A 144179-nucleotide genomic window follows, 5' to 3' on the forward strand; every position below is an offset into this window, starting at 1 on the left:
TGTTTGCTTAGCAAAGTTGTGTCTGCCCTGCAATGTGGGACCCCAGGAAAAAATCTGCACAGTCTCCCAGGAACTAAAAGAAAAAAAGTGGCCCTTCAGCACTAGCTGCTCTTTGTTTATTACTATGTGGGGCTGGACTAGGCTTTATTTGCCAGACACATCTGCCTGCCCGTGGTTTGGGAAAGGGTACTGAGATACTGCAGTACGGAGATGATGCCGGATCAGCGTGGAGTCTGATAACAGTGACTTCAAAACCAGATACTCCTGGTTGTGAAAAGCTCTCTGAGAAGACTATAGGCAAGACTCCTTGGTCTGCCAGATTGCTGGATGGGACTCCTTTTTGGGATGGGAATCTAGTCAGATTTGGTTTTTTGTTATAAATATTTTGTTTAACTTTCTATGATAGACATTGAGTCTTTTTTACTCATAACTAGAATAACGCTTATGTCAGGGAGGGATCATTCTTGCCTCTGCATTTAAAGATTTTCTGTACCTAACCGGGTCACCAGACAGAAGCCATTTCTTTCTTGTTCTACGGTTATTCTTGCTTATGGGGAAGTGGATGTACGGTTGTTCTGTACTCACAACAATTACCTCTTCTTCCTGCCTGCCCCATGTACAGTGCAGACGTTGAATAATGATAATTATTGTATTTATCTCCAAACTTGGTCAATGCTCTTAAGACTGCATAGGAAGTTGCAGAGTACATTGTAAAGCTCTGTGGAATAGTATGGTGAGAGGCCTTTCAGGTTTTGTAGCACAAAAGCATAGCGTTTCAGCAGGACAACTGGATGGCTTTGTGTGGGGGGGACGGACAGTGGTGTCTCATACAAAACTTGGGAATTCTGGTGTTCTGCTTATTGAATACCTAAGTGTACACAAGTAATAAGGCACTAGTAAGGTCACAGGCTTAGGTCACCGCACCTTCTAAGAATTTCAAAAGTTGTGGTAACCCCATTTGTGTTACTGCAAACTTTGTGCATGTCTGCAAGGGGTACAAAATGCAACTTTTGTGCATAGAAGTACTCTGTTGTAGCTCCAGCATCAGGAGGAGAGTTGTGATGTTTTTCATTTCAGAACAGGTAGCTCTGGCCTTTCAAACCTGAAGGATGTCAGGTGGGACCATGCTGGTGAATGATGTCAGTGTGTATCTCGCTGTGCTCCCTTTAGGCCTTTTGAAATAGGCATTTGTTCTGACTCTTCGTCAGTGACACCTCTCTGACATAAGGACTGCCTGCAGAGGGATAAAAATGTAGCTGCTAAATGCTTCTCCCTCCACCTCACTGCCCATCCCTTGTGATGGTAACATGACCCTTATCAGGCATCCAGCATCTGACAAATGATAGGAGCAGCGTGTAAAAAGAGGAACATCTAGTGAGCTACTAAAAGATGGGACAGCACCAAAGGGACTGAGGATTCTTGAGGCTGAGGAGGAGAAGAGCAGAGAGGCACCATGACCGTGGTGCTGGCAGCGTGCAATGTCCAAGGAGACTGGACAGAAAGGCTCACAGTTAGGGAATGAAGAAATGTGATTTGTGGAAAGTGTGAATAGTCTGAGAACCTTCTGGAAAACATGTAATGCTCCCCCATCTTTTCCGCTGAAACCACTTCCCTGCCTTATGTGGCTCCATCTGATCTGGCACTGAACACCTCTTACTCATGTACATTTTGCCAATCACAGATCCTCCTACCCAGAAATTTCACTTAGATAATGCCACATCTGAGCTGCTATACCAATGCTGATTTCTGCCATGTCTTTCCATCTCTCGAGTGTAATGAGGAGAAAACTTGCAATGATATCTCCCTGAGCTGTATGGCCCAAAGACTGTGTCCCTCTTCTTCTCTCAGAATAACAGCATTGGACCTACATTACCAGGCACCCAAGGCAAACATTGCTTTTAGGGACCCTGGCAGGACTATTTAGAAATAGTAATATGGCTTGGATTCAGATGACATGCTTTCACCAGAGAAGGAGTAGTCTTCTTTCTGCCTCAGTTTACCTGCCCTTCAGCCTCCTCTGTGCATTTTCAGTGTAAAAAAGAATTTTGTGAGGTCTGACTGACTCTGTGATCTCACATGGTTGACCGTTCTTCCTTTTCGTTCCTTTAGAGGAACCTGCAGAAATATCACCTAAATTACATCATTAGATAATTATATGACTGGCACTTTCAGGGTGACAAGCATATCACTGTGCTGTACCAGAATCTCCATCCAGTCCTCACTGAACTTCACCACCACCAGTCCAAACATCTCACCCAGACAAGACTCATCTTCCTCCAGGACTTTATACTTGCAGAACCTCCAGCAGTCACCTGCTCCTGCTCTTGGGCTGCCAAGTGTTGCCCAAATGTTGTTGACTCTGGAGGCCCTCTTATTTTTAAGATACAATTTGACCATATTTTTTGAAGCTTAAAAAAGACATCAGCTCTATGCAGCAATGTGGCTTGATACTGTTAGAGAAAGATCATTTTATATATCACTATATATGTATTTCAAGGAAACAGCGACAGTGTGGCAAGCGTGCACTATCCTTAGTTGTGTACCTGCAGAACTGCATCTTGGGGAAAATATCTGTGTAAGACATTACTGTCAATAAAATAACATTACTGTGGATGCATTCTGAAGTAACCCATAGTCAATTGAGATATCAGTGAATGTGGCACAGCTTAAGCTTTCTGCTTCGCTATTGCTGCTAATTAATAGCTTTTTGAAGTACCAAAGTAGTTCTGAAGTCTCTCTAAAGTGGGAAATGAATGTCATACTGTATGGGATTATTATAAACCATGTCTTTGGTTCACAGGATGTCATATAATCCTGCATTTAGGATTACATCCTGCATTCTGCTGCTGATTTACCAGAAATAAAAGCAGATAATTGCCTATTGGAAAGTGGCAGGTCTAGAAGAGCTTACATTATGTACTGAAGATTCCCAAATGTTTGACAAACTAGATAAGAACTGCTCATTCTCCTATTCCTGTTTTTAGCTACCTTGAATAGAAAAGAGCAGTCTTTGTTCGCAAGAGCCTTTTTCTTCAATATTTCTTAATACCACAGATACTTTTTAACAGAGATAAGATGAAAAATAACTCTACCAGTTGATACCTCTGTTAGGATAAATTCTAGGATATAATGATTAGTAGCAACTCTTACAAAAAATGAACTACAAAGTACTTTAAAGACTACAAGTGCTCAAGATCTCCATTTTACATCTGATCCGGAAAATCACACGCTCTTTGGGCTTAGCGAGATAGAGGTGCATTGTCTGGCCATGCCCTATGCCTCATCAGCACAACCCAAACCGGCTTCTCATTCAGAGCCATTTCTAATTATTTCCCTCTGCACGTGTGTGCGTGTGAGTGTCTAAGTGCCCCATAGCAGCTGGAGCGGGCCTGTGGGTCCCAGCGCCGCGTGTCTGGGTGCCAGCAGGGAGGTGTGGGTGTCTGTGCCTGTGTGTGTGACACAAACAGGGAGGGCAAGGATACAGGTGCATGGCTGGGTGCATGATTCACCAGCTGAGCTCAGTTATCGGAGGCACCCACCACGTGCGTGTGTGCTGGTGTGTGTGTGTGTGCGCGCGCACTGGTGTGTGTAAGGGGGTCCCATGCACAGGTGCCAGCAGCTGGGGAGATGGAGGATCCAAGACCCGGCGACCAGATGGATCCCCACTGCATCTATACGTATCTATTTCCCACTAGCAGACCAACATCTGGATCAGCCAGAGAGGGGAACAGGATGAGGCCATTGGTGCTGGTGTGAGTGCTGTGGTTTCTGTGTTGATCCGTGTGGCTGGCAGTGTATTTATGTATATACATGTTGTATATGTGTGTGTGTGTGTGCACCTACTGGGGGCACGTATATGCCTGTGCCTTGGGGGCACGGACCTGCGGCAGCCTCGCTGCCGTTGGGCTGCTGGATTTGGCAACGCTGAACGTGTGCTTTTGCAGCTTTGCAGCTGATGACACGACTGCTATGATCAATCCAAAGCAAGGCTGACCATTTAGCCTAACTCCTGCTATCACTGCTGCTAGCCAAATATTCCAGAAACTTCAGCACGCAAAATAGTCTGCTTCCCTAAAAATCTGGCCCTAATGGAAAGTTTTAAGCACTCAGAGTTGAGTCCAGTAGGGCTGCCCTAAGGCCAAACATCTCCAGTTATACAGAAGCACTTAGATCAGTATGGTAGTAATTTATTTAGGAAATAAACCACAGAGGTTGAAAAGTATTGGATCAGCTTCTCTCAATCTAAATTTAATATAAACTCCAATCTTAGGCAGGCTTCAGATTGTTGAATCTCAGGCTGGTTTACACTCCCCTGTTCCAGAGTGCTGACTGACTGTAGACATAATTAAAATCAGTCTTACAATACTTATAGATTATATATGGATCTCCAATATGAAATGCTTTTATTGTGAACCACAAATGTGGCTATGGTGATGTATGCTTTGATGACACTTGGTCTGGGGAGCTATACACCTGAACTCTACTAGGATTATGAGATGGTTCGATGACATCTAAAGTTGGATTAACCTCCCAGGATTTTAGACCTGCTCAGCCTATTCCTTGTTCATTCTCATTGTCCTTTATTAAATGAAAACCACAGATTGACAGTGTGCATTGACTCATCTAGGAAATAGATGACCTGGATTTTGACCATGTTCAATGTGAGGGTGATGGGACTACCAGACTGCGGAACAGCCTCGTGTGAAACTCTTCTGGGACACATCAGCTCCAGCTTCAGCGGTGAGAGCAGCCTCCCCTTTGTAGAAGTGGAACACAGTTTTATACAGACAAAAAGCAAACAACGGGCAACCCTAACTGGAGGCTCAAAACAAGGAAATTGGCCTTGAAACAAATGTATATTATACAGTCCTAGGATCAACCAACCGATTGTCTTTATTTTTTTAGACTTATTTTGATATGGTATAGGAACAATAAGTGTATAGGATGAGGAGTTCCAGGATATATTTCTAGGATTTGACTAGGGCATTAATATTGCCCAGGGGCTACGTAATTATTCACTTATCGGGGAAAGACACTAAATGTTAGATGACAAGGGGTTATGCTGTGGATTTCCTTATGGAATGCTAATTACTGTTAGCAAGAATTGATTTCACTGTGGATCAGCTGCTGTTGTTTCCCGGTAATAATTATTTTACTCAGCATTTTCCTGCACTAAGATGCACAGCAGACAAAAAAAAAATAATTAAAGCCTGCTGAATGTGTGATTTTCTTACATGAAATCCAAGCAGTCTTTCTTCCTTAAAAAAGTGTTTGCAAACAGGGGCTGATATGCTTGTCGGGCAGACGATTTCTATTAAAAACAGTTTGGCAAACATATGGATTAAGTCTTGCAGCTACAGAAGAACCCAGTTCAATTAAAGTAAATGGCAGGCTCATTGATTTTCGTTGTGTTGGGACAAACCCAGGGTGGTTGGTAAAACGGTAACATTTTAACCATTAGATTGAAACCAGATGCTTACACGTACCATGGTCTTAGACTTTAAGATTATAATTTTTTGGAATCCTGTAGGATGATCCTTCAAGAAAAGGGTATTTAATGATTAACACCACCAGTGCCCGAGCTCAAAGCACTAGCATTTTACAACATTTGTATCTGGCTATTTTAAACCAAATTGTAAAGAAAATTGTAATGTATTTTATCCATTTCTAGCCTCTTAGTTTATTGAAACAGTTCTTAAAGCTTTTTCTGCCCTCAAAAAAGGAGGTAAATCTCTTTATGAACAAAAGTATTATCAGAAATGGTACAGATTCACTAGGTGGCAGCATAGTTACTAAATTTCTGAAAAATCTACCTCGTATTCCATGGATGTTTTAGGCACTTTTTGGCCAAGCTGGATATGAAAACAGATAGAAAAATAGCCTCTTAGAAACCTAATATTAATAAAATAAAATAATTGTAATATGACATTTTTTGAGAACATGTATTAATATAAAGCTATGTTCTGTATCTGAGATAAACAACATACATGTATTATGGTGTGATAAAGATCCAGAACAGAACACAAAAAATGAAATTCCTAAAAAGGGGTTCCATCATAGCTTTTAATCAAGTCTATAGCAGATGAGTAGATGAAATCTGAACTGCAGCTTCAGAATGGTTAAAAAAAAAAAAATTCAGCTGTTAAAAAGTATTATAAGTTATCTGAGTTGGCCCTAACCAAGGCAGAAATTCAGTCAAAATTGCACCTCAGGAGATACAATCTGTGCTCTACAGAACCAGGTATAGGGCAAAGAGCATGGTGCCAAACGGGAGAACAAAGTGAGCAGAGAAGGGAGCTTACCTCTGTGCCTGACCATTTTCCAAGTTACGCTGATGCTGCAAACTTGTAGCTGAAGTCGCCTGGTTGGGTATGAGGCTGAAAATGGATCTCATCTGGTTGCGAGATCCTCTCTGATTTCATGGCTTTACTGTAAATGACAGCTTTTTTTACTTCTCTTTAGAGGAAAATCTAGGTTAAAACCTTCTCAGCAAGGAAAACGGATATGAAAATACATTGGTAAATAGACTGAAATAATTCAGTCCTCTCAGCTTCGAAGATTCAAATGAACTGATGATTGGCCCTTCTCACCTCCATACACACCTTACAGCGACAAACATAAATTCAGAATGGATAACAGTGATTTACTAAAATGTCCTGTAAGCAAGCTCTTTCCTGGTACAAATCAACGTAATTATCCAATAATCTATGTTTTGCAATGCTGCTCTCAGCCAGTTCCGCTTAATGCGTGTTTGCAACGCCGGTGCTGCTAACTCATGGGGAATCCAGCCGTGCAGTACTTAGTCAGGCAACCTTTTCTTTGTCGGTCTAATTTCCCCTCATTAATGACTGCGAGATAGGTTACTTTATATTCCAAACTTTAGGACTAATCCCTGCCCTGCTAAGTCGAGCATATTTTTCTTCCTGATTTTTCTGAGGTAAATTTGCAGTCTAGTTCAGGGTTGTTTCTTGTGCCTTTGGCAACTTTCTTTCCCCTAGGAAAGGAACAAGCTTGGTGGATGACAGACAGTGACGCAGTCCTGAGCTAAATTCCAGTCCTGGTATTTAATCACAGGGACTGGCGACCATTCACAAACCGCTCAAGCTGTGCACTTGCTGTTGAGGATCTCAGCGTCATCCCCTGATGATGTTACAGTTGTGTTCAATCAGGATTGATGCATGCATTTAGACTTTTGGCAAGCAGAAAATCTATGGCTCAGAAATTATGTGTAATATGTTGTAGATGTTGCTGTTTATAATGAAATGGAACACATTTTGTATTTTTGTAGTGCTTGTATATATTTCAGGGGATAGGACTAACAGAAAATACCATATTCAGAGAAACTCTAGCAACTTTAATTCAAATTAAGCATAACACAACCTAGTAACTAGAATTATAAATTCAGAAGTCCATAGAACAAAGATAAAATATAACACCTAAATATGTGTATTTATTTTTGGAACTGTACTTGTTTGTGTATGATATATAAACATCTCTTCATTTGTTCAAATCCATTTTCTTGAGGAAAATTGATACTATCTTCAACCTTTTTTCCTGAGCATGGACTAGAGGATCAGCTGTCGAAATTTCAAGCCTTGACGATACTCTCATTGAAGTGCATGAAAGTTTCTCTGGCTTCTTTGAGTCTCCCCTCAGTCATCAGGACTTAGACACCACCTTGCTTTCTGCACCTCACAAGCTGATATTCTGAGATGTCAGTATTTTAGCCATGGAACCGATGTTTCCTTTCCAGCAAGGGTAATAGGGATCAGGACAGGCCTAGCGGTGCCTTCACCCACTCTCTATCATGCCAGGCATTGAACCTAAGCGTGCATCAAGGCAGCAGAAGCAAGCGTGAGCTGAAAAGTAGACAGGAACTCTACTGAGGTCTTTTGCCATGGAGAAAGGAGAAGCAAGGAAACATTACTCCTCTATCAGCTGTTGTGAAAGCAGCATAACTGCACGCCATCCGCCTTGCAAAAGGCTTGCCAAAAGGTACAGCTCTAAAACCGTATAAACAATTTGGATTAAGAAACATTAAACACATTCACACCTGCTTTCAAGCTCTGAATCTGCAGCTCTGCAAAATGTCATCTATTGGAAGAAAAGCAGACATTTTTTCTTTCAGTAAACATCTGTTTGGAAACAATAAACTTTTTTTTTTTCTGCTATTAACTTTCCTCTCTCTTTTACCCATTTATCTTCCTATTAGTTGAAATATACATAATTGATTACCACTGCACAATAGCCATATATAATGATATTGAGTTATTCCCTTCTTTGCCTTTTTTCCTTGGCTATAAGCTGAAGGTTTTTCAAATAATTCTACATGCAATTGCTGAACTTTAAAATACAAACTGAAACCCAACAACAATCTGCTATTAAGTATTGATAGCTGGAAAATGTATTATTCTGCTTTACTGTTCAATACAAGAGACTTTCAGTTTCATTAGAAAGCAGTTAAACTCAAAAAGTGAATGAAAGACAAATCCCTGTTTAAATTACTTACATGATTTTGAGACCAATGAAAAACAACCCACTGGACAAGACTATTTGAAGTGACATTTGATTTTATGACATATTCAGTTATAGATAAAGTCTTACAGGCTTGATTTGAATCAATCTGTAATTTAGAAATCCCAAAGATTAGGAAAAAACAGAGTAATTCATTCAAACATTCACATGAGGAAACTACCAGATGTTTCTTTAGAAAAGAGTGGACAGGATAGGAAATCAATGAGGCATTTAACAGTATAAACACATGTTAATATTTGATGTGTACTTCAAATGTAAGGTTGTGATCCTGGCAACGTGTCCCAATTCAAGTAATATTTCTGAAATCAAAGGAGTTGTTTGTATAAATAAAGGTACTTGATCACGTGTTAGGTTCTGTATTGTTATATGCAAAACCATTGGGATTGGAAGCTGTACTTAAACCTTTGTAAGGTATATTTAATGGAATGTAGAATTTTCCTGTTAAAGTTCCTGCAAAATCATCAGTGGTGTGGAAAGTGCCGGACAGTATTTCATAACTGTTCTTACATACACACATCTGCAATAAGCCCAGCTACGGCCCAGTGAAAGTGGTGTACAGGTTTTGAAGGAGCTTGAGAAAACAGTAAGGGCAGAGCTAACAGAAGATATGAGGAATATGATATTTAAGTTTAGAAATGAATGGAAAGACAAATGGGTGTATCAGTAAGGTGGCTGCAGTTGCATTGTTATAAATTGATATATATAATATACCACAATATAATAATTAGCAACATTAATATTAATACTAATATTTATGAGTAGAATTTTTATAATATAATGTTTATAATATAATATTTATATATAAATATATATTGATAAAGTTCACTTAGGGAACTTGTTGCATCCATTTTGCGTACTTGCAATTAACTTCAACTGGTAGAAGAAAGTGTGTAGGCCAGCCTGTTGGAAAAGAGATCAAGATTAAGTTCAATTTACCTTCGATGTTTTTCCCTAGCTTTTGCAAAGGATAAACTCTGGCCTGCTAACTTGAGATGAAAGGTGTTAGCTAATATCTAAGTTAAGAAAAGCATCATTATTTTGTAATGTGGAGAAAATTTAGTTCTACACTCTCCCTGTCTGAGAAATCCTCCTGCAGTGAGTAAACCAAAATTTATTAAAAGTCAGAACCGTAAAATCAGATTATGGTTGAGGTTGGAAGGGACTTCTGGAGGTCACGTTGTCCAAGCCCTACTCAAGTAAGGCCATCTATACAGCTATTTGTCCAAGACGATGGATTTTGAGTATCTCCAAGGATGGAAACTCCACAAGCTCCCCAGGTAACCTATGGCAGTGGTCAGTCATCTTCACAGCAAAAATGTGTTTCCTGATGTTGAGGGATGCTCCTGTGTTTCAGTCTGTGCCCATTGCCTCTGGTCTTGTCACTGGGCACCACTGAAAAGAGACACTGCACTGAGCACATGTTTTGCAGTAGCTCTCCATGTTGACATACCTCAGTGAAGTCAGAATACCCTTCCTTTGGAAGAGGATTAAGCTGAATGATATAGAGGTCCTAAATCCAAACAAATTTATAGAATCATAGAATCGAAGAATGGCTTGGGTGGGAAGGAACTTCAAAGATCATCTAGTTCCAACCCCCCTGCCATGGGCAGGGACACCCTCCACTAGACCACATTGCCCAAAGCCCCATCCAACCTGGCCTTGAACACTTCCAGGGAGGGGGCAGCCACAGCTTCTCTGGGCAACCTGTTCCAGTGCCTCACCACCCTCACAGTAAAGAATTTCTTCCTAGTATCTAACCTAAATCTACCCTCTTTTAGCTTGAACCCATTACCCTTTGTCCTGTCACTCCATGCCCTTGTAAACAGTCCCTCACCATCTTTCCTGTAGGCCCCTTCAGGTACTGGAAGGCTACTGTAAGGTCTCCCTGGAGCCTTCTCTTCTCCAGGCTGAACAACCCCAAGTCTCTTAGCCTGTCTTTATAGGAGAGGTGCTCCAGCCCTCTGATCATCTTCGTGGCCCTTCTCTGGACTCGCTCCAACAGCTCCATGTCCTTCTTATGTTGGGGCCCCCAGAGCTGGACGCAGTACTCCAGGTGGGGTCTCACAAGAGCAGAGTAGAGGGGCAGAATCACCACTCTCCACCTTCTTTTGATGCAGCCCAGGAGACAGGCTGCAAGCACACATTGCCAGGCCATGTTGAGCTTCTCATCCACCAACACCTCCAAGTCCTTCTCCTCAGGGCTGCTCTCAATCCATTCACTGCCCAGCCTGTAGTTGTGCTTGGGATTGCCCCAACCCATGTGCAGGACCCTGCACTTGGCCTTGTTGAACTTCATGAGATTTGCATGGGCCCACTTCTCCAGCGTGTCAAGGTCCCTCTGGATGACATCCCTTCCCTCCAGCATGTCAACCTCAACACACAGCTTGGTGTCACCAGCAAACTTGCTGAGGGTGCACTTGATCCCACTGTCCATGTTGTCAACAAAGTTGTTAAAGTTGCCGGTCCCAATACCTACCCCTTAGGAACGCCACTTGTCACTGGTCTCCACTTGGACATTGAGCTGTTGACTGCAATTTTTTGAATGCGACCATCCAGCCAATTCCTTATCCACCGAGTGGTCCATCCATCAAATGCATGCCTCTCCAAGGATGTCCTGCAGGACAGTGTCAAATGCCTTGCATGAGTCCAGGTAGATGATGTCAGTTGCTCTTCCCTTATCCACTAATGCTGTAACTCTGTTGTAGAAGGCTATCAAATTTATCAGGCACGATTTGCCCTTAGTGAAGCCATGCTGGCTGTCACCAATCACCTCCTTATTTACCATGTGCCTGAGCATAGTTTCCAGGAGGATCTGCTCCATGATCTTGCCAGGCACAGAGGTGAGGCTGACCAGCTTGTAGTTCCCCAGGTCTTCCTTTCTTTGCCTTTTTAAAAATGGGGGTTATGTTTCCCCTTTTCCAGTCAGTGGGAACTTCACTGAACTGCCACGACTTCTCAGATATAATGGAAAGTGGCTTAGCAACTTCATCCACCAGTTCCCTCAGGACCCATGGATGCATCTCATCAGGTCCCATGGATTTGTGCATCTTCAGGTTCTTTAGATGGTCTCAAACCTGATCTTCTCCTACAGTGGGCAGTTCTTCATTCTTCTAGCCTCTGGTTTTACTTTCTCTATCTATGTAGAGAGTGTCTGTAAAACAGGAAATGAAGTTAAAATTCATGACCTAACTTGTTTCACAACAGCTTTTGTATGCACATGTGCCCTGAAACCAGATTCTGGACAACGTATTTTGTTATGGAGATAAGATTTCAGATTTCTCCACAGGTCAACCAACCAGAGGTGTGTAAAGAAGTCCAGTGTTTTAAAGGTCTTCCAGAATGTCTTTCACCAAAAAGCTTTCTTAGTTCCAGAATTCACACACCTGTAGAGTTCATATGCATCATTACAGGACTAAAGGTAGGTATTTTTGCCAGTATTTCTAACATCTCCTTTCAACACATCATGGGCCTGAAAAACACATCTCTAAAGAATATCTTTGTTATTTTTTTTCCTCAGAATTCTTATCAGATACAGTGGTTGTAATAACAGGTTCAAATAGGACCTGCAATATTTCGCACAAGTGCTGGCAACTCAATAAGGCTGAGGGTTGTGGCACATCAAGTGTCTGTTGTCTGTGGCGTTATGCTGTACAGACTGATGAGCAACTCTTCTGTGGAGCTTGTGCTCCCATAAATCCCTTTTCTGCACTGCACAGCCATTTCTTATCTAAAACTTGCACTGAGAATGTCATGGGAGGCTCATTGCCCTTAAATAAATGTGTTCCTATATTTACACAGTAATTTTTACTCTGATGCACTTTCAAAGCGCTTCATAAAATTGGGATATTTCCTATACCAGCAAACTTCTGACAACCCTTGTTGTTTTCTATTGTGCGACAAATGGCTACTCTGCACAACTGAGGACAAACAGCATTCTGCTGCACCTGATGCCATTGCTATTATAATAGTTTTATGTTTTTAAGCATTGTTTTTTCATTGTCTTTTATGCCAGAATACTAATTTTCTATCCAAACCCCTCTAATTAATAGTACGTGTGAAGAACTTGCACTTGCACTAACAAACTCCTACATTTTGATAATGAAAATTCATTACTCGACATGGTCCCGAGCCAGCATGCTTGAACCCTTCCTCTGTCATGAGACTGCATATCCTAAGGTAGAGAGACCGAGGCCCCGGCAATGAACATGAAAGCACACTCATGGAATCATACTCTACCATGTTCTTCCATCCATGGCAGTCCACCGCTCCAGAGGATCACAGTCTAACCTTACAGGGAAAGACACCGAATTAGGAAACAAACAGCTGTGCTATTTAACAGCTTTTGGTGAGCAGTGCTGTGACAACTGGGAACTGTAGAGGGAATTTAAAAAAATAAATAAGGTAAATATTCATGCTGGAATGTAACTGGGAGACCAAGGTTAACATCAGTAGTTTTCTTGGGATGGAGAAAATACCAGAAAGAGAATGTCAATATATGATGGCTTTCATTGACAGATAAAATGAAAGTAAGTACTAGGCAGTACCTCCCTCTGCCATCCAGTGCACTAAATTCACACTAAAGTCAATGAGAATTTGAGTGCAGATGGGTACATAATAAACTGTCTGGTTATGTCTAAATAACTGTAACAGAACTGCTTTCCTGAGGAAGATGTTATCCAGCTTTGGTCAAGCTGTGAAGAAAAAAGATATTTTCAGAAGAGACAGTAAAATAAACAAACAGATACTGACAAAGCTCCTTGTGTTTCATTTCAACACAAAGAATGAATTGATATTTTGGCAAACTTCATCAACGGAGGCTCCAGCCAGCCTGCTGTGTGCTCGTCAGCAGATGTGCTGAAGCAATTAGCAATATGCTAAGGTAGTCAAGCTCATTCTGAAGAGCATTTTGTTCCAGAGAATCTCCTTTAACTTAAATACCTTTGGAAAATTGCTTAAAAATATCTTTAAAAATAACAGTTCTTCTGAAGCATTATTCTCCTGGCATAAGGTTAGTATGTTTTGACATGATTCCTTTCTATCTTTACTTCAATAGTATCAATACTTCTCTGAAAATAATTCCCTCCTACTTAGGATTTTGATATAATGAATCCTGGGAGACATATGGAAATAAGGAATAACAGACTCTCCTTTATCAAGCTTCTATGTTAATTACCATTTAAGCAAATCTAATATTCATAAATAACTATTCAGTTATAACCCATTCATAAAGGAGATTTGAGACAATACTGTGATAAAATACACTGAATGGTAGTTTGATATGATTGTTATATAATTATTAATAATGGAAAATTTAAACATTAATGAATGGTTCCACTGTTATTTTTCTGCATTGCCCTCTTAGGCATCTTATGTCAACAGTTTACTGGAAATAGATAACAGATTACATGTTCGTATCTAAATCATCCCTAACAGGCATTTAGAATTCTTTAAGCAGAACAGACACCTTTAAAAACATAAATAAAATCCTTCAATGGTATCTTTGTACAGAGGTTTGCCCCATTCTTCAATTTTTCCTTTTACATTTTAGCATAGTAGCTACCTCCACGATCCCTTCTGAGACAATTTCCTGATATAAACTATGCTGAGAATCTGCTGTTTTCTGGATTACTGGTTCAGAAATGAAAGTGCTGTTTACGGGCTTCTCACTCATGACTACAAAAATGATAGGAAGTAGAATGCACTTTTAAAAGGGGCTAAAAATGTCAAGAGTTTCTTTCTGTTTATTTTTTTTTAAGCTAGGACATACCTTTCAGTTTGATTTGCTTTAGTATACAATCCTCTAAAAATAACGTATCTCCCAGTATGTCTTGCTTGGTTCTTGTGGGAAAACTTAAATCCTTAAGCATTGCAAAATATCAGTGGAAGGAGGGAAACTTGAATGTAATGCATTTTTTCCAAGCAGTAATGATTTTTTTTTTTTAAAGTATGTATGTACATATGAAAAATCCACTATCTATAAGTACAAGATCCCTATCAGAAAAAAACAACAAAACATTTTCTAAGAAGCTGGGAAAAAAAGATAAGTTACTGCAACATATTACCATGCGTGTATTGATAGGGCATGCGAGTACAGAATTCTCTCTCATGCACATCCAAATGCAAAAGGCATGAAGTCACTCTGTCTTCTTTCCTTCGGGGCTTGGAATATTTTGCACCTCTTGAAGACAGGCAGAATACCTGAAGACCTCACTGCTGAGCTAAACTGAACTCTGAAAATTACAAACCAGTAATTTTTATCTAATGCTCCTATTTTAGTAAAACTCTAATATGAATTAAGACTCCAATCTTATTTTTATAGCATGAAGACCCCATAATCATTACTGAGTCAGTTTAGCAGGACACTGAGAACACTGTCCAACAGCAATATATGGGATTTTCAGTTGCATTATTCATGTTCACAGTTAAATACGTCTTGAAATGTTTTTTACTTCCTAGTGGCAGAATACTCTGCATCTTGAGAAGGCTCAAGCCACACTTCAGTAAGACAAATACTTGGGATACTGAATTTAAAGTATGTTAAAGCTGTTCATTTCAGCAGAAAAGGGATCATTCCTTTAATTCTACTGTATTTACTCATAATTTTACCCTATTCTCTCAGTTTTAATCAAAGAACATTGCTCTCTGACTCCATACTCCAGCTTCTAACACCACTGAAATGTAAAAACCAAAACCAGAGCAATCCCTCTTCTCCAAAATATCTACCTCAGGATTTAAGCAGTAAACTGTCAGTACCTTCTTAAATCTTCACTGGCATTAAAAAACAAAGAGAGAGTGGTGGCTAAAACTGGATGGCGAGAGGACTGCTGAGAAAATCTACAGGGACTAATCTTCTATATAGGCTTAAAAGTCCTTGAAATACCAGATAATATAGACTACAGATTTGTGTTGTATTGGAACCAAAATTTTGGATTACTTATAAATACCATTTTCATAATTATTCTCATAGTAAATGTTAATTTCCTGATGTCATCAATTAGTCCGCTTTAATTGCCACATTTGGTAGTCTTTGTTACAGAATTATTCAGCATTTACCTTTCAGAAACAGGCATAAAACTAACAGAACAACAAATCTGTTCTTCATAAAGCTCAGAAATGATGACTGACATTTTACAGTACATTTGCATGAAGACCTGATGCTTAAGATTTTGTGCACCTTCTTAAACTATTTGAATAAAAGTTAACTTCTGTGTAGACTCTCAGTGGGACTCGGTTATTCAGGGCACTTGCATAATCAAGGCACACAGGAAGACCCTCATGACGACAAACTGGACTTAATGCAAACACATTTTTTTCCCCTCTAGAATATGTTCCAGTGCTCCACTATTACATGGCATCCTAAAAACCCATCCTGACATTCTTTAAGCATAATGGGAATCTATAAAGATGATTTTGTGCCAGTTTTCTATGCTTAAGATATTTTAGCAAATTTTCCTGGAACATCAATATTTTTCTAAAGTATTTCCTGTAATTCAAGCATTAAGATCTAGCTCTTTCATCAAGGATCGGCAGTAATGGCACATGATTACGGTGGAAAAAATGCTAATGACTACGGGAGAGGTGCACTTTCTTTGAGGCACCTGTCACTTTGTAAAATTCATGCTTTAGCAAAATATGCATATCTGGTCACGTCACAGGAGGCTTTTAACACCCTCATGCTTTCTTAATGAAGCAAGCTATTGTTCAGGTCTAGGTTTTTTTTTTTTTCTAGAAACAATAATATTTAGGAAACTTATTGGTAGCACTTGTAGGTAATTAATTACATGTTCGACATAATAAGATTGAATTTATTACATAGGCACAGGTTTTTTTCCGACATAAGTAAGCAACAGAAGGAATAATTGATACTTCTCTTCATGATGCATTTTGATAGGGATATAAGTATTCAAATGAGAGTCATCTATTCACTTTTCCTAGTGCTTCATAGTTTTTTCTCACCATGACAGTGAGAAGAATTTCAGATGGCATGAAATGGCATGAAGTCTGAACTCACCATCACCACAACTAACCTGATGACAGATAGTCTGTCACATATAAAATACTTCAGTGACACCATTCAAAATTGTGAAATTATATTTTCTCCATTATTTAGATTTTAATTCAGAAGACCAACAATTTCTCAAAGATAGTTCTGCTTCACTAGCTCCTAATTTCCTACAAGTCCCCAGTGGAATTTTATACGGAGATAGTATGACTACTGCTCACAATAGCACTTGCATGGGAAGCTTGTTACGAAACTGGCACGTTAAATCACACAGTATGTTGCTTTTTGTTATCTTCCTGGAAATATATGATGAAAAGATGGTGGTTCTGTAAGCCATTTTCTCTTTTGCTGGCACTACCGCCGGCATTTAAAATGCAGAGACAAGTCCATATGCAAACAAAGAAATATCATAGAATCATAGAATCATAGGATGCTTTGGGTTGGAAGGGACCTCAAAGATCATCTAGTTCCAACCCCCCTGCCACGGGCAGGGACACCCTCCACTAGACCACGTTGCCCAAAGCCCCATCCAACCTGGTCTTAAACACTTCCAGGGATGGGGCATTCACAGCTTCTCTGGGCAACCTATTCCAGTGCCTCACCACCCTCATCCTAAAGAATTTCTTCCTAACATCTAATCTAAATCTACCCTCCTTCAGCTTAAGGCCATTACCCCTCGTCCCATCACTCCATGCCCTTGTAAACAGTCCCTCTCCATCTTTCCTGTAGGCCCCCTTGAGGTACTGGAAGGCTGCTATAAGGTCTCTCCAGAGCTTATCTTCTCCAGGCTGAACAACCCCAACTCTCTCAGCCTGTCTTCATAGCAGAGGACCTACCTGTGGTCCCAACATCCTGCCCACCTGTCTTGAAACAGACCAAACAGAAGAGCCGTGGGGTTTGATTCATGATGAAGTGTCAGGAATCCTTACATGCAAAGAAGAAAAAGTGTTGGCTGCAAACAATTCCATAATCTGGGAAAAGATCACACTTTCTATATATGTGTTAATTTAAAAACATGATTCCACTAGTACTTTATTTATTGATGGCTTCTACTATAATGGACATAAAAGCTACACATTACTCTCCATCTTCCTTTCAAGACAGTGCTGCTATTTAAAGATGCCAACTCCAGAAAGTCTCCCAGACATAGGCCAAAGCTCTTAAATGGCACTGACTTACCTAATAAACTAAAAATTAAAATGCACACCTTTCTGGAAGATTTTTTTCTTCACTATTCTATGCATTAAACAAGAGTTCCAGTTCACATGTATTCAACTTTCTTTACATTATTCAGTGTAATGCTCAGAGTCGCTTCACATGCACGTGCATAATAAATAGTGGTTCTATTTCTAGTTGAGGATTTCTGTGTTTTTTATTAGTTACCAACATTATACATTCCAACATATCCAGGTATTCATAATATATAATAACACTTTGTTCAGACGAATATTTTAAATAAAGGCATACCAAAATTTATTACACCAGTGTAACATGTTTAAGAAAGCCTGACTTCTTAAACCACTTCAAGACAGATTAAAACCTACTAAACCCAAACACTTGTTTCATATTTCAGTTGTTAACAAGGGAATAGATATTCTTTATATACAAAAAGCCATATAAACTCTCAGTGCTGAACAGAGAAAAAAAGTTGACTTTCTATTTACAGAAACTACTAACACATGGTTTGCAAAGGTATATTTTTTATATCATACTTGGAGATCTGAGTGTTAAATGTTGTCTATTCTTTTTAAAAAAAGTTAGACTGTAGGAACATATGAAAGGATTAAGATAAACCAGCATTTTAAGCATTGTTGACAGCTCGCAAATCATTTGGAAGCAGACAGTTCGGTCTGCATTCTCACTAGCTTCAGAAACTGTTCAAGGTAAAGCTCAAGCCAGTAAATTTAAGTTACTTAGCACTTTGTGCCATTTAACTATTGTTAACGTAAATAGTGACACATGCCAGGATCCTTCTATATGGTTCTGACATTTTCTTGGCCCTGTGTTTCTTGCACTACCTTGCTATTACCAAATATTTGTACCATAATGCTGCTGAACAGGATCTCACCGATTTCTCTCCGTGGTGTACAGGTGCAAACCAAAAAGAGGCTATCTGCCATGAAAATGGCCCGGAATTTGGACTGGTCAGCCTGAGAGTTGGTGGTTTTGGCATTGCAGCAGCCTAGCTGCTTTCAAGATTTTTCTAAGCAATGAGACCACTGAAGTAGCTCTACTGGTACTTATAATGAGCTGCTAGTAGGACTAGTGTGTAAAGCATCATAGAGAAATGAATTGATTGCTTATTAAACAATTAAATATCTTGGCAGTTGGCAGTTGGCTAGGAGCTGACCTATCAGTATAGCATGGGATAAGAAAAGGAGGTCAAATACTTCTAGACCTCTGATGGTGACGAAAGGTGGCTTTTGTTTGAAGAGACAGACAGTGGGATGCAGTGATGGAGTCATAAGTTAAAACAACAGCCTTTGTGGCATCATTTCTCTCTAATACTAATTTTGCTCTCAGTTCAAGGGAAAATACCATAAAGGCCATTTTGTGTGCTCTAGCACTATATTAGAAGTATCTACACTGTTAACTCCATTTCCTGCTGGAAAACATTAGGATGATTCAGATCTTTTATGACTGAATTTTGGTTACTAGCTTGTACCTCCTGATTACATGTAACAGGCTTGTGATTTAATATTTAGGCACTATTTAGGTCTTTGATTGCTTAAGCACTTTCCCATGTACAGATTAAAGATCTTAGATTTTGTACTTTTAGGGGCAGAAACCAGCCATTAAGCTAGAGATCTAACCATATTTTGCAGTTACATGTTCATTATTTATTGACTAACACATTGCTTATTATCACCAAGGAACTCCTGATACCTTTATTCTCCCTTATGGAGACCAAATTTTCACTGATTACACTGTAAAAAAATTGAGTATGAATAAATCAGTACCAAAAAATGACAGATTGAAGATTTATTTTATGTCTTATCAGAATTAAAGGGATAACAGCTTTAGACTAATTTTTTTAGTTTAATACAATGTGGAAAGTAAGCTATGTAAGATAACTGATTCACAGTACTATTCACATTAGGACTTAACAAAAATAAAAACTTAATAGTGTGGTTATTCTCACTGTAATGGTTCACATTTGTCTACAGCTCTTCACCTCTAGCAGGGATTCCTTCAACCTTCAATTTCTTTCATGTTCCAAATTCAGGGTATCTTATCTCACTATTGCACAGAATAGTTAAGTGTCACAAATTCTAGCCAAATTCTAGCCAAAGTAGAAATTAGTCTGGAACTTAGAAAAAGTTCCTGTCCAAAGGTAAGAACTAAAAAAATGCCAGCCTTCTCTTTAATTGCATTAAATTTACAGAAAATATGCTTACAGTTTAATCCACCCACTGCCTTGCTTATTACAGCAAATGAATGACTTTTCATACTATGAACTAAAAGGTGTAGGTTGGAAGGAAAACTAGTATAATACTGCTAACATCCCAACTTTCAAATAAAAGTATTCCACTCCTTTAAATAAATTAAAAGGGAGGATGTCACTCATGAGGCTACTTACGGATTCTTGCTATAAACTCAGAAGCAACCAACCTCGTAATTAATGCATTAAAATGTTTGTTTTACTGGGCATTTGCAGTATTAGTGTTGACTTTTAAAGCCTGGAATATTGGTCTTGACATTGGCTGACTCTCCAAAGATGTGCAGATGACTGAGATTTGAAAATCCTCAGGGCTTTATTATCTTCTTTCTTTTCTACTGCAGATCAGGACTAAATTCCTTACATCACTGGTCTTACAGTCAGTATAAAACTGTTGTAAGTAGTGAAAGAAGCAGGCACTACCCCTCTTTAAAAAATTTTAGAAGAATCCACTCAACGAAGGTAAGAAGCAAAGCCAAATGTCATCGGCTTGCAAGAGACGTCTCCCAGACGTCTGTCACTAGGATGGGCAGCTCTTGTTGTACTATAATCCGCAGCAATCTCCCACAAAATATGTTGCCCATGATCATTTAAATTGATTGTCACATTTTCCTACTGTGTTGGGTTTGCGTGGCAGGGTTTTGGTGGCGGGGGGGCTACAGGGGTGGCTTCTGTGAGAAGCTGCTAGAAGCTCCCCCTGTGTCTGACAGAGCCAATGCCAGCCAGCTCTAAGACGGGCCCGCCGCTGGCCAAGGCCAAGCCAATCAGCGCCTCTGTGATAACATATTTAAGAAGAAGAAAAACAGTTAGAGGGAGAGAGCTTTTGGAGCCGGAGAGAGGAGTGAGAAGATGTAAGAAACTCTGCAGACACCAAGGTCAGTGCAGAAGGAAGGGGAGGAGGTGCTCCAGGTGCCGGAGCAGGGATCCCCCTGCAGCCTGTGGTGAAGACCATGGTGAAGCAGGCTGTCCCCCTGCAGCCCATGGAGGAAGGATGAGGGGGTGTAGCGATTCCACCTGCAGCCCGTGGAGGACCCCACGCCGGAGCAGGTGGAGGCACCTGAAGGAGGCTGTGGCCCGTGGGAAGCCCACGCTGGAGCAAGTTCCAGGCCGGACCGGTGGACCCGTGCAGAGGGGAGCCCACGCCAGGGCAGGTTTGCTGGCAGGACTTGTGACCCCGTGGGGGACCCCACGCTGGAGCAGTTTGCTCCTGAAGGTCTGCACCCCGTGAGAGGGACTCCATGCTGGAGCAGGGGAACGATGAGAGGAGTCCTCCCCCTGAGGATGAAGAAGCGGCAGAAACACCGTGAGATGAACTGACCGTAACCCCCATTCCCCGTCCCCCTGTGCCGCTAAGGGGGGGGAAGGTTGAAGCCAGGAGTGAAGTTGAGCCCGGGAAGATGGGAGGGGTGGGGGGAGGTGTTTTAAGAGTTGATTTTATTTTCTCATTCCTCTACTCTGTTTTGCCTAGTAATAAATTAGATGAATTCCCTCTCTAAGTTCGGTCTGTTTTGCTCATGACAACAATTAGCGAGTGATCTCTCCCTGTCCTTATCTCGACCTACAAGCATTTCGTTATGCCTTTTCTCCCCTGTTTAGTGAATGAGGGGAGTGAGAGAGCGGCTCTGGTGGGCACCTGGCCCCCAGCCAGGCTCAACCCACCACACCTACATATAACTTATGGGCCATGTGTAAAAATAACAATCCTGCAGTTCAGTGGCAGTGTGGATTTTGCACATACCGCAAATGCAAAGGGAAGTCTATCCCAGAGATGCTTCTCACCTGGTAGCACTACTGAAATTTGTCTTCCAACCTACTCACTCTGTCCTCAAAACCACACTGGCTCTGTCACCTGCCTAGGATCTGTTTGGAGGGGGCATGGCTGTTTGAGAGCATAAATCATTTGAGGATTTATTTTAAATCCCAGCACTTCCAAAAGGACAAAATGTATCTGAGAAGCATCTTATGGCATGAAAATATCAATAGAGAAAAAAGATACGGTGATACTGTACCTGGTCCAGTGTTGGAGGGCAAACAGAGGTCACCAGCAAGGTCACTAGCAAGAACTGAATGGATTGTTCTCCTCGTACATTTACAAGCCCCAGCCTTTCCAGAGAGAGTACAAGAACGGCGCTGGTTCACATCATGCCCTTGGTCCACATTCAGTCATCTGCTGACCAACACAGGAGGGTGAAGTTTCCGTATCTCTTCCACAGTGATATTTTCCATAAATTCTAGACAAAATTTCTGAATTTTTACTTGTAGAGACATTGCACCTAAAAGGGATTTGGTGGACATAGATAATCCTTTAATTCATTCCCTCTGTGGTGCACAGCTGGTTTACAGAAATTGACACACCTGCCGGCAGACCTGTCCTCTCACTAGCTGACATCAAATACATGTTATGTCACGCACAAACCAAATTACAGATCTAGTAATATCTGAATGGACAGAAACCTGACACTTGAAAGCGATCCTTCACTCCTTGAACCAAAACATGCCGAACAGCTGGAAATGCAATGTTTCAAACTTCTGAGGAATGTTACTCTCTCCTTTGCTAGTCCAGAGTTGCTGGCATGTATGTCTCCTTGCTAAAGGAAGGTGATAACGGAGGATATAGTTAATGTGGAAGCCACTGCAGCCATCAGGCAGGAGTATAATGATTATAAAGTGTACACTGAGAACTGACGACACACTGTACAACCACAAAGAATGAACCTGTATGCATTTAGGATTTGAAGTCCTATTGCAAGGTGGACAGAAACTCCTCAGTTACCACCTGTCTTGAGAAAAGCAATACCTGAGATAAATTTAGATATGACTATGCCAAGTTCAGCTTTTTTCTCTGGTTTTGGGAGATGCATTAGGTAGAATTATGGTAAGTCACATAAAAGGCAACGTTCAGGTATAATCAGTTTTTGAAAATGAAATAAAACCAACTACCAACTCAAAACAAGTGCAGAGTTTTGCTTCCCCCCCCCCCCCAAAGATATGTTTGACTTATAAATGTGGAGAGTTACCATGCAGGCTGGAGTCTCCCCCTCTCCCAAGCCCATCTGCTGGATTACTTTGCCTGACTGGAAGGTGCCGAGCAGCAGGTAGCTCAACTCTGCCGTCCCTGGCTGGACACGAGGCGTGAGCGGGTGACCACAAAAAAAAACCCCAAAAATAAGCGGGGGGGGGGGGAAGAGCTGAATCATAAAAGTGTAATTGACTCTGAGGTAAAAAACCCCACATTTCGGTGAATCACTCCTCGCTCCCACGGTTGCCGCCCGGCTCTCGCACGGGGGAAGGGAGGGCGGGCACCCGGCCCCGCATCCCGGAGCTCGGCGCCCCCTGCCCCGCGGGGAAAGGCCGCCCCCGCCGCGCCACCGCCACCGCCACCGTCACCGTCACGCTCGCGCTCCCCTCCCTCGCCGACTCCCCCCGGCCGCCCCCGCCGGTGACTCCTCCCTCGTGGCCGCGGCCCCTCATCCCGCCGGGGCGTAACCGGGCGCCCTACAAATTCGCCGCTCCGGCGGGAGCGGAGGCAGAGCGGCGCGGGGGGGCTCCGCAAAGGAGGCGCCCCGGCCGGCTCTGGCGGGGGGAAGGCGCTCCCGGCGGCTCGCCGCGCTCTCCCCTGGGGAGAGGGGAAACTTCCCCGGCAGGCGGGAGGTAGGGAAGGAGCCGCGTCCCCGTCCCGCGGCTCCGCCTGCTCCTTCCCCCGGCCGCTGTCCCGCCGCGGGGCTCCCCGTCCTGGCCGCCGCCTGTGGCTAAAACTGCCTAGAGCCCGCCTGACCTTGCCAGGCTGGTCCCGACCGCGCCTCAGGGCTCCGGCTGCCGTCTCCGCAGGCGAGGGGGCCGCCCCAGCTCCCCCCCGCCGCCCTCCTCCGCTCGCTCTCGGCCGCGTCCCGTGGGGAGCGGCGGGAAATGAGGGGGTCGTTTCCATGGAGACGGGGCCGCAGACGGGAGGTTTCTGAGTGAAACTTTGCCGCGGGCGGGCGGTGGGGTCCACGCGCGAGGCTGCCGAGCCTCGGCGGCGCTGAGGGGAGCGGGCGGGCCGGTGGGGCGGCCGTGAGGGCGGGGGTCTCGCCGGGGGCGAGCGGCGCCCGGGCACCTCGCTGAGGAGCCGGGAAAGTTTTGCGCCGCGGAGCTGCCGCCCGCCCACTACCCCCTCGGCGGCTGCCTGCCGGCCGTTCCCCCTCCGCAGCTCCCGGCGGCCCGCGGAGCCCGCTGCTATGGCACCCGCCCGTCGCCGCGGGGCGAGCAGGGGCAGGCCGCCTCCGGCTGGCCGTGTGGCCGCGGCGGGGGGGCGCGCAGCCCTCGGTCGGCGGGCGTCCTCCTCCGGCCGGCAGTGACCGCCCCGACCCCGCTCCCTGCTTGCTCGCCATGCCTCCTCCCGCCCGCGGCTCGTCGAGGACGGTGCCGGGGAAGGGCGAGGGGAGCCGCCGCCCTGTCACTCCCTGAGCCAGCCGCCGCCTCACCGGAGAAGCCCCATGTCCTCCGGGCTCCGCGCAACCCCGCAGCTCGCTGCGCCGTGAGGGCGGCGGACACCTCGCACCTCCCCACAGGTAAGCGGCGGGGCAGGGGGGGAATGCGTGTGGCGGGGGTCTCCCCTTCGCCCCCAAACTTCAACCCGCCTGCAGCAGTCACCCCTCCCGGGGAGTGGCGGGGTCGGGCCGCGGCCGTTCCTGCCGGCGGCGGGGGGGGGAACCGGGAGACGCACCCTTGCCCTCGGGGGCGAGGGGCAGGGTGGGAGCGGGGACGGGTAGGTGGGTTTTTCCCAGCCAGAAATGGACTTTCCGCCTCCCGAGCGGAGCGGGCTGGCGTGCCGGCGGCTGCCGCGTTCCGTGCAGCTGCTACACCCTCTTTTGTCTGCTCTCGGGTCCGAAATACTTTACGTGCTGCCATCGCCTGCCCCGCCGGTCGGTAGCCCTGCCCTGCTCTGCCGAGCGGCTGCTCTCCCGGTTCACCCCCCCTCGCCGCCTCCGCCCCCGGCAAGTTTCCCCTTTGCCTTTATTCTCACAGAAGTTGGATTTTCCTTAACCTTTGTTTGAGGGGAAAAATGGTGGTGTGCTGGTTATCTGGAAGGATGAGAGGCAGATGGGGACGGCAGGGGGGTTGCCCTATTCCCTTGCGTGCAAACATAACTCACTGCTAAATCCCTCATGGAGTAGACATAAGCTTACTAGTGAGGTAGACTTTGAAACAAAAGTACTGCAAACAGCTTGGGTGCATGGTAGATACTCCTCATATCTTATTAACATAACCATTGTTAGTACTTGAGCTTGAATTCAATACGCGTGCAGCTGTACTGCAGATCTGGAATTGCAATAGCTGTATCTACTTGACACTTAAGACTAATTGTCATTAACCACTGCTAGTCTATTTTGTGCAGTGGTTATGAAAAATAAAACGGGTTTTACTGTTTAAAGGCAAAAGTATTCCTTTAGTGTAGCATTCTGTGTAACATGAACTACAACATAACCTGTAGCAATGTAGTGGACTCGCACTTCATCATACTTTTAGGATATGAGAACTATATTGTTCAATAAAATTTTGTCAGCAAAGGTTTTGTCTTTGGCTTACCTTGGTTCTAGAGCAATACACTAGCAAGTGTTCTGTTATTTTTCTGTAAGTAGATGGTGCTTCTAGTCTATGCGATGGAAACCAAGTAAGTGTCCAGATAGAAACAGTCCTTTTTCTCCTTTAGTTGTTTCTGTGCTGCTTGGTAGAAAGCGGGGGAAAAAACAAAGCCCATTTAAAACACAAAATTGTATTTCCATTGAATTTAACTTAAATTACTTGATAATGAAGCCAAGGGGTCTCTCAAGCTTGGAACATTTTAATGTACTTCTCATGTTGCCAGTAAATGTACTTCTAGCAAAATACTTGTTAGAAGATAATTATAAGACAATTTTAGTAATTTGAAACATGAGTTACAATTAGATTTTTTTGTCCTGAGCACAGAAAAACATCTTAATAGAAAAAGATATGCGGTAGTTAAATAGTAATATGGAAAATAAAATTGTATATAATATGTATTTTATTGGCATAGAAAGATATTTTATTTGTTGCTTCTTTGTTGGATTGCAGCAGTGATCCAAATGAAAGTTGGAAAAGGAATGCTGGTGCAAGAGTTCAGCATACTAGAATTATTTTATCCCATGTATATAAATGGTTTTTCCCAATACAACCTCGCTGGAATTTGAACAGAGCTTCCTTTTTATGGAAGCCCTGTAATCAGATTATAAAAGGTGGGCTTTCTGAATTTAATCCTGTGAAGTATGAACAGAGCAAGCCCTCCTCTGAGAAAGCACTGAAATGTATGCTGACCCTCAGGCAGGTAAGTAGTTCCAACCTCCATCCCTAATGATCACCTATGGTGTGAGTTCATTGCATGTACCGGTAGGTCCAGTAACTTCAGTGAAACTGTTCACTGGCTTAACTGCATTGCTGGACCTTTCCTGGACCAAGCTCTTTTTCAATGTGTTCTGCTTCTATTTCCTTGATTTCTGGGCATATGACACAAAATACCTGTGCCATACGCAGGTGCTCACATCAGCCACATCTCATGGATTGTATATTCTTGATTGACTCACACCTCTCTGGGGGCAAAAGGGGGAAATGAAAAGTGAAAATTGGTTAAGGAGTAAAGTACACGTATGGAACAGCAGGAGGAGACTGCTACTTCTTGTGCCTTGTTCAGTATATTGTAGGAGCCAAAAATCTGAAATGCCAAAAATCAGTGAAAACTCCCACTAAAATTACTGAAACCAGACAAAGTTATGATATAAAAAATATGAAACCTAAAGGTTGCTGTCATGAATAGTTTCCTATTTTTTTTTTTTTTAACAGAAGAATGCTGTCAGTCTTGTCTACGATAGTGGTAGAGAATGTAGTGGAAATACAAGGAACTTGATATCCTAGCTAGTGATGATGCCTGCATTTGATTTAATGTCATTATGCTTTATAAACAGGTCGATTACTTTTAGTCTGCATGTGTTTGATCTCATGATGCTGGAACAAAGGGGAAATTGCAAATATTTTTTTAGTGTGCAAGACTAGAGACTAAAAGTAGGATTAATTTGTGAAAATGTAGGCATCTTGTGCCAGTTCAGACAACCTAAGGTGTTTCAGACCTCTGTATGAGGCTGGCAGACAGTGTCTAAGGAGAAGCCGAACTTCTAGAAAGGCAGCTGCAGACCAGGTAGAATATCCTATTGGATAATGTTTGTACTGCAGTTCTACAGAAAAGCCTTGAAGAGGACTTGAATCTATTGTCTGAAAACCTTGTTGTTAAGATTTCTGATGCCGCAGTATGATGGATGTGGGAAGACATCCCAAATATGACATTACTGTCAGGATCTAGGGAGGTCCATTCTTGATGACCGTTTACCAGCAGAATCTTTGTATTACTTACTGTGCCACTAACTGGTGACTTCCTTTGAGTTACTCAATGATACTTATCAATAGTTTTAGATTTAGAAATCTTCTTAGAGAAGTTTGATACGTATTTTAAAACATAGAGCTCTCCAAGCCCACTAGAAATAAAACAAAATTGCAGACAGTGCTTGAGTTAGTGCTTTAGTCTTAGTTAGTACTTCGGTTTTAACATAAAAATACTGTAACAAAAAGTTTCTGATTTTCTTCTCTACTGGGTAACATATCACCCACACAATCTCTGGGTAATTAGCTTCTTAATAAGCGGACTGTCGATTGCTTGGAAAGGTGAAATGCTGACAACATCAGTGAATTAAGCTACAGAACAGATGTTTTGCACAGCTGTTATCCTACCCACTAGTTTCACACACTGCTGGGTGTCCACCTTTTGTGGAATTTGTGAGAATAAGCACTGTTCTAAACTTCCATATTGGGACTTCAGTCTAACTGTACAGCAAGGAGTTGTTACTTTATTCCACCATTAACCATTTCCACATAACACAATTCAGTACTGGGCGTACACATGTAACTGCTTTTCATATAGGTGAATCTTGCCAGGAGCAGCTCAAATGGACCTGAAGACTGAACTTAGTACTGAAATATTCAGATTATACTGGTCTCTTGGTATAAATGAAATTACATTCTCCTTCCAGAGAATGGAAGAATGGAAGTTAAACACTTCTTACAGCATCAGTGATTTTAAACTTTGTGATTTTTGCCTGGGTGCCTTAAAAAATAAAGTTTTTCTTTTTTGCACAACAAATGAGATGGATACCCTGTAGTATAGAGCTACTTGAAACCTTTTATCTGCAGCCGTAGCAGAGCATGTTTGTATCACTCAGTATTCTTATTTTGGTCTTCTGGTGACAGAAATATTACAAAGAGCACTTGGTGGTTTTTTGAAAATGATTCAATGGCCAGAAGACCTGAGAAAGAAGGATGCTTTTCCTCAGTTGTCTCCTCTGTTCTTCTGTTTCATGTTGGGGAAGCTTATTGTTCTTTTTTTCTCCATGTTTCAGTACCTAAAAAAAGAGGGACAGGGAGGTGCAGTGTCACCTAACCAAAACTGAACATCTGAGGAACATTGTCAATGAGATGTAATGATGTAGCAGAGATTTCAAGAAAGGCAGTACCAAACCAGACATTTTGAAAATGAAGCAATGAAGTACTTTCATGTGTATAAAGTCTCTGAAAAGTCTTATGAGGACTGTAAGACAATTGTCACTTCACTCTCTTGTGTCCATTTATATCAACTTCTTGTTATTGTTTATCTCCCCCTGGAATTTTAGTCAACTGTTCCTTTTGTTGGAAGTGTGACCGTTTTCCTCTAATTAAAATAAGTAAAAACAAAGGACATATTTGTCTACATTGTTTTTTAATTCTACCCCACTGAGCTAAATGATGAAACTGTTACTGAATCAGAGAGACTAGGATTTTGTTGCTTCAATGAAATACACTTCAGATACATACACTAACGAAACAGATGTTAAAAATCACAAGAGATGTAAAATATAGTGTAGGTTGCTTTTCATAGCAACTAGTTTAAAGACAAAGAACTGGAGAGGAAGAGAAAAATATCTTTTTATACAAATTTTCGTATAGATATGACCTTTTCAACAAAGCATTGGGTGCTAATAGCTTATGAGTCTTGGCAATTGGTTAGTGGCACTTAATTCTTTGACTCAAAGTAGTAGAGGTTTGTTCTTTGATGCTTGACCTATACTGGGAACTGTAGTATTAGCTCAGAGAGTGGGTATGAAATCAAAGGAAGCTTTTTAGAGCTTTCCAATGATAGTCACACTACTTTCTTCCAATAAAGGGTGGAATTCCAAAAGTAATTTTAACTTTTGTCAATTTAAACCACCATCAAAACAGATTAATTAGGAGGCAGTTAAAGAACTTCACATACTCTGTTGAATTTGGTGTGATAGTGGAAACAGTAATAGAATTTGATTTTTTTTTTTTCACATTCTCCGTCTGAATGTGTCTGAATAAATGGCTCTGCTTATCTGTAATCAGATGCCTATTGTTGAAGAACAAGTTTGTATCTAATTTAATCACATTTTGCTATGTATTAAATAAAAAAAAAAAGTGCTACTACTTGTACCACAATTTGTCCATCCACCTAGTTGCATGTGTAAAACTGCAGCTGAAAGACTGGGGTTTTCTCTCTCCTTTGTGTAATTCAAAGTAACAAAGGCATGTCACGTATTACAATACAGAGGAAATATACAAAAAGGTATGTTGTAATTAAAAACAGTTCCAGTTACTCAATTTTTGTTTGCCATTACTGAAAAGCTTCTGCTTATGATTTGTTAGCATGCAGTGTGTGAGAAACTACAGATAAATGAATAGTGCTCAGAGTTGTTAGGATGTAAAGCCATTTTCCTGTGTACTGAAAAACTCATAATCAAGAATGACGTTGTATTGGTAGGGCTTGCCCTTCTTCAAACAAGTTGGCAGGATTGTCAAGGAAGCATGTTCTAGCCTAGCAATTGACTTGTCCCATTACCTAGATTTTTAGATATGTTCCCCTCTCTTCACTTGAAACAAACATGTACAGACACTATTTCTCTTGCTCAAATACAAAATTTGGCATGTATTAACATTGTAATGAGATATACATTTAATGCATTCCTTCATAAAGAGGAATGAGACCAGCATTGTGTCTTGGGGCAGCATTTTGCTGCTGCAGCAAACCAGCTTTCCTAAGGAAGTGTTCCTTGGAGCATGCAAGATGTACACAACTTAGCCGCTATAGTTTCTCTCTTTTGCATGATCTTGTGCTAGGCACACTTGACGTAATGAGGCAGCCTGCTGGACCCGGAAAAATAGATGCACCATGAAACTATGCTGTTCTGGAAATGTGGATGTCATGGTAGGGTTGTTGAAGGTCAACTGGAATAAACCCGATACAGTGTCTGAGACTTGGCAGGTGTGTACTTCTTGGTATAAATTACTGTGTATTTAACAGTTGGCTTGTTTCACCTGAGGTATGACTATATTTCTGTAGGAAGGAGAAGTTAAATGACAGATAACAGACAAAAAGGAGCAAGGAGGAAAGCAGGGGAGAGGGGAAAGTGGAAAAAAGAGCAAATGACAAAAGAGAAATATTGAAGGCAATGAATGAAGGCAGAAAAAGGATGAGATACAGTAAGTTGCATTTTTAAAGATGAATGGTGCTACATTCAGTGTTATAAATGAAAATAAATTCAAATAATGAATAGAATAGTAAGACTAAAAGATACAGTGGTGTTTCTGTTTTGAAGCTTTCCTGTCTTTTGACTCTGGAAAATGAAGAGATTAATTCTTGTCTCCTTAAGATGCATTTTAAATTATTTATCTTTGATATGTATCAAAGTATGATGCTCTGCAAAAAATGATGTTAAACACTTCTTACAGAATATATACTGTAAGCAAATCAGTTCAGACAGACATATGAAAGGGAGCTATGGAATATAGTTTGCTTATGAGGATAGAAACTGCATTTTGAAGTGTCTGCAAGTTAGGTGAACTGTTGTTTCCGTTTGCAAACAGATTAATACTCTGAACTCAAAAGTTACTGCCATGCAGATCTATGTAATCTGTCATTGTCTCACAGAAAACTAGTGAGCACAATAAGCACAATGGGGACTCGCTTCAAAATGGTGGATAATTAAAAAGTGTTTATCAAGTGAATACTTAGCCACCATACTAGCACAGAGTTTTCTTTCTGATCTGTTTTTGCTTTGTCTGTGTTAGGAACCTAATGAGGCAAAGGCCTGTTCTCTGGCCATGAGGCTAGCCGGAGCGGTCTGGCTATGTGCAGGTGTTAAACTGTCTTTGAGAGGGTCACATCCAAACTGCCCGGTTGGAAGGAGCTTCTCGACTGAACCAGCTAAATGCCTGAGAGGGTACTAAGTGACCTCTGCCACAAATACCCCTGGTATCCTTCTGGTAGCGTGAAAGAGATGTGGTGGAGTCCCACTGCCTGGGCCTGTGCCTGGGCACAGCAGCCGGTACTGGGCACTAGATCCATGACTTGTTAAAATCTTTTTCCATCTCAGCCCAAGCAGTTTTATTACAATGATCCTAATATACATGGATTTGAAATAGAAGTATGATATTAAAAGTCATCTTTAGAGACCATTGTCTGCTCTAATTACATTAAAAGAAATCTGATGTCAGTTTGCTATCACAATAGTAACTTTGGTGTTATGGAAACTTGAATTTGGAACATTATGTTTAGATAAACAAAATGTGTGGAACTGGTGGAACATACTGGGACACCGTACTCCCAAATGGATTACAAGAGATTTACCAAACAAGCCCAAACTTGCACAGAAATAAATCTTTAGCTGACAGTTCCTTAATGTCACAATTATTGGCCTGGTAATAATAGTCTGGTACAAAAATGGCTAGCAAATATTAATAATAAACATCCAGAGGCCTAACAGACTGTTCTTGGGAAGTAATGGCTTGGCTATTAATACTGTTTATAGACTTTAGAGCAGTAGAATCACTTTGCATTAATTCAGTGCCAAAGTGCTTTCCCCAAACCCTTCTTATGACCCCTACAAAGTATTTGCTTCGCTCTTTGCCAGGAAGAAATTTCTTTTCAAATTACTTTGCAGACGCCTATTCTGAATTTATTGCTATTCTTTTTCTAATTCAATTTTATTCTCCTAGGACATGGCCTCATTAAGTAGTGCCTGTGGTGGAATATCTGTAAGATCCTACATACGTTGCTGGAACATAGTTCAATAGTCTATATTATATTAGAAAGACACAAGTCACTGTTTTCCAATCCAAGCTCGCAAATGATATGCATACCTATGAAATTACACACAGAGGCATTTACTGGTTAAGGACAAGCAATGTCATGTTTTGCAGAACTTTGTAATTTTTCATTGTCCTATTGCCTGTAGAGTTGAAACAGCAATGGAAAATAGGTTATAGCTGAGACTGTGGTTCCTTTGTATTTTAGTTCTTCATGTTACGAATTTTTTCATTCAGTTAGATTTTTTTTTTTCCTTTGGAGATTATGACTAGGTGGCATTATATACATCATCTAATTCCTGTAAAAGAGGTAAGATTATCACAGAGTCAGAATTAGACTATGAGAAGCTGGGCCCAGATGAAGTAGTATAGCTTTCTGTTAACATTTTCTAGATAATTTTACAAATGTATTCTTGTGCTGCCTTCATAACATACAAATGCGTTATTATTGTGCTTTGTGACATGACTTCATCACATGTGAAGTTCATTGTTTTTCCTACTTTCTCCAAAGAATTTTGAGAATACTTAATCTTTGCTTTTAGAACCACTTTGTCAGTGTGCATGTGACTAGGTATTTACCCTGTGTTAGGGAAGGCAAAGTCCAAAGGGAGAACCTGGAGCAGAAAATGGTTTGTGTGATCCTTAGTTCCTGCAGTCCTTCCTTCCAGAGTTTAGAGCTAGTCTCAGGGAAAACTATTTCTTGTACAGAATATTTTAATTGTTACTAGACTCAGTTTCATTTTGAATAAAGCTTGTCATCCATGGTTTTCAGGTTTGACCTTAGGAGGTAATTTTCAGCCCAGAATATTGAGCGCTTTGGAAATAGGCCTAACACATTGCTTAATACTCCTTGAGAAGCCAGTATCGGCATCACCCTCAGGTTAAATATGCTTTTGTTAAACCCTGTGGCCGAAGAGATGGACTTCGGGATTCAGTTCCAAGCTTTCTTTCCTAATCTAGCTATTCTCACTTCACAGGTGAAGAAGCATCTACTGGGGAAACTGGGGAGGAGAAAGGAAAAAGAAAAGAAGGACGATCCAGTACAGCAAGCTATGAAGTCAGATGGGGCGAGAGAGAGAGGCTGGTTAAACCAGCGTGGAACAGAGATAGCCCTTGGAGAGGGTGTTGATGTTACAGAAATTTGGATTGGAAAATTTTTCTGATGAGTCATTTGCTCTGGAATTAGTTGAGGATGTCGCCCTTCAACAGTGAGACTGTGTTTGGGAATACCCATATTCCCAAGAGCATGTGCCTAAAACTCTTCTAGTACTTAGGAGCCTAGGGCTTCTTAGGTTATACCTGGTGCTTGGAGGCCTGGCTAATGCTTATTGTGTGGATTCTTCTATTGCTTTACATTAATAATCTTATCATTGTGTTGCACCTAACTGCCTTCATTTGATTCAGTTGCACACATTCAGTAGCTCTGTGTTGTACAGAAAACTCACAGAAACTCTGACACAGTTTATTACACTTTCTTAAAAAATTGTAGACAAACACAGTTTACTCCTTGACAACTGCAGGACCATGAATATAATGATATTAGGGAGGCAGAATGTAGGTAGAGAGGAAGATAGGTCAGTAGTATAGCAGCAACCATAGACATTGATTATTCTATAGGGGCAAGGCTATATTTTTGCAAATAATGTCTTAGACAAGTAGTAGGGAGATTCTTATTTGAGTAACTGGAAGTACAAGGAGTGGATCTTATCATGTAGTGTGAGTAGAAGTATGTGTGACATTAATATCATAACACTGCTTTCTTTCTTGTCTTTCAGTAAATCCACAAGGAATGATGAGGCCAGGTGTTGGCATTTGCCATGGTTAGCAATTTAGCAAAGAGATGGTAGGGGTGACACTCAGGTCTTCAGCAGTGACAGCAGAGACTTTGACATACAGCAGTAAAAGGGCCCTAGAAAAGGGGTCTGACCTGCTTTTGTGCCTACTGCTCTCCAGAAGTTTGTGGCTTTTGAACTCTTTGCAAACACTTAAAAACGTCTCTAGGAACAACACCCATTGCACTGAAGGATTGCCCTCAGCATGGTCATATGCATGTTTGTACTGCTTCTTGTCTGCCTTTTGACCATACTTCTGCCTTTTAGACTGCGACATACTCGGTGATGTGGTAAGGATAGCATGTCCTTGGGGGTATGGTCCAACCAAGCTCTAGCCCACATATTTCGCAATATGAAAGGTAGACAGAGGAGAAAGGAGTATTTGCAGAGGTTGTTGAGATGAGCACTAAGCTCAGGTTTTCAAGATTTTTCTTCAAGATCTTGAGACAGTTTGTTTTCAAAAGCTGAGATTTTGAGCATGTAATCACGTGGACCTTGGAGTTAAGGTGCTGGGCAGGTTTCTACAATTCCTGTGCCTAAAATCCCATCTTGATACAAAATTATCTTCTCAGACAGAAACATCAATGAGATGAATGAGACAGAAAATGTCTACAGATCTTACCTTATGCATTTCTTACTGTTTTAGATGCAATGAGGTTTTCCTGAAAAAAAACACCCAACAACAGAATTTGAGAATTGGTCAAAACAACAGAAATGGTTTAAAAAGCATTTAAAATCACTTTCACATACATCATGTGTAAAACCATGTGGCTGTGATTAAACAAGCTCATTGTGTGCGCAAAAGCTAGAGGATGACTGTTGTTGACTATAATTTACTTTGCACAGATTTTTCAGGAGAACTACCAGTCATAATGATCAAACTGTAAAAACAGAAAATATGAGCCACAGCAGAGATCTGAAAAACAGCCAGAGAAACCATTCTGGATTTCATCAAAACCCCAAAGATTATACGACTTCATGTCATGGCTTTGGGAGAATGATAAAATTGAAGCTGATGAATGGCTTGTGTTAATAATTTTATATTTGGCTTGTGTTTTAGTTTTCAGGATGCTTTATTGTCAAACTTTTTTATTGCTCATTCTTAGTATGGGTTTTGTTTGTTTTTACTGAGACAGACTCTGCGTATTTATAGTGTAGCAACTCTTTCCATTCTTTCTGGATAGTTCATGAAGAGGGAGCATGAAAAAAGCATGGCTATGCAGCCAAGCTAATATTGCATTATTTGGATGTTTGTCTGAATCTACTATAGTTCTTCTGGCTGATCTGACAGTAATTTCTGTTTTTTCTCCAGCAAACCTGTCTTTTCCATATATATCTCTGTGTGTGTGTGTGTATATATATATATAAAAAATCTTGTGAGGAAAGTGGGGAGTTTATGGAACTATTTCCCCTCTTTTTGTAAAAAAAATAAATAAATCAGAGGATTTGCCTCATATGGAGGCCCTAGTTTTGTTGTGTGTTTCACAGAATAGCAGTAGAAGCACCTTAATGCTGTAGCCCTACTCTATGATGTGAACCCAAGCCACCCCTGTATTGTATAGATATAGATGAGATACCAGGGTGCATTACAGCATGTAAGAATCTCGTGGACATGATGTTATGCAAAAGGTTTGATAACAGCTGACTTACTCTGTTCCTCTCTGAAATAGTCCTTTAAATCCTTCGAGTTTTTTGTGTCCCTGCAATGCTCTCTCCTCTCCTTATTTATACTGTAGGAGATCCATCCTCTCCTCCTTTGCTTCACATCTCCCTTTTTGCTTTCTTTTCCTACATCAGAGCAGCAAAGGCTTTGGCAAGCAAATGGTATTTAGATTTGCTTATATCTAGGGTGCACACAGCCAGGAACTGCATGCTGGACCACTGAATGACTCCTGCAAAGTTAATTTCTAGAGTTGTATAAATTACATAGGTCAACAAAGACATAAGAATTTGGATTCTCTGCTATTGTTATTCACATTCTACATCAATATAAATCCTTAATTTTAATGGAAGTTTTAATATATATCACAAAACTGGTGGAGGTTTAGATATTACAGACTGAGAACTGGATGATGCAAGTCAAAAATGGTCTTTTCCTGCTGTGATCTCAAGAACACTGTACAAAGATTAATTATTCTTTTTTGCTTACTGTTGCTCTGGTAGTGTGGTGAGATCCTGACCATGCGAAATCAAAGGCAGAATTCCTAGGTATTTCAACAAGGTTAGGATTTTATTCAGTATGCTAGCTAGTCATGGACCTAGTGCTGGTTCTTACATGGCCCAAAAACATCTAAGATGTTTTCTGTGAATCGTGCCTTTATTACACAAGCAAGCCAAAACAGCCCTTAGGAGCTAGGAGGGTTTTAGTTCAAAGCCATGACAATAAGTTTCAGCTAATAAGCTGCCATCCCGGAAACCCCCAAAGCCTTCCAGAACGTGCTTTCTGGAAAGAAGACTTTCTAGTTTATCTAAGCCATGTTAAGGTGGTATTTTTGTTGTTGTTTTAACGTCCCTAAACATATGCTTTTATTGGCTGGATTTTAAGATGTCTGTCTTCTATATTTCTAAATGATATACGTAGCATGCCTGAGTAGAATGAACTTTGGAAGTAGGAGATATTTTTTTTCATCTAATTTCTTTGATTATAATAGAATATTATGAAAGCATGTGGTAGGTTAAGTTAATCAAGATATGGAGTAGATGTTCAGTTTTCTTATTAGTGAAGTTCAAACTCTTAATGGGAAACATAATGGGGAAGATGTCTCTTCCAGTCCAGGAGAAACACTTTTTAGACAACTTTTAGACATGCCTTAATGCAGATCCAAAAGACTTTCTGAGGCCAGTAAATCTCAGGAGGTCAGATGTTCATTCTGCAAAAAGCTGGCCATTCATGAAAGCCCATATCCCTCACCTCAAAAATAGTAGCAAAATCTCAGTAACCTTTACATCCCAGTGTGCTTGAGCAATAAGATTGGAGTTGTAGGAAAGGTTATTTACATGTGCTGAGAATTTACTTACTTTCTTCTGATTCTACAATCCCATCTGCTGGGATGGGAAACACTGCAATTTTCTGCCCCTTACTATGATCTGACCTTCTTCTTTGTATGACATAAGGCTGTGAGAGTAAGATGTCTGTACCTAATAAGGCTCCTCTCAGAATACACTCTGATAGCTATTAGCTGCACTTTGGAGAAAACCTATTAAGTTCTTTCATCTACTCAGTAGTGTACACTGATCCAGAAAAAAACCTTCCTCCCAGGCTCAGATGTGAAAAGAAGTGACTGAGTGTGCACGTTTCCGTTGACACAGTGTCACTGGGGACTGAACTGCTGGGCTGAGGTCTTCATTGTCTCTGCCATAGGTCAGAGTTTTAGCAGCTGCCAAGGCGAATTTGGGCTTGCTGTGAATACTGGTGTTTGTGATTCATTAGGCTTAAAACATCTTGTTGTATGAAATGGGGTAAGAGCAGCCAGTTGCTTAAGCAGTGTAAAAACTATTGCATTCCTGTGCTGGACAGTTTGTACCATTAATGTAATTGAAACATCAGTATTACATTTGTAGTACATTTCTGAGCTGTTTTAAATGTAGAGTTGTACACATAAACCTTATACAACAGTATCTAGAAATAATGTATTCAAATTGTAATGGTCATATTCTAAAAGCACAGGCATAAGAATCTGATGATGAAGGTTTTGTTCTTGGCTTTGCCAGAGGTAGTCTGTGACTTTGGAGAGCTTGTCTGATGCCACCTTTCCAGAAATGCATAGGCATATTATTCCTGTGTTATTTTCATCCCTTTGGAGAATATAATTTTCAGTGTTTTTTCCTTCAGTTTACCTGTCTGCAAAATGGGGATATTTCTGTAGGAGGCTTAACATTCATAAATACTCATGAGGGGTTTTTGAGATATTTCAATGAAAGGTGCTATGCAAAATCAAATCAGTATTATATACCCTGAGTGAAAAGAGCTCTGTGAATGTTGGTGCCAGAGCAGAATCATTAATGGTAGAAGGCATCTTAATGCACCGAAATGTATTGGAAATTAAGATATTGAAACTGAAAATAAAATAACAATTGAAATTGGAAGCATTTATAACGGTGAGAAGAATTAATTCTTAAAGTACCTTCTAAGAGCTGAGTTGTCACTCTTAAAATCAAGACTATCTTTCTGAAATAACTAACGCAAAGAGAAGTCATAGGCTTCATACAGAAATCAGAGGTGAATTTCCTTGGTTATGTATGCATCATGCAGACAACAACAATCTTTTCTGGCCTAAAATATCCATGAATATATATATTTTTTGGTAGAACAGTCATATGTTTGTGGCTAAATAGTGCTTTTCTCTTGAGGGATTTAAATTCCATCAAAGCTATTAGTTTGAAATGTATAATGTAAGCTCGTTATTTAGACAAACATAATGGCCTAGATGTTTATTTTAGGCAACTCTCTCCAGCTGTATGGATAAATAGATGTTGGAGAGATTGGATGTGGTTCTCCAGCACGCAGCTCCTTGATAAAGTTTAGATTGCACATGCTCAGTGTAGTGAATGGAACAAATGTGTCTAAGTAGGAGTAAAATTCTGCAGACACACTGTGCCTTTAATGCATTATTTGTGTGTGGTGAAAGTAGGGTTGATACTGGTAAGCCTGCCAAACAAAATTCAGTACCGTGGTGATGCCTGAGCTAATATGGGCACCAGACGTGGGATAGCTATTACATGTGTGCTCCAGATGTCTCCATGTAGGAATGGATAATTTACACAAACCGTATGAGTTCAGGAGCAGTTGTCACGCTAAGGGTTGTATGGAGCAAGGTTTAATATACAATACTGCATACAAGCAATTTGGTAATATTCTTCATGGCTTGAACAAAAACTTGAATCATGTGTGTTATAAGGCACACAACTAGATCATTTCAGCACTTTCTGAACTGTTTCTAAGTTGAAATAATAGTAGTCTTTTGTCTTCCTTTGCAGTTTATAGGAAAATAAATGTGAGTTACATACCTGATCTAACCTTGGAGTTAGTGGTGAGGGTCTCTTCTAGCTGAAATTATTCTATAGTTCCGTGATTTAAGAATGTGTTGGGATTGCGTGGCAAGGTTTTGGTAGCGGGGGGTGGGGGGGCTACAGGGGTGGCTTCTGTGAGAAGCTGCTAGAAGCTCCCCTGTGTCTGACAGAGCCAATGCCAGCCGGCTCTAAGACGGGCCCGCCGCTGGCCAAGGCCAAGCCAATCAGCGTCTCTGTGATAACATATTTAAGAAGGGAAAAAACAAGTTAGAGGGAGCTTTTGGAGCCGGAGAGAGGAGTGAGAAGATGTAAGAAACTCTGCAGACACCAAGGTCAGTGCAGAAGGAGGGGGAGGAGGTGCTCCAGGCGCCGGAGCAGAGATCCCCCTGCAGCCCATGGTGAAGGCCATGGTGAAGCACGCTGTCCCCCTGCAGCCCATGGAGGAAGGATGAGGGGGTGTAGAGATTCCACCTGCAGCCCGTGGAGGACCCCACACCGGAGCAGGTGGAGGCACCTGAAGGAGGCTGTGACCCCATGGGAAGCCCACGCTGGAGCAAGCTCCTGGCCGGACCGGTGGACCCGTGAAGAGAGGAGCCCACGCCAGGGCAGGTTTGCTGGCAGGACTTGTGACCTCGTGGGGGACCCACGCTGGAGCAGTCTGCTCCTGAAGGTCTGCACCCTGTGGGAGAGACCACGCTGGAGCAGTTCGTGAAGGACTGTAGCCCGTGGGAGAGGCTCCATGTTGGAGCAGGGGAAGGATGAGAGGAGTCCTTCCCCTGAGGACAAAGAAGTGGCAGAGACAATGTGTGCTGAACTGACCGCAACCCCCATTCCCTGCCCCCCTGTGCCACTGAGGGGGGAGGAGGTTGAAGATGGGAGGGGTGGGGGGAGGTGTTTTAAGACTTGATTTTATTTCTCATTCCTCTACTCTGTTTTGCTTAGTAATAAATTAGATGAATCTCCTCTCTAAGTTCAGTCTGTTTTGCTCGTGATGATAATTAGTGAGTGATCTCTCCCTGTCCTTATCTCGACCCAAGCCTTTTGTTATACTTCTCCTCCCCATCCCGCTGGGGGAGGGGTGAGTGAATGGCCGCATGGCGCTCAGCTGCCGGCTGGGCCTAAACCACGACAAAGAATAAGTGGTTTTGCTTTGTACGCATGTAAGAATGAGTCTGCACACTTCAGGGCCATGTAGTTGGACAGATACAGATAGTTGGAGCCATTCCAGATGTGGAGGAGTCTGTAAGACACCTTTACTGCCTTGTGGAGGTGAGGTCTACTAGCTATAGGGCTGGATGGGAAGATTGCCCTGGAGGAGAGGATGGCACATGCAGGCCAGTCAGCAAGGAGGCTCTTTCCTTCCCTGGCAAAATTGCCCCCCGAGCTGGCTAGCATCTGTGATAGCTCTCTGCCTGGAAGGGCACCCAAAAGGAAGAAATGTCACCGTAAGAGACTGCCTTTCCTTCTGCCTCTGCTTCTTAGAGGCAGCTTCTGTTGGCTGAGTCGCAGTTAGCTTTGTCTCCTGGTAAGCCTCAGGTGTGGGATTTGGAGATTCTGTCCAAGGCACCGAGGAGGATGGATCATATGTATGGAAGAAGGACATTATGACATATATTTGTGTTTTGTTCTTGGTGAGGTATTGGACAGTTCCCATTGGTAGACTTGGGAGAAGGAAGGTTAGACATACCATTTTTCCCAAACAGAAACAAATTAGATGACAATGTGGTCTGGGAAACTATGAATGAAGTATTATTTTTAAACATACTTAATCCTTCTAGTATCTTATGCAAATACTATCTCAAATAAATACTTATTTTAAGGAGAAATACATACTTTCATAAGCAAAATAGTGCTTTGGCTATTTTAACAAAGAACATAAAAAGTACAAGCCACAGTGTTTGCGAAGAAGTTGGTTTGGCAGGTTTATCAGTTAATTAACTAGTTGAACAAGTTTGCAGCTAATACATGCTGATAGTACTGAGAGGAATTGCTGTGTTGCTTGTATGTTTGCAAGGTTAGACCAAAGTCTGGGTAGTATCTCTCACTTCATGTTCATTCATGTCAGAAAGCAACACATGGTGTGGTGGTCTCAAAGAATCATTGAGAGTTTGCCTGTTAATTTCTGTGGGAACATATGCATAATTAAATAGCGTAAATGATTTGTTCATTCTAAAATTCCCTTTGCTAACCAAAACTCCCACGGACTTCACCGAAGACTTTATATTTCCAAAGAGCCACCAGCCAGGCTTGAAGTCTGATTTTTCTCAATTTAACGTGAACAAACTTTGTTATTGTTCAGATTCATAATTCATTTGATTGTACAGTTCTTTTTTCTTCTTTGTTTTAGAAGAAAAATCATTTATGTGAGAAAGGTTGACAGAATATTATGTGAAACATTCAAAATTATCCCCATTCTTATTTAGATGGGCTGGTTAATAATGGAGAACTTATGTATTTGTCTGCAAAATCTGTATTTTATAAAGAAAGGTTTAGTCATCTATTTTTTTCTTTAAATGGTATTTTACAATTTTGGGCAGAGCAGATGTTTATTCTTTTTTTGTGTGTGTATCCTGTTCTTTCATGTTACTGCAGAGTCTGAACAAAAAATGTCATCACAGAACTGGTGTCCCAGTTGTATTATACCAAGAGTTTGCATAGAATTTATATGCATATAAGAAGGTGCAGATTTTCAAATAAGCAGTTAAAAATACTGATATCACCATTGCTGTATATTTCTCCCCAATCTCATTTAGAAGTCAAGCAGCCAGGTTTTGGTGAAATTTTCATAAAAAACCATCAGATGCAGGACTGCCCTGTTCCATAAAAGCCCTAAAGTATTAAATTCTGGAAAAATTACAAACAAGAATTTACAAAGAAAATAACCAGGCAGCTGGTTAACCTGGCAGCATTTTAAATGGACTTTGGAAAAGGAAACCCTTTCCTTTGCAATGATATAAAATAACATCATGAATCACAGAAAATCAAACAGGAAGGGCCATTGAGAATGGTCATTTAATAATTTCTGCTGGTCCTTAGCAGATTCAGCTGGAACTGCTGGACCAGATACTGTCATGTTTCATTCTCATACCCTGCACACAGTTAAAAGACTGGTGCAGTTTTAAGCTTATAAATTGCAGGCTCAGATTATCTTTTAAAGCAAAATACTTGAAAATAATTTAGATCTACAGCTACTCAGTTAGTTGTAAATTTCATCTTTCCTGTGAACCGAAGGTGTCAGTGCAGGGTGAGGTACAAGAAAAATACGGAGGAAGCACAGTATGTTTGGTGGATAATCTTGAAAAATATCAGGAGGAGGAAGACAAGAATTGCCAAAGAATGACAGATTTTCATAACCATTTCTTCATTATAATGTTCAGGGAAAGAAAGGCAAGTCATACCCTGTATGCATTTTTTTCAGTGAACTATCAGAGATTTCATTATGCTCAGTTTGACTTTAAATGCAAAAGCTGTTTATCAAGAATATATCTAATCACAGTGATTTTTAACAATAGCTACATTTTAAATTGAGATGCTCATAGTAGAGAAAGTAGGAGGTTTTACAGAGAGGACATCAAATAGCCTTAATATAGAGACTTTCAAATTTTTTGTAATAATTAAAAAATATAAATTCAAGGTCTACTTTTATGCAGTCTTCCTGAAAATCTCAGAATTTGTTTAATGCACACAGTTGAAATATTCATTTATCTGTTAGTGAATTATTAGGCTTTGCAGTCAGAGATACTTTGGACTTAATACACTTGCCCAAAATCTAAGTTAATGTCAAATCATTACAAACTAGTAAGTGACCTGCAGAGGACCTTGCATAAAGATTTTCCCCTAAACCTGTTCATTTCATATTCAATTTGATTGTATGTGTTTATAAGGAATTAGCCTCTGTCAATCACACAGAGCCATGCTAAAAGAGAACTCCCTTTGGATGAAGGTGGAACAGGAGAAGCACTGGCTCTCAGAGTGTGAGGACAGACATAAGGACTAATTTTCTTTTGCACTTTCTTTAGGATGCAGCTTCCTCAGCCAAATGGCAAACCTTGATACCAGTGCATGAAGGGCAGTTTTCATGAGAGCCCTTCAGCAAATAGCTAGCTGTTCAAAACATCATTGGTTGTGTCTACACATTGCAATGTCAGAAATTTTGTTACCTGCTTAACCAGCACCATGCCATCTGGAGAGAGTAGCACCTCTGCAAAAAGAAATACAAAAGTGATACTGCATCCAAGGCAGTAAGATCCCCTTCTCTTCTTTCAAGGCCCAAGCTAGCACTAGCATGGTACTTTGTTTGGGATTTTGTTAGCTGTAGCTCACAGAGTTCAGTTTACTGCACTTCATTGCATGGTGTAGATATGCCCAGAGGCTGCAATTCTGGCTGATAAGGAAAGTGGAAAAGATTCTTTATGGTCTGCACAAAAGATCCTGGATCTTTATTCAAAGGCCAGACAACAAAGAGTATCCGATGATCGTTGTAAAAATGCTATTTATGTTGTAAAACCAAATATTTTGTAATATGTTAGCTTTATCTGTAAAGCTTGTGGTTTTATCTGAAAGTACTAATTTAGTCACTATTTCTTATTTATTGAGATCTTCACATTCACTGAATATTAGTACATTTGTAATAATGTACATGTAAATGGTGTACGTTAGTATATATACACCAAACAAAGTACATTTTATTTATTTCCACTTCTGTAAAATCTATACCACTGTGCACTTATAGCATACATTAATTCAGTCTAGCTTCTTTATGATTTAAAGGTACTAATGATTATGATTTATCTTTACCAACCAATCTGTCCAGTGCTGTGCTAGCTGAAACTCTTAAGGTCTTGGGGCAAATGAGTGTCATGAAATAAAAGATGAAGAGAAGCAGGGAGAGCTAAGGACAACCATGAGAATCCAAAATGAGATAGTATTTTCATTAAGTCCTTGTTCTCCCTGTAATGTAAATTCCTTTTACTCGGTCACATTTTTTTTCATGTGGTCTACCTTACACTGCACACACATAGTGGACTTCAGTGGTTGCTTTGGATGAGGCCTTTATTTTCACTCTGAAACAGTGTTTCTGAAGGAAGATGAGGCAGTGGGAGGTGTTCGCTAGAAACATCAGAATGTCATTCTAATAGTCAGCATTTTAGAGTGACTTTGATAAAAACTTGCACCTGAATTTTCCTGGTTCCTCTATAGAAGTGAGGAACTAACCAGCCCTGTTATCAGGATCTGAACATGTATGCATGCTAACATACTGACAAATAATCTACCAAAGAGAGACCAGGCTTTGTTTCAAGAGAAGGCTGGGAGCAAGCCAAAATAAGGCTTCTAGGGTACAGAAGCATATGACAAGCCTAGATTAAAAAGATACTCAGAGAAAATATTTTTCTTTGTGGTCATACCATACTTAACTGCAGTCAGCTTGCTGAGCATGAAAATATACTGCTGAATGCACTTTTTAACTAATTTTAATATGAGGAAGAATTTCTCAGGATAATTGATGTGCTGTAGTAGAAGGTGAAACTCTAGGGGGAGTTCAGCGGAGCTACAGTGATGTTACATTTGGTGGAGTCACGTACACAGATGCGCCTTGAGGAGGGAATGGGCTTGTTCTCTACAGTCACCATGGTTAGGTGAGGTAAAGGCAATGGGGAGGTCTTTTTTTTTTTAATTGGTCTTATTAGGAAAACAAAGAGGAAAATTACTGCATTTAAGGTGCAAGAAACAAATACTTAACCTTCGAGACATGGACCACTGTGTTTTATTTTTATAGCGTGTCCTGAGAGGTGTCCTGGTTGGTGAAGGAGCTTGTAGGTGCTGCTCTTGCTGTGTGTGACCTGCTGCTAATAACTTAAGAGCTGAAATATTTTCATAATTTAAAAATAGTTTTGGAAGACTTACAGTAGGACTACTTTTAAAAATAGTTTTTCAACTTCTTGACCATGTGTGTCCTATTGATTCATTCTGACTGGTCAAAGTGTCAATCCTGCAAATAAACTAAAATACAGACTTAGAGAAACCATACAGCTCATTTGTTTTGTTGATAAGTGTGGTGGATTGACCCTGTCTGGAGGCCAGGTGCCCACCAGAGCTGCTCTCTCACTCCCCCTCCTTAACTAGACAGGGGAGAAAAGGTATAAGGAAACACTTGTGGGTCGAGATAAGAACAGGGAGAGATCACTCACTAATTATCATCATGAGCAAAACAGACTGAACTTAGAAAATTCATCTAATTTGTTACCAAGCGAAACAGAGTAGAAGAATGATAAATAAAATGAAATCTCAAAACACCTCCCCCCACCCCTCCCATCTTCCCAGGCTCAACTTCACTCCTGGTTTCAACCTCCTCCCCCCCCCCTCAGCAGCACAGGGGGATGGGGATTGGGGGTTACGGTCAGTTGATCACATGTTGTTTCTGCTCCTCCTTCATCCTCAGGGGGAGGACTCCTCTCATCGTTCCCCTACTCCAGCATGGAGTCCCTCCCATGGGAGACAGTCCTTCATAAACTTCTCCAACGTGAGTCCTTCCCACAGGCTACAGTCCTTCACAAACTGCTCCAGCATGGGTCTCTCCCACGGGGTGCAGACCTTCAGGAGCAGACCACTCCAGCGTGGGTCCCCCTCTCTCCAAGGGGCCACAGGTCCTGCCAGGAGCTTGCTCCAGCGTGGGCTTCCCATGGGGTCACAGCCTCCTTCAGGTGCCTCCACCTGCTCCAGCGTGGGGTCCTCCACGGGCTGCAGGTGGAATCTCTACACCCCCTCATCCTTCCTCCATGGGCTGCAGGGGGACAGCCTGCTTCACCATGGGCTGCAGGGGGATCTCTGCTCCGGCGCCTGGAGCACCTCCTCCCCCTCCTTCTGCACTGACCTTGGTGTCTGCAGAGTTTCTTACATCTTCTCACTCCTCTCTCCGGCTCCAAAAGCTCTCTCTAACTTGTTTTTTCCCTTCTTAAATATGTTATCACAGAGGCGCTGATTGGCTTGGCCTTGGCCAGCGGCGGGTCCGTCTTGGAGCCGGGTGGCATTGGCTCTGTCAGACACAGGGGGAGCTTCTAGCAGCTTCTCGCAGAAGCCACCCCTGTTGCCACACAAACCCAATACAATAAGCAAAACCATATGAAATTACACATATAATTAGATCTGCCAGTTTCTGTGGCATGACAGAATTTTTCCCCACCTACCAAACAGCAAAATGAAAAACTGTAGTACTCTGGCCTCAGCTCTACAAATTCTTGCCAGTTCTAGCAGCCATTAGTCACACGAAAAATCACACTTATTTTAACAGAGGGAATTCCAGGATTTAGGTGCACTAAAGGCATTTTCTTTCTGAACAAATTCCATGTCCAACTTCTAAGATTATAATGTTATTTTCCATACAAGGTGCAATAACTCTGAAGAATTTACTGTAATAGTTTTCTGACCTTAAAATGAAGAAGAAAGTGCAAGTAAGCAGATGTTTACAGATCAGACTCTCTGTAGAAGCTTATGCTAAATTTGTAAAAATAAAGCATACTTTGTCACTATAGAAATAATAATTTAAGTTTCCATAATACCTGTGTGTACATTAAAATGAGTCTTTTAATTTTTAGGGTTATGAAAAGATCGGCATTTTTAAGTTCCACATTAATTATCATCATATTGTTTAATAAGCTAATTTAATGCTGAAGCATGAATATTTAAGAATGAATAACAATATCAGATCTCTTAAGATTTGAGATGGACAGCTTCCAAAGACTCCTAAGCGTATAAATAATAAAGCATATAAATAATAAACCATGGCAGCAATTATTTTGAAAAGGCAGCAAGGTGCACATCAAGAATTACTGAGGAGAAGGAAAAAAAAATAATTCTGAATCACATCTAACATTCTGCTCCCATTTGAACTGATGGCAACCTCCTGTTGCTTGAACTTAAGATTTAACCTTTTGTCTTGTTATGTGCTTTCAAAGCACATATGTGAGCATTCGGATATGTAATTGATAAGACAAATAACTTGAAAATTATGCAGAGCATGGGGAAATATAGATGAAGGTTTGACAAAAAATCCAGAGAAGAAAGTTAACCCTAGAATTTGCTGGTTTCCATACTTCTTCCTCACTGAACTGTTTTCTCAACTAAAGATTAATGCATATAACAGTACTATAACTAGATGGCTAAACAAAATATGGGCTTATCTTCATCTTTATGGCATACCTTTACTTACCCTTGTCTTTCTGCTGGGATGGATAAGATGGATTGCTTTTGTGTTCTGTTCCAAAATCCTTGGCAGTCTTCCAGGGGCAGTGAGCTAAGATTTACGGATTTTTTAAATTTTTTTTTTTAATGGGAGGTTGTAGTATAGCGCATGTAAAGAAGACCTTGCTGTTACTTAAGAAATGTTGATATGACTGTAGGATTGAAGGCATCTACACATCAGCTTTAAGCAAATAGTTAAGGGATCTTATAAGCAGCTGCTGCCTCCAGCAGCTCCAGAGCCTGCTGATTCCTCCTATGCAGCTACTGGAGCCCAGCCCAGGATGCCCTGAACCCTAGAGGTCTCCATCCCAGACTGATGGACATGGCTGCTGCTTTCCCATTTACAGGTTTAACCAGTAGCAAGGCTAAGTGTGCACACCAGAGACACATACGCACACAGAGCGCGTGCACAGCTGGCTGTGTAGACTGCCATAGGTAAGATGCTTCCTTCAACAGTACCCGCATGTAACGCTTCCAGGAGTGATGTAACAGCCAAGTCCCCTTCCTCCTCTTTGGCTGGTAAGGATTGACATTCACTAGTGAAAGCACATGTATAGTCGTGGATCCCCCAAGCACCGGCGTGGCCCCTCTGTCTGCCCAGCGCCCCTGCCCGGATCCTGGGCCCCCTTACCCACCCCATGAGTCCCCCCACTTGCCAGCTGGTTCAGCTTGGTGCCTACTGCAAACAGGCACACACAATCACACACTTGTCTCACTGGCACCCCACGCTTGTGGGTCCCCCCCAAATACTAGCATGAACCCTCTGCCCGCCTGATACCTCTGCCAGGTCCCAGAGCCTGCTACTCACTGGCTAGTTCAACTTGACAATTGTGAGTGAACACCCCCCCCCCCCCACCCCCCCCCCCCCCCCCCCCGTTCACATGACCCATTAGTAACTGGAGGTCTTTGGCATTGTCTCTCTTTATCCCCTGTCTATCAGTTTGTGGTGCTTTTGTTTATTGCTTCCCTCTTTGCTTATTATCCGCTTTTGTACTGAAAAGGTCCTTGACTACATGAAGTTAAGATACTCTCACCTTCCACATGCCCTCACATAAACAGGCTTTGGTATTGGTAGGGGTGACAACTTGAGCTCAGTAACCTGTACTCAACCTACCCAAAGGCTGTGCAGGCATCTGGCCAGTTAGACAATGCTCTGGCCTCTGACCCCCGTTCAGTGGCAGGGTTAGTTGTGGTGGTTTAAGATGTTACTCGTACAACTGTCCATCCCTGTGCTTATCAAAGGCTTCCTCCATTGCCAAGCAGCAGGAGTGAACACATGACAACTCCTCAGTTGCTACAGTTCATATTTTAGCATATTAATATGAATCATTAATGAAGATTAACAAAGTGTTTATATATTCCATTGCAATTTGCAGTAACTTTGGCCCTAGCACATCTGATTCTGCTGTTCTGCAAGGGTACTGCAACACTGAACTGAGAAGTTCTGGGGTTGGATGCAGCAGGGCAAAGTGGTTAATCCACTGGACTTCATGCCGCCCGGCACTTCACCTGGTAGCAACACCCAACCCCACTGAGCTGAAGCTGGCCCATCTAAATTGATAAGATCTCCAGTCACTGTTTTAGTAGCCTTGTGAACATACCCTATCTGTTTGTTTCTTAATCTTCATTAGAGTTTTATCTTGTAAAATTTGGGGGTTTTTTAGTGTTTTTGTTCTGTTTCCTGGATCTCCACTTGCTCATTGTGCACAGACCAGAGTGTGGGAAACATTACAGTAGGTCAAAGAGCTGGTTGGTGCCAGCTCCTAGCATTTTTGACATAACAGACCTGTATCTCAGATCTTACAATCCATCCAGTACAATTAACGTCCTGAATGGTTCATCTCCTAAATCAGAAAAAAAAATGAGGAAGGTTGAATAAAGTGAATGAAGAAAGCATGTAGTGCAGATAGGATGGAGAAGAGCTGGAGCCACGCAGACCCAAGTACAGAGTTGTGGGGAAAGGGGAGATGTGTAGAGCCCTGACTCTCCTGCAAGGGAAGAGCAAGGAAGCCTGGCAATGATTTGAGGGATCCTTGCTGACCAAACGAGAGACAATCAGATCCTGCCTGAGGAAGGAGGGGGAGGTTGGCAGGTCCTAATGAGAAAGGGGCACATAGGAAGGTTTAGGACTGGGAGTGGAGTAAGGAGACACGTTCTTCTACAGAAGCACCAAAAGGCATTCAAAGGAAACATTGGAAGTGTACTAGTTGTATGACCTGTTCTTAAGCCTTCTCAAGGATTGTATAATCTGCAAGTATAATCTACATTATACTATACATTAGAAAATACATTTTCATTAATGTAAAGGCCCAGTTCTTGCATCTGTACCAACAGTAAATAGAATCTTGGACAAATGAGTAGCCCCAATCAGTTCCACTTGAACTGTTTGTAATAGAAGAAGTAAGGTATCACTTGGCAACTCTAGGGGCCCCAGAACGATTTTCTGTGAGCTACTGTAATACTCCTACATTGAACAGACTGTAGATCACAACAGGATTTCTCCTGCAGCATGGTGATATCCCGGATGAGTCACAGCAACAGCATCCAGCCCCAGCCAGTGAAGTACTGTGTGTGCCAAGAATGGCTGCAACCGTCAGCAGCAAATCTCTATCCTGTGTTCAAGAATATGGCCAAATTTCAGCTCTATGTTGATGCCATGTCTGCATTAATATCTTTATCATAGGGGAGAGTTTTTTTAGCCCCTCTTCCTTTGTTGAGTTACAGTTCTTTTCCCCCATCTCAGCAGATATCCTGAGCAAATGTATGTGGCCTGTAATGCAGCTGTGGATTTTTATGACAACAGGGCGGCAGATGTTCTGTATTTGAATTCATCTTCAGATGTTGCTACTTTGATAAACAGCATTCAAGGACTTTTTACTTTGTTGCCTAAGTGTTTTTCCATTTGGCATTTGCGAAGTGGAATGTTGAATTCTGAGACTATTGAAAATGATAAATCAGTTATGATGGGTTAATCACTAACACAGATGAATTGAAAAATAAGCAACCAATGTGGACATTTGTGCAAAAGTAACTGGATATTTATATATTTCAAAAATTCTACAAACACCAGGAAAACTCATCTTTTTAGAGACAGACATTATCTTTTTTTTTCTTCTAGGTTTTAGGGCTAATCCAAGGCTAATCTATGGATGCTTTCTTCCTATGGGTAAAAGCTGCATACTAGGCTTTTTGTTTCTTTTGTTTTCTTCTAATTTCTTCTTTTCATTTCTTCTGATCAGGTATACTTATTCTTATATTGCAGAGATCTATCTTAATTTGTCATAGCGCTCCCCACATTTACATGTATATGAAACACCTTATAGCTGAAGGAAATCCGCTATCCCAGAAACTGCTAAGGGTTTCCTAGCAGGGAGTTTAGGGAGTGCACGATTCAGTCAGAGTCAGCATGGAGGACCTGGACCCATCTGTGTGGAATATCTGCTTCATAGCAGAAGTGTGACTGTTCAAGACATCTGGCTGTTAAAATAAGAGTTTGCCATGAAGACTTAAGGAGTTACTTGGTGGAGACATAAAAGAAATGGAGACAGATTTGATCACTCCCCAATTCTGCCATCTGCAAATCAGTCAATGTGAGACTTGGCCATTAACTTTCAGTAGCAGACCATTAAGACCCTAAGAGATTTGGAGATCTGAACATGCTGTGAGATGAGGACAATAGGATTTGGCCTTGAGAAGTTAGAAAGTTAAGAAGTTTGCTACAATGTCCAGACACCTCTATGGATGCTTTCTGACATACAAAAAAGAAATTTTATGTATGTGTTTTGTTTTGGTTTTCTCTGTAATTTTTCCTCACAACCCTGTCTTCTAAAACTGTAATTATTTTTATTTTGAAAAGATGGCTCATTTGGCTGCTGAATTTCTAATTATGGCTTTCGGCATGTGACCTTTGGACTCCATGGAGAGTGGGAGGGGGTGGGTCTGTGCACAACTTCTAAGACACTTATGGAAGATAACTGAGGGAAAAAAGTTCACATATATTAATTCTACCTCTAAGGAGGTTGCACTGGAAGTTTTTCAGGTGTCTACAAATATCAGAAGTTTGAAAATCACTGATCTAGAATATGAATATTTTGCTAACTGAATTACAGGTGCCAAAGCTTGCCTTCTTCTTTGCTTGTAGTCTTTCCTAGGCATTTTGGCTCTGGAAACTGGAATTTGGTGTTTGCCTTTTGGCATTATGCAGTTATTTTGAAGTCTTTTCCTGGAAGACATACGCATTTTATTTTCCGTTGCCAGTTTTGTGGCTGGATGTTAGGACCAGTGGAAATAATTCTAAAGTACTTCTATCTTAAATATTATTATCTTTCTATTAAAGAATATTAAAGGAGACAACATGCATTAGAAATCAGTACCTAATGTAAGTTTCAAATGCTAGACTTCTGAGTGCTCCTGAAAATGTTAATACTTTTTATTTTCTGTTTTCTATATTGCCATGTAAAGTACTCATACAAATAACAGTCTAAATGACCACATATGAAATAAAGAAACTTGCCGTACAATAATATTGACAAAACCACAAAATTAAGAAAAGGTCAAATGTGTCCTTTTTCTAGTTGCTCTCAATTGTTACTGCAGCAAGGAAAACAAGCAGTAGAAATTATTTAAACTTTGTTTTTATTTTAATTAGCTATGTTTAAATTTGAAGTGCAGAGTCAAGGCTTCATCAAGGTGTTGGCCTTGCTCTGAGTTGGAAGATTCCTGTGTAGGTCTGAGGATGCGGTGTAACCAACTTCCTCTCCTGATGATGTGTTTCAGGCTAAAAATTTATTTCAGAGCACTGACAGCCAGAGTGCTCAATACCTTGCAGGATCGATTCCTGGCAACTTACAGGCTGATTCTGCACCAAAGATTATATTAATTTTGCTAGTGCATTCAGTTGGGGGTCATATAGGGGCCTTACCAGTGAATGATACTTAAATTCTAAATTATATTTTATGTGTTAATATTTATCCATTGCCAACTATATGCAGTTACACACATGATATTTTATGCAAATTGAATAGAAGTAATTTTAATGTTGGAAGTTAATCATGAAGCCGAATATTGTACCCGGTGTCAAAGTTGGGAAATGTGACTGCATGGAAGTTAGCAGTTACAGCTGGGATGGGTACCGAGGACTGCTGGCGGTGCCAAAGGGTATTTGTGACAATATGTGGGGTGGGGGAAACTGAAGGAAAGACGGGAGTTGTGGGATCGTGAACTTAACCCCGGCCTTTCACCTGTGTCGAGAGATGGCATCTGTTGCCACCATCTGTTCTACTTCTCTGCTTATCTTCCCATGTATGATACCAGGCTGGCAGTCCAAAAAAGGGGACACTTTAATGAAAGTTTCATGAACGGTGCTCTGAAATCCCCAGGCAGCAATTGGACCCTCTATGGATATGTGCAGTCTTTTGCCCGGCAGAGATGAAGATGCAACAGGGCTGCCACAAATGTGATTAATGTCCTGCAAGGAAGTTTTCCTGACTGAGCTTCTGTCTAGAATAAGAAGTATATTGTCTGACAAAAAACTGTAGTGAAAATAAAGTTCAGAAAGTCAATCACCCTCAGAGAATATCCATTTGCTGGAGCTTCCTGATTTAAAGTAAAGTAGCTCTGCAGCTACTATTTAAAACTCTGTTCTTCATAAAATCCAGCAAATGGGAATATATAAAAATTTTGGCAACTGAGAGTAGCTTTCGGTGAGAGAACAATAGGATACGTTAAGGGAAAATAACTGGTCATTGCCATAAACATCGTCAGCTCTTCTAATAAATCTGCTGTATTTGGGCAGCAACTTTTCAGCTCTTGGCAAGCTTGTAGGATGTTCCATAGCAGAGACAAGAATTTGGAAAACCTCAGGGGACAAGCCTGGCTGCAGTCTGTGACAGTTGGTAATATATGAATCTGAAAATGGTGTGCGTATTGTGTAAAACTTTCTTATGATCAGCATGATTTGTGGAGATCAAAATCGCATTTCATAAAAACAGATAATTTTTTTTAACCAGATGAATGTCAGTTCTATGCGAAGTGTTTCTTTCTTTTGACAGAAGTTGTGTGATTTATAATATGACTCATTCTGTACATGCAATATTTTGGTTAAAAAAATCACTTTTACGTGCGAAACATTTCACTCCGACTCAGTGTTGACAATAATAGGAAAGAAGAGCTGCTGTAAAGTTTCTTTTCATCATCTTTTTTATATAATCGTTGTCAAAACTTTGAAATAGGATGAAGCTAAAATTGAGGATACACTACATGTATATCAGAACAGCATTTTTGCTAATTAAATCTGATTGCCAAAAATGCAGTATAGATTAAAATAACTAAACCCCATATGGGCATTTATACTCTGTTCAGCCAGTGGTTTTGGTTTAAAATAATAACAATTGAAAACAAAAGTTGAAGCAGCCAAAATATTTTCTGGAGTTTTTTTGAAAGTGAAACCTCTTTTTTCCTCTCAAAAGGATGCTTTTTTAGTCAAAATTCACCCTAAAAATAACTATTTTGAAACTGATAATGACACACAGAAAAATACCTGTTGTTTGAACCAGAATTAGTTTTGCTTGGTTAAGATTTTGCTAAGAAAGCTATGAGCTATTTATATTCACATCCAAACAATTTTCCATATCATTCCATTTTTAGGATCACTGCAGGGGTTCTGGGCCTAAGATTTCCCAGCATATGGGCAACTAAAAATTCAGAATGCTGAATTGGCACATATGTTAGTGAATATTCTCTAGAAATAATTATGTTTTTGGAAAAAAGTTACAAAAAATTTCATTTCTTGCATGGCGTGTTTTTTCATTTCCTGTGTGGTGTTCTCCACATTTGTGTAGCTTCCAAATTATGATAGTCTGTGTGAAAGGAATGCTTCAGAATATCCACAAAATAAACTTCTAATTCATAAGTGAAGGTCTATCCTTGTTTAACTCAATGCAAATTTTGCAACTGATGTTAATAATTAGGATTTCACCCAGTAGTGTCGCAGCCATCTTGATTCTTGTGACTCAGCCATCATATCTGATTTATTATTTTTCAATAATGTCTCAGAGTTCAAGATTCCGTTCCTCAAATGTGGAATGGAAAAACACTTTGGCAATGATGTGAGAAGTATCTGAATGCTGTTTAAAAACACTTAGAAATTGAACTAAAGCACCTACATTTGTTCTATATTGAGAGGGCACATTTGTAAATTTGTGTTCTCAAAATTGAAGAGATCTCATCACCAGTGTCTTTTGACCACTGTGTACTTATTTGGTATTCATAATCCTATTTTGTGTTAGAGGAGCAACTTAATACCCTTTAATATCATTTTGTATTCCTTGAACATTCAAAACTTCCATAAAAGCCAACCATTATTTTATATGCACTTAGAAAAGTAGGACCAGGCCTCTAATTGTAGATAAATTTTTTTCTAATTTAGTTTAAAGAAATTATACTAAGCATAATCCTAACAGACATTTCCAGATCAAATTTTACTTGCCTTACTAATGCAAACTTCCTGTTGAGAATTGGGCACCAATAAGAGTAGTATTAGCTTAACCATAAATCTTTGAAAAATCTTCTGATACACAGCAGGTGATTTCAGAGATAAAGAGAATAAGAGGGAGAAAAATTGTATCTATTACTCTGCCTTCTATTTACAGATAATTAAGTTCAAAGGTTCTGAAGCAACATTGACTCTGTTACAGGATGTCCTCCACACCAGAAAATGAAATTAATCAGTCATTGCGGTATTAAGTGAAAACGAATTAGTTGCAGACAAAACACTGTACTTTCATTAGTCATGTCAGGATGCAAATGCGAAGATATATATCTTCACATAAATGTTCACAGATAAACAAAATAATTAAATTCACTGTTGAAACAAAATAATTAAATTCACTGTTGTTATGCAACAGATATTCTCTCAAGTATATGATACTTGGTTTATGAGAGTACACAGTAGGTTCTTTATCTGTATTTTGTCTTTGATGATAGGAGAATCTAATTTTTGTTAATCTGGGGTGCCTGGATTCAGGCAGTGACTCAAGAAAACATCTGTGTTTATGCTTAGTACAAAGAGTCCATCTAAATCTCACTGGCTGCAAGTTTATGTTTGTTTTAATAATGTTCCCCTGAGGAGTATAGTGCACAATCTGATCTCACAATTTTGCAAGTGTCCATCAGGATGGTTCCAGTGAGGCTGCTTTTGTCCAATGACTAGAACTGAAACAAAAGGTTTGCTTTATATATTTTCAAAGGATTTCACTAATTAGTGTCAAAGCAAACTTCCTAGTGAGCATTTGCTTTAATTTCTGAAATGTTCCCAGCAACAGAAAACACTTAAAACTCATGTGTTAATTAAAAATGATTCAAGAGTTAATTGACTTAGTTTTTTGCTATCAACTTGAAGGAATGCAAAGTGGGAAGGGATGCCCTGCCACATTCGAGCGGTGGTGATGTACACAACCTGCTGTGCATAGGTGCAAACTCCTGCACAGCTTGGAAGACAACAAAGAATCATGTTCAGCGTGTCTGCCCATAGAGTTTACAGTCTGATGTGTACATCTTCAGCTACTCTTCATTCATGCTGATGGATGGCAGCTGGGAGTGGAAGGCTATGAGAGGATTGTGATAAACAGGGTTTAGAGTGACAGTGGAAGAATTTTCATAAGAACTGTTTTCATAAAGGATTAAGTTCTTGGAAGAAACTGGTCTGATAAGATGGGACCTCAGGTGAGGGGCATTTAATGGAAGACAAGGGGAAGGTGTACAAAGCTGTGAGTATAATGAATGGGGGTGTTTCCTCTTCACCCACGTGAGAACCAAACTACATTCAACAAATAACTAACCAAAGGAAACAAGACTTCACATTTCCTATTTGAAATCAAAAGCTTTGTAAGCTTCAAAAGATTAAATACTTGTTGAGAGTAAATCTGTCAATAATAATAAGTAAAACAATGTCACTTACTGTTATAAGAAAAGTTATTAGGGAGGACTTTATTTTCTGTGGTTGGTACGCCTTGCGACTGACAACACAGGGCTTCTTGCACGTGTTACTAAACACAGAAAAAATGCCGGGTTAGGTGCTCCACTGCCACAATTCACCGATATGGTTTTACAAATAAGGTTTAGGGAAATGATCAAGATTCTATCTGCATTAGCGTGAAGTTGGGTAGTTACTATCGGCTTCACTGTTATAACTGGATACTTGTTCTGAAGAAAGGTTTTAAGTCTTTTTATACAGTGGATATATATGCTTTCATCATGTTATTATCAACTGATAGTCTGAAATATAAAATGTTGCATATTCTCTGTTACTAGGGAATCAGCCCTTTGGGGTTAGAAAAAGGCTTCAAGCCCTTCAGCATTTGCTGACAACATCAGTATATTCTCCCTCCAATGTACGTTAGCTGGGTAACAGTGTCTTTAGGATCTGGGAAGAACAAACTAACGTTTGGGGTTTTTTGCGTATTTTCTTCATAGTTGTCAAACATGTTAGTTTTGAATAGTTCAAGAAAATCAGTTGAGGTGGCAATGAGGAAAACACAGAGCAGCATGGGAAAAAAAAATGAATAATCAAAACCTCAAACAATCCAGAAGCAGCAAAGGAAAAAAATTATGGAAAATGTAGCCCTTCTTCAACTGTATGTCGCAGGATCAATAACAGGGATTTGCACAAATGTCTTTATATGGATTAAAGTCACCTATCAGTAAAAAAGCAAACTGCAGATTCTTCTGAAACAGCTAAGAAGTCAAAAGACAGTAACACTGCAAAATTGTAGAAATCTTAAATCCTAGCATCCATTTGAAAGAACCACCCTGATCCAGCAGCACTTACTTATGTGAGCTCCTCAGCATCTCTGTGTGAATCTTTTATGTAAAAACGTCAGCAGGATTATAGCTCAGGAAAGAACTGCAGAAATAGGAAGGACCTTACCCCAGTTTGTGCAACTGGGAAACATCAACCGCCTTGCAACACTGAGTGTTTGATCCTGCATTTGTTTGTCAGAACTTCAGCTCACTTGCCATGTTTCCTCACAGCAGTTGATGGCACCAAAGGCAACAGCCCACTTCTTGCTCCCAGGGCTATGATTATTTCAGAAAGAAGGAAGCCTAGATTTAGAATCTGGGAAAGCAGGAGAAGGAAGAGATAGCATGATACTTGAATATTTGCTTTATATTGCATGAGTGCACAAATAGAGTTTAATACCTAAGGTCTGCACTGTGGAATAGGGCATTTTTCAATCTGTAATAGATGATGGTGTTTCGCAAATAATATTTTTATGTTTATTCCTTGTAATGGACTTAGTCTTTAAAATAGCTTGGTTTGAAACACTTTAGCTACTTTACAAAAAGAAACCCTCAATCATGTCAGAGTACTTTTTTCCTTTTTAATTTCCAATTCATCAAATGCATCATATGTGAATACGGTATAGATTGTTAGAGTAGTCTCAACAAGCATGATCTTAAAGAAATAAGAATTACTATGTTAAAAAGTGAACAGCAAACCCCCAAAATGTTTTACCCTAGGTTATTTTTTTGTGATGCACAAGCTTGTCCTCACTGCATCTGCTCTTGTGCCTATTCTTTGTATTGGCTACGTCAGATCCTGATCTCCTGCTCCCTTGACCTCAGTCTGCAACTTGTGGAGCATATTGCTTCAACCCATCGATGCACAGAGCATTTTAGCATGAAAATGTGAAGCACACTTGTAATGCTGTCAAGGTCAGCTGCAATATTCATATTCTTAAAGTTTAGCATACATTTAAAAAGTATTGGTGGACAAAACAAGTGCTCGGAGAGTGTAAAAAGTGATGAATCTGTCCTGCTTAAAACTACTGGGAATTCCGAAGGTACCGTAACAAATTATTTCATTAGTGAGAGAAATAGCAATGGATTGTTTCAACAGCAGAGATGCAGTTTAACTCAAAAATGTAGTTGACTTCAACTATCTCAGAATAAGTTGCACAAAAACAAATGAGCATCAAATGAGCATAATCCAGGAATAAAATTGAGCTGGAAGTGAGAAGAATATTTCTAAACATTGAGGTAAAGCAATCCCAGCAGGAAGGTGGGAACAGATACGGCACTTTTTGAATGGAGGCAGTAGATTTATTGAAAGAGACTATAAATGGGTTTTAATTGTAAAGTAATGAACCAGGCATCTTTTCCAGTCTCGCATTTTTAAAACAATGTCTGGTGCTATCTTTGCCATTGGTAAAGGGATTAAACTATAAGTTTTCTCTCTATATTTTAGTGTGGCTTTAAGAGCAGCATTGAAGAGACAGTATTTAAAAATTATTCAAAGAAACATTTTCACCTAATTGTCAAGAGTTTATATTTATATTAGTGTAGAAGTTATTCTGAATGTTAAAGTGCTCTAGTTGACATGGTGCAAGCATGGGTTTCTTTTTAATTTTGTGTGGAGAAAGAACACAATTAATGTTTACTGAGCAGTTGAATATTAAATCTAAAATGTGACATGATCCTTATGAAGAAGACTGCGTCTAGGGGCCAGCTTCAATGTTTCAGCAAGGCAGCCCGTATAGGGAAAAATAAAGCCTTATATAATCTGTTTATTCTGTTAATATGTTTATTTTTTGTTTGTGTAAACAAACCAAATTTGAATGTGTGGTGTATTCAGCAATGTAGCCCTTGTGTAATAATTCATATGACAGTAGAAAGATGCATGATTTTGAATTTACGTATATTTCAGTATTCTTGTTACTAAGCATGTTAATAATCTTGGTCTAAGTCCCCAGGTTAAATACTCACCTGACAGTAAGCTTTTAAAGAAACTATTGCTGCTGCCCATATGTCATAGGCATATTTTATAATAAATAATGTTTTCCCTGTACATTTATGATATATTATTCTTTTCCCCCCTCCCCTGTAATTTTCTGCAGGAGAGCTCTTCAGAAGTTCACAGGTGGGCTGTGAACTACAAGGAAGCATGTTTTTAAAAAGCAAAATTGAAAGACTTCATAATTACAAAGGTCCTTTCAGCAAAAGACTGGTAAATCTTTGATAGTAACTTTGCTAACGCCTTTTGAATTGACATGGATTTTTTATACACACAAACACACATCCTATGTTTGGTTGATATATAAAGACTACTATAATTTAAAGGAGGAATTACTGAATTTGGGCATTACTTAACGTATTTTAAATCTGCTTTTTGTGTGCAATTCAAAACCCCAAGCAGACTGGACTGCTGCAATAGAGAGTGAAAAATGCAAAGATTTTGTCCCAAAATAATGACAGGCATCACCTTATAAACACACTAGAGAAGTGAACAATATGGCCTGTGTATTCTTTTTAAAAATTATTTTCTTCCTTTCCCATTAACAGACACCATTAGACAATAAAACTCTACAAATCTGCAGACAGCAAGGTGTGAATTCATCATTTGAAAGCTTGCCTGAACTCTTAAACCCCAATTCTTTATAAGGTTGATGTATGTGGAGAATAGGGCAAGAATGAGGAAGGAGTAGCTGTCAAGGGAAACAGTTACAACTTAATTACTTGGTGCTTAGTAAATAGGAATTTGAGGAGGTTGTTCTGTGGTCAGAGCAGAAGATCCATGGCTCAGCTAATAGATGGAAACTTGGAAGCTCTCACGTTCAAATGCTTAAAGCTAAACCTTCTCTTAATTGCAGGTTCAGACCCTAAGGGTAAAAGTGTCAAAACCTTCTAAGTAATTTGGGAACTCAATTTCCATTTTGAATGAATGTTCCCAGGTAACTTCTGAAAGAGGTTCTGAATCACTCTTCAAAATTTTGCTGTAAGTTTTCTTATGCATTACTTGTTCCATGAAGAGGAAATGGATATTAAACTTTTAAAAGTGTTTTAAATTCTGCTGGTGATAATCTCCTGATGACATAATTTTTATAGCTATATTCTGAACGTTCTGGAACGTATCATTATTGTGATATTGACTAGGAGTAGGTTCTGGTGTGCTGGAGTCTGTTTATGATTTTCTAGGTAAGAAACATGAATCAGGACTTGGAAAAGTATCTCTTACTTACTCCTTCCATGAGCCAATGGAGTAAACATATTTGTCATTATCCCATGGCTAACATCGGTCCTCAAGTGTTGTGGATGTAATCCTTTTACATTATTGGTGAGATAAAGGTTCTTAAATATTGAGCTGTAATACAACCACATGTGCTGTCAAAAGGAAAGAATAGGAATAAATATGTAGATAAATAAAGATGTTCTGAATAATTGCATCCTATGCAAATCTAAATCTGTAAATCCTTCCCCAAAACACACATTGAGTTCCTTTCTGCTTTTCCTTTGTCTTTACTGCCCCTGTTCTTTTTCAAGCAATAGGTTTCTATGATAACTGTTTCAATGAAGTACAAGAAACTAATGTGGGGCATGTGTTTAATCAGTGCTGAATCAGAGATGCAAATGGTGGACAGCATTCATTGTGAAGGAATGGGAACAGATAAATGCAGCCTGCACTGCAGAAAATCAGAACAGGATTGGATTAATCAGCACAGTGTGTATTAGGAGGAGGCCAGAGCAAGCCCAATTCAATTGAATTTCAGCATGTCACAGCTCTCCAAGCCAGAGTGTCTGTAATTAAATTCAGAAATCAATGTTAATGCTCAGCTGGGTCACACAGCTCAAATCAGAAGATAATCAGGAAGTGCTGGAAAATTGAAGGTTTCATAGAAATATTCTGTTGGCTGTAGTGCACTTCATCAATGTTCTTCAGTAATGCTCTTTCAGAACAAGTACTATGGGGTGGTGTAATGCAATTAGGACCGTATGATGCTCACCAAGGATAGGTGTCACTGTGCTTATTCATGAATATAACAATAGTAGAATAGGATAGGGGAGGAGTAGGGTGGTGCGTCATGCATGGCTTGTGAGTTTCCAAGCTAGAAAAAGATGGCATATTGGTATCTCAACCTTTGGCCACCTCTCAGAGTTCGCAGGACTTGAGGCTTTTAGAGTGGCATGAATGTCCCAGCAATTCTGAAAGCAGTTTAGGTGACACCATGGTCCTGCTTTAGGAATTTTGTGATCTGTATTATACCTCAGATGGAAAGAAAATTACATTCCCCTTACATATGCTGATCCTCTGTGAGCAGGATCACATGGGATGATGTTTATGGCACCTGGGGATGATGATGTCATTAACACTCATCACCTCAGGGCAAGTGCTGGTTAATCCTTTCTGTAGAGGAAAAACAACAGTGTGATGTGAAAGGAAAAGGAGGTTCTTGTTCTGTAAAACCTTATCCTCCAGCTGAACCTGGAAGATGTGATCAGCTTCCTAATTGACATTTCTGTAATGATTTTAGTATAAGTGAGAATATTTCATCAAGAAAGGTTCTGCATGTAGACCGCATGCAAGAGAGTCTTGTTTGGTAAGACCTACGAGCTGGAGAAGCCATAATTCCTTCCAGGCTAATTTAGGGATTATGTAGGAATCCATCCAACTGGTCCCAAAGCAGGATGACTCATCTAGGTTTTTCTTGTTTCACAAACTGCTAAGGTTCTGTCCTGGCTCCATATAATGTGCACACACAAGCTTCCTGTAAAATGGGTCATTTTTTTGCTTCTCAAATGTGGAGTTTTCAGGCTAGATTTGTGGATCTACATATGGATTATGAACTGAAAAGTTAGGAAAAAAAAGCACAGCAGGGTTTCTGTTTGCTGATTTAAGTCAGCCTAAATAAAGTAGACAAATATTGAGCACTGAGATCCTAATACTGTGTCCCTGCTTTCAGCATGTCTGGCAGCAATGAGCTGACTGTCGTGCTCCTGTTATGGCTAAGGCATGTAGTAACAGTCCTTGGGAAACCATCAGGTTCAATATTGTCACTGACTATTCCTAGGTATATGGAAGGCTCCTTCTGTGTAAGTGGCACAGAAAGGCTGTCACGTGTTATCAGTAAGGACATAATAGAGGTCTGCTATGCAAGCATCTCTCCATGGCTTGGAAAATGTGACTTGGTACTGTGTGGAGGTGGACTGTACAAGTGAAAAATCTAACCACAGCTTTCAGCCAATCTGAAATGCTGGGGATGTTCACGTTCTCAGTCTGCAACTGGCCAGAAGACCTTCAAAGATCCCGAATAAAACATTACAACAAAGAAAAATTTACCAACAGCAACAAAAATACCTATGTGATCCATCCTATTTCCTGATAGTACAGAAATTATATTTCTAGTTATATAGTAGGCATCTTTCTCTTCTGAATTTAGCTTTTGAGGGCTACAGGAGAGATGTTGTGAGTGTCCTCTCTTCTGACCCATTCTTTCACCCACGCAGCAACTCAGCCGTGAAAAATTGCAGAAGGCTTGTGTTAAACCTTTTCTCAAATTCACAGCTATTTGAAAGGCAGAAGCATCAGAGTTGGCTGCAATTTGGAACACTCTCGGTTGGGATGTGCCTCGCTTAGAACCACACCCTGGGATGTCAAGGCAGCGTGAGAAGCCGCATGCATGCACCAGGGCAATGCAGGCACTTTTCCAAGGGAGCCAGCTGACATAAGTGTCTGAGGCTTAGGTGCTTATGAACCGCTTCTCTCTCTGGTGGTAGCTACGCTAGTTGGCTGTACTGCATGAGCACAGAGCAGTCCGTGACTTCTGTGAGGACTGTAGCAAGTGTTCTTGTTTCTTGCTGGTGTCTTAGCGATGCTCTAGGATAATGAAAACTGAAGAATAAATGAGAAACCTAAACGAAGCACCTGTGAAGTGGTCATTTCAGCCTCTGGGCAAGTGATGGTTGATCCTTTCTGTAGAGGAAAAACAACAGTGTGATGTGCAAGGAAAAGGAGATTCTTGTTCTGTAAAATCTTGTCCTCCAGCTGAACCTGGAGGATGTGATCAGCTTCCAGATCTGCCAGCAGCTGCAAGTGTATCTGACTAGTTAACTCCCACAGATCCTACACATTTCCTACAAATCAAACAGTTATCATAACCAGATGCTTCTTTTACCTTCCTTTTTGCTTTCATTCTCATCTGTCATGTTTATTCATCATTTGTGTAGGTCTTGTTGATTTGATTTGTCTTTGCCTCCTAGGGTGTTCTTATCTGTTATCTTCATTTTTTTTTTTTGGCATTTGCATTGGTTAAGTTACATTCTGTCTCTGACATTCCAGGCTGTTTGCACATAGTTGCATGATCTGGTTCATCTCTCTGCATGCTCCTCTACCTCTTTATTCACTCTGGGTGGTCCTCAGTGTTTGCAGCTCTATCAGCCACTATTTCAGATGTCAAGCTCAGTTCATGTCGGATGGAACTTTTTCGTTCTAATATTTGCTGTGCTAATTCTTAGGCACATTTGTAGAAAAAATAAAAGTTCTCCTTTTACTTTCTCATCTGTCTGGCTTACTGTGGCATTGCTGCAGTACTTTCAATGCCTTGAACAAGCAATAATTACTTTCTTCACATTTTAGTCCCATAATGAACTTGAACTTGTGTATATATATACAAATCCATCTGTCTAACCCATTTACTATACCCATGGTTTTCTAGGAAGTGCCTTTTCTGTGGAAACAAAACCTTCATGGCTTCCACAAGGAAGTGCAAGAGCTAACTTAGTACCTGTCTTCAGGATTGACCCACGTTAGGACAGTATCTTGCAAAACTAGAGAATGGTTACCCTTCAGGCATGCTCTGTGCTAATCTTTATAGTCCCAGCTGTTCCACAATGCCTGTTGTATTTTAATGTCTGTTGCCTCTTACTCCATACTTATCTTGGCATTGGTGCTGTCTTTCCACTGGGAGGAACAATCATTGAACGGTGACCTTTTAACGCAACTGTGAGACAAGAGGAATCATGAATAAACATTTGTTAAAAAGTATTCTTTATATTTTCTATGAATTTTAATGAATACCCTCAATTCTGCTTGGATAATTTTCATTTTGTTTTTGCTTGTTGCTTTAGCTGTCTAAATAAATATATTACAGGTAATTTGGTAACACATTGCTAGCCTTCTATTGAAAAAATAATTAACTGGTGACATCGTATTTCACCCTTTCCCCTACACTCTGAACTGGAAACTTTACTGTGAACTGCTGGCAGCTTCCTGCTGCTCAACCTGTAACTACATTTTTGACTTACCTCTCTCTCTCTATTTCTTCACCCTGCTTTTCTTACACAGAGCTGGTAATTTTGCAGTAGAGTCTTAAAAGAAAAAAACAGTAACCCATGCTGTATCTGTTGGTATTTGGTAGTCTGCTGAGAGAGTTTTACTGACCTTTATTTTCTTTTCTCCTCAGCAATACATTCAGAAATTGGGCTAAAGATTTAGACATACCAGACTGACTGATACCTACAAATGCTCTGTAATGGGCTGAGAAGACCCTAAAGCAATAAGACATAAATATAAATTTTACAGTAACCAGAAAAATTTGGCTCTATATTTTATCTCTTCTTGACTTTTAACTCCTTATTGAAATCATCTCTTAGTTGTTTATGCTGTCTATATTTGCATCACAGATCAACCAACAGTTTTTAACAAGTTGCTTTGAATAACTTCAGTCATGCATTCGTTTTAGTTTAAACATGCCTTACTTTGATTTATAAGTGCTTCAACATTATGCTGGCTTTGTTTATGTCAGGAGGATTTTCATTAAAATAAACTGACATTTATCTTGGTAATTAACAGTGACCATACCCAGGCTAAAGAAAAGTAAGTAAAATTTTAATAGCATAAGGTGATGTAGCAATAGCAATGTAAGTGAGGAGACCTCAAGGAGCTGAAAAAAAATAATCGCAAGTCGTTTGTGAATAAATTGCAGCTTGTAATACATGCTAATAAAAGGTGAAATCTTCTGCTATAATGAAGATGTTACCTAGTATCAATCAGTGTTGACATCTGTCCTGATCATACAGGTCAGCTAAGACTGTGTTTTAAATTACATAGGGTAGCTCCGGTATGCTAAAACACGGATGTATAGACTTTGTGAATGGAGGGCGTTGAAATTGAGCAACACTCTAGATAAGCTAGCATGCTATCAGCAACGCATCTGTTAATAGGTCTTTAACTAGGGCACCATGTTTTAGCCAGCAGTACCATTTATCATTCCTCATGTATTAGGAATATTCACATTTGTCTCAGGCCTGGCACCCTACGGTTCCACAAACTCCCTATTAGGCACTCTGTCTAACTGGAACAACTGGATGGAGCTGGTTTTCTGTAAAACAGCAGGACAGGCATATGCTGATTCATAGCTGCAAAACGACATAACAGCAACTCTGCCATATTTCAGGGGCCATGGTCCCATGGAAAAGCTGTGTATATTTGAAATGTAGGCCAACAGGATGGAGGAAGGTGTCTGAGGTGAGGGAGGCAGACCTTTAAAGGGTCAAGAAAGTTTTGTGGTAGATGCGAAGTCCCCTGTGTGAACAACACCTGGGCATCCTGGAAGCAAGGAGAAGTGAGGAGGTAGTGCAGGAAGCAGTTCTGCTATATTTAACTGGCCTTACTCAATGTACTACCTAGGAATTGTTTGCTTTTAACCCCCAGTGATACAGCCTGGGTTGGATTGTTCACAGTTAATGAAAAAAAGAGATTTACTAAGCAAGTTATGTGTCTGTATAAGTGAATTCTGCCAGCAAAGCTTAAGATACAATTCCATAAATGTGACCCACGGTATTTCAGCATGTCTCTCTTAGCATCTCACTGTTCATAGGCCACTTGGCTTCCTGTGAATTCTTGCTGTTTGCAGTATCCTTAGTTTTGGGTGTTTTAGCACAAAGAGAGTGGTGGTTATAACGCAAGTGATAATGGTGTCGATTAAAAATACAGAAGAAATTGTGAGGGATAATTTACATAATGGGAATGAATTTAAACCTTGATATTGACATTTCTATTGTTTTATACACGTGAAATATTAATTTGTGTCTTGAAACTGCTGCTCTGATGTATACTTTGTAACTTGTGTTTACTGTCAACAAGCGGAGCAGCAGTGGGGATGCTTACAGGTTCTGCTGATGCCCCCATGTGGATGTCTGGCTCGAGCACTTGAGTCTACAGCTGAAGATGTGGTTGAGTGCTACTGTTAATTTAATAATAATTTATTTCTGTGGCATCCATTAATGGGCAAAACAGTATGACTATGTGGCATAAAGAAAGTATTTTTGAACTATGCTTTCCATTCTCTATGAAATAGTGCTTCACTATCATTTTTTTGTATCTAGCATTTGAAACTATTGTTGACGTATTGGCAGTAGCATCATGGTAACCACTTCTTTTTATGGGATTCCTGAGACCAAATAAAATTTTCATTCCATTATTAATGTCCTAATAATAGCTATGATATAACGATGGCCTAATTGGTTTGCCGGCATAGAGTAACTTAAACCTCATACACTGATTTTTCTGCCCCTGTGGATGAATATAATTATATTGTAACTATTTGAGAGTCCACCTGCACCCCTGAGTCATTGAAAGTTAGTGTAGACATGCTGGAACTGTCTTTAAATGTTGTAGCTCAGATACTGTGAGCTTTCTAGTTACGGAAACAGAGATCCTAGGAGGGGCTGATTTGTCTTGCTTCTTGGAGGGTAAGTTAACTCGCACAAAGGTCTTCAGTGTAAAAGACATCTTAACACTGACCCATTTTTTTTTAGTGTTCCTTAGAGCATAGTCCTCAAAGAAGATTTCAGAAGGAGCGACAGACCAGATGAGCATAACAATAGCATAGGGCACAGCTGTGCTGATGCAGCTGTTTCTGTTGGCCATACAAACACTCACCTCGTGGCTGGGGCACTCAGGGAACCCAAATTCCAGTTCTTGTTCCAAAGACCCCTTGCATGGGACTTTTCTAATGACACGGAAAAAAACCATCCTGCTGATGGAGGGGTTTGGCACTCAGGATGCCCCACTTCCCATGCAAGTGTCTTGGCCACTAATTTAAAACCGTGCTGCTGGGGTTAATGGAGAGGTAGCAGGGTTAAGTTTGTGGCCTTCACAGTTACTTGTTGGTCCTAGGTGCTTAAGTTCTGCTAAGTCAGGAACTTAACATCTTTTTTGTACCTCTGTCATGCACTGAGAGTTTCAAATACAACGACACAGTGTAGATACCTATGTAGTTTTCAGAGTTAGGCTCTGGCATTACTTGAGCATGTTTGAAAAATTGGTCCTAGGTCTCTGATGGTAAACAGAGAATGATAACTCCTACTCCTTTGAATTTGTACATTTTATAGAACAAGAAGTATTTTCTAGGTCAGAGGGAAAGTTTTACTCAGACATCTTAGTTGTGAAGCAAATAGATTTTATTTCATATCTAATATGTATATTATTTAAGCCTTCTTTGAAATACTTACTTCATTTTGTTCCTGATATTATTTGATCTTACAATCATTGGACTTGTATACAGTGGGAAATTACAGTTGTTAGAACCTGCTAATTAACATGATTAACTGAGCATGCAGTGCAGATAAGGACATTTGTTTGGTCTCACGACAGCTGGTCACTGCCTACATTAAGTGTGTGTCTAGGCTGGAGATTTTGCCTCTGACTAAATCAAGTAACAGATTGCTAGTTAAGCTAGATGATGTGAGTGTAAACGGCAGCCAAAGCACTCCAGCATTGTTTGTACTTATATACCTCCATACCAAGTGCCTGCCACTGTTTTATTCGATTTTTTTGTGCGTAAAATTGAAGAACCAGCAATCCTAGTGCTTGTAAATGAAGACATTTCCTAGCATATTTGATCTTGTTTCCTGTTTGGTTTTTATTAGGAAACTGAATTTATCTGGCAGACTGAGCCCTGGAGTGTTTAATCATGCCTTTCATTTGCAATAGATGACAGAGAACCTACATTTTACTCTGCTTTTACACATTCAGTCTTTTGGAAACCTCTTGAGTCCTTTATAAAATTTTTTTCATGACTTGTGGTTGACAGCTGATCAATAATCTGATCTGCATTGTGTGACCTTGCTTCAAAATTCCCATTAGTTCTGTGCATTTTGGATTTCAGTTCTAGGGTTGCTGGGCTATAGTATTATCTCACAGTTTTCACCTTCTTACTTCTAAAAGAAACTCCTTTTTATTCTTTATGTCTAAAAGAGAAAACCTGAAAAGAAGCAAAGCTGAGTTAAATGCATAAAGATCCTCATCCTTCTTTTACACATTTTAAATTAGATTGTGCTCATAAAGTGATTATTTTCAATAAAAAGGTTTACTTTCTATTTATACTGAAAGCAGAAAGATGTAAAGATATAAAATTGTCTACTTATTTCACCTATAAACATAGATAACCCAGGATCTTTTCAGTTTACTGAATATGAATGCTAATAATGTGAATGGATAAATGTGTTTAAAATAATTATGAATATTTTGCTAAATAGCCAATATCTGCTTCTTGTTGTAGTACAGATTTTCAGTAGAAAGTGGATTTACACAAACCAAAGGGCTAAAATAGCTTAGAGACAGATTTTGTCACTTTAGTCATAAAGGACAGTTATCACCTTACTCAATTTGGGCTAAAAAAAACCTTAGCTGTTTTTTAGTAGAAAAACTCAGACAAACTGGAGAATGCAAGCAAATAAAAGGAAAAGTAAAGCCTAGTATATCCAGCTTTTATTTATCTGTGTGCATATTCTATTTTTTGCTTCTAGGAAGAAAATGAAAAAAAACACTTTATTAGTCAATCACCCTTTAAACACCTTTTCTTCAAATCTTATAAAGCTGCTTCCCATTTTTGTTTCCCCAGTCTTTTTTTAGCTCCTTCTTGCTTTTCGTTGTAGTTCTGTACTACATTTTGGAACAGGACATGATGTATCTGTGCATAAGAAGTGAAAATTTCTATGCATAAGTAAAGAAGTTATCGGTACACACTTCTGAAAACAAGTTACAGCTCTCAGTTTATTGATAATTTAATACAGTGAATACAGAGATTACAGTAGGCATTCCACAAACATCCAGTGCCTGGGAGCTTGTGTTTCTTTAGTCTGTCATCTAGGACCTGAGCTAAGCTGGTACAGCTACAGAGAGCAGGACAGCTGGGAATTCGGGACATCACACGTGACAATGGCAGGGCAGGAGGGTTTACACTGCATGAGTCAGGCGTTTTGTGGCCTGAGAACGTGTTTGGTTCAGTGTATGATGACTGGGAAGTTGTGCTAGACATAAGAGACCCAGTGCCAACCTCATACTACATGAGTTTTATGTTGGTAAAATCCATGAACTTCTGTAGACTCACACCTGATTTACCGCAGTGTGCCGGTAAATGTAGTTGAGGAAGGAATGAATTTAAGAGTGCAAGTGGGCCAGGCAAACATTTGTAGACCAAATCTAGGCCAAATGATAGAGCAGTGTCTTGAAAGCAAAATATAGAAACGCAGGTTCCTTCTTTCTCTCTTTGATGTGCGCTCTGTGCCTTTGTGAGCGGCTAACGAGCTCTGTGTAATGCTGCCGATATTAAATGTTGCTGATTTTGCATGGAATTACAATATATGACCCACTGAAAGGATCAGGCTGAAGAAGAAATAATAACAAAGAGGATAAGCAGCTCAGGCATTCATCTTTGTGCAGTACTGCTGAGTGTTCACCTTACTTTTGACTTTGGCATAATAGTGGAAATAATTAATAGATATGGCAGATACTGTAAGAGATGAAGGCATTCAAAAGGGATTTTTCTTTGGTGTGATTTAAATAATGCAGTCATGCCATTCCCTGAACCTGGGTAACAAGTCACTTAGCATAGATTGTCTTTATCAGTATTTCTGAGTTTGTAATTTTTAATTCAAATTCCATAGTTATTGGTTGATTATTTCAAATTAGTTTAGAGCCAAATAAAGTCCCACTTGATTTCCAAAAAGGAATTTCACATTAATAAAATGTGAAGAAAGACATTTGCAGGCTGAAGCAAGTTCAGCGTGTGTTCCCCAGGGAGGTCGGAGGTTGAAGCTCTTGCCCTGCAAACAGTCTGAGCAAGTGGGGCTGGTTCAGCCCTGGAGAAGAGACGGCCCTGGGAGGACCTAACAACAGCCCCCCAGTCCCTACGGGGGGGGCGATCAGGAAGATAGAGCCAGGCTCTTCACAGTGCCACATGGTGTTAGGACGTGAGACAAAAGACACAAGTTGCAACAGAGAGGTTCAGACTGGGTGTCCCTGCCCATGGCAGGGGAGTTGGAACTAGATGATCTTCAGGGTCCCTTCCAACCCCAACCATTCTGTGATTCTATGGATACAGGGGGGAACTTTGTCCCCATGAGGCAGTGGGGCAGTGGGGCAGGCTGCCCAGGGAGGCTGTGCTGGCTCCATTATGGGGGGGTTCCGGACTAGACTGGACACAGCCTTGAGCAACCTGGTCTGACCATGCAGCTGTCCCTGCTGTGAGCAGGAGGTTGGACTGGAGACCTCCTGAGCTCCCACTTAGCCTGGATTATCCAATAATCATATGATCCTGTATCCACATTGCATATATGAACCAGGGCTCTGACCTGCTGAGGTCATTTGAAAACTAAAATGGCGCTCTTCAAGCTCACTTCCATGTGCTTTCTGAAGGAAGGAGAGACTTGCATTACTGCGGACACAAACTGATTTACTGTGAAAGTTTGGGTATTGATCAGTTGTATCTTTGTAACAAAATTCTATTCCTCATCCAGTTCAGAGGTTCACTTAATAGTAATGAAGTGTAATTTTCACTTAATAGTAATGAAGTTCGGTGTGTTCTGGGTTTGTTTTTTAGACGGGGGTTTTACTTTTTCCCCCCTCCAAATAATAGTAGAGGGTTAAAGGTTTTTTATTGTATTTTTTGTTAAATAGGGTAATTTTATAACCTTTCCGCTGAGTCATTATGCAGACACTTGGTGTAACATCTTGAGGAAGGCTAGATGAGGAAGTCATACTTACAGTCATACTTGGACTTTCCTAGCTGTGAAAGTCCTGCTTTAACACAAGGCAGTGGACAGTCATAAAGGCCAGGATAGGGAATGCCATGGCCCAGGCTTGCTAATGAAATAGGATGAACGTGAGTCCAAATGGAGATTTGATATATTCAGTGTGGACTCAGTGTGGCTCCTTCAACTACTTGCCACACCTGACAGTTGCATCAAAGTCACTTTGATAAAAGGGAACTGTACCTCTTCGTACAATGTAAAGGTACCTCTTTGCATATGTTTCAAACCAGTGTGAGACAGTGTAGTTACAGAAATATGTATAAAAATGAGATATTATAACTCTCATTAAAGCCTAGATTTGTTTTTTAAAAATTCATTTTCCCTTCTTAGTTTGTTTCAATATCCAACTTTTTATAGTAGAACAATGAGCTGCTTCTCTTTTGTTCCTAATGTGTGTTCAGTCCATCCTCTAGATCCACTCCAAATGAGTGCTTTTCTGTCCTTCACAATTTGTGGACCCCCTGGATTCCTTAAAGCAGTAAAAATTGTTTTAAAGAAAGTTCTGATGTGCCGTGCTTAGTTACCTTTCACAGATTCTGCTGGACCCCTGTGGTCTTGCTTGGACTAGTACAGTGCAGATTTCAATACCACCGCCAGATCTAGATTTTTAAAATAAATGGATCACTGCTGGCCTTCAAATTTCCCAACAGATTTTGATCTGTCCTTAATACCAAGATTTTATTTTCCACTTATGAATGCAAAGATTTTACTATTTAACATGGTACTATTGTAAAGCAAATACAGACCATTTGATACAGCTCCATGGTCTACTAATACCCAGGGAACCTCAGTTTCTAATCTCTGCAATGGACCTTCTGCCTGCTGCTGCCACTTGGACACCCTGGTGCTCTTGCATTGCCAGACCCACATGCAGTGAAACTGCTTGAGCGATTTGGCCGGCTTCCATAATCTGACTGGCAACTGGGAGGTTAAGAGGACATGATTAGTCCCTAAGCTTATCCCTTTACAGCCTAAAAGAGACACTATTAAAGGGAATTTGAACTCAAAGGGTTTGTTTCAGCTGGAAATTTCAAAGCTTTGATGTTTTAAATAGGCACGCAATTTCCTATCCTTGGCTTTTGCTAGCCTGACTTTAAAATCACAGCTGAGGTTATGAAGGTTTTTAATACCACATTTCACATGCTTTCTTCTCACCTATTGTCAGTTAAAGTATCTTTAAGATACCCCATAATCATGAATACAAAAGACGTCTTTTGCTTGCTTGCTTTTCTTTTTTAATCTGTTCAATAAGCTCATCTCTTGAAGAGTGGATATGAGGAGAGAGATGTATCATAACATAGTCCCATTGGTGTGCTAGGCACTTGGAGGGGGCTGCTTTTTGAACTACTAAGTAAAAATGTAATTTGGGATGATTTTTCTGCTTCTTGTGGAACTACCGTCTGTTTGGCTCTTGCTGTATTATCTCTACCAGAATGATTAATCCCTTTGGGCCTATAAAACTGCATGTTTTTACCTTTGGAATAGAACAGATTGTACCAGAAGACAACCTCTATGCATAGATAACATATTGATATGTATATATTATACATCAAGATAAAAGTATAGATGTGTTAATACAGCTTAATATTGATTTGTTTACTCAGTTGTTATCAGTTCTCTTATTACTTTATCATTTGCATTCTTGATTATGAGAAATATTTTATGAGTAATCAGTCTCTCACATACCTCCTTCATTTCTAGGACTCCAGGTTTATCAAAGGTAAAAGATGATGTCCTTGATGTTAAAATTTTTCCGCTTGTTAAAATTGAGTCACTTAAATGATAACAAATCAAGTACTAATGGGAAATAAATTTCCTAATCAGCTGAAATAGTAAGATAGAAAATGCTATGGTAATATAAACCAGGTTCTGTCACACACTACTTCTTACTGCAGTAATGTTTATTTCTTTACTGAAAGACAAGAAGTGTACTTTCAGAAAGTTTTACATAAAGCTAAACTACAGGGAAATAGCATGTACAGTTCTGATAATTTCACATAATTAAGTTTCAATCATTTTTCAAACAGTAAATGTAAAAACAAGATATGCAAGCAACAAAGATTGAAGTTGGGAACAAGTGCTGAGAGATTAATTAGATTTTTAATAGACTATCTCTGGAAAAAAGTTGACAGCAGTACAGTTAAGGTGATGCTAGTCTTTAGGGAGGAAGGAGGGATATTAAGGTGGTGGCCTCATAGGTAAAAGAGAGAAATAAGTAGTTTATGGTTTGTGGAACCAGAAGTTAGTTGGAGCCACTAGTATGTGCTATGAAGTCAATTCCTTCCATTGAATCTGTGCTCTTGCACACACATCTTTTAGATTTTCCTAGGCTGCCTTCCATTAGAGCCGTTGTCTAAATAGCAGCTCTTGCCTCAGCTGCTGTTAAAACAGAAGTGTGCAGTCTGTAATACATTCTTGCAGTTGACACATCTCTTATATCTGGGATAATCAATCAGTGAGTCAACTGGGCTGAAATCCCATCAGATCCTATCCCACCCATTTTGTCATTTGCCTAGCTTCCAAAAGATAACCAGGTATTGCTTGTGTGGACGGCTCCTAGCTTCAGAAGGACTGAGTCACTCCGTATCTGCCATACCTCCCTGTGGAGGTGTCCAGGCTGTTCAAGTTGCTCTGTGCTCTGCAGCTACTCTAGCGAGTGCCCAGGTCACCTGCCTCCTGCCTCCCTTCTTTTCCGCAGGCTGACAAAGTCAGATACGGGTAATGCCAGCAGAATAAATGCAACATATTTCTGCCTGATCATCAGTGATAGCCTGATGTACTGGTAAAAAAGAAGGCTCCTTGTCCACCTGTGCTAAATTACAGTCTGCCTATGATAATGTACCTATGCCTTACCTTTGTATAACAGAGTGAATGTGCTGTTTCTTTGTTGATTTGAGGAGTTTGACCTCCTGACTTGGTTAGGGAAATACTTCAGTCTTTGCTTGGCAAATGCAAGTCTAGTTGGTTACTCACAGCCAACTGTTTTGTGAAAGCTGTTTTTACTCTCTTTCTTAAGTTTCCTTTATGACAGCCTTTCCTTGAGCATCTGAGCAACATTTCCCCATACAGAAAGGTGATAAAGGAGAATCCCTTTTGGCTTGGGCAGCCAGTGTAATGTAAGGAAAAAGCAGATGTCACTCCACATCCCAGGGGGTGACGCTTCTTTTATCATTACCCATTTTGCATCACGCCTGCAAACCTTTCCTGCATGAGTTTATTCCTCTGGCTCTATTATTCTCTTCTTAGATGGGCTGCAGCCCCTCTCGTGGCTCCTTACCCACCCATACTCTTGCAGGCATCATCCAGGTCTTTCCCTCCGGCTCCTTTTCTCTGTCCTAGCCACATGGCTGTCTGCAGGCCCTACTAAGGCTGTAGCTACCTGAGATAACTATCAGTAGCAACTGCTGAGGAGTCCTTCCTTTCTTCATGCTAAGGGACACACAACAACCTGTTACTCCATTTGCTGCTGGGTTTTTTTAGGGCATGTCCTAGAAAGTGAGCTGGATGCAGAGGACTGGGCTTAGCCAGGTGAGGCGTATCTTGCTAATGGCCACTGAAGAGGTTAGAACTGAAGCATCAAGAGCCTGAGTCATTCTCCTCTGTGCGAACAATGCAGAGGGAGAGTGAGAATGAGAGCGAGCAGGAGCTGCTTTACAGGATCTATACCAAGACAGGCTTTTCTTGGGTGATCTTTGAGTGTCTGACAGGGCTGGTGTCAGGGCCACTCTTTAACAACAGCACAATACAAAGCGAAGTTAAATGTAGGGATAAATCTGGGCCACTGCTTCTTTCACGACTAAAACCCTAAGCTGTCCAGGCCTTTGGACCTGATGTTTTCGCTGAAGATGAAACAAACAGAGCAGCTATGAGGTTAGAGAGTCACTCAACATTTGTTCTTCAAAAGGAGCTTGGCAGCTGTGGTGCTTTTGTATCAGCAAGACCGTTGTATTTTAAAAAAATGAATTACAGACCTGTCCCTTTCTTTTTTTCTGTATTCCATATCCATTTTACCGTAATTTGATTCATTGCAGAGCAAGCCTGTGTCATTCAGAGTGCCACCAAAGAGATGCTGTCTGAGCTTTTAGCATAATCTTCCTTTAACTCTGAGTCAAAGTCTTCTAAGGTTGGCTTGTTCAGAAGTTTGAATTCAGACTTCAGAATAAAACTAAATGTAATCACTGTAATAAATTAAATAAAAGTAGCAGCATTTGTCATTGGCACTCATGGCTGTTACGTGGTGAAAGTAAACAGATTTGCAGAATAATTCAAATGTATCTGCAATGTGCCTTTATTTTAAATATAATATTTTCTAGAAAAAGGTTTCCATCTTAATAAGCACTTCATTGTAATTGGTTTCTGAAAAGCTGTCTGTATGAAGTGAAATCATCTCATACCAATATGTCTGTTAATACCATTGATTTTATTAGATGTAGAAGAGATCAAAATTCAGCTGTTAATATTAAGTAGCATAGAAGCCTTACCAACACTGTGGCTTATTACAAATTATTATTCAGCCTGGAGAAAAGAAGGCTCCAGGGAGATCTAATTGCGGCTTTCCAGTACCTGAAGGGGCCTACAGGAAAGATGGTGAGGGACTGTTTATGAGGGAGTGTAGTGACAGGACAAGGGGTAATGGGTTTAAGCTGAAGGAGGGTCGATTTAGATTAGATGTTAGGAAGAAATTCTTTACTGTGAGGGTGGTGAGGCACTGGAACAGGTTGCCCAGAGAGGCTGTGGCTGCCCCATCCCTGGAAGTGTTCAAGGCCAGGTTGGGTGGGGCTTTGGGCAACATGGTCTAGTGGAGGGTGTCCCTGCCCATGGCAGGGGGGTTGGAACTAGATGATCTTTGAGGTCCCTTCCAACCCAAACCATTCTATGATTCTATGATTCCATGATTATTTACAAACCTGGTTGTGATTTTTTCCGTGAAAGAAGGGAGATTTAATAATATTGATGTGAAGTCAAGAAATAGGAAAGAGACTATTTCGATGTATAAAATATGTTTGGATCTTGTTGCAGCCAGACTTTATCTCCCCTGCATCCAAGTTCTGATGCAGGTAAAGTGAACAGAGGAACAACCTGTTCCCCTGAAATACTGGGAGGAGGCCAGACCTCAGTTTCCCTCTGTCCTTCAAGTTACTGGAGACCAATTAATAATGAAATTGAGATGTGGTTTTCCTGCATTTTTTGTAAAATTTGGAAATGAGAACTTTCTATAGAAAGACATCCTAAGATGTAATTTTTAAGAATGTTTTTGTTGGCTCTGCTTTTAAGACTTCGAGAGGAGATCTTGCTAGAGGTATGTTTAAAATATTTAGCAAGCAGATAGGAGCTTACTCCATTCACCCTTTGGTACAGTCCAGGTAGCTGTGATAAGCACAGTACAGTACACAAAATAACAAATCCTGCCATACCTGTGCAGTTCCTTGGCAGCCCTGAGAATGGACAGATTGGGTTGATGTGTGCCTGGAAAATACCACATGAATATGAAAACTCCTTGTCCCCCCAAAGGTCTGGGATCTGGAAAAGAATAATGTAACAAACTAGGTTATAGCTAAATGATCCATTCATTTCAGTAAAGATATGCCGTAATTCTCTTAATTTATTTCATAGAGAAAACTAATTACATTTAATTGAGTCATGACAAAATAAAACAGCTTTTATAATGGATGTCCTATCTAGAGATTCAAAACATTATTTTACAGAATAATGATCTTTTGTTTTGGCAGAAACCCTTAAATACATAGGCATATGAGAAAGTTTTGTTTTCATTTTTGAGGACTATCAATGTCAAATAACTTTCTTTGGGGGATTTTTAAATTGTTACATTGAAGAAAATGCATGAAGCATTCAAGAAATAATTTGGCCTCGAACTATTGAAATTGCCCAGATAGCATAAAAATAGAAGAGAATTGCAAAGGGTGAGAATTTCCAGAGAGATTATGAACATGAAACCTGACACCACAAGTGAAATTTCTGAGATTTTTTGAATAATGCTATGAATTTCTCTTTCACAAATTCAGAAAATGCTATGTACTTAGCACCCTGAGCCTTTTTTAAGGTCTTTCCTACATAAAGAAAAGGTTTGTCACAGTGAGAGCAGCAGCACTCTATCCTTTAATAATGAATCTGCAGGGAGGGAGTTCAGGTTGCTACTCTTTTTGTCTGTCATCTGAATTGCTGCTGAACATATAATAATGAACACTGGCTAATTTTTTTCTCTGGATTAGTCCTTCCACTTGGCCAGCTATCTCAAATTCCCTATTAATTTCATAATCAAGTTCATGATTGGTGGGTTGGACCGATTTCTGTTTGTGGATCTGCTTATGTGATACCTGCTTGCAGTGTTGGAAATCTATGGTAGTGTCCAAATACAGAGTCTGGCTGTTTGTTTCTCATACCATGATAGCTCTAATCTTTTTTTTCGCATGGGTGCACTGTTGAGATTTTTTTAAAAATGGAAATATTTTAAGAGATCTGATGAAAATTGCTGCCTGTAAATTGCAGTCACCAGTTTGCTTTGCCACTGCTTTTCAGCCTCTCACATTATTCACCCAGTCCAACTTTAGCTTTGTCTGCGTGTTAAACCATCCCCAGCTTTGGCACGGAGCCTTTTCCTCTGCAACAATCAGTCAGCCTTTCTTTATCTCTGAGCCTAGTAAGACCACCAAGGACAACATAATTTTTTCATACCTGGCTTATAGTATCTTAATTTTACTCTGTAATATTCTCTAGTATTCATTCTAATATTCGTTAATTAAGCTCAGAAACTATTTTTTAGTCTGGTTATAAGATACCTTGTAAAATAAAATACAATTATCTTGAACTGTGTTGATTCATTTCTTACTCATTAAAAAAATACCAAACATGGCTTTCTCTTTTTAAACCCATGCTGGTTAATGTTTCTCATGTAATAGACAACCAGGTACGAAAGTAAGTCTAAAATGAAACAATTTCCTCATAAAATGTTGAAGCTTTGAATTGATGAACTGGAAATTTATGAAGATTTCTTATCTGGTAGACTAAACTGAGCTATTTGATTTGTAGTCCATGAGGAACCAAGAAGGGGAGAAAAAAGATCTGGATGTGCATGAAAGAGGATTAGCTTTATTAAGAAAGGCAAAAATGATTCTGTAGTTGAGACACAGGTGATCTGAATGGGCTTAATAAAAGCTTCTTTAAATGGTAGAAAAAATATGTATTAATATATGCTAAAATCTATAGGGAAAGATCTCTTAAAGGGAATATGTAGAATGATCTGTATTCATAGTCATTGTGTGTCGTAGAAGTTTTTAAAAGAGCTACTAGCTAAAGTGCTAAAATGACCTAAAATGCATACAAGGTAATAATATCTTACTGACTTTGATGCAGACCAGTCCAGAGATAAATCATCTATTAAGACTTCTGAATATTTTCATCTTTAATCCTGATATATCACTACTAAGAGCACTAGCTTTCTGCTACTGTCTGTATCACTGATGGAAAATTTATTACCTATATTTACAGTGATAAAAGACTTCAGGAATTTTTTTTAAGATGCCATGTGAATCTCGAAACTATTATGTCATAACTGGATTAAGATATAGTAGCTTTTTTGAAGTCATGAATATTTTGATTATCAAGAAATATCTACAGATTAACAAAGTACTATTTATATTTGCAGACACAACCTTTGCTTGCCTCAATATTTCTCCTTTTTTTTCTTTTTTTTTTTCCCCAGGGTACAATATAGAACTATGATAGCAACCGGAGGAGTCATAACAGGACTGGCTGCCTTAAAAAGGCAAGACTCTGCCAGATCTCAGCAGCATGTAAATCTTGCCGCAGCACCAGCTTCTGAGGAGAAGAAACCAGTTAGACGCCGGCCCAGGGCAGATGTAGTAATTGTCAGGGGCAAAATCCGTCTCTATTCTCCATCGGGATTCTTCCTTGTTTTGGGAGTGCTTATCGCATTCCTGGGAATCGCAATGGCCATCCTTGGATACTGGCCCCAAAAGGAACAGCTTTTAGGATCTGAAGATCATCTATCTGTAAATGAAACCCAGGTCCTGAGAAGCCAAGGAAGCATTTTACTTCGTTTCTTTGAACAGCACGTGCACTCTGATAAGATGAAAATGCTGGGCCCTTTTACTATGGGCATTGGAATCTTCATTTTTATTTGTGCAAATGCCATTCTGCATGAAAACCGTGACAAGGAAACAAAAATCATACACATGAGAGACATATACTCCACTGTAATAGACATCCACACCCTGAGGATCAAGGAACAAAAGCAGCTGAGCAGTGCTTTCACTGGCTTGTTGGGGGAAGGAGAACTCAGGCACAGCGGGAGCTCATGTGCGTCACGGCTGGCTGCGAACACGGTTGCATCTTTCTCTGGCTTCAAGAGCAGTTTTAGAATGGATAGTTCTGCTGAAGAAGATGAGATTACCCTAAATGAAGATAGGACTGCCGGTAGCCTCCTGCCACCTCTGCTGACTGAGCAATCTGGTTCAGTCTTTGGACTTTACCCTCACTCCAGCAAGGCTTCAGATGACAAAAACACTAGCTCTATAAAGTGTGAAACAAAATCCATTGTATCATCTTCCATTAGTGCTTTCACACTGCCAGTAATTAAACTGAATAACTGTGTTATTGATGAGCCCAGTATAGACAACATAACCGAGGACTCGGAGATCACTAGGAGTCGGTCTAGAAATCTGTCGATGGATTCTCTGCCCATTCCACTAACTGATACCAATGAATCCTACAGACCGGCCGCTACCGTGCTGCCACGACACAATTCCTTTGTGGACACCCCATCTGATCAGTTCAAGTCTTCTATGACTCTCGGACCAAGCACGGGAAAGCTTTTATCCCCTGGCGCTGCCAGAAAACAGTTTGGGTCCAACACATCTTTGCATCTTCTGTCTTCACACTCGAAGTCCCTGGACTTGGACAGGGGTCCGTCTACGCTCACTGTCCAAGCTGAACAGAGGAAACACCCCAGCTGGCCCAGACTGGATCGGAGCAACAGTAAAGGATATATGAAACTCGAAAACAAAGAGGATCCGATGGATAGGTTACTTGTGCCACAAGCAGCAGTCAAGAAAGACTTTACTAATAAGGAGAAGCTTCTTATGATATCGAGATCTCATAATAATTTGAGTTTTGAACATGATGAGTTTTTGAGTAACAACCTAAAGCGGGGAACTTCTGAAACAAGATTTTAATATTTAAATTGCAGTTTACAAGATGTCATACAGTATTTTTTAAAAAAACATTTTGACAAGCATTTCCTTTTCAGTGAGACTAGTACAAGCCTGTTTTTAACCAAATGCTTAATGGCCCATTAAAATTGGCATGTGTGAACAGAGATCTTCACCTTTGTAATGCCAAGAGTTTTTTGTCTTAGTAACATACAGCTGCAATACTGTACACTGTTGTTGCTCAGAGAGTTTTGGTACGACTGATTCCAGTTTTTCCCAAGTCATTTTTTCTTTTGTTCTGTATAAGCATGTTACTTTTTATCAATTTGACTCCAGAAGCCTGCATTAGGAAAAAAGCTGCATTTACCTATAAGTTCTGTTTATTTAATGACTGCAAGAGTCTAGAAACAGTGCTTGCGGTCTAGAATGGGAAGTGAGCAGGAGCACATACTGGAATTGTCAAATCCAGGCCTTTATCCTAGGTGTTGTCTTTCACATACGGTACATCTCGGTAACTACAATCTTGCCATTGTCATTGTGAGAAACTTGTTTACATATTGGGGTGGGTGGATAGAAAAGAGTGGGTATTATTAAAAACATTTTTGTGAATTCATTGTAATTGGTCGAGTTGAATACCAGTGTTGTGAATATTAACTATGCTTTGTACAATAATCTTTCTACATCCATTGTAATTTAATCCTGTAATTCTGGGAAAACTTATATAAAGTAAGAAATCGGAAAATTTGTCTGGGATTAGTTCTCTAAATCACTTTGATTGGCAGCAGGTTTAAAATAAAAATATACAGATTCAATTAAAATCATAGGAATATGATGAATGCCAACAGAATTTTAGAAACCCGGTGTATAATAAGATGATATTGTGACATGAATCTGAAGAGAATAATGGAAAATGAATATATTGCCTCTCATTACAATAGCAAGAAGCTAAATAACTACATCTCTATGTTCAAAATACTGATACAAAGCATACAATTCCAGATATATACTAACGTAGTGTGAAAGCCCCTTGCCTAAATTTTGATTCATATATTTCACATAATTATTGGCATGATGGTTCACTAGAAGCTTAGCTGTGGTAATTTGCATTACAAGATTTTGCAAAAGGAATTGACATTTAAAACGTTTTTCTCAGCAAAGCAAGCTTCACAGTTGACAGTTGTAGGCTATTGCTAAAGCAAACAAGAATTTGAATGTGCATACCGGAAGGTTTTCATGTATTTCATTAAGGTATTCAGGCCGTGATCCTGCCATGACAGCCAAGCTAGAGAGTATCACTTCAAGCTGCAAGGCTCACCTAACAGGATGTTGGTCTTAATTGGTCGTTCTTGATATAGTCGCTTAACCTAAATACTCAGGAATTATTGTTAATGGCTTTTCCCAATAAGAACCAAACCTGTTAAAATGTCGTTGTTCTTCAATTACTTTGATTATGAAAGATCAAAGATAAAAATACCCTCTCTCTTTTTTTAATATTCAGCTCCATATTTCAACTGTGCGATGTTTATGTATCAGGAGCATTGCTCAGTGAATTGAGGCATAGTGTTAACTGTTAGAACCTCAAGCCTATATATTGTAACAGAGTTGGCTAAATATTTTGCTATGAAGCTTTTAATAACTTTCTGGTTTGTGTTCTTAAGACATTTGCTATTTTTTGAAATAAAATAAAACGTCTATCTACATATATCTGCTGTAAGACCTGTTTTTCCTCTATGATCTCAAATCTTCCATATCAAAGTATAATTAGGTATCACAACATTGTATGTAGCATTGAGCTTAATATATTAGACTGCTACTAGATATTTGGCTATGACTAATTGATTTCAATGACATCCCTACGCACGTAAAGGCTGAATATTTTTTTCATGTAATGTGAAATGTATTTGATGTGGTTTTGATAGAAGGAAGTTTTATATAAAAAGAACATTTTGTTCTTTTAGTTTGATGGTAAGTATCCTTATAAAAATGGAAAACACTGTTAAAGACATGAATGATATAAGTTTTTATTTCCTTAATAGCTACTTTAAATCATAGCTTAAAAGACTGTTGATTTTATTGGGTACCATCATATGTGGGAACAGTGATGCTTTTGTAAGTACAGCAGGACATGAGCTTTGAATTTTAACATAGTTACCTGCTACTGAAAAATGTACTCATTTTGGAAGAAAATTACGCACTTGGGAGACCAAGGTAAAGCTACTGACTTAAAGCAAGAAATTAAAATAGCACTCTGCTGTTTTATTATATAATTTTATAATTTATATTTTACATTATTTTTATTATATAATAGCAATCAAAAAGAAACTCTGCAGTTGCCAGACTAACTACAAAAATATTCCCAAATACCTGAAAATGGAATATTTTGTTCAGAAAATTGCAGGATGGTTGAGGTGGGAAGGGACCTCTGGAGGTCATCTTGTCTAACCCCCTTGCTCAAGCAGGACCGCCTAGAGCCAGTTGCCCAGGACCATGTCCAGACAGCTTCTGAATGTCTCCAGGGATGGAGACTCCACAACCTCCCTGGGCAACCTGTGCCAGTGGTCGGTCACCCTCAGAATAAAAACGTGTTTCCTGATGTTCAGAGGGAACCTACCGTGTTTCAGTTTGTACCCATTGCCTCTGGTCCTGTCACTGGGCACCACGGTCTTTTCAGAGCCTGGCTCCTCCTTCATTTGCCCTCTCCTTTAGGTATTTATACACATTGACAAGATCCCCCTGAGCCTTCTCTTCTCCAGGATAAACAGTCCCAGCTCTCTCAGCCTTTCCTCATAGGTGAGATGCTCCAGTCCCTTATCATCTTTCTAGCCTTTCACAGGACTGGCTCCAGTATGTCCATGTCTCTCTTGTATCGAGGAGCCCAGCACTGGGCCCAGCACGCCAGGTGTGGCCTCACCAGTGCCGTGCAGAGGGGAAGGATTACCTCCCTTGAGGGTAATGTACGACCTCGCATCCTTCCATATTCCTTTGGTAGTTCCAACTCAAGCTCAAGTCAGGAAAACTTGTAGGCATTCGAAAGGCCTGAAGACTGGTCTTCACGTACAGAAGTCAGAAACTGCAGTAAGGCGAAGATGTCTGAACCCTTTACAATACATGGGGAGAGTTAGGAGCCTTAACAGTGGCCAAAATGGGCACCATGTACAGTTGGCAAGTAAGGTACTGGTGAACACGAGATCGTGTCTTAAACTTTAATTGTATTTTTACGGTATAAATATTGTATTCAATCCGTTGCTGATCCAGTTCACAGACTTTTTTTTTTTAAATGTCTTTCATTTCCGGCATTGATGCTCTGTGCAACCCCTCAGTGAATTGCTCTGGTACAACTGCAGGGTGAAAAAGAAGCCAAAGGCAGGAAGTTTTAAACTAGTTTTGTCATCAGAGAAAATAACTGTATAGCTACACCACAAGCTGTTTCATGGAACAAGAAGCTAAACCTTACATCTAGCCAGAGGAAATGTTATGGTATTGCATCCTTTGTATGTAATAACTCCAAAAAGAAATAATTTGGTCATGCAAGCAATGAGTTTGCTCCGTCCTCTGCCTAAGACTATTTAAAAAATACATTTTCCACCTCTCAGGTAAGCATCTTAATCTCTACTTATGGATTAAACTGATGTGGTCTGTCCCTCCCTCCTTGGCAACGCTGTTTCACTCTGCTCATTTATTGGGCAAGATTCATCAGGAAATAAAGAGCGTGACTCTGCCGTGACAGAGCAGAAACGTTGGCTTACATTGTCTCTTCCAGGATTACGTCTGTATTTTACATGAAATGGTTGGTGGATAAAATCCCTGAAAAAGGGACTGGATTCTTGCTGGGCTGGTATTTTAACTACTCCCCTGTGGAGCCCAGTTTACTCGCCCTGTGAGCCAATGAACCGAACCCTTCCACGCAGAGCAGCGCGGGGGTCGGCAGGAGGGACGGGCAGATGCTCCAGCTGCTCGGTTGCCAAGGGCTTAATGGATGGGAAGGTGTTGGCGTGGGGTTTCTCAGCAGCAAAAGGGCTTTGCCGTGGCGTTACTCATCCTGGTGGCTGCTCTAATGCTTGGCCTCTGTAAAGGATGGAAAGGCGAGCTGGCACCACCAGTCTGGTTTTGAAAGAAAAAGTTAATGTTATAACTGAGCAGAGGTTTTGAGGCTGACAGTTTTGGAGGTAGGCATCTACATCTGTCCCACCTCATATATTAGATAGATAGCTAAATAATTGGTTTTGCAACCGTATCGGAGTGCCTTTCTCAGACCTAGAGCTGATTTTACTTATCCTCAAAACACAGCGTTTCTAGTCTTTTAGTTTCTGCTGAGTGACATTTGGGAAATAATTTTAACCTACAGCAGAAGTTTTCGCTCTGAAGAGCTTTTCAGGCAGCTTGCAGAATTCCTGGATTGCTGAAGTTCTTTCTTTCTATGAGTCTTTCTGACCCTTTCCAGGATCTTCTGCCTTCATCATTCCAACACTACCTTCTTTTTTGTTAATTTTTCCTACCAAATGTGGCATTATGATCAACCAGTAGAAATCTTTTAGCGAGACTGTGTATGTATACACAAGGATGCAAATGGAATAAATGGTCTATTATAATGTAGGAGTGCTTTGATTAGTATGATTTAGCTACTCAAGGGCAAGTTCATGCCCTTTGTTTAAACCTTTTCTAATTAAACTCAGGAGCAAATTAATTGCAGTTATCACAGTTATCAGATGTTTAACTTTCAGGTCACATTTATTAAGTCTTTCATCAATATTCTATGTATGGCGATGTTGAGTTGTTTTGTATTGTAGAACTCAGTGTTTCAACATCATTGGAGTATTTTATGCATTCAGCAAAGCCCAGGTTTTTAACAGTATTGTCTGAATGACAGCTGGCAGAATTACAACCCTGAGTCTTGTAAAGAGTGGAAATCTGATAGTTACAATGCTTTTATTTTAGAATAGTTTGTTGAAATTGAAATATAAGAACTCACTGTGTTAAAAAAAAGCAGTATGTCTAATCTGTTGTCTTGGTTCTCGTTCAGGTGGATAATGCTTTAGAGGAGACTAGTTTACAATCACTGTGAATTTTCCATAGGAAGAATCATAGAACGATTGTTGTCCCTTATCAGTTTTTATTCCAGCTAGTGTAATTATTCAGGACGGCATTCACAGAAACATCTATTCCATTTCTGGATCCCACTAAGCCCTTCGGTTTACTAATATTGTTTTTGCAAACTACTGCAGATTAATTATGAGTTGCCAATAGATATATTTCCCTTATCAGTTTGAAATTCTTATCAGCACTTCAATTTCATTGCAACAGCCAGCTGCTCTCCTATTAAAAAAATACACCAGGAATAACCTGATATCTGTTGTAAATATATTGATATTTCTGGGGGGTTGTTTTTCATATTTTTAAAGAAATTAATCACCCTAGTTGCTCGGAGTTATCCTGTGATTCACTGTACAACTGGTTTAGCACTTCTTGTTCTCAGAATAGGTTCCTACTTTGTAGGCAATACTGTATTTGTTTTGGCCTCTAATTACATGCTTTTTCACTGTTAATATTAAATTCTATTTCATTCCGGCCCATTAAGACAATTCAGTTTGCCTTCTGACCTCTTTCATGTTGATAGTACTTAGCTACTCAGGCCACACAGGCAATCGGTGCCGCCCGACAGGAGCACGTCTGTGCTTGGTGCCAAGGACCCGTTGTCCGTACTGGTTCCATTTCAGAGAGTTTACTTGGCCAGGTCCCGCCTGGGCTGGTTGAACTGAACATCCATTGGCGACTGGAACGTGTTTTATGCACCTGGAGGACATGTCCCCATTTATTTTCCTCTGAACAGAGTCCAGTGCATGCTAGGAGATTGTTCTTTGACACGAAAAGTGTGGTACATGAAGCAACTCGGAGATTTGTTTTAAAGGAACACTATTGACCTGGAAAAAACTGCCAGTTTAGCCACACCCTTAATGACTTCTGAGAATTACATCAGCACAAATGTACATCTTTCTTAAATCTAATAATAAATGCCATTTGGTAAGATTAGTTCCATGCCAGATCCTTGAAAAACTCCACTAATTTCCTCCCTAAAGCCTTATTACATCCCTTACAAGCCCAGCTTGTCATCTCCTGATTTGATGGTTAATACTCAGCATATTTTTCCTCCTATTTCCCTTCTCCAGCTTAGCTAATAATTTCACACGTGCTACTGTACGAAATGCTTTGCTGAAGGCAGGGCAGATGAGATCTACTGCATATTTTGTCAAGAAAATTATTATTTCAAAAAGAGATATCGGTTTAGTGTGGTATGATCTATCTTTGGCACATCTGCTCAGCATCTTATTCTGTTTCTCATTTTCATTCTTGTATTTAATTCCTTGTTGGTTTGTTTGTTTTTGTTTTTGTTTTTTTTTTCCCGAAGCCTTCTAATACTCAGATCACACCAGCAGGCTTGAGAGTGGACCGATAACTTCTCCCTTCCTTCTTTCTGCCATTTCATAAATAGAGTTTAAAAGATTACTGCTTTTAATACACATTGCCTTGTCAGCTCAGTAGATGTACTGAAATTCCTTGCTATGATGTGTTTCACGTACCAATTTTTACAGGCTGCTGTAACAGAGATTACGTGCCCCAACACTGTGAGAGCATTCAGAGTTTGGATTTATCTTTCTCACAGGTGAGGATTTACGCAGCTTCCATTTTCACACTTTCTTTTTTTCCATTTTCCACACTTTTCTATCTCCCATTTCCAGATTTTTTTTCCTACTGGTCACCTTACCTTTCCCCCTTTTCCAATATAGTTAACCTAGCTGAAAAAATGCGGCAAAGTATTCAGTCAGTATATAGGCTTAATCTGGAACAAACCTGTCACTTGTAGTCAGTTTGGGGGATTTGTTTCATTTTAAATTGGGTTAAAGGGTAGCTGGATGTGACACTTCACGCTTCGTGATGTGTTCCTACACCCACTGTCTGCTCCATTACATACGTTTCCTCACTACGTTTCCTTGCCTGTGGGATTTTTTTGGTTTACTTTTGCTGAGGTTGTCATTAATCCAGCTAGGTCTGGAATTCTCTTCAGAAGCTTCCTACAGTCGAGGTACACATTTGTGTGCTAGTGGTTTAAAATAACATCTGCCTTACCTAAGTGTCAAATCACCAGCCTTCTTATCTGGCTGGTTTCAATAACTACTTTTCTTGTGAAATTACCAAAACTTGGTCAGCTGAAACCAACACTTTACTTGCAATCCCACTGTAGTTTATCCTTTTTGTTTAAAGTTAATTGGATCAGCTCATGCGCACTTGAGTTTCTAGGAGCATCTTGTCTACGGCACACGCAGTGCTTAACAAAAGCCAGTCGGTATTTGCTACAGCGATTGTTTGTGGTAGACATCTGTTGGCTCTTCCGCCTTGGGATATCTCTGCTCAGTTGTCACAACCACCATTTGTTCACAGCCTTTTTTTCTGGGAAATTAAGTTTTCTACAAGGCAAAGGTAAAAATTCAAGGTAAAGACAATATTTAGCTTTGTTAGCAATAACCAATATACCTCTGCTTTTTATTTCAGTCTTCACAGGGAAAAATATCCCTGTGCCTCCTAGCTACTTATCTGGACTGTCTGAAGGCCTTAAATATTAGTGCAATGTAATTCTGAAAACAGTGAGCCAAAACTGAATATCCAAGATGAGAGTATAACATTTAAAGGAATAGCTGTAATGGAATAAAATATTTTCAGTATTAACCTCTAGTTTCCTTTGTATCATCACAAAATTTCATTTTTTAGTCTGAACATACATTTCCATTGAGCTGGCTTCACTGAGATGTGGCTTGCTCTTCTGTGTAAGTGCGGTTAGTTTTGCAATGATCACAGTACAGAAGCGCTTCATATAACTCTTTCCAGGGTGCATTTCTCAGCATTTTTCAGCAATAATTATCAATTCCGGCATGTTCTATTCTACCTTGAAGGAATATTGCTCCAATTTGTTGTGATTTCTGTCTTATTGTAGTCACTTGGTTTTCAAGGGTCTCAATGGACTCAAATAAAAGCCTGTGAATTGAAGCGTATGTAGATCAGCTGCTATTTTGCAGGGGGTGTACTATAGGTAATCTCATCTTGCACCTGTAGAGAACTCATTATCATTTTAACAGGAAGCACTCTGATATACAATGTGAGCATACTGTATTATCTCCAGCAAACAAGTGTTCTTTATTATCTCTTTATGGGGACTAGGAAGTGGATTAGACTTATAAGTTAATTGAGTGGCAGTACCCTTTGACTCTTGTGTAGAGGAGTCAGGTGGATACAATAGATTAGGAGCGGTTAGGAATTAATAAAACATACACTGGATTTTCATTAAACTATACTTTCTAAATCTGTATGCCTTATAACTAACACTGAAATGGAGGACTTGCTTATTGTCACAGAAAAAAGTCCAAGTCATTCTTCCAAGGAAGAAAACGCACCTGTTTCTTGTCCGCTGACTTTTTGAATGAATGTTTTTATTCTTATAACATTGATATCTATCTCACTGTTATCTAGACTAGCAGTTTTGCAAAGTTTTCATGCCTTTCCTTAATACTTCTTTTACTCTGTGTTTTCCTTTTGCAGGTAGGATAGGTTAGGGCAATTCCAGAAGCCATTAAGAACTCTCTGATATTTACGTCTGCACCGGCACCCCTCTACAGCGATGCTTTAGTCTGTGGTCTCATAATTGGCGTAAGATGACTAAATCTTGTCTGCCAAAATAAGGAACAGATTCTCCCTCCCTTCCATCTTCCCACCCTTTTCTACATGATCCTACTCCCTGAGCAGCTGTGGTCAGCCAGGTCAGGAACTGAAAACAAACTCAGCAAAACCAGCTACAGCAGCAGCAACTCATTGCAGCAACCAACCAGCAGTAGCAACCAAGCAGTTTTCAGGTAGACCTGAGAGCCAGTCCGCTTCCAGACTTCCCTGCGTAAGCACAGAAGAAGAGCCAGGCTGCCGTGGTGGTGGAGTGGTTTCAGCTGGTTGTGAACCTCACCCTCTCTTCATAATATTGCAGTGACTCAGATGAATTCTGATTTTGGACAGAAGTCTAATGGTTTCTCGAGAAACCTAACGGGCTACCTGTGGTTTCTAATATCTGTTCTGGTAATGAATTCCTGCGAGTCTATGGAATACACATCTCTGATTTTCTGTCTGAATTTTCTCTTGTCATCTTTCAAACATCCCGTTTATTGGTGATTGTCTATGAATGAGCATGCCATTTGAAGAAATCAAAATCCTTTCCTGAAAAGAGAACAAAGTATACTTGATAGGTATTATTGGTAAGCCATTTATTCACCTTCTGTTCTGTTGCTAAAGGTAGGCATGGGTGCTTCTTAATGACTGTATTTATAATAGTCAGTTACTTTCTCCTGTGAGATCTGTAGATCTTAATTAGTTGATGTTATAAGTAGCTTTCCAAGCCTAAGGCAGATGGAAAAAAAAAGTACCCCTGAGCATGTCTGACTGATTATCAGAGTCGATTGAAAGGTTTATTTAGTTAATTAAATTATTTCATTTTAATCATGTGCTAGATCCTATATGCATATGAGTTTTACACACATATGTATATATGCATATACACGCAACATTTTTTATTGGATCTGGAAGGTGATCTACTTCAGAGCGTGCTACTTCAGAGCATTCTGCTTTTGTTGCTCAGCAGAGATAAAAAGCATGGTGCGAAGTGGGTGAAGAGAGGAAGATGCCTGTGTCCAAAATGCTGGGCTGCCTTCATCCATTCCTGCCTCAGTGAAAGTAAATGCAATATAAATCATTAAAGCAAAGAGTTAGAAAAGTGAGAAAATTATTAATGAGATTAAAGAGCCGTAAAAAGGAGGCTAGCATCCCAAGTCAGAGTCTGGGAGGATGCAGGCTAATATATCACCAAATTGAGTCTTGAAGGATTCAGGCTACCACATTATCAAATTATCTCATTTTTAAAAAGTAAGGCGATGTCTCTGATTTTATCATTGTTGGAGAACAAATAAAAGGTTAGTGCACTGAATCACAAAGAGATCTGGCTGGCAGCAGACTTGGACAGTCCATTACAAACACACTTCTGCTGTTATCACACACTATTAACAAAAACCAAAAAACCTTAAGAAGGAATGACCTCCTTAATATGTGGTATAAAGCATTATTAAGATACATGTTTCCACATTCCCCATGGGAGAACTCATCGCTCTTTCCTTTTGACATCCTGGAACTGAAACTTGTGTGCTGACTCGAAACTGGTAAGGGCTACGGGACTCTACGACACATTTGCAGCCTCTTTGAGGCAGGTCTCTGAGAAGATCAGGGGCTGAGACTCCTTGCAGAGTTAATACTTATTAACATAAGGAGTGAATTCTGTGCAGTCGCACACCCTTTCTAGGTTCTCTTCTTCCCTTCCCTGACATTAGGAATGCGTATCACGGTAAAGAAACTCCGAGTATTTTCAGATATGCCGAAACCGGTCTCTGCCAGCATATTTAGGCTTTAGCAGCTTGAAAGGCATTTAAACGCACCCATATTATAATAGAACAATGTTTTGCAACATTAAAGTTGGAATTTATGTAAGAAACAGCCACATAAGCCTCAGGCATAGTCCTTGCTTTCAAATGTGATCTGCAGATGAAAAGTTTCAGGTAAGGACGAGGTATAAGCCTCACCTGACACGGGCCAGGTAAATGGCTTGCAGAACTCCATGACATGTGATATACTAGCCTGGATCATGGCTATAAACTCGGTTTGGGGAAAGAAAGACTGTGCTTTTCACTGAATGAAACAGTTAATCACAGCTAACCTTATTTGCAAGGATATTATTCCCATTTGCTTTTGATAATATTGATGCTTAAAATGACTTTCACCACAGGTGCCAGGGTAAGCAATGCATGGCTGCTTGTGGCAAACACATACGCAGATCATGACCGCAGTCCAGCTGACTTTAATTTTCAAATTTTAGTAAGTATGTACGGAAAAGAAAAACTACCTTTCGTTCAGTTTAAATTTCTTCATGTTATCTAAGAAAAGCTTTTGTACTTCATAAAATACAGATTCGGCATAAACAAGCACGTGCAATGGGACACAAAAGGATTTGCATTCCTTAAAACCTGAGCACGACGAGATGTGAAGAGGATACTGGCTTTCTTGAAAGGGGAAATTCAAGCTGCTGAAGTTGATAGATTCTCTGCAGCTACTTAAGATCATCCAGGTTGAGTGCTGTGAGAAGGATGACAGATCATTCCCAGGCATCCGGAAAGCTCAGCTCAGCTATAACCTGCAAAATTGTTTACCTGAATGTCGTCCTGAACAGCCCAGGGCCTGGCTTAGTGAAGTGCTTCGCTGTTATTGTCTATAGATGGATTTCTTCCTGAATGAGTAACAGTGTCTGTTAGTACAAAAATGTAAGTTATAAGTCAATTTAAAACCGTAGACACTTGGAGGACAAACACGGTCATGTTTTCGTTGCCTTCACTTATTTCTTCCCTTAGGCTAGTGTAGTCTTATGTCTTTTTCAAGGGTGTAGAAGCAAATGATATTGTACAGGAATAAAAATTAAATAACTTTCAAAACCATCTTCTCTGTGATGAAGCTCAGTCACAGAACCTGTAGAAATTGAATAAAAATAGTTTTGAAAGGCTGTCACCTCTTGTCAAAACCCACAATCCTGAATGAATTCTGAATAGATTGGGCATACTGGAAAGACATAAATATCACCAGCTGACAGAATTAGATGCATGCCATTTTGGAGAGTGGATAAATTATATAGATAAGTTTGAAATAAGGATTTTTCTCCTTTTTCTATTTATAGAACAGAAGTTGTTGAAGAAATGTATCCTGGCCAACTCTTTGCTGCATACAACTGCCTGAAATATATTTCTTTTTGGGTTTTTTTTGGAGCTAGTCGGAAGAGTTAGAATGGAAATACCTTTTCATAAAAGTGTAACCTTTTCCATCTCTGTTCATCAATAGGCATCTGCTCTATTTAAAAGAAAGTATCCCCAGAATATAAAGGCAGCTGAAGGTTTACAAATTTTTTAATGCCTCTCTAATAGTAGGAAAAAACTTACTAACTAAAGTTAGTGATAATGTCAGTGTGATAAGAAAGGGTCTAAAACAGATTGAAGACCCCTTAGTTACTTCATGTATGCTGCTAAACTGCGAGGGGTAATAACATGTGATTATCTTAGGAACATTAGGTACATTGGGAACTTTGCCGAGGTGAAAGAAGCTTCTATTCGATAGCAGTTTTTTGGATAATAAGGTTTGCATCAGTATTGGGTACAGGTCTTCATATAGTCAGCCATATCTCCTGCAAATCCAGTAGCTGATACCACAAAGGATTCAGCTATTTTGAAATGACTTTTAGTCTCTAGTAGAATTGATGAAAATGTCATTTTCTGGACTTCTAGCTAATAACATGGGAAAAGCTGACCAGTATCAGAAAAGGCAATCAACAACAGGACTAGCAGGATCCAGACCCTGAAATTATCATGAAGTTTCCACTTAAGCTTGTCTCTCTCATTGAATCAGCATAGTTCAATTTACAATAATTTCTTTCAGGATTCTTTCATTACTCAAGCCTGTGGGCATCATCCTAAAGCTCAGAATGTAGTATTTGCCTTTTTCAGTATGAAGGAACCATCTGTTTCTTCTCCTACACAAGTAATACTGACAAAGGACATATATAACTGCTGTAACGTTATCTAAAAGGAAAACAACATTTGCTTTCCCCAAGGAACATAAATAACATATTGAAAAGTATATGAACATCCACAGCATGTATGTGTTTGGATACAGCAGAAATGTAACCAGTTATAGTAACAAAAATTCAATTTTCTATTGGTAGGAATTGAGGTTTATAATACCTTTTCTCTTAGCCCTGTCACCACGCTGTTTCCTGTCACAGTGAATGTTTGCTTTAACAGATAAGAAAATAAGAGGGAGTCATTTTGCCCAGCAGACTGTCTAAATCCTTCCTGTTGCAGCCACTTGCCATTCCAATTTCTACCCTTAAAATTAACTGACTTTGTCCATCCTTTTCAAACTGTGGCTGCTCTCAGTAGGAACAGCAGCATCCTTCGTTGCTCACAGGGAGAAAGGATTTACTGGGTGCTTAAGGGAACGCAGCAAAATCAGGGTCATGGCATAAAACTCAGAGCGGTGTGCCTGACATGCTCCTTCATGCAGTGAAAAGTGTACATCCACTTCGCTCTGTTTTCTCCATTAAACATTTTCCCATTAAAAATTTCCTCGTTTCACCCACATACAGACTCAAAACAAGGGGTCGAAAAAAAAGATTTGGTGTCCTACTTAACTACCATTAGTTCCTATTACACAGTGCACTTCACATTCCAGCATTGCTTTATGCAGGTACTGGAGTTTCCATTCTAATTCTAATATTTGCTGTCTTCTTCATACCCCTGCAGACTGTTTCTTTCCTGCAGCCTTTCCATTGCAAGGAATGGCTAAGTTAATTTTTTTCTACATCATTCTACCTCTGTTGCAGGATCTCTGCTTCTCCTTCATAGCCTGCACCTTACAACAGTGAGATCACAAGCCTCAAGCTACAGATTTCCTTAGCTCAAAGGTGCCACCAAAGACATTGCATGCTGGAGAACAACATAGTACCTGTTAAAGATCTTTTTGTAGACTCCCAAATATAAGTCTGTTTTGCTCTTAGAGGAATGAGCAAAGGAAGAAATGTGGTTTCAGAGCACCTACAGAAAGTTAAACCCAACGATTTCTGTTGAGTTCACAGAACTGTATTACTGTGAACATTTATAAAACCAAGAACTGATGTTATTTGGAATATTTCTAAAGCAGCCACAAAAATAAACCTTATGTACATGCAACAGGGCATTGCTCACATTTGAGATTAAAAAGACAGAAGTCCCTTCAGTTAATTTTCAACTGTTTCACTTTTGCTTGGTTTAATTTTGTGTGTGAGATGGGAAGTGGTTTGCTTAGAGTTTAGGTCCCTTACAGTTACCTGCCTGGCATTGACTGATTCCTGAAAGGAAAACTGAACCCCAAACTCAGTAATAGTCATGAGGAAGGTGGTCACAGAACAACCTTGTCTCCTCCGTGGAGAGTGCTGGCAGTGCAGGGCAGGGGCCATAATCTGACCTCAATTTCATCATCAGATCTTGATTATGAATATAACAAAGATCAAACAGGACAAAAACCCCACAACTGGATTGTTTTGGAGTGTGATCACAGCTTTGAATATACTGACATCAGGAGAAAGAGGGAGGCTGGTTGCTTTGGTAGTGGATTTCCAATTTGGTGGAATCGTCCTTGTTGCTTCCACATGTGACATGTTTCTTCTTCTTTTTCTCCCTGGATGAAAACAAGACAATAACAAAATATTGAATAAGAGTGAAAGTAAGAGAAATAAATGCTAACATTTCAATATGGAGTAACTGAAAAGTAGAAGTTTCTGTGAAAAAAGCTTATTTCAAAAGAGAGGACAACAGGGATGAATTTCTAATTTTTGTTCCACACAAAGCTATTAAATAAAGGGATACTTAGGAAATTTTTGCTTTTCTTTCTCTTTGTGAAGGGGCACAGGACCTACACTCCTCTGGTCTCTCACATCCTCTTCTTCGCTTCAGCCAATACATTTGCTTAGTTCAATACACATTTTTCTATAAATTCCATAGCAGGTGACAAACAGAGCTGGCCATGAAGTGCCGTGGCAGCCAGCCAAAGAGCGAAGAGCTTGTTGTGTGGGGAGAGTGCCAAGGAAAATGGAAGGAAAATTGCTAGAAAGGATCAGAAGTGATGGATTGACCGACAGGAGAAAATGTCCATTTTTTTTTCACTTAAAGGTAGGTGGCATCCCTCAAGAGAGAAAACAGGCAATTAAGAAAAAAAAAAAAAAAAAAGAAGGTAAGACATCCTTCCTCCTGGCCCTTGTATCCCAGAAGTTCAGTGACATACAACAACAACTGTATCTGTGCTTTGGACACCAAGAAACAGGCTTTAAGGAAAGAGTGCCTGATGATAGGCATAATTTTGCAAATAATCATGGTTTTGTTTGCCTCAAAGTCTTGCATGCAGGAAATCACCCACCACTCAGTTTGTCTAATGTTTCCTGAACCCAAGAGGGCTGAAGCTTTGCGTGCTGCTCTTTCGGTTCTGCATCCTAAACCCAAGCTGCAGAGCTACGGTTCCCCCACACGGGCGGCAAGTCTGGGGAATCAGCAAAGCTGCAACAGACTATTGCAGAAGCTTAGCCTGAAAAAAAATAAATCAGCATTGGCAGATGATTTCAAGCCTAGAGATAGCAGAAGTGCCTGAGGTCTCGGCTGCCCTAGATTATGAACTGGGTAGGAGTCTGGTGACAATAAACTGGACAGGTTGCTGAGCAAGCAAGAAAGCTGTCAGAGGAGCGGCTCTCCACAGAAGCGGTACAAGCTGGCCCACAACAGAGCTAAAGGGACTCTGCCAAAGACAGCGACCCAGTAGAGAGTTGGAAATTATGTATTTTGGGAAGTGGGGGGTCAAGGGCCACTGGAAAGTGTCCTGGAAAGCAGCAGGAGCTGAATAACTGTCTGCTGTAACTTTTCTTACAGCATTGCCAATTGTCATGGTTTGATTGTAAATCTTGCAATATTTGGAGATTAATTTTCTTGCTGTTTGTGGGAATATATGTTCTCACTAGACAAGGCCTCCATTCTTTACCCTCCATCCTGCAAAAACTCCTGAAAGTGTGGCTTGAGCGTATTCTGCATGCTCAGAAGGAAGAAAATGATGGAAAGTGCTTGAATTTGTAAATTGAAGAAGTTATTTGTAAAATATCTGAAAATTTTATAGATAGGCTCTTGATTTTTTTGGACTTAGCCCAGTTTTGAAGACCTGGGCCTGGAGAGAACGGGGGCTAGCTGTAGGAGGTCTGCTTCGGGAGATTAGCTCCTTGCAGAAACAGGGAACTCCTTGTAGAGCTCTGTGCACCCAAATAAAACATTAATGTTCATCTGAAGTGGAAAAGATTATAGGTGTCCCAGCAGCGAGTCTGAATCTGTCTTGTGGCTGCACATGGAGCTGACAAGTGGGATTCATAATGTCTAGCTGGGTGGATGAGTTTACACCCCCTGAATTAACCACACAACTGCAGGTGTGTGTGGAGAGATTCCTACTATAATACCTTTTTCTTCAATTCTTGCTTTTTTTCTTTAGTGTCTTTACAAGACAACATGGAAGAGACAGCAGAAAAGAAGAGAAATCTCATTTCAAAGTGCAGTTTCTGTGCTTTTGTGTAGAGATAGGAAAAAAAGTGATGTTTCTCACTGCACTGTATTTATTTCAGGACTGGATTTCCGAATTATCTGGTTCTTTACTCTGATGTGACTGATGACAGGATTTGGCAAGAAAGGAGACACGTACTGAGAACCGTTTAATTCAGTGAGTGCCAGATCAAAACAGAGAGCTGGTGAACAGAAGAAGGTGAAAGCTGAGAATTTTCTAGATGTGTAAAGTTTTCTCATTCTCTTTCTTTGACTGTTGATCTCTTATATATTGAACATCTTTTTGAAACAAAGCAATGTGAAAGGGATCATTGACTTGTGAGCTAGGAAAAAGGAAGAGCATTCACCTCCCAGGTCTGTCTGCATGACTCCAAAGATCAGCAGAAACACGTAAGTATCTACAGACCCTTGGCTCACCAGATTTTCAAACAAGGTGGCTCAGCTTTTGGTTTAACACTACCTGGTATGCAGAAACCTGCAGGTACCCTATGGACTCATGTGCCTATAACATTTTGTGGGGCAAATGACCAGACGTGTGGCCCGTGGAGGCTGCCATAATGCATTCTTGATACACGCACCAGATATACAGAAGTGCACCATCCTAAGGAAACAAGGGGCTGTATTCTGCTCGTGTCTTAGCTCACAAGTCAAATGTCTGCTTTAGCTGGTGGCTGGAGGCTGATGCAAGGGGAGTAGGCACCCTTAAATAGATGCATTCATTGCCATTTCTGTCTACACTGCCCTTGAAACCTGGCCCTCCTTAGCACTTGACAGACAGAGTGGCTCCTAACAACTGCTGCTTGATGGCTAAATATATGTTCTTACCCGCAGAGAGTGCCAACCCGCCTTGAAGGCTGCAGCAGAGCCTTCAGCCCCCTGTGGACGGGAAAAACACCACCACAAAGGGACATCACATAGACGGTAAAAATAGTTGAGAGACCCTGGGGCAGAGAGGATTACGTATGTGCTGACTCTTGGGACAGCCCAAGAAAGTATTGGGAAGGATGTTTTTTATGCAAGAAGCATAACTTAGAGGATAAGTGAATTTGCATTTTGATTTCCCCTGCAAATACAGAATGCAAGAAAGCACCATTTACAGAAGGAGTCTACTGTCATCATTTGGGAGGGTGTAACAGCAATTGGGGGGGTGTAACAGCAAACACATCCCAAAGCGAGGCACTGAATGAGGGCAGAGCCCTGCAGGGCTTGTATGCTCTTGCAGAACCCAGAGGCAAACTCCCCCAGGGTGGTGTTACCTGCAAGCTGTCACCTACCTGGGGCTGACTCTCCTGCAGGCTGGAGAAGCAAAGGTCATAAGAACAAGGGTGAAGCATAATTATTATTTTTTCAATACATGGAAGCTGAAAAGGTGAAGAGGAAGAATGCTTTAACCAGCTAAAAGGGACAGTTGTTTTCTATTAAGCGTATGCATGCCTTTGACATCTTGCTCTCATGACTAAAGCAAGTGAGGAATTGTGGTGAGATCCTAAAATGGGGAGAAACCAGCTTCAGCCTGCCAGTCAAGGCAGAAGTCTATTTAAAAGGTCATATTTGAGATCTGGGTGAGGAACGATGTGATTAGCTGGCTGATGGCATATTGATCAGCCCTGCCTGTGGTGAATTGCCTTTCTGTCTGTTGGGAATGGAGCAGCTGGGTTCCTTTCTTGAAGGCTCCCTCTTACTGCTGTTCTTCAGTGTTTGCTTGTTCTTCTCCATCAACGACCTTGTAGCCTAGCTGGATGCATGCGCTGATCTGCTATCTAATTGCTGACCCTATTTGCCAATTTTCCTAACTATGACTAGGCAGCATCTATAGCATCCTAACTGCTAATCTCAAACAACAAGAAAAAAATGTGTTATTCCTCTCTTTCTCTGTGTTTTCTAAAATAAAGGAACATTTTGCACCACTTCTGCAACTTCTGTGAACACGAGAATTTTAGTGTCTCAGACACAAAGATTTATGCTGGTAAGACAAAGACTTGGGGCTACACTTTTGTTATTCCCAGCAGAGGCCAAAGATTTGTTCTTAGCCCATGGAAGGACGTTTGATGTGGAAGTGCTACAGCACAACTGCAATGGAATCTTTTCCATTTTATCAGCATTTTTTATCAGAAGCATTTCTACAGTACTGAGCCTCTGGGAATACAGCTGGAAATTACAGACATACCACTGGAAATGTGCCCACAGATCTGATGTCATATAAACGCAGGAATCAAAATTGCCTTTATATGGGTGAAGCCAAATTTACACTGTTCACTGTGGAATTTTTAAGGCAGCAATGGGAGACAAGCACCTAAATACCTTAAAAAAATTAGCTCTTGGTCAAATTTTGCTATTTAAACTGTGATCCAGAATTTGAGCATAAGGTCTGCACAAGAAGGTGGGAGGATTTCCTCTGACTCTTTATCTGGGATGCCTGCTTATACTAAAGACGGTATCAACAACACTTCTGCCCTTTGCAAAAATTTCTTTGGTGTATACCTGACTAATATTACAGGCTGGTGCAACCACCTAGGCAAGAGCGTGGTCTTATCTCTTTATGCTCATGCTCAAGAGGTAGCATGAGTTTGATGCATTTCACATACACCCAAACACTGTGCATGTAGAGCATAAAACTGTCCCCACCTTTGCTAGTTGCAACAGAGTCTACGGTGCTGGGAAGATGTGTTTGTTTCCTGGACAGCTGTTTGGCATTTCCCAAAGGCAGAAAAGCTGTTTTTGCTGGGAAACAGTTGTCTTCTCTTTTTGTCTTCTACTCATATGAACTCAGATTCTTTTACATCTGATTTAAAAAAAAAAAAAAAAGTGGAGGAAACTCTGGTTATGATGGTGTTTGCCAATGTTTTTCTGTCCTGTAGGACAGAGCTACCTGTTCTTCAGGTAGTTAGAGAAGGGAAAATACAATGTGGAGAAGAGTGCATCATGAGACACCTCCCCTGCTTCCCCTCCCGCCCATACAGCATGAGCTATTCCGTCTTCGGGCATCCTAGCTTTGTGTTCTGGCTATTTGTTTAGTTTTGTTCCATTCCTCTTCCTTTCTTCTGTGTGAAAGATTTTTGCGTTAGTGAGTGACACTATATAGTATTTAGCTGTGAGCAGTATCAGCTGCCAGTGGCCTCGCAGGCTGTAAGATGCAGAAATAGTAATAAAGTGATAGAGAACCGAGAGTTGCATCGGTGAGAGTACGAAGAACACTGGAGCTCGCTGGCTTGCAGCAGCGATTCCCTATTGCTTCTGATATTAGTTTATTGTTGATAATGTACTTATTAAAAAGAGAAAAGCAGCATGCTGAGGCAGAATTTTATAGAAGGCTGGAAGGATCATACGCTGCTGGATGGATTTTGCCACTCAAGCTACACGTGGGTAACGGTTGGCAGTGGGTAGTATGCAGCAATTGACTTTTACATAGATGAATACTGTACCAGAATGTTGACTGGTGAGAGCTCTCCTCCCATTAAGCAGTAGGAACTGTTTCTTGCTGGTTTGGGCAAAAAGGTTTTATATAATTAGAGTTGTAATTAGAAATGCCAGACCTAATGTTCTGTTGCCTACTTTGGCTTGAGAACTATGGAAAAATATTCACTTCTGACAGAAGTTTGCACCCACTAATTACTTGTGAAAAGATTTGGATGGAAAGCAGAGCCTCAATCAAAAGCAATTAAAAGAAAAAGTGAGCCATTACGTTATTCATTTCTCTGGATGATCTGTGCCATTACTACATTGTTACCACACTGACAACATTCCCTTATTAGTAGCATTCAGTCTGACTTTTCTTTATTCTAATGTCCCTGAACATACCTCTGTCACAAGATTGCTGAAATGTGGGAATAAATTATATTATAATGAAAATAAGACTTTGATCCCAACTGATCAATAATTCCGTCCATCTTCTCACAAATGATCCACTGCAGTTAGGAAAGACAGATTTGAGGGTTACTTTTCTTGACAAACATTCACACATTTGTCATTTCCTCTTGAATCAACAGCTCCTACTGATAGCTACAGAAGTTAGTTAACATACACTGTCATACCAAACTATTGCAACTTATTAGTTATGCAAAGGAGTTTGAAACCTTTTCCTTTCCCTTCCATGTAAACATATGCACACGTATCAGCCCTACTTGAAACAAACTTGAAAGTGAGGATAAGTTGCCCAATGCTGCCTTTACATTTCAGAAATAAATGAAAAAAAGGATCTTGACAGTAGGTGATCCAGCATATCTAAAACCCCCATAATGGGCTTCTGGAGGAGCCCATTTCTCTCTGCTGGTAGGGGAGAGAACTTGAGGAATTACTCTCCCTAATTAAGCAGAACAGAACTTTAAAAATTATTAGGAGTCAGAGGATACGTGATAGTCTAACCATTGAGGATAGCACTGGGGCAGGAATTCTGTCCACCTAGCAGTAATATCACATTTGCTTTTTCCATCTGTAATTGTAGTGGCATACCGTATATAGGTCATAACTCTACATTTTTTACTAGTATTTAGAGTGACCTACACTGCTACAGTGACAGTGGAAAAAGATTTCTTCAGCTATGCTGCTGCTTCTTCCATTGCTACATCTGGTTACAGCTTTACTGAAAAAAAAGCATAAAATTAAGCTAGCTATATACGATTGGTTATTAGGATACAACCTTAAGCTATAAGCCAATATATATAATGCCAATATACATAATGCCAATATTGGTCTTAAACCAATATACTAAATTCAATAATAAAATTAATAGTGATGATTTTAATTTATTTGATGAAGTCTTTGAGTTCTTTCCTCAAACAGCAGCATACTGCCTTTCTAAAAATTAGTCCTGGAAGGTAAGCCTCGCACAAGACTTTCCATGAGAAATTTTTCCCAGTCCTCCTCTCTTTCCAAAAGGCAAGGGTGAGGAAGAGAGATACAACCTCATATTTTGCCTAAGGCCAAATAAATCTTTAAACTTGCTGATGTTAAAACATGACCTGTCCACCCGCAGAAGTACTTCAGAGGTTGAAATCTTCTGCAGCTTCATGTTGTGGCAGCGCAGGCGTTGCTGCGGAGGAGATCGCGTGAAGAGCTGGGCCCCTGTTAGGCACGTCCCAGGGTAAGTACCTCACGTAAGGTGAAGCAGGCAGTTGAATTCTCCAGGCTGTCTTCAGTTTGATTCTTCTGCTTCATCAAATTGACATTCATTGTAATGCAATGCTGGTCTTTGCTGAGAAGAGTGAATGAGGCATTCCTGTGGAGGAAAGAAATCAGAATGACAGACTGATATCTGAGCTGTTTCGCTGCACGCGCAGAGCATTTAATGTTTTTATTTTTATTTCTAGCATGGTTGCTTATGTGGGGTTACTTTTCCATTTGGTACTTTTCAGCACTTTTCCACTTACGGAGCTGAAATGACATATCCATTTATCTTTTCAGTTCTTGGATGATAAAAATACAATAGGAAAAGCAAATCTTGTGTTAATTTTCTGTCATGAACAGCTATGCCAAAGCATAACTCCTCCTTCCCCTCCCTTCAAAAGCCCTGTACGCATACAAACATTTACTACAGACTTTAATATAATATTAAATAATATTCCACTTTCTTTTCCCAAGTTTTCAGCTTTTATCTTTAAAATCTGCTTCCTGAAATGAGGTTTTAGCTGTTTCATAAAATATGATTTTATTGTAAAATATTGATTTGGAAAAGAAATACCTAGAGAAATACTCAAACTTATGGCAGGCAGATATTCACCTGGTTAGCCACTACTAATCCAAAAGTAGGCTAGTCGCAATTAAATTCTGTTGGTACCTTTGTATTTAGTCCCAAAGCAAGTTTGCAACCTGATTTTTCTTTACATTGCCAGTTGTTATACAATAGCTGAGACATTTGAATGCTCATCTAAGCTGGCGTTCTTAATAGAGCTCATGAGAGTTTGCAGACTCCCATGTCAGTCGAACAGTTAACTGCTGAGATGCCTTTGGAAACTGCAGCCCTACATTTCATAATATTTCCTTTGTTGTCTGCCTAAGTGACAGAAGCTTTTTAAAGAGAAAAGCGATGAAAAGCAAATACTGAATAAACTTATTTATACACAACATTTTTTCTATATGTGGAGATACTGGCATTTATGACAACAGTAACTCCCAAACATTTATGCCTTTATGCAACCAAAATCTAATTTTTACAAATATTTGCCTGGTATCACTGCATTAGGCACCAGAACAGAATTCAAATGTCTGTACTAAAATTTATAGTTATCACACAGTCCTAGTTTTGCTGTTCAAATGCTACTGGAAGCTGCGGTGTCCCCTGTGTGGGCTGCAGGAAGGCAAGCTGACTACCTCTGAGGATGGCGGAGGAAAGTGTGGCTGGATGCAAAGGCTGAAGTGCCCTGTTATCTTTAAAGATGCTTTTTCTGAGAAGCAACACACACTGCCAGATCCCCGTGGGGAAGTTTGGCCATACCTATAATGCGGGTAGACAGTTCTGAAGACCCTTTCATCTGATACATTTCAGAAGGACTAAATTCATTATGAAAGGATTAAGCAGCTTAGCTATCACCCCCTTCACAGCGGCTTCTTTCCCTGAAGAAGTCCCAGGAAAAGGATGCTTTCCATGAGGGTGCCTTGCGTGAGTGATCCACAGAGTGTGGTCATACCCTGTGGTCAACATCAATTTAAAAAAACAATTGTGACACCAGGACCGCTTTTCTTCCATAACTGCCTCTAAACTAGACAGAGCTGGTGCTCCTCTAAGGAACAAGAGCTAATTTCAGTCTCGTCGTTATTCATGTAATGTGCTCTTTCATTTTTGATGAGGAAGGATATCCTCTTAAATGAGTTTTGAATCGCTGTGAGTATTTTACTGAACACATGCATAAAATATGGTAGGCTGAGCAGAGAATAACCCAGATTCCTAAATTGTATTGTGTGGCATCTGCTCAGAGAAACTTGAAAATGAGTTTGTTTTTCTTTTTAAATTTTGCTTTGATTTATGGCATGCTCAGTGTGACTAAGGATCTTAATTAATTCTAGCTTGATCATATCTACATGTCTGACTCACATACTCTATCTAAATTTAAAGTAGCTACAACTGGGCTGGAGTACTGATGTTGAGAATACATTGGTATAAATCTTTGGCATTTCTTTGGTACGTGCAATTAAGTGCTGAACTGCTGGCAGCACAAAGTTCAGTGAATTGTGACCATGAGGATGCCTTGCCTTTCCAAATTAAGAATGTCAAAAATTCTAATTTATTGCATCTAAAGTGAGGTGCAGCATGCAGGAACACGAGATTAATGATTGCACTAGGTCAGGAACCTTTGATTACTTGCCTGCCTGTGTGGCCACTGCTTTTTTCATCTTTGGAAAGCTCCTTCTCCAAGGAACAAGGCAAATTAAATCAAACTTGTTTAGATAAAAGTCTATTTTAATGGAAAAGAAAAAAAAAACCCGAAGATAACAATTGTAAATGTTTGATAATATAAAATAATCTTCCTGATGAATATTTCATAGGGGTAACGAACAACCTCCATAATATATGGCAGAGGTAATTGGGAAGTGTAAATCATGTATGTAGAAACTCCATAACATTGTCTACTCCTCGTAGTAGACCTATGGTTTTGACGATTTTGAACTTATTTCAGTTTTCTGTGATATGCAAAGAAACAATATTCTCAGAACTCTGATAGCATTTGTTGGCTTTTCAAATCATGTTTTCAGTGACCAATATTTCTGCCAATCAGTTCACCAGTTATTTTTCCTGTGTCTCTGAAATTGTAAATGATTTTATTTCTTCTGTGGTGCTACAAAGTTGATGTAAGTATTTTCAGTGATGCTTATTGAATCTCACCTCACATATTTTAGTGTTAAAATATTCAGAAAGGTGTGGCAGAATGGAGAGACTTTTTGTGCTAAATTTTCAATATCTGATGCTTTGACAAATTTGTCCTTTGCTAAGAATCTGAAAACTTTATTCTGGATGACAATGTCTCCTTTTTAATTTCTATTCGATTATTTCTACAGAATAATGATAAAAGTATTCTTAAGTTTTCACAAGAATTTTTTTATAGATTCATTTTGGGGTCTCATTTTTGAATGGAATTCTTTGTCTTTGTTCTTATTGAATATATCCATTTTAATTATGTTCTGTCAAACTGTTGTGATAAGGTTTCTGCATTGTTATATTTAAAGAGTATAGTGGAATAGAGTCATACTTCAAAAAGTTGCTAGTATAATACAAATCACACTTTCTGACACTATATTTCTGGGATTCCTGTAGGTGTTTTTATGTCAGGTTAATACAGGTTGTTTAGGGTAATTAACCTGCTAGTACAGGTTCAAATTTCAAAATTTTCTTTAAGTTGGCTCTAAACACTTGACTGATTCTTCCTTAGCATTCTCTCATCTTGTGCTCAGATAACATTTTTGAAGACAGCACTGTTTAAAATGGAGACGCAAATTCCTTGACACAAATTACTGCTGCCAATGAACTCATTTGGCTAACATAAAACATCAGCAACAGAGTTCAGATGAAAATTTCCACTTTGCCTAGAAAGTGCTCTCCTCTAGAGCAGCCTCCTAGCTTGTCCTCCCCAGCTCCTGTATGTTGTTCTCTTATTTGTTTTGCCATCCTGTCAGAGATCTGGACTGCTCTCCAGTATTATCGCTAAAGCCCCATTCCTGCAAAAAATCTTCACAGTGAGCCTCTTGAACTTCTCCTGTTCTTGGCCCAGATCAAATGAAAGGCTGGAGTAAGGTTCAGATATGGGTGCTGAAACAGGCCCTTTAAAGGAAAAAGAGAAAGAGGAGAAAAAGGAGCAGGGGCAGGGTGGTTGCAACTTCTGCAGGATAAGCATGTCTTTGTAGAAAAGAAAGAAGTATATGAACACCAGGTACTGTGATATCTCCATACCTTGCCATTGCAATAAAGGTGTCTTTGAGAGTTTATATTGCTTCATAGTGAAGTGAGATCGGATTTTCTGCATGATTCAAGTGGAACTGACTTTATAAGGGCTGTCCGCTTCCCTCCTGTCAAAATAAAAAGGGAAGCAAAGCATGGCATCTACACAGAGGATAGATAACCACTGAAGCAGGAAAATGAAATGCTCTCTAGCTGGCTGGCTGCTTTCCCTTCCCCTCCTCCAATTACATTTTCAATAATTCATCCAGGGTTTTGTGCGACACTTTTATAGCACAGAGTTAAGGATCACAAGACTTTTTCCAGCATGATCAATTACTTTTAGGGGGGTTATTGCGAATTTTAGGATGTTTTTCCCCTCTTTCTCCCCTGCCTTCCCACTCCTGGGACAGTCCGCTCAAGTCTTTTGCTGTTCTGCATCAGGTTTGACGGGATCTAACGAATCTCAGGCACTTTCTCTGTGGTTGAGGCACGATGAACTCCCCCGGAGTGAGCAGGACCACCCAGAGTGCTGCTGGGGGTTGTCCCTGCTGGGGCACCCCGGGTGGTAGGGACATGTGTGGGGTGCAGGGACAGCCCGTGCTCCCCCCAGGTGGGTGGTGAAGGCAGAGCCAGGTCTCACTTGGCTCTGGGAGAACACAAGGGTGCTAGAGTTGGTCCAAGTGCTCGCTCGTACCTTCAGACACGCTTCCATTAACCAGAGAAATTCTCTGGAGTATCTGGAGAACAGAATTAATTAAACAAGAGGGAACGATCTATCTGAGTCAAGCCTCCATTCAGGATGATCCATCTTTTTTTCAATAAATATTGCTAAAAGTCACAGGAAAAAAGGAATGGCAAGGAGTTTACACATTTTCGAAAGAAGAGCTTAGTGAGTGAAAAAATGATGCTTTCTTTGCTTGACAAAATCCAAAAGGGTTTAAACAGATTGGTTACAAAAGGGCAGGTTTAGCATAGACAACCTTTCCCATCTGAACACAGAGTAGGATTTATTAATTAGTAATTATTTCTGTAAAGGACAGATTCATACTGACAGCAGTAATGAAAAATTCATGATGGAGACTTAACATTTCTAATCTGCTGGATTACTATAAGGAGGCTGCCAAACTTGGGCGACCAGCCAGTGCTAAGAACACAAACAAATATCATAGTTCCCATAGTAACTGGGATCACCTTGGAGATGATTAATACCAGTCTGACTTACAACGGGTGTTCCAGAGATATCACTCTCTGCTGATTTAATTATGACCTGGTGTAATGTAGCTGAGCATCTCTGAAGAAAAATAACTCTATATTTCTGAAGTTCTTTCTCCTACACTTTGATGGTGGTCCAGGAAGGATATTCTTTTATTTTGGGGTTTTGCGGGGTTTTTTTGCTATTAAGAGAGAAGAGAAAACCATATAGCACACATCCCAGAGTCACGCATGCCACACTGGAACGTAAATAGATACTGAAGACTATGTAGGAATACTTAGAAACGTCTTCCTTTTTTGTTTGTTTGGGTTTTTTTAGTGTTGTAAAAGTGTATATTGCACATATCTGCATTACTCTGAGCAAAACTAACCAACAACAGTTTTCATACTTTCAGAGTATATCAGCTGATGCTGATGATATACAATCCATTACAAAAATGGAGCTTTATGAACAGAATCTTATTCCAAGGTTTTACAGTTTTAGCCAAAGTAAAATGTTAATTTCCCAAGAGTCTGTGAAAAAAAAATTGTTAAAAATGAAAGAAAAATTAGATCTTGTTAGCAATGCCATCAGAGAATTTAGGTATTCTATGAATAAAACACTGTGTGCTTCAGTCATCACTCTAACACTTGTGGTGTCATTCAGTCTCTCAGTTTCTCCATGAATAAAAAGTGGATACCAAATCTTGTACATTAACATGTTTTTCTAAAACAGAGCAATTGACTGAAAGTGCTAGAGCTCTATGAAAAGCTTCTACTATTATCATTGAACTAGCATAAAATTCAGTTTTCCTTCAATTTGTTCTTGAGGATCAGTTTTTCATGTACTTTCCTGATACATGAAAAGTTTGAATTTAACAGTGACTTGTAAGAGATCTGACATGTTTACCAAAATGAGCTCTTATCTCATATTTACATAAAGCATTATTATTGACACCAGTACTCAATATGGTTTGACATACTATAAACTTTTCTTCACTGCTGAGCAAAATAAATAGCTTCAATGGTTTTAGGTAAATATTCTCAATGTATTTTATTCTTTTTTAATGTTGAAAATGTTTGCATGCTTACCTGCTTTTAGAAAATTGAAAAGAATGAAAATATTTCTCCCCGTTCATGAGTACAATCAGAGAACATTTCCCCATCCAGAATCAGAAGTATAATAGCCTTGGTTTTCCTCCACCTCTGGATGTGGTCTTAAAACGTGTCAAGTGAAAAAGGGTTAGAGAAGCATTAAAATATCAGAATAGCTATGATGACTTTCAACTTGTATTCTTTATGAGTGAAGTTTTGGATAGACCAGATTCTGGGAAACTGACTGTTCCAGAGAGTAGTAGCATCAGAACTGTGAATGCTGACTGTCCCAATGAGAGCAGAAATGGAAAGGTACTAGAAGACCAAGCTAACTATACTGATAACTCCGCAGTGGCCTCATAGGAAAAAAAAGAGAAAGTGTAGATAAAGCAGAAACAAGATCAGATTTGAAAGATGCATTTAAAAGATAAGTAATTGTAGTATACAAATGAAAAATGGAAGGATATGAAAGGGTATGCAAAGAGAAAGGCTAAGAAAAGCTAAAAATATTTCATTTTAAAAGTATGTTAAGTCTTAAGAAGAAGACAAAATATCTGCCAGCTATTCAACAATGGATGAGTGATATTAATGGATGAAGGAAAGAAGTCTGAAATGGTTGATAACTTTTTGAAAGACTAACCATAAACTGTCAACTTACAATATGAGAGTAAAAAGAGTACAAAACCAGGCTAGATTTTGGTCTAAAAGTTTAGGTGCTCAAGTTAATTTCTTTAAGATATTTTCAAATTGTTTAGCAGTTCTCAGATGAGTTACACGAGTCCGAGAATGGAGAAAAGCTATTTCAGGACAAAGAGTGGTAATCTGAAAAACTGTCCATAATGGGTAAGCTTGTGAAAGGATGGAAAAGTCTAGATGTAGTAATCTTTAAAAAGAGGAAAAAGGAGAGCCAGAGTTTTGGCACTAGTCAAGTAACTTTCTATCTCTTGAAAATTCTGGAATAAATAAGCAAAGCATGGATGAGAATTAGCAGATTATGAGGAAGAAAGATTTTTCAAGAACAAATCACATCAGACTGCTGTAACCTCCTTCTAGGACAAGATAATATGCTTTGTGAATGGGAGAAAAGTAGTAGATGTCTTGTGTGTTTTGAAATTATTTCATTACATGCTCATACAACCAATCCAGGAAAATTTATTCTCACTGAAACTAATAGACAGCTATATGAAAAACAGGGTACAAGCCATACTGGATATGGTTCCATGGTTCAAGAGACATGAAGACCAATTAAAATGAACCCAGCAGTGAGAACGCTCATCAGGAAAGACTGGAGGCATGGATGGAATAAAAAGCAGTAAGTTTAAACTGAAGCAACTAAGATTTGTATTACAATTAGGAAAAGAATGGCTAGCAATTTGAATAGAAAATAGATATCCAAAACCAGTGCTCCTCCAGCTTGTTGGAAGTGTGAGCTCCCTCTTGATGATTTGCTCCCATGTGACACCTTGCATTGAAAACCTTCATTTCTCCCCAGGAAGAATTGCTACATGCCTGTGCTTGATGTTAGTTACCAGCTCTCTGCTTCCCATTGAACGGTCACAGCCAGTGGTCACAACCCGTTCTCACTTCCAGGTGAAAAGGAGCTGCTGCTCACTGCTTTGTGGTCTTCCTGACACCTTTTCATGAATCTCCGACTTTCTTCTCCTCCCTACCTCTGTATCCAAGGGACACTGCTTGAAGGTTTTCAGCAGATGGCAATTTTAAGAAAAGGATACTCAATTTTTATCATGAATTATGTTGGTATACCTGTTTGTACCACAGAGCAGGGAGACAGATGCCACTGTCTCAGAAAATCCCCTCCACTTCTAATTTTCTGTGGTTCCATGTGAGCAAGATGAACTTGAGGGTATCATTCTTCATTAAATTGGAAAGCTCACCGATGAATAAGTAAACACTTATCTTAGGAAAAGCTGTAGGTCCCTGATTTGTATCTTTTTTCTGCCCATCAACTTTTAAATTTAATTCTATCCAAAATGTTGGATTGTCTGGAGGAGAGTAAGACTGACTTCCTCCTGTACTAAAAATCTTGTAAGTTCTTAGATTTAGTTGTTATCAAAGGTACCCCTTCTTCCACCAAAATTTCCAACTAATGAAATATTTTATGGCAAGAATGAAGATCAGATGTTTTTCAAGAGAATCTATCCTGAATATTTTGGTGAATGTCTACATGTTATTATGAATTTTAACAGATTGCTTCTACATAAATATTTTTCACTAACACAACCATTGATATAATTTTGTGGTTGGACATGGGAGAAGGGCGTGGCAGATCACTTCTGACTGGCTTCTTATACGCACTGGTCTTACCTCATTTATTTCAATGGGGTTGCTCCGATGCAAGCTAGCATGATGAGCCAGCTGTGTGCTCCATATCTGGAGCTATATTTAAATTTGGTTTTGCTAATTTAAGATCTCTAAGCATGCCTTGAGGCTTGCAATTTATTCTTCAAGTGCCTCACATTTTCTTAGCTATGTAATAAATTGATAGGATCCCACACAGAGGCATGCATACGCTGCAGTGGTTTGTTGTAGGCGTAGAGTCAGAGGACAAGAAATTCTACACAAGACTCTACTCTTATGTCTTCTTTCAGCTTCCACTGGGACAAGTCACAAATATCTTAGCTTTATGAAGGCCTAAAGCATCTTTTCCTCCCCTCAAAATCGGGGGAAGTCTATCTCCTTGCAAAACCAAGCTTTTACCATTTCATCCTCCAGCACAGAAAATCCTTTAGAAATTCTCTTTCCATTTTGTATGATGGAAAGAACACTCCTTTCCTTTCCCCTCTGTGTTTTTGAAAATCATGTCATTTATCTTCATAACAGTCTTGCTAAATGTTTTCCTTGAGGACATACAGAGAACACAAAGGCAGTACTCAGTGTTGTTGCAAATATATTTTTGAGCTGAAAGTCAGAAATGCAATTCAAAAACTATTTCTGACTAGAAAGCATGATACCTTTTGATGCCTGGTCCTAAACTCAACCCCAACCTTCTTCAGTTCTTGTCTGAATCTAATTGCGGGCTGGATCCCTGTTACCACCTTCATTTCTGTGCATGTTTAACTTTGCTGATGAGAATGCGTTCATTGGCTTCAGCGGGGCCACTTGTGGCAGAAAATTAAGCATGTGCATAAACTTTTATAAGGTTGCTGCAAATTATACTCTTCTCAATAGTGCCTGAGCGGCAAACCTTGGTATGCCTAAGAGTCTAATGGTGATGCGACACACTTTGTCAAAGCAATATATAGCAAAATTTTGGTCATACTTTGCATGCAAAGAGTTGAAACATAAATAATTTTATACTTTAATCAACAGATACTAAACCAGATCAAAACTGGAGTTCTCCAAACCTGATATCAACAAAATTCCCATCATGACCCTCTGCCATTGGTCTCATGCAGAGATCAATTTTTGGATAGTCACTGTACATATAGGGTGTCAATTTTTCAAAGGCTTGTGTTACTATAAGTATACTTTAGTGTATTACTAGAGAAAAGTTTTCTCTAGTTTCTCCCTGCCCTGACATGAATCTATTTGCTTGTCTTCTGTAGTAAGTATCTCTGTGAATAATTATGCTAAATATTGGAAATGCCAAAGAAAAGTTCAGTAATTTGTTCATATGGTCCTGACAGCTCCCTTGCTGAGTAATGGGATGATACTATATTGATAGTAATTGAAATTATAAAACAAATGGATACATAGCATATTATAAAAATTAATCAAGGCCTTTACTTATCTCAGTACAATGTTCTGTGTTTCCTAATGCTATCCTAGAACTCATGTCAATGAAAAATACATAACAGGAAGCAATTTGTTGGATTCTGTGTATTATTTTGAAAAGTACAAGGAAAACTGCTTAAACAAATGCAACCATATGTCAATATAAAATTGTATCCTGAAGGCTGGTAAACTTTTTCTATGAAGTATGATTTATCAGCTGAAGGTTGAATGAATCTTCTCCATTCCAAGAATACCATCAGCTGATGCTTTGAATGCTCCAAAAAGCAGTCGCTAGCTACTTCCAAGGGGGTTTAAATAGGTGCTGTGGTGCACTCATGAGAAGCCTCACTGACTTCAATGAAGATAAACTGTACTGAGGCAGATGCCAGTGCTCAAATCGTGGTTTCTACAGGATGACCTTTTATTGACAGATCACTTGGAAGCAGAAAGAATTTGTTTGTGTTTTCTTTTCTTGATGGAAATTATTTCCTCACAGTATTTTCCATTCTTTTGTGTCCTGATACTGTCTACAGCTGTCATGGTTTTGCCCCAGCCGGCAGCTCAGCCCCACGCAGCTGCTTGCTCAGTCCCCTGGTGGGATGGGGGACAGAGTCAGAAGAGTGAAAGTGGGAAAACTCATGGGTTGAGATAAAGACAGTTTAATAAGTAAAAAAAAGCTGCACACATGAGCAAAGCAAAACAAGGAATACATTCCCCTCTTCCCATGGGCAGGCAGGTGTTCAGCCATCCCCAGGAAAGCGGGGCTCCAGCATGTGTCACAGTGACTTGGGAAGACACACACCATCACTCCGAACATGTGTGTGTGTGTGTCCCCTTCCTTCCTCTTCCCCAAGCTCCTTATAAACTGAGTGTGACGCCATACGGTATGGGATATCCCTTTGGTCAGGTGGGGTCAGCTGTCCCAGCTGTGTCCCTTCCCAACTCCTTGTGCACCCCCAGCCCCTCGCTGGTGGGGTGGGGTGAGGAGCAGCAAAGGCCTTGGCTCTGTGTGAGCACTGCTCAGCAGTAACGAAAACATCCCTGGGTTATCATCAACACTGTTTTCAGCACAAATCCAAAACGTAGCCCTGTACTAGCTACTGTGAAGAAAATTAACTCTATCCCAGCCAAAACCAGCAAAGATTGTTTATTCACCGATAGAGCTGATGAGGACTAGTAGTTCATTGATCATGTCTATATGTGTGGATTCCAATGTTTGACATTTAAACAATATTTTATTCTCCTAGAATATATTTTATCCATGGATTGCAAGCACTGAACTTAAAATGTAAATTTAACTAGCCTTCATGAAACCAGTCTAATAATAATAATTAAAAAATTATCATGCCCATAATGTCTATTCAGGTACAGAATAAGAAGTATATATCTGAGGGGGTAAAGACGTGTTTTGTAGAAGTAATGGCTGCACATGGCACCAGGCATATCTGGTGGGATTCCACTGTGAATCAGTGCCACAGCAGAAAGCAGAACCCAGTAATCCTCTCCAGCTTCCCAGTTTGCCCAGGCTCGACTGCCATTCTAGGACAGTAAATAAAAATAGGCTAGGTATCTTAGTGGTACATTTCTATGTAAATACAGTCTAACTGCAGGCCAGGGTTTTGATCACTCATTCCTTCTTCTGGAGACACATAGTGGTAACCAATTTTTGGCTTTGCTTCTTAAATAGCTGGTAACTAGCAACACATACCCAGCACTAGATGTGCAATAAATCATTGTATGAACTGACAAATGAATACACAAGTGAAAGCTCATCTAGAAGGGAGAAGATGAAGGATGATGGCCATTTTTTGCAATTGGAGAGCTGTTAAGATAGGCATTCTCTTAAGCTGGCAGGGAGGTTCTTTTCCCTCTATATTTAAAGAGTTCACTTGCACAAATTTGAGTGATTATTGATTTTAGCAGGGAGGTATGTCTTTCACACTGCATTGTTACTTTTTTCACACATAAAACCTCACAGAAACTTTGGTGCTGATAATAAGAAGCCCCATTACAGGAGGGCTAATAAGATAGATAAGATGTTAAAGCTATATGCATTATTCATACCCTAAAAATGGAAGCACTGAAGCCCTCAGCTCACTGTGGAAGCCTTGGAGGCTCTAACAGATAGTGTGGTTAAACGTTTTGCGCAGCAGTCGCAGGGTTAGGAGTGTCAGATGAAATCAGTATGTTTCCACAAAATTATGACACTGACGGTATAAGAAAGGGGTACTACAGCAGGTTTCCTAACAAAGACCGCTTTAGTAGTTGAATTCCTATTTCCTGTACCTGGTTACCCAGATCAGCAGTGGCAGTTCTGCATGCATTTGTCTCTCTCTTCACCCATCTCCTGCTCCTCATCGACCTTAATGGTCCTCAGAGAGGAAAGCGTTCTGAATTTCTGTGCTGGAAGAAAAGATTGATGACCATGAAAACTGACAGTGCTCAGTACTTCACGGGAGACACTGAAAAACTTAAAGATTGGCTCCTTTAAGAACTGTTTAAGAAAAATACCTGGTGCAAATTGGGTTCAGTCTGTGTTTGAAATATTTTCTGGACAAAAGATACTTGAAATACCTTTATTTCAGGGATTATCATTAGTTTAAACCGCTTGGGTAATCTTGGTCCAGGTTCATATTCTCCATGCAGTCCCACCTCAGAACTGCATTGGGTAGAGTGCAAATTCATCTCAACTCACCCCTTTGTAACTGTTGTTTTTATTTGCAGGGCAGTGACTAAGGAGTGATTACTCAAGGGGTAATGGAGGGCACGACATTTTTCCTAAAAGAAGGGTGCTGGAATTTGTCTCACTCTTGACAAATGTCTCATCCCATGACAAATGTGCTGTTTGCTGTGATAGTGACCCTGGGAGTAATAAAATAATAAGCTGCCCCATAAGTTAGTCTGTTCTGCTTCCAAACTATGTAGCATACTTCCAGAACACACTTTATTACTCTCTTCCTACTCTTTTAAGTCAACATATACTCTGATCCTGATTTTTGAGATAAGGACACATTTTAAAGCTACAAATATTACCTTTGAAGTTCAATTTAAATTAATTGATAATGATTAATCAGCTATATTTTTATAACTAGTGGCATAAGACTTTTGACTAAAACCAGAAACTGAAGGAAATGAGACATCCAACTCCAAATTACAGAGTTGGAAACTCCTTTCTTGTTTGACCTCAGGGTTCTCCAGTCTCATGAACATCAGGAGGATCACTGGGGTGAACTTGCTACGCAAAGCAGTGGGTGGGAGATTCAGAGTCACTGCTTTCCTCTCTGGAGAGAGTTCAAACTTCAAAGAAGTTTGAAGGAGAACATCATTTCGGAAACCACTAAGTCCTTCTCACCCCTTGCCAAAGTGGCAAAAATGAAGGTGTCTGGTGACCAGGTCAGCTGGGCAGGAGGTAGTGGGATGGTCCCTGGCTGGTGATGCCCTGCCTGGCTGCCCCCAGCCAGGGCGCAGGGCAGGCTGGGGGGCAGTTGAGGATAGCCTCAGCCTCAGGCATCTTTTTCTAGTAGTAGTCTGCTGTTTTCCTACTGTCTTTGCATCACTTCTTTTACATCTTCCTCTTCTCACTCCATTTCTCTTGCTTCATGGGATCTTTTGGCTTTCCTCAAAGAGAAGGTTGACAGAGTACTTGTCCTTCCCCTTGTCTAATTCTCTTGTTGACTTCGCCTCCTACAATTGTCTTGTCTCACTTTTTGACATACACAGAGATTTCTTGGCTGCTTTCCTTTGCTTGGCTCTTCTTCACTTGCACAAGTAATTTTCAGCTCCCATTTGCTACTCGCAGTTATTTCTTTTGACACTTTTTGCTCACAAGTCATACCTACCTAAACCTGACCAGTTAATCCTCTTCCCTTTCCAGCCCCTTCTGCCCTTCTGCCATTCATATATCAGCTCCTTGGCTGTCCTGTATGCCGCTGTCCTGGTCCTCACGCCTCTCCACTTACTTCTGTGTCTTGCTGAAGTTGCTCTCAGTAAAGATTATAAAAATCTTGAACGGAGTGGGACACCGCAGATCTCATTTAGTACCGTGATGGTTACACCTGCATATTGCCACCTTACCCTCCATGTGTAAACTGGTCTGCAAGACCAGTCTCCCTTGTCATGTTATTGTCACAGTTGACCCTCCTGCCTGAGAAGCAAAGACCCACAGAATCACCACAAAACCCTCCTTTGCCATGATGCCTCCAAACCAATCTTGACAGTGGGTTGATTGTTGATGTACTGAAATCATTATCTTCTGTGGTAAATAACATTTTCTCATACGTTCTGTATACTCCTGCCATACTTGAAGCTTGTTGTTGTGGTTGTCATGGGGCAAGGAAAGTAATTTTTATGCATTTGCAAAACATATAATACAATGGGACCGTCTTCAGTCCTTCAGGAGGGCTCCTGAGCATTACAGAAGCATAGTCTGCACTCAGAATAAGTGATTCATGTTAGTTCTTTGTTTAGCATGGCCTGAGAAGGCAGATTTTGTCCTTAAGACTTTGTCCTATGGTTGTGGGGAGGTGCTGCTGTGATGTTTCCCGAAACCAGGATCTGAAGCTAAGCAGATGTTTTTATTATTGAAATCCTTAAACCGACATTAACTACACTACATCCTTAGTAGTAATAGCTGCTTTCTTTGAACTCGTGCAGATTAAACCAAACCTAATTTACAAACAAGAAACCTTTCAGGTTGCTTGCTCATTAGTGCAGAATTAGCTCCTTTTGAAATTTTGACAATGAGAATTTGAAGTAACTAAACACTACCGTGATTTCTGAAACAGCACTTGCGTGTGCATTGATCATACAATAGAACAAAGAGTGTCTAAGCCCTTAGTTCATTATGAAAGTCTATGAAACTTTGAAATGTATTATTCCCATGCTGGCTAATTAGTTTGTATGTGAAATTTCAGCTTTCATTTCTGTCTTCTTCGTCACCAGTTTGCCTTACCACAACTGCCATACTAAGTGGATTTTGTAATGCTTGACTACAAACAGAGTATTTCCTTATTTATGCTTCTGTCTTTAAACATTTGCCCAGCACTAATTAGCACAGTATGATTTTACCGGTATTTTTTCTAGAACTTTAGCCAATTACAGGCCATTACTTGAAGCCATTTACTTTTTCAGCTGAGAGCAGTGAAAGTACACAAAAAGAGAAGCAGGGGTCCAGCGAGAACTGTTTCTAAATGGTTTGCAAGGCTTTGAAGGCAGCTGCCTCCTGTGGACTCCTGTCTGAAGGTCATCTGAGAGGGTGACAAACAGCCTTCCTGTGTATTTTCTAGCTCAACCTCTTCTCTAGGTTCCTCCTCCTATTTACTTACCTGACTGGTCCCAGGAAGCTCTGAAAACACTTCTGGCAGGCCTGGGTGCCTGCAGCCTCCTCCCAGCTGTAGCTGTTATTAAAACAGGCATGCCAAAATAATTCAGCTACCTGCAGGCCATTTTCTGTCGTATTTGCATTTTCCACACACTATGCCTGATTCCTCCCACTTCATAATTATTAAGGCTTGGTCCTGCAGACATTTCATTTTAGAAGTGAAAGGCTTTAATCTAAGCTTTGTAATTATTCTGGGAGTTAGTCAGAAGTGAGTGTCAGGATCGAATCTGCTCCATTATCTCATGGCTATCTGGGAAAATAAACTATTTTTTTGAGAGCGACGTTTTCAGGAAGGCAGGTATTCCAGCTGCAAGTGCCAGCTTCTGCACTCCTGCACTTGCCATTGTGGGCGAGTGAGAATACTCATGCTTATTGGAAATATACAATTTTTTGGGTCAAAGGAACATAAAACTTTGCTGTCTCGGGTTCTCTGCTTATTCTGGGAATAAGCTGCACTATTTACTTTCCCAGGGACAGTTATGCTTTGGTTTTGCTTTTAAATAAACTTACTAACCAAAACTGTAGTAGTAGTAGTATTGTTCTAACATTTAAGTGGCTTAGTCCTATATGTAGAGTAAAACCAGGGAAAGAATGACGAAAAATAATGATGGAGGTCAGTTAATAGCTCTCCTACTGAAACAACTAAGAAATACAGTTAGCAAAAATGTTAAGTATAAGCCAGCATTCAGCAATTTCTGGCATTAACTAGCTCTGAAGAAAATACTCTTTTTCATGGACATTATGGTGTGGTATATCTGGCCTTAAGTAGATATTCACCAGCATTAATGCAAGGAAGACTCTTACTTTCACATCTTCTGATAATAGTTCAACTCTGACCTCCTAAAAATCAAATTGTTTCTGGCTTAAGGAATAGGCTGATTCATAAGAAAAATTATGTAATTATAAATAAATGGTTGAAGAACTCTGATTTGAAAGATCTTTCAGTGAGGCACTACCATCGCTGTGTGTGTTTTTGTAGCATCTGACATAACAAAGCCCTAGTCCTGAATAAGAACCTGAAAACACTTCATTAATATTAATACTATTAATAACAAAATAAACACCATCAACATCTTAGAAAAGAAGTTCTAATCTTATCACTATCAATATGCGTGTAATTTAGAGATTAGAATGTGAATTCTTTGCAATTCAAATGATCGGTTGCGTTACTTGTGTCAAGCCATGTCCTGTCTCTCATGGGATAACATGGCTTTAGTGACTTGTTCCCTTTCCTGCCTGATGAAAAGATATACATAATGAGTGCAAGGTCTTGTAATACAATCGTGTCCTACTTCGCATGCTTTTTTTTTTTTTAATCAGTTAAAACCTTTCAGAGTTAATGTCATGTTCAGGGAAGAAACTATGGAATTCCTGGTCAAACATGTTCTTCATGTAGTTAATTTAGTAAACCAACACTTCATAACCAGAATCACAGTAAGAACAATCTCTGATCAGAATTCTTCAGGATTTCACCCAGGATATTTTGCTTCCGAAAAGTGATAGGTGTACATTTTTTTTACATTAATTGTAATTAAAAGTGTTATTTTTCATAACTAGTAGAAATGTTTCACTAACACTGAGCTAGAAGTGCTGCAGACTGTGTTATGCCATATACTAAATTGTCGTCCTTAATTTACACTGGGTTGTCCTATCTGTTTTGTCCAAAGTTTTTTCTTTGCTGAAAATGCCCAACTTAATTCTCTCTACATTTTCCCTCACTACTGCAAACTGACCACACATACATAGCTAATTTCTCAGTGTAAAGCCTCTCCCAGGTAGCCAAGTGATGTGAAAAATGTATATTTTTACTCCTACAGACAATAGATGCAATGCCTTTAAAATTTAAAAGGTGCATGTACAGTTGCCTAGCAAAACCTGAAACCTTATGGAGCAAGACTGAGATATAAACTGCTTGCCACAAGTGTAGCTGTTTCATTTCAGGCCCAATTTATTCTGAGTTAATATTTAATTTTCTATTTTAGGAACTATTATCATAAGCAGCTACTGGTTTGTGTTTTCAGGATCAGGATAGATGCAAGAGGCTTACAATTTTTTTTTTGTTTGTTTCTATATAATACTGTCAAGATTTTCTTGAAACATATTCTTGTTGTGTAAGGCAATTCTCTTTGACATCAAGCAAAGTACGGTTTTAGCAAGTGCTACAAACTGTCATTCTGTCCAACTCAGGCAATAATTGGACACAGGCAAAACATAGAAGTGAACTTGATTTTTTTTTGTTTCCACTGATATCATTGTTGATGCAGCACAATATGTATAGCTGGCTTTTCTATAAAAGTGTCTTACTGTGGGATATACTTTCTCACATGTGGGTGTGCAATTATGTCAAAATGGAGGAAAAAAAATATATTTGAATTTAGTCTGTAAAGTCTTCAGAGTTAAATAACCTAAAAATTCCTCTTTGTGCAACTGCAATGAAGGAGTACCATATTTCCTTGAACTGAGCATATGGCAGGGCTAAAACAGCAAAATGAGATTCATCACAACAAAACATACCTTCCCCTTCCTTGATTTAATATGGTTACCAGAATTCCCTACAAAGCTTACTTTGAGAGTCTCCAGACAGACAACCGTATGTGGAGGGAACATACTACAAAGCTTACATAAACCTGGCATGAAATGTTGCTTGGTGTGGGAAGAATTTTTTCAGACCTATGTTATAACCCAACTTTAGGTAAAATGTTTCTGAGATGTCGCCTTAGGACTTTTCTGAACATTGCTGCTTTGCAGATATGAGGGAGCTTGACAAAAATACAGATGGCATACAAAGATATATGTTCAATGGCTTTTCCCATCAATTTTCAGTGATAATAAAGGCAGAAGATTTTAATTATGCATTTCCCATTCCTCCTCTCTTGGTGGAGAAGTAAAGGTAGGTCAAGATGTGAAGATGAAACACTGCTTTGATTCAGGAAGGAATACTGCAACTGTGCTCTTGTTTGCTCTACACATCAGCACACCTCAAGGCTTCACTACGCTGCAGAGTTCTTTATAACTTTCCTGGCATCTCAGCAGTGACTGATTTATAACCAAGTATGAAAGCCATTACAGACTCTGAAAGTGTCATTTACATTATATAGTAGACTGTCTGGTTTTAGAAAAGAGGCAAATTAATTCCCAATATGCTCTCTATGACTTTATTATACCAAAAAAAACCCTTAAAAAGGAAGCAGTCCTTGGCACTGGGCACAGCTAAAACACAACATGACCTGTTTTTTTGATGGTTGCTGTCCTCTAAGAGCCTGATCCAAAGCCCTCCATTTTTTCTTTATCTTCAGTGCACTCTGACTGGGTTCTAAGTGTAGAAAATAACTACAACATTTTTCCTTAAAATAGATTGATACTGTATATTAGGTATCTGAAACACATGCTTAGCGCATCCTTTGTCCTAAACATAGTAATGTGTCACATGTCCTTGCATGCTCCAGAGTGCTAATTCTTTTCATTCTTAGAGCTTTAATCTCTTTTCTTGCAGGCTGCTTATTTAAGACTTCATTGGGCAAGGCACCTACAACCTCTCTTTTTCAGGTATCTGCCTTTCTGAGATGAAGACAAAGCTGTATTTTCAGTCTTAACACTGACAACACTGAAGTACATAAAATACCCGGCAGCGGGTGGACTTCATAGCCAGAAGTTTGGTGGTCACACTGCTCAGTGATTAGAGAGAGAGAGGTATCTGCGAGTCAGATCTTCAAAAGTTCTGTAGGCAAAGTTTACCGTTATTGTGGAAATTTCTGGTGTGTTGGGAGAGACGAACTGCAGTGTATCATTTACCTTCTGGGGCAGGTGAAGATTTTCAGCTTCTCTGGGTTCAGGCTGTTGCACACCATAGATATAAGTAAATGCAGAGTACTCATAAAAGTAACCAACAGAAAATGCCTCAGAGTCAAAAAATAGAGCAAACGTGTAAAGTTGCTTCCCCAGACACTCTCCTATCCTTCAACGTTTTGCAGCCCAGTCAGAGACGGTGTCTTTGTGTCTAGTCGATGCTAATGTATTTCACTCCCACGCACTTGTTCAGTGGCATGCGAAACTCAGTTTAGCTCTCTACAAACCCAGATATGTTAAGTAAACAGTAGAGTCTATAGAAGGGCAACTCAGACCACCTCAGAAAGCTTCTCTGTCTACCAGTTAGTAGAGGGATACTAGGCCTAAACTTAGCATGAATGTAAGTTCCCAGCTTTTTCCAAACAGCCTGAACTTGACTCCATTCCATCAAAATCCACAGCAGAGGACAAATAGCAGCTCTGGCTGCTCATGCTTATCACAAGACAGAGGTCTTCAGGCCTGAAGATCAGTGAAGTGGTCTGGTGGGGACAAGACCACAATAACCAGATGAGGTCACTGTGGGATGAGATGGGAAGAAATCTCTTCCTGGTTAGGAGAAATAGCTTAAGTATATCTCTCTGTGAACATCTAGTGTAAGCAGAAGTCCAGGAGTGCTAAAGTATGACAGAATTTTCCCACTTTGCTGGCTATTCCTGGAAGAAAAATAACATGACCAAAGTCTGCTTGGTAGCTTGATCCAAAGAGGTTGGCACAATATATGAAAAAGACCTGGGATATGGAGAAGACTGAGGTACTCCATGACTTTTTTGCCTCAGTCTTCACTGGCAAGTGCTCTAGCCACACCACCCAAGTCACAGAAGGCAAAGGCAGGGACTGGGAGATTGAAGAACCACCCACTGTAGGAGACCATCAGGTCTGAGACCATCTAAGAAACCTGAAGGTGCACAAGTCCATGGGACCTGATGAGCGGCATCTGCGGGTCCTGGGGGAACTGGTGGGTGAAGTTGCTAAGGCACTATCTATCATATCTGAGAAGTCATGGCAGTCAGGTAAAGTTCCCACTGACTGGAAAAGGGGAAACAACACTGTCATTTTTAAAAAGGGAAGAAAGGAGGATCTGGGGAACTACAGGCTGGTCAGCCTCACCTCTGTGCCTGGCAAGATCATGGAGCAGATCCTCATGGAAACTATGCTCAGGCACATGGCAAATAAGGAGGTGATTGGTGACAGCCAGCATGGCTTCACTAAGGGCAAATTGTGCCTGACAAATTTGGTAGCCTTCTACGACAGGGTTACAGCATTGGTGGATAAGGGAAGAGCAAGTGACGTCATCTACCTGGACTTGTGCAAACCATGTGACACTGTCCCACATGACATCCTTGTCTCTCAGTTGGAGAGATATGGATTTGATCAATGGACCACTCGGTGCATAAGGAATTGGCTGGATGGTCGCACTCAAAGATTTGCGGTCAATGGCTCAATGTCCAAGGGAAGAACGGTGATGAGTGGTGTTCCTCAGGGGTCAGTACTGGGACCAGCACTGTTTAACATCTTTGTTGGCAACATGAACAGTGGGATCGAGTGCACCCTCAGCAAGTTTGCCAATGACACCAAGCTGTGTGGTGCGGTTGACACACAGGAGGGAAGGGATGCCATCCAGAGGGACCTTGACAGGCTGGAGAGGTGCGCCCATGTGAGCTGCATGAAGTTCAACAAGGCCAAGTGCAAGGTCCTGCACGTGGGTTGGGGCAATCCCAAGCACAGCTACAGGCTGGGCGAGGAATGGATTGAAAGCAGCCCTGAGGAGAAGGACTTGGAGATGTTGAGTGATGAGAAGCTCAACATGAGCCGGCAGTGTGCGCTTGCAGCCTAGAAAGCCAACTGTGTCCTGGGCTGCATCAAAAGAAGCATGACCAGAAGGTGAAGGGAGGTGATTCTGCCCCTCCCTCCACCTGGAGTACTGCGTCCAGCTCTGGGGTCCACAGTACAAGAAAGACATAGAGCTGTTGGAGTGAGTCCAGAGGAGGGCCACGAAGCTGATCAGAGGGCTGGAGACAGACTGAGAGAGTTGGGGTTGTTCAGCCTGGAGAAGAGAAAGCTTCAGGGAGACCTTATAGCAGCCTTTTAGTACCTCAAGGGAGCCTACAAGAGAGCTGGAGAGGGACATTTTACAAGGCCATGGAGTGATAGGACAAGGGATGATGGCTTAGGAAGAAATTCTTTACTGTGAGGGTGGTGAGGCACTGGAACAGGTTGCCCAGAGAGGCTGTGGCTGCCCCCTCCCTGGAAGTGTTCAAGGCCAAGTTGGGTGGGGCTTTGGGCAACGTGGTCTAGTGGAGGGTGTCCCTGCCCATGGCAGGGGGGTTGGAACTAGATGATCTTTGAGGTCCCTTCCAGCCCAATTCTATGATTCTAGCATTCTAGGATTCTATGACTGAACATACAGTTCTCTGCCCAAAAGACCAAATTTTTGTTTTGCTCGGGCATGCACTGAACTGTGAAGTTGATTCTGTGCTAAGAACTGGCCATCCTTGTAGAGCAGAAGTTTGTATGCAATGAATGAAAACAGAGCTTTCCATTTCTATGCTAACAGTGCATAAATCCAATTAATTGACCAGTTCATCTAATGGCTATGTGGAAATGTCAATTTTCTTTTTCTCTGGCAGATTTTAGATTTTCTAAAGCAAACCCAATCCTATAACTTTTTTTCAGAACAGCCTGTGAGGAAAAATCAAACAAACCATTAAACCATCAGAAAGAGACTGAATGAAAATCTTTCAAAAGCTGAAAATATCTGGTATGTCTCAATACTCAAAAAAAAAAAAAATTATTACAGGGGTCTTTGAATCATCCTTCCACAGTGCAGCTATTCCAGAACAAATGTCTGCTCATCTTTTCCTTTCAGCTGTTACAGTTTTGACTAGTTGCAGAGACAATCTGAATGATCACCTGAGCCAAATTTAGTTCAAATGCAGAGGGAGTATGTAGTGTGAACATGAGAAGACATAATTTCATTATGCTATCCTGTTTCCAGAGCAATTCCCTTTAAAAAATGTTAATACAGGGACAAAATTTTAGCATTTCTCCCTGTGCATTGACATAGCTCCCACCTTCCTCCTGCTGTGACTGATGTTCCTACTGGTTCAACAAACAGGGCTTCCTGTTTTCAAGAAATAAGCTAAAGTAGGAAAGAGGGAGGCCTTTTGCCTTTGGCCTAAACATCCACGTGATGACTACTCATACTCATCAGGATAGTTCCAACTAGATGAAATTTGTATTTTACAAGAATAATTTTGCTATGAGGCTTCTGGATTAAGAGGGCAAGGGAGAACCAGGGATGCATATGTTTGTTTTGAGAATGATCTTTTAAGAAATTTGTACTTGCATAGCTGAGCCTCCCTGCTGCCTTTCTCAGAACCTCTGGCCGGCTGTTGGTTAATGTAATGTGCTACTGATGAGTTTGCCCTAATAAAACAAAAAGCCCTCCTTGTCTGCCAGGAATACCCCCTCCCAGTCCATGCTTACAGGTCTGAAACTTCAAGGGGAAAGCATCAAAGCCACTGAAATTCAGTAGCAGCAGTAAACTCACTTCTATCTGCTCTGCTCTGGTGTCTCTCACACACTGGGGACTGCTCACAGGCCATTCAGGCTTCCTCTGAGCTGTGCCTCCACTGCTGCCGCTTCTGCTTTCTGCACACTCACGTGGATTAGCATGCATGTATGCAGGAGTTTTCTTCCATTCTGTTTCTCTGTTTTCCTTCTATTCAATTTGTATGAGTAACAATTTGCTAATGATGCCAAGCCAAAAGCTTCTGGACCTTTATACATCCTCTGAAGATTCCCAGTCCTTTCTCATTGTTGCGTTTCCTGACATGTATAATGAATTTTGATGGAGACAAAATTGCATTGACCTCAAGTCATTCTGTCTCTATAGAAATGCTCATCACTTACATGCCTTAATTTCAGAAGTAACCCAAGTAATACTGCTCAGAGCCTCTTTGAAATGCAAAAAGTTATATCAACAATATCTTTGGAGAATTGATTTATTTTAATAATAACAGATAATGATATGCACTAAGAGTCAGGTATGGCTAGTCCAAACAAATTTTAGAACACAGACAAGTAATTTAAGAAATACTTTGTGATAGTAGTGGCTTTGTGTAAAATTATCTCACATTTGCAGCCTGTCACTAATATTAACTGCTCCCTATTGCTGCTGTCCTCTGGTTTCTGAAAAGTAATTGCTACTGCTATCTTAAAGAACAGAATATATTTTGGTATTGTTATTTATCATTATTTTCCTCATAATACATTTTTTAATGAGCTTGATATCTGAAGGATTTTAATACATTGCAAATATATAATTCAAACCACATTCAGAGATACTATTCTTGGAACTCCCAGATTTGTTCTCCTACTGAGGAATCCTTGTTTCAGAGCTGCAGTGGGACCTCATTCCATTTCCTGGAGGAAGAGCATCCACATGGTCAAAACCATCACCACAATTGGCACTAATAGGGAGTCCTTGAGAAAGTTTGAGCAGAGACCAAGGTTTTAATAAGCAAGGAGTATGAAACACCCACTCAACACCTTGTACTGGGCTTCTCCATGGCAGTGTTAGACACATTGTCATGGCAATTGGGAAAGTTTGCACTGCGGTGCTTTAGATAATTAGAAGACTTGATTCCCTGGAATCGCTATTCTGGAACCTTGCACTAAACTCTAATTTTTTCTTAACTCTGTTTCTAAGAGGTAAGAAAGAAAGGCAATGTTCTTTTGTCAGAAATAACTACAATACAAAATTCAGCAGCTGCATCGCTTTGGACACTGCTAATTAAATAATCGATATCACCACTCAGTATTAATTAGTGAGTTTCAACATCTATAGACTAATGAGGCTAATCAAACCTTCAGTCAATTCCTGCTGTGACTCTCTTGTGTCCTGCAAATCGTTCAGTGTTTTCCTGCCTATGAATTCTTTAGTTTTCAATTACTTCACAGTAAAAGATTTTAAACATCAAAGTGCAGCAGATGTTTCAGGAGCATAGTAGACCCCACAAGGATGCTCTTCTGCACAAAACACTCTGCAGGATCCAGCCACAGCGAGATCTACTGCATTGGATGTGAGAGTGGATTTACATGGGAGACTGTTGGACCTGAAACTTTCTTTTTCCCTTCCCCCAGCACTGAGCGTTGCTTCTTGCTGCATGAAAGAGGAATACCATTGCTCCTGTAGAGAGATCAACCCAGTGACAAGATGGAGCATGGCATTTCTAATACTGCCTGAATAGAGTCAAAAGCAGAGTGTAAGGGCAGGAAGCTGCAGCCAGCGGTCCTCCGCTGTGGTGTGGGAGGGCTGACTGGGGAGTGTAGGGGAGTATTTAGAGTGTATTTTACAACAAATAGTGAGTGTAACTGACTGGCTGGGAGATATTGTTGGCTTTGTTGGCTGTATAAATACATTTTTTTTTAAGCAGCAATTCAAGCGCAAGCTTTTTAAAAGCATGTCTATCTATTCTTGGTTTGTTTGTGCATGTGTGTGGCTAATAGCTCTTGGCAGACAAAAAAGGAAGCAGAAGAGCCATATAAGATAAGTCCTGGAGTCCCCAGCCATCACACAACCTGCTATTCTCATCTCAGGGATGTGGCACCTTCTGGACAAGACAAGGGCTTGGCTCCCTTCAACAGCAGCATCTCCAAGCCCCTGATTTTTCCCCACATCCTATTACACTGCTGTTTGCCCATGGAGACAGCCTGACTCTTAGTTATTTGGATACTCGCATAGCTTAGACACAGCCCCTGCCTCCAAAAGGATCTGATCCTAAAAACGCTCCTATACATGAGTAGACAAAGAGTCTGGGAACAGAAGGAGAAAAAGCAGTTACTAAATTGGTAACAAAACCTGGTCATATAAGTAGAGTTTTGGTTGGGATATTTTTAAAGGTATTAATGCATTAGGCATTTTTTTATTACAGTGGTTTTGTCATTTTAACCTCTCTAACAACTGTTTCCATTCTTCCAAGGGTGTGTCTGTATACTTCAATGAATGTGTTGTAACAAAACACACAATAGAACTTTTTTCCCATTAACAATATGAAGAACAATGTATGGAAAAATATCTGATCATTTTTTCTCCCTGCAGCTATGTTCATACCTCCCACACAAGCTGGCTAAAGTGGGTGGAGGAGATTTAGCTATCATCAGGTATGTTAAACCCAATTAGGACTCACGCACTATGCTTGGGGCGAGCCACGCTGATTCATCGCTACTACACATCAGCTGGCATTTGCCTGCCTTAGGCTGGTCTATGAGGGAGATTTGGGGAGGGAAGCATAGACACAGGCTTTGTTTGGAGGCACTTTTTATTCATGCAAGTTCTCTCCAGGGTTTTGCTTTTTCCCTTTGATCCCATGGCACTAGCGTTGGATATTAAAACAGAGGCAAGAAAACACCAGCACTTTGCATCAAATCCAATCAATTCTGTTTGGGTTCATGACAAGCGTCATGAAGATTGGCAGGAAAGTTTGGGTGGGTATGGAGAAAGTGATTCTTATTTTTGCAGCTATTTCTACTTTCTTTTAGTTACCTGTAGTACCCATGGCACATAGTAAGTCTTTTAACTCTGCTTTGTCTTTAACAACATTAAGCATACATAAAATACTGTGCTCCTTCTACAGCAATATAACAATCAATCCAATGAAGTGTAAAATCAATGTTATAAAGCCAGACACTGTTCCAAATAAAGCTAATTGCAAAAGTGCTTTCTACTGATTAAATGTAATGTTATTAACTCTTGGGTCCTACACATACACAAATAAAGATAATCTTGGCACAGTATCAATAACAGAACTTAAGAAGTTTACTTTAAAAATAATTTTTCTCTTTCCAAACAGATCCTTGACTATTTCTTGTCACTTTGTGTCATGAAATCAGATGGAGAAAAACTAGAACTTCTTGAAATCATCCCCTCCTCTTGTGACAGAGATCAGCTAAGAGGCAAAAAGCTGCATCAGGTGGAATGCACCTCTCCAGTTGCAGGCAATAGGGTCCTACTGAGCCCAACCCTATGTCCCAGCATGTTGCAATGTGCAATTCCCAGGCAGCTGGCTTAACTGAGAGTGGGTCTGATGCTGCTCTAAACATATGTGAAAAATATCTAAATCTTTTCAGGTTATTTTCAAGATCTGCAGGACTTTACCTGTGCCCTATAACCATTTTTGTCCTATCAGGCAATAGGTCAGAACTGAGTAGCTGTAGCCTTCCAAACAACGGCATGTGAAATCCAAGTGAAACTGCAAATCAAGAACTGGTGTCATGAGCTTGGCAGTAGGACTGCAGGTAAAAAGTAGGTTGTTTCCTATTGCATTGTGTGTATGCAGTTGCTTACCCTAGATAGTGGATGCAAGATGAGAAATTCAGACAATAGGTCAGAGCTGAGTAGCTGTAGTCTTCCAAACAACGGCATGTGAAATGGATTCATGAGAAAATAGCAGACTTTGCCAAGCTTAGATATGCAGGATAACACTTCAAGTTGTTGTTCCTTCCAGGGAAAAGCAGATTTCCCTGCAATGCTGATAAAACTGGTAACTTCAGGTTGTATGCCTGACCCAGCAAAAATAGTAGAGAGTGTTTGTGACAGTGGTCACTGCTGAACTGCAGTAACACCGATCACAAACCATGTATTGTGGTCTGCAACTCCTTCAAAACTGCAGCTCCTGCATGTAGGCTTCCTAGGCTTGCCAGGTCTGAGATGTTTGGGAGTGCTTAAGATTTAGCTGTTCTAAGCAGGAACAACCTGATCTGGCTCTAGCTCTCCCTGCTGCCAGGAGTGGTGGTTGTTAGGGGATCTCTTGTATCATTAAATGCTTATTAAGGTTATGGTCACTTGGTACCTCTTTTCCTCTCCCAGTTCTCTTTTCTTGTGTCCCTCCGGCAGCAGGGCTACAATACAAATATTAACAAGTATGAAGAAACAGTCTTGTAAGAACAAAACTAAACTAATTTATTGCAACTGTATCTGTGAAATTGCTTTCCAAAGCAGGTTAGCAGCCTTGACAATTCCCAGACATGCAATGACTGACTTAAATCGGAACTGAAAGGCACATCCTATGAGACACATTCAGCATTGGGATTCATTTCCCTCCAGTTCTTTCCCCAAGAATATCTGTTAAATTTTCCAAGAATAAACACACTGTGTTCCTTGTCTTTTGAAGGCGGGAAGTGAAGAGGGGGTCTGAGGATTTAGGATTGCTCCTGTACTAGATTTAGGATTATGATTTGTTCACTTATTAGAAATTTATTTATTCTTTGGAAGGAAAGGAGAAAACTCCCAAGTCAAATTAGACATTATTTTATTCTGGAGAATATTATGCTACTGATGTGATGAGTGCCTGAAGATAACTGGAAAATATACAGTTATTGAAAGTGTTATAAGCACATAAATAAAATGTCAATCTGCTTGGTGACAAAGCTCGCACTTGGTTTCACAGCCATTTTTGACTGTGGGAATTCCAGGGCGGCTGGGAGGGAAGGAGGCGTTGACGGTTTTTCATAGTTCTCCACTGAGTACCAAATATGAGAAATATAAACATTAAACAGTAAATCAAATGTTGAAAAAATAAATAAATATGGAACAGATGGGCAAAAGATGTGTCCAGCTGGCTCATGACACTCGTTTTTTTCTCATTTGAGCAATAGCCGCATGCAAAGTGGGTTGGGTATTGTGCTGAAACTGTATTTTCCAATGTCACACTGCAACCACTTTCTCCCACAGGCTTTTCAGACAAATCAGAGGAAGAGTTTCTCTGATAAGATTTTATGCAATCAGCCAAATAGGTAGGGTCTTTCCCACATCACCCTTGCTTATGAAGAAGAAAAGTGTCAGGATCCATTGTACCAATAGTGACTTGCACATGTAATCGTCATGATGACCATTTGTGGGCTGCACAACTCCGTGCCCGTATCATGAGCCTCTATTGACAGTTCATGTGTTCTGCGAACCCATGATCATGTGCGCAGCCCCAGCTTTCAGCAGACGTCACACAGACCTTCTCTTGACAAATTAAGTGGAGAACACACTAATCAGGAGGTTGCTGGGGCATGTCTTCGAGGACGAAATCTCCTTCTCTCCCCTCTACAGCTGTTGGTGGTGCATTTTGAGGGCTATAGTTCTGAGGGCAACACCTTCAGAAGAATGCTGTGGCTTTGACAAAGCCTTGCATTAAAACTAGAATTTTGAGTTCTGAAGTATAAATACTGTGTATCAAATTATTTACCCTATCTCTGTAGCAGATTTCACAGCATTAAGCAGGACGGTAAAGAACTACTTTTAAAAGACCAGCTATTTCTAGTTTGTGGTACCGTATAGACCACCATCAATTATAATTCTACTTCATTATTTTTAGCCAATTTTCAAGAAGTGTGTTGCTATGAAAGCTAGAGTCTCATTCCAAATGCAGCTGAGTGAATATGGTGTGACTGATGCTAACATTTGGCCTGGTAGTTTCGGGAATGACTGGGATGGTCCTAGTAAATGTGTGATCTGATTTACTGACCCCAAGTACAATCTCTAAAAACCAGTTTGTTCTGATTAAACCTTTTCCTGTATAGAGAGGAAGGGAAAATAAACACTTTAATTATTCTCATGACATTTGAAAGTGTCATTGTATATTTTTTTCTCAAGGAGGATAAAATATGATATACCTGCAGAGATCCCTTCCAACCTAAATTATTCTATGATATCATGATCTGTACATTAACAAAGATCTGGGGAATGAACTTAGAAAAATGTAGGATCAACAGTAAGAAAACACAACTACAGTGCAAGTATTGCCCACTGCAGTGCCCTCCCCTGGCATGTTCAACTCCTTCATCTGTCACCTTAATATAAAATGTGATTTGTGTTTGGCTTGATCAACAACTGAAAAGTATGATCTTTCTCAAAAGTCTTAACTGATTACTCTTCTATTCAACTGATACCTGAAGGACAGATATGTTGAATGATAAACAATTGCAGAGAAAGATTTGGAGACAGACACAGTGCATATGACCTTAGAGCAGGCACTGAAAATACAGCCATAAACACACCACAAGGGTTGTGTCCAGTTTGGCCTCAAGCCACTCTCTGCACTGGTGAGGAAGCACTCCTGAAACCACTTCCTCCTTGCCATCTTCACCAAGCATAACTGTACAGCAGGTGACTCATGCAAAAACCACTGATGCTTCTGACTTCATAAATATCCATTTTGGCCTCTTTCCTATGAGCTAAAACTGATCCAACCTTCAGTGGCCTGTGGTGAAGTCAAACCAGCACTCTAAGACGAGGAGCACTCAGCCCACAGTCTATGATTCAAACCCAGCCCTTGAGAAAATTCATCATCTGGCCCATTGGCCCTTTTTCCTTTAGACATTCAGCTTCAGGCAGGATGAATTAGGCTCTGGGGAGATCTAATTGTGGCTTTCCAGTATCTGAAGGGGGCAAAGGGAAAGCTGGTGAGGGACTGTTTATCAGGGAGTGTAGTGACAGGACAAGGGGTAATGGGTTTAAGCTGAAGGCAGGTCTATTTAGATTAGATGTTAGAAAGAAATTCTTTACTGTTAGAGTGGTGAGGCACTGGAACAGGTTGCCCAGAGAGGTTGGAGGCCCCATCCCTGGAAGTGTTCAAGGCCAGATTGCATGAGGCTTTGGGCAACATGGTCTAGTGGAGGGTGTCCCTGCCCATGGCATGGGGGTTGGAACTAGATGGGCTTTGAGGTCCCTTCCAACCCAAACCATTCTATGATTCTATGATTCTATGAATTAATCTGGCAGATGTATCTTGCTCCCAATCTCCCTTTTTCCTCAGCACCCTTTCCTGTATCACACTGGGATGTGTGTGCGAGGCAAGGCCTACACAGCACCTGTAAAGCTGTGCATCCCTACGCTAAATCCCTAGAGTTTCCCCACCTAATCTTCCCTTCCTGCATCTCTTGACTTTTTACTGGGAATCCTGTCAATACCTGTCACCAGCAGACTGGCTAACAATGGACTATACTAAGCACAAAGCTTACATCCTTCCTCTAAACCTTTCTTGTATTTTGGAGGCATTTAGAGAATAAAAATAGGTAGAGACAATGCTCTAACCCTCTGAAGAGATTATAGGTAGGGGAGGAAAAAAAAGCAACCAAAGAAAACAAGATGATGTACAAATACATAAAGTTAAAATGAGTCATCACTTATCTTTCCTGCTGATAAAAATAGTGCTTTTAAGATTTATGACTGCACATAGAAAGTGATTTCATGCTTATGGGGTTCTGCCTGCTCCCCAGTATGTACTTAGTAATAAATACACAACTTTCAATTTTGGGATTTACTTTGCACTCTCAATCTAGCTGTTCTCGGTTTTTCTTTCTGAGGTTATGCTTTACAAGTCACACTGAGCAACTGGTCATTTAAAAAAAAAAAAGATTGAAAATATCAGTTACTCTGCAAAAGGAGTACGAAAAAACAGCTAGGCATTATTTTGAAAAATCTATTTCCTGACAATTTCTAGTTCAAAAGGGTATGTAAAAATTACTTTTCTATTGTATTTATAGACAAAATAATGGAGTCTTATCTTTACTTCTAAACCAACAGCAATAAATGCTGCTTCATAAAGTGAAGTTTATTTTCCTGATTGAGTTATCAACTTTTACACTTCTGTTTTGCTTTGAAACATTTGCATCTGTTTGTTTCATATTTTCTCAGGCTGTTTCAGCTACATTTTTTCAAAACTTCTACTGCCAGAATATCTGGGAACAGCAACAAGATATTGGCAAGACAAGTCAGATGATCCTCTGTGCATTTCTTGGAGAATTATGTTTTCTTATAGCAGGGTAAGCTCACCTCTGCCTGCAGCGATGCCTGCTATGCAGCACAGGTCTCCGCTGCCTCTGTCAGCCATTGCAATGGGGAAAACCACAGTCTTCCAGGTTCACTGCATTGATTGTGCTTTACCATAAGTTCTGCGTCAGAAATTTGGGTTGTGTGATCTCCCTCATATTTGCCAGTGGTGTTTTGATGGCAAAAGGGGATGACTCCTGGAGGAGGGCTCCCTGTGAGGAGCTTTCCTGGGATCCCTACAGGGAAGAACTACAGGCCTCTCAGGTTGCTTCAGGTGGGCAGCTCTGTACTTCCTGATGGATCTGTTCAGAGACTCAGCAAAAGGAAACGGTGCAGCCTCAGTAAGAACAGTCATATTAGCGTAAGCATGGTGATCCAGAGCAGTTTCAGGCACAGGGACAGGATTGCCTTCTGAAAGACAGCAGATGATCATTTGCTGAGAAATGAGTGTGAAGAGCAGGACAGCTTCTTTGTGTAGGTGGCCATTGATATCCATAGGCTGCAGTAAGTCCACGGTGAGATGAACACTAAACAGGTGTCTAATCTGAGCTTGAGTTATTGCATCTCATGGATAGCATTTTCCATGATTGCTCCATCCTTTGAATTATGAGATGCTATCAGTGCTGCAAGCATGTCCTTTGTATCTCCACTGGAAAGTCCCCTGGCTGCAAAGATGTCCAGGTTTCACATGGATTAGGCAGTGGTCAGGCAGCAAAAGCTTTCAGGCTCAGATTATGTTTTTCTGGATTCAGTCCCATTGCCATACCCCAGCACCTGCGGGCACTTGGAGGTGGAAGAGGTCACCACCTGAACAGCCACTTGCACTGCCCACCTGTGTGTTGTGGAACAGCTACAGTACAGTGTTTCTCTTTGGAAAGTATCTTGAGATCAAACTGCTAATTGGTGAGGTTAGCTTGCCTCATGATAAGAATCTCTGTGATGAACTTCTTGCCGATCATTTGCTGGGGACTTTTTCTCACAAAAGAGTCCACCTAGCAGGACATACATGCAGTAGGATGTCACGGCATCAGGCTTCATAACAGAATTGCAGCAGTAACATGGTAGTCATTACATGCAATGCTCAAAATGCCTTGGTGTCATGTAATTACAGCATGGAATGGTCAAATAGTTGAATGCTGCAATTCCAGTCATTTTGTGAAGTGACTGGCATTTGTAATCAATGGGCAACATACATAGTACAAGCACATTGCAAACGCAATCATTTCATGGAACTCCTCAGTTCAGGCAGGCCTGATCATTCCCACAGGCTGCAAGCAGACAATTCCCTATTGTTGTTCCTGTTGATAAAACCCTGCTGCTACTGAGCATAGCATGGGCCCTCCATAAGATCCCAGACTAACTGGTGGTGCTACTGGTTTGTTCCAGTTCCAGTGATTTAAAACCAGGGTCTCTGAGGCTGGAACTCACCAATACTGAGTTGTCATCCTTCCCCTTAAAAACATAAAGAAAACTTATGAGGAAAAAAGAATGTTGGAAGAATAAAACATTCAGTAGTATGACAAAAGGTTTTTTTTCCCCCACAGATTTAAGCAGATCTCATGCAGTGCATAAAGATTTTTTCTATACACAAAGTAGTTCATATATGCATGTATTGGAAAAGTCATAGCTTGGGATGGTGCCAAGAGATTTCATATTATTTTGCTATTGTAAAATGGAGATGATACAAAAAGCCATATTGCTATTATACTTGTGATAAGGCTTTACAGGTCTTTAAAATGAAAAGTACTGAGGGAAAATTATGTCATTTTTATTAGTGATGATATAAAACATCACAAAAACTGTAACATGAAAAAGCAGTGATTTGTTCACTGTATTAAACACTAACCAACATAACCAGCTGCATGTTTTAAATCACAAGGTAATTTTGAGTATTTAAATAAATGGGATCTAATTAAATCTACAAAACCAAGAAATCAAAAGTAATGACTAAAAAGTAATCAGCAACTCCTTTCCCCATGTTTAAATATTAGAGCAATATACTCTAAGAAACTGAATCATGCACTAAAGTATATTTCATCTCATGGTACTGAGCCTGAGACATACAATTACCATAAACACACGAAATAATTGAACATTTAAAGAATTCATAGACATTTTGTGAAGGATCATCTATTGTAAGTTTGCCTTCAGCTAGATGGTATGCATTAGATGTATACAATTTTGTTCAGCTGATAGAAAACATGACCCCCACAGATTGCTATGCTATTAAGTGCGCAAAAAGGCAAAGCCTCCCTGGTATTCATTTTTCTACTATACAGCTCAATCTTTTCACAGTTTAGTTGAAAGCAAAAACCATTTTCCATCCTTTATTTAGTTCCGGAATTGTCTCCTGTAGCTCCAAGTTTATGTCGAACATAGAAGCTGCTGCTGTGGTTAATAGAAAGAAAGAGGCTACAGGAGGAGGTGGTGAAAAACTGATCATGGACCTCTGCACTGCCAGCCCATGCAGGGACTGACAGTGTGTGCATTTCAGAAGTTGTTTTAGATTGCAATTTGATATGTTTTGAATTTATATGCTTTACCATTTTTCAGCTACTTCCTCAGCAGCTGCCATCACCTCCACCAGAGTATTTCTGCTTTTGTCAGCAACTGTGTGCTGTCCTGAATAGATTCTTGCGTGACCTCTTGCCAGCCCTCCTTATTCCTTTCCCTGGAACAAGCCTCTTCCCTGGCATAAAAACTGAATCATGAGGATGCAGAGAAATCAAATCTGGCCAAATCTTCTGGATCACTCTCTATTTTTCTTATTGCTGATAGACTGCTGTGTACTTATCTCAGGCATTTTTATTCCATCTCATACTTACTTAATGCTTTCAAGCCTCATGCCCTGATGATCTCAAACACTTTTCACCCTTCTTGCTGAATTATGAATCCTGGAAGCAATCACGAGGGTGGAATGGCGGCAAAGCCAATGGTGGTAAATACAAAGTTGGTGAAGGAGCCTGGAGTATCCGAGTGTTTGAAAGCAAATGTTTGTAGTCAAAGATTCGACCACGACCTATCATCTGGAACTTCAGTCACATCAAAAAGGGGAAATATTTACAGAAAATCTCAGAATACAGAATACAGAAATATGTATTAAAAAAGCCATCTAAAAAAAAAAAAAGAAATTAAAAACAGAGAGAGCGCTTATAGGACAGGGGAAAGGACTGATATGAAAATTGGGATACCAGGCTAAAGGCTGGGTGAATAAGGGGACCCAGCTTGAGGTGGAAACAAGACTGATTTTAAGTCAGGGAGCCCATAAAGTCTACAGCCTACAGGGTCATGAAAGAATATATCCAGTTGCAAATGCTTTTACTTAATTTGTTAGACTAAGAAATTACAAGATTTTAGCCCAAGAACCCTTTTGGGAGAGTGCCCTAATGCACAAAATATTTAAGTGCATCTAGCTTTAAGATGGCACTTAAACAGTTATTAAAAGAGTGTGTGATGTGATTGCCTGAGGCTGCAGACAAAGCAGAGGACTGGCCTCAATGAATCAGGAGTTCTGTTCCAGCTTTGTATTCCCACAGGAAATCTACTTTGAAATAAATCTAACGTTTTGAAATTATGCATTTAGAGAAAGCTACAAGTTTGAAATCCTCCCTGTAAAAGTAGCATTTCCTGCTGTTCTTTCAAGATGGCAGAAGGAGCAGCAGAGCCAACTCTGCAGAGCAATATTGTCTGCACCTCAGAGCTGCGTAGCCAGGTCCCTGCTTATCTCTGGGCTTTACCAGCCCCTGGTAAAAGTATATGAGTGTACTAATTGCCACCCTGTCCTTACAAGCAGAGATCCTGGCAATTTATCCCAGCAATCATGTAACAAGCATAGTCTCAATCCCTTACTGCAAATTCTAGTCTCTGGCAAGTCAGTGATACGTAGGTGACAATAAAAATTCCTTCTTCTTTTCCCTTATTCTTTTTAAATAAGCCAAGAAGTGAAAATTGATGCAATTATGCTGATGAACAATGGTAAAGAATAATAATTAGGGAAGCAAGAGGGATCTAGTTGCTAACATTGGTGACACGGCTTAAAGGAAAACCTGAATGGTTTGCTTCAGTTTCTCATTAAGAAGCTATTCAGCCAGAAGTGGCATTCTAGAGACGACGTACTTTTACAGGTGTTTGCACAGGTTAGTAGAAAACCAACATAGATTTTAAAATCACACCAACATGAAACCAGAGATTTGGAAGAGATAAAGTAGACAAATCAGAGAACAACTATGGTGACTGTCTGTTTGAACAGCAAAATCACATTTTCTACAAATTTTACCTGTGAATTTAGATCCAGACTTTGATTCACAGTTAAAATGTCAGTTGTTGCATTTCTATATATAAAAAATTAAATCTCCCTGCACACATACTTACAATTATGTTTTGGCATCATTCTTGGTTTCCATTCTGCCTACCCTGGAAGCTGGAATGCAGATGATGGAAGCTGAAGGTGTCAGAGCCTGTGATAAGAAGATTTAGTACATACACACACATACGTGCACACACACACACATATGCCCCAGTTTGCCTGGGATTCATAGTGGTCAGCAAAGAAATACTGAATTACCTCTCACTTCTTCAGTACTACTTCACAGACAAAAATGTACAGATTTATGGAAAACACTAATCTGGAAAAAAAAAATTACAAAACTAATGAGTGTAATGCACTAACATAAGACATTTCTCTGCATTTTATAAAATCCAGAAAATAGTTTATAGGTTTCTAATAAAATGTAGATTTTTAAAGAAAAAAAAAAAAAGAAAGAAAGAAAATGTCCATAAGGTTAAACTTGTCAAAGGTCAACTTATTATCTGGCTAGTTTAGGTTTAACTGGTGTGTCTCTGGGACTACAGTATATTATCCAAACTGTAAGTCCTATGGATTGGCACAACAAACTTCAAGAGAAAAGCCTTTCAACAGGCATTTGCACACTCCTCCCTTTTATCTCAGCTGAATCTGTGCATGGGACTCTAGGAAAAGGGATGAGAACAAGCATGATTTTGATTTTTGGTATGGCTCAAGCTCTACTCTTCCAACCAAGGAAGAACAAAGAGAATCATTATGGTTTTGTCTGGAGAATGGGGGCATTCAAGTCAGTTTTATTTTATCTGACATTTTTATGCTTCTGTACTATCACTGATCACTATCACAATTCATTAATTCATTACCTTCTTGAAAGGTTTCTGTATTATACTTTCTGTTTTCTCCCTCTTTGAATCCTTGTGTTTGCTCAGTCATTATCTGTCCCTACCTAGGCTAAATACTAAGTAGTGCCACAAAACTTGCACTGGAAGGCTTTGATTAGTGAAAAAAAGGAGCACAACCAAAGAACAGAATTTCAGATCTAGTTGCTTGGGTGCATTTGCTGGACACAGGAAGCAGCGGTGGCTGTCATGACTTTTGTGGGGGTCTTCTCTTCATCAAGTTCACAGCTTGCTCACAGCACAACCTTGACATTTATCTTTGGGAGCTGCTGCTGAGCTGAGTCTGATGGTTCAGGTGAGGTTCAGGGACTGGGACTTCTATTTATTATTAAGTTGCCTGAGATAGCAGGAGCCTACTTGGGACTGTGAAACAGTTTTACATAGGCCAGTCTGAATAACCAGATGAGGACTGAATGGACCACCTATGTTACAAGAGCTATGTTGAAGGGTCTTCAAGATTGTGAAAAATAATCATAATCTGAAAGATTCTAGAACTGGGAGAAAACTTGTGGCTGAAATCACCAGACTGTATTTGAAACAGTTAATTTTAACCAGATCATACTGTTGTGCTTGAATGTTGTTTATCTGATGGTCACCGAATAGAAGAACATTTATCAGCTTTTAATGCTGCAAGTAATAAAAAACTCTTTTTCCTCATCTTCTTATTTCATGAACATGGATGCAGAAATGTCCTCCTTTTCCTTGCTGAACTATGTATGGGAACCACATTTGGCCACTGAGGGGTCCGGTTTCTAAACTCTCCTTACAGTTTCTCAGCTGTGCCACAGCCTATGGATGCGACAAACAGCTATTATTACAATTACTGGTGCAAAGGTAGCACAAAAAATACAATTCCAGGTATAACCAAACATTGTCATATCATATCTTACAAATTGTAGAGATTTAAGAAAATTTAGAGAATTTTAAATATGAAAAGAAATCCTTGCACTGCTGTAACTGGTACTTGAGAGTGAACAAGTAATATTGATGTTAATCATGTAAGAAAGATTGAAGAAGTCATATAGACAGACCTGATGAGTTTCAGCAGGAACTTGTATTTACTGGATGCATCTTCCTAGTTTACCTTAAACAGGAGAGCAACAGAATCATAGTATCTCCTGGCCTTAAAAGCAATGACTTTGTGAAACTTGATTTAGCAATTACAGCCTAGAATAATTCTCCATGGCATTTACAAAACCATATTTCTTCTTCTGTTGATTGAAAAAAATTCATTCAGAGGCTTACATTTTTCAACAGCTGGAAAAACAGTCAAGTATTTTACTCTGGCTATCGCTGATGAGAGAAAAGCATTTTTTTTAATCTGTACTTTCTCTTTTTGCATCCAGTCCTGTCATTTCAAACAGATGTTGAGAGGACCAAACCATTCTGTGGATCTGTGATATAGGAAAGTGCAGGAAGGAGAGCGCTCTCTGACAGCTTGGGAACCAGCAGAGAAACTGTCGGCTCCCTAAACACTGGTTTGGATACAGTATTTAGACTGTTACAGCCACGCTAGAAAAGATCATACATAGTCTGCCAATGCCTGTTATGTCAGAGGGATGTGTGAGGAGCCGCTGCAGTGCGGGACAGCAGGGACACCCGAGGTGCAGGGGCAGGCATGGGGGGCATTGCTTCTAGAAATAGCTTGGATTATGTGCACTTGAGGGTTAAAGTAGCTATGAAGAATTGACCAAAAAAAGTTTGTGATATCTCCATCCATTTAATCAACAGTTTCGCCTGTAATAGAGACACACCCTGCGTGTCTTTAAAAGCTCATATTCAAAATTTTCTTTGTAACAGGAAGACCCAGAGAAATAGTGTAGAACAAGGCGGAGGGAAAGACGACTCACCTCGAGAGAAAATTACTGTGTGTCTTGTACAAAACCTTTTCAACTCCAGTGAAAATATTCTCTTTTAAATGACAGTGCATCATATTGATCAATAGAGAATTGAAAATGCTACAAAAATAAGAGACGAAGTACAATTTAGCACAATAGGAGCAGACAGGAAATTGCAGATCTTCACAAATTGGCGAAGGAGCAGTATTATTTAACTAACAGGCAAGGAATTCCATTGCAGTAATGAATTACAGAGAATAACTCTGAGAAGTACTAGAGAAACAGAAGTATCAAAAGCTTCCTAACACTGTAAAACTTCTATTTTCCACAAGAGAAAGACAGATACATTGAGTTTCCTATCAGCCATGTTTGTATTGTGAATCAAGAGAGTTAATTTATAGATTTAATAAATCCTTCCTTTCAACTTGGCAATGCTCTGCAGCATCTGAGATTTTTTTTCTCTCATCCCAGCCTATATTCACCACAATGCTGTTTTTTAAATTCAATATGCAAATTATTCTTTTATACATGGCTCATGAGCATTGAAGAAAGCCCCAGTCGATGAGGGTAGTTTGCTGAGTGAGAAATGTAGGATCAAATCTCTTCCATACTTCAAAAAGTGGTGTTCAAACACCATATGAAGTGGTGTATGAAATATGCTTGATGTATCTTACTTTAAACTTTGAAAAACTCTTCTTTTTTATTTTTGAAATTTTAACTGGATTAGACAGGTTTGCTTTGCTTTCTTTCAGTCATGACACCAACTTTCTCTCTTAAGGACCTACTGCACAGGTGGGGCTGGGTTTCACCAGGTGTTTGAAAGTGCTGCTGCTGAAGTGGGGCTGCATTAATATTTTTTCAAGAAAATGTCTTTTTGCTATATTATCTGAAAGACAGATGCGAGCCAGAATTCCGTTCTTCTCTCCCCAAACACAATCTGCTTTTAAGCTGCAAATCAATCCAACATGCCTCAGATGTCTGCCTCCAGCTGACTTCTCCCTTTAAACGTAAACAGTGCAGATTCCCAAGGCCTGTTACTCTGACAACCCTATAATGCCATCCTTTTGACTGTCCAAGCTCTGTAAATCTTCATTCCATCACAGCTTGAAACAGACCATTCTATTTTCACTGCTCAAGATATGGGAAGCTATAAAAACAGCTTCCATGATAAACTCATCAGATTATAAAATTGTTTCAGTATGATCTAAACACCCATTAATGACATAGACAAGTCGCAGCTTTTAACGTCTTATTTTATTTCCAATATAATTACTCAGTGCTGTTTCATCTCAGCAATTTGGGAGAAAACCCCATTAATTTCAGTGGTGACTTAGGCTGAAAAATGGATGGCCCAGTACGAGCACAGGTGAGTACGTGCACGCATATGTGACACACTAGGTATTTAACAGATGGCCTTTTAGCATCTTTAAGTACCTAGCAATATGAAGAGTAAGCACTTCCAAAGTGCGGTAATGCAAATCACCAAATGCCGACCTAAGGGAAAACATGCAGGAGAATACGTGCTTAGTGAAGCCAAATAGCTACCATTTTTAACATGATAGCGTTCGGTTTTAGCCACAATCCCAAAATTTCCAATGCCCTGCCATAAAGCAGTGAGATATTCATTGTTCTTAGAAATTGTAACCTACAACAATGCCATTACTTCTCACAATAATTTGCAATTACAGGCAAATTACAGGCAATTACAATACATCCAACACTTTATTTTTATTTAGAAGGGAAAGAGCAGATTAATAACTTGGTGTGTTGGAAGCTGAGTGTTTCTTTCAGTCTTAAAAACAATGCAAAGAGAGCACAGTTTATTTTAAAAGGGGCTAAACACATGTCTTGCAAGCAGCAAACATGATGTGCTGTTTCCATAGAAACGGAGGTTGGTATTATTAAAAGAAGTGAGCCATTCTGTGGCTGCTTCTCCTGAGGGACCCTCATTTACAGCTAGTATCGGGTAAACTGGGTAAGTGAGTTTTACCACCTGTTGTTAAAGATCATTAGATATGCCTGTTTAAAGCTTTATTAACTCTCTGCTAATTCATGAAGAAACTGGGAGGAAAAACATTATGCCCTACCTATAGATTCTTCTGGAGTACTTTTTTACGTTAAAAATCAAACCCAAAGCTTCTTTTAACTGAGTTGATCTTTAGGATGCTACTTGCCACTATCGTGAAAGAAAAGACAAATAATTTTGGCTCCGTCTCACAACCGAAAATATTTGCCTCCTGTTGAAGCCTTGAAAGACTAAATAAAGGCAGCAAGAGGAAACTTCTGAAATTAGAAGAACTGAGTGGTACCAACAAGACAAGGCATTATTTCAGAAAGTTACTGAAGTTTTAAATTAAAATTATACATATAGCTATCTATCTACTCATATCTTCTGTGGTTAATCTGGCTTTTTAATGCCATGAGATTCTTTTAGATATGATAAAGTTGAAGTCTTTATTTTTCTCTGATTTCTATACACTGATGTTGTTAAAGTCATTGCTGCTCTTGGCCTTCTCAGCTTTCAGAACCAACAGAGTAAATGGCATATTGGGTAAGGTATGAAAAAGAGATCCCCATCTCCGTGCTCTGAGCGCAATATGTTAGGTGCTAAAAAGCCAGCTAATCATCTCATAACATCATGTTGTGCTACAAAACAAGTATAAGGCTGGTTTATTAAGAGAGGGTTGGAACTGTACATGTTTCATTATCACTTTTCTTTCAATTTTTAAGCATAATTTCTCTGTATCTTCTACAAATCCAAAACTGAGCTCCCCATTCTTTTCAGTTCCACCTGAGGCCATAGGAAACAGTGAGCTTGGTAAACTAGACATTTCTACAAGGTATGGACTTTACCACCCAAGGAAGCTGAGATACTTTTGCCAAATACAGAACCGCATGGCCATCATGCTCTGGCTACTGCTTCAGGATCTGCAGGCAATCCAGATATAAATGGTTTGAAAAGCTTGATATAAAACACAGGTCTGGGCTCAGTGATACAAAACATCTTAAAGCCAGTGTGGGACGCTTTACAAACTACAATACTCTTTTGATTCTCCAATTTTTTTGGCCAGTTTAAGTGATGCTTTTTTATTAATTCCTCTAGAGCAGGAGGGGTTCTCTGTCAGCACGCTGATTATGGTGCATGGACTTCATATCTTGATGTTGCTTCTGGAAGCTTTGTTCCAGTGTGTTTCAAGCAAAGGAAGAGCCACTTTGAAGAATCTGCTACAGATACCAGATTATCACCCTTTTTCTGTTTGCTGTCACAGCTTGAAAATTAAATTCATAGAAAGACAAGTTAATTACATGCTTCCAAGCTTCTGCCTTTCAGTGGCAAACAGAAGGTCAGTGTGCATGGAGGAAGGACATAGAAAATTATTTGTCCTCTCTTCCTCTTTTACTCTAAAAGAGTTTTTCTTTTCCATCGGTTTCCCAGGGCAGTAAGCCAGCACTGTTCCTAAAGCTACCTGTTCCAGCAGGAGTCATCTCTTCAGTCCTCCTACATCAGCATGACAACCTCAAAAGGGAACCACGTCGAGCTCTTCAAAATGTTAATTAAAGTTGACAAAGGCCAAAGCCTGGCTATGCTGATGTGAAATGGTAAAGCCTTCAATGCAAAAGAATTTGGGTAGCTAATGTAACTATGGAAAGAAGCTGAGACCCGCGCTTGCTCTGCATTATAAAGTCTGCCCAGGCAGGAGGAAGTCAGTGAGTTTTGCGCGGCTTACACTGTACCCACCGGTTCCTGCTCTGAGACTGCCAGGTGTGGGTCAGAGGGATGAACAACAAAAGTGAGCGTCCTTCGGGGAACAAGAAGAGAGCTAGTTATCAGAAAACACCTACTTGCTTGCTGTGAGGCGTGCAAGCTGAGGTCAAATCTAAGTTCAGACAAATGCCATCCTGAAAAAACAATATAATAGGTTGACAAAAGAGAAAAAGAAGGTGAGCAAGCAGTAGTAGTTTGGGAAGAGATAAGTATATACCTATATATATATAAAAATACTTAAACCCCTGTCATATATGTAGTGCCTTCAGCAGGGATGGAGGGCGAATTGGGACTTGAGTGTGTGTGCTTGAGACAGCTGGACATCCATCTAAGCTCTAAGAAAGGTAGGCAGGATGCAGGTGAGCAGACACATGTGTGTGTAACACATTCCCACCTGCTCTGTGTCTGTGGGTAAATGAGCAACACCTCCACCTGGCAGAAGCTGCTCTGACCTGCCCCAACCAGCTGCTGGTTGCAGACATGCAGAGAGGAGAACGTCATGCAGCCTCCAGACACAGCTGGGCTCTGCACACTCCTGCGTGGGGTGCAATGGAGAAGCCACCCCACAGGAATTTGTGGGTGTCCCCAGGTTGCAGGGTGCACATCCAAGAAAGTATGGGCTGGTATTAGGAGCAGGGAACACGGGAGCTTGGTGATCCGGGTGAGCATAGCGTGAACCACAGAGCTCCAGCAGGGACCTGTCTGTGCAGGGATGCCCTGGAGAAAGGCGGCACACAAGGAGAAAGAGAAAGTAAGAGAAATCAGCCCATTCCTTCAACAGGACGCCCTTCATATTTACATAACAAAGTTATCTCAGGACTGGGCGAGGAGGAGCTCTCTAGGGGAAATACACAACTTTCTTTTCAAAGAAAAACACTATATATGTATACACCAAAACAAAATTTAGAA

At 40.1% G+C, this 144179-nt stretch overlaps 2 protein-coding genes across 3 annotated transcripts; one reads left to right on the forward strand and one right to left on the reverse strand.

Moving 5' to 3' along the window:
- Positions 1-21867: 21867 nt before the first annotated feature.
- On the reverse strand, positions 21868-24518 carry LOC129204169 (skin secretory protein xP2-like). The gene is made up of 3 exons (XM_054819618.1): positions 23752-24518; positions 22994-23095; positions 21868-22146 (listed from the first exon to the last, which is right to left on the reverse strand). The coding sequence occupies exons 1-3, from the start codon at positions 24341-24343 to the stop codon at positions 22136-22138; spliced, it is 705 nt and encodes a 234-aa protein (XP_054675593.1). The 5' UTR covers positions 24344-24518; the 3' UTR covers positions 21868-22135.
- TMEM200A (transmembrane protein 200A) lies at positions 24030-81982 on the forward strand. 2 transcript variants are annotated; one of them, XM_054819617.1, is made up of 3 exons: positions 24030-24523; positions 59128-59237; positions 78822-81982. In XM_054819617.1, exon 3 carries the CDS (start codon positions 78838-78840, stop codon positions 80311-80313), a length of 1476 nt encoding a protein of 491 aa, XP_054675592.1. In that variant the 5' UTR covers positions 24030-24523; positions 59128-59237; positions 78822-78837; the 3' UTR covers positions 80314-81982. The 2 variants fall into 2 exon arrangements, with proteins under 2 accessions (XP_054675592.1, XP_054675591.1); XM_054819616.1 differs by lacking the exon at positions 59128-59237 and having other exon boundaries at positions 24033-24523.
- The last annotated feature ends 62197 nt before the right edge of the window (positions 81983-144179 follow it).

Source organism: Grus americana, chromosome 3 (assembly GCF_028858705.1).
Source record: "Grus americana isolate bGruAme1 chromosome 3, bGruAme1.mat, whole genome shotgun sequence".
NCBI classification, from domain to species: domain Eukaryota; kingdom Metazoa; phylum Chordata; class Aves; order Gruiformes; family Gruidae; genus Grus; species Grus americana.

What these genes read in the sequence shown, in the direction of transcription:
- LOC129204169 (XM_054819618.1), bottom strand. Translation starts at nt 24,343, where the DNA reads ATGGCGAGCAAGCAGGGAGCGGGGTCGGGGCGGTCACTGCCGGCCGGA. An exon ending in GTCGGGACCAGCCTGGCAAG is followed by an intron (nt 23,096 to 23,751) that starts GTCAGGCGGGCT and finishes CCTCGTGTCCAG; the next exon opens with CCAGGGACGGCAGAGTTGAG.
- TMEM200A (XM_054819617.1), top strand. Translation starts at nt 78,838, where the DNA reads ATGATAGCAACCGGAGGAGTCATAACAGGACTGGCTGCCTTAAAAAGG.